General features: G+C 40.8%; 1 protein-coding gene across 1 annotated transcript; it reads right to left on the bottom strand.

Moving 5' to 3' along the window:
- Nucleotides 1–17,550: 17,550 nt before the first annotated feature.
- Nucleotides 17,551–89,736, bottom strand: LZTFL1 (leucine zipper transcription factor like 1). The gene is made up of 10 exons (XM_053714487.1): nt 89,631–89,736; nt 63,466–63,590; nt 55,355–55,549; nt 53,306–53,363; nt 51,482–51,553; nt 50,659–50,724; nt 37,908–37,985; nt 35,150–35,317; nt 20,587–20,690; nt 17,551–19,223 (listed from the first exon to the last, which is right to left on the bottom strand). Exons 1-10 carry the CDS (start codon nt 89,631–89,633, stop codon nt 19,205–19,207), a joined length of 888 nt encoding a protein of 295 aa, XP_053570462.1. The 5' UTR covers nt 89,634–89,736; the 3' UTR covers nt 17,551–19,204.
- Nucleotides 89,737–144,179: the final 54,443 nt, after the last annotated feature.

Below are 144,179 nucleotides of genomic sequence, written 5' to 3' on the forward strand. Positions count from 1 at the left end.
TTTAAGGACTCTAAGTCTGTCCATAATGTCGTCTAGCGTAGATGAACTAAGGTTCTCTTCCAGAGACTCAATCCAAAATGCTGCCGCAGCCGTAATCGGCGCGATACATGCAAGGGGTTGCAATATAAAACCTTGTTGAACAAACATTTTCTTAAGGTAACCCTCTAATTTTTTATCCATTGGATCTGAAAAAGCACAGCTATCCTCTACCGGGATAGTGGTACGCTTAGCTAAAGTAGAAACTGCTCCCTCCACCTTAGGGACCGTTTGCCATAAGTCCCGAGTAGTGGCGTCTATTGGAAACATCTTTCTAAATATTGGAGGGGGTGAGAACGGCACACCGGGTCTATCCCACTCCTTAGTAACAATTTCAGTTAATCTCTTAGGTATAGGAAAAACGTCAGTACTCGCCGGTACCGCAAAGTATTTATCCAACCTACACATTTTCTCTGGTATTGCAATGGTGTTACAATCATTGAGAGCCGCTAAGACCTCCCCTAGTAATGCACGGAGGTTCTCCAATTTAAATTTAAAATTTGAAATATCTGAATCCAATCTGTTTGGATCAGAACCGTCACCCACAGAATGAAGCTCTCCGTCCTCATGCTCTGCAAGCTGTGACGCAGTATCAGACATGGCCCTAGTATTGTCAGCGCACTCTGTTCTCACCCCAGAGTGATCACGCTTGCCTCTTAGTTCTGGTAATTTAGACAAAACTTCAGTCATAACAGTAGCCATATCATGTAATGTTATCTGTAATGGCCGCCCAGATGTATTAGGCGCCATAATATCACGCACCTCCCGGGCGGGAGATGCAGGTACTGCCGCGTGAGGCGAGTTAGTCGGCATAACTCTCCCCTCGCAGTTTGGTGAAATTTGTTCACATTGTACAGATTGACTTTTATTTAAAGTAGCATCAATACAGTTAGTACATAAATTTCTATTGGACTCCACCTTGGCATTGGAACAAATGACACAGATATCATTCTCTGAGTCAGACATGTTTAACACACTAGCAATAACTTGCAACCTGGTTATAATCTTTTTTAACAAAAACGTACTGTGCCTCAAAGAGGTACTTAAACGATTAAATGACAGTTGAGATAATGAACTGAAAAACAGTTATAGCATCAAGTTTAAAATAACACAACTTTTAGCAAAGGTTTGTTCCCATTAGTAAATAACTAAATTTGACATAAAAAATTATAGAGTAACGTTTTTATTCACAGTCAATAAAAATTCTCACAGCTCTGCTGAGAGAATGTACCTCCCTTCAAAGAAGTTTGAAGACCCCTGAGATCTGTCAGTGAACCGGATCATGCAGGAAATATAATAGTAGCTGACTGGAATTTTTTGATGCGTAGCAAAAGAGCGCCAAAAACGGCCCCTCCCTCTCACACACAGCAGTGAGGAGAAACGAAACTGTCACAATTTAAAGCATACAACTGCCAAGTGGAAAATAATGCCCAAACATTTATTTACTCAGTACCTCAGCAATGTAAACGATTCTACATTCCAGCAAAAACGTTTAACATGACAATATTTATTAAAAGGATTAGTGACCTTTAACAGAGTAGTTCCGGTGAAAAACCATTCCCAGAATACTGAAGTGTATACATACATGTCATTATAACGGTATAGCAGGATTTTTTCATCAATTCCATTCAGAAAATAAAAACTGCTACATACCTCAATGCAGATTCATCTGCCCGCTGTCCCCTGATCTGAAGCCTTTACCTCCCTCAGATGGCCGAGAACAGCAATATGATCTTAACTACTCCGGTTAAAATCATAGTAAAAAACTCTGGTAGATTCTTCTTCAAACTCTGCCAGAGAAGTAATAACACGCTCCGGTGCTATTGTAAAATAACAAACTTTTGATTGAAGTCATAAAAACTAAGTATAATCACCATAGTCCTCTCACACATCCTATCTAGTCGTTGGGTGCAAGAGAATGACTGGGACTGGCGTAGAGGGGAGGAGCTATATCAGCTCTGCTGGGTGAATCCTCTTGCATTTCCTGTTGGGGAGGAGTTATATCCCAGAAGTAATGATGACCCGTGGACTGATCGCACATAACAGAAGAAAGTGTATTTCTATAACAGTGATGGTTATGCAAAACTGGGGAATGGGTAATAAAGGGATTATCTTTCTTTTTAATCAACAAAAATTTGTCTGTTGACTGTCCATTTAAAGGGGACAGTAAACACCTTATAATTACAAAATATTTATGTTGTGCTGCTATAGAATAAAAAAAAATCAGCCATTAACCATTTCTTTTTAGTTTCTGAATTGTAAAGCTCTAACTCCCTCCACACATTTCCATTTATGGCTTTATCTATATCTGTTGTTGTTTTGGTAGAATGCAAAAGTGCATAGGGTTTATCTGCTGGAGCATGCTTAGAAGCTGTGAACTCAGTTGAAATACAATGCCTGTGTCTAAACACTGATAATGGGGGTGGAGTTTGCTGTTCCAGGCAGTTTAGCTATGTAATTCATTTTGCTTATTTTTGAAAATTATTTTAAAATACTTGGCAGCAATTTTTAAACAATTTTTTTATGCAAACTATTTTTAATTAATTAGCCCTTTTATGATATGCACAGATCTTAACCTGTTTTATGTCCCTTAAATGTGTTTTAAAGGGACACTAAACCCAAAAAATGTTCTTTCATGATTCAGATAGAGCATGCAATTTTAAGCAACTTTCTAATTTACTCCTATTATTAATTTTCTTCGTTCTCTTGCTATCTTTATTTGAAAAAACAGAATTTATGCTTACCTGATAAATTACTTTCTCCAACGGTGTGTCCGGTCCACGGCGTCATCCTTACTTGTGGGATATTCTCTTCCCCAACAGGAAATGGCAAAGAGTCCCAGCAAAGCTGGTCATATGATCCCTCCTAGGCTCCGCCCACCCCAGTCATTCGACCGACGGACAGGAGGAAATATATATAGGAGAAACCATATGATACCGTGGTGACTGTAGTTAGAGAAAATAATTCATCAGACCTGATTAAAAAAACCAGGGCGGGCCGTGGACCAGACACACCGTTGGAGAAAGTAATTTATCAGGTAAGCATAAATTCTGTTTTCTCCAACATTGGTGTGTCCGGTCCACGGCGTCATCCTTACTTGTGGGAACCAATACCAAAGCTTTAGGACACGGATGAAGGGAGGGAGCAAATCAGGTCACCTAAACGGAAGGCACCACAGCTTGCAAAACCTTTCTCCCAAAAATAGCCTCCGAAGAAGCAAAAGTATCAAATTTGTAAAATTTGGCAAAAGTGTGCAGTGAAGACCAAGTCGCTGCCTTACATATCTGGTCAACAGAAGCCTCGTTCTTGAAGGCCCATGTGGAAGCCACAGCCCTAGTGGAGTGAGCTGTGATTCTTTCAGGAGGCTGCCGTCCGGCAGTCTCATAAGCCAATCGGATAATGCTTTTAAGCCAAAAGGAAAGAGAGGTAGAAGTCGCTTTTTGACCTCTCCTTTTACCAGAATAAACAACAAACAAGGAAGATGTTTGTCTGAAATCTTTAGTAGCCTCTAAATAGAACTTTAGAGCACGGACAACGTCCAAATTGTGTAACAAACGTTCCTTCTTTGAAACTGGATTCGGACACAAAGAAGGTACAACTATCTCCTGGTTAATATTTTTGTTAGAAACAACTTTAGGAAGAAAACCAGGCTTAGTACGCAAAACCACCTTATCTGCATGGAACACCAGATAAGGAGGAGAACACTGCAGAGCAGATAACTCTGAAACTCTTCTAGCAGAAGAAATTGCAACCAAAAACAAAACTTTCCAAGATAGTAACTTAATATCTATGGAATGTAAGGGTTCAAACGGAACCCTTTGAAGAACTGAAAGAACTAGATTTAGACTCCAGGGAGGAGTCAAAGGTCTGTAAACAGGCTTGATCCTAACCAGAGCCTGAACAAATGCTTGAACATCTGGCACAGCTGCCAGTCTTTTGTGTAGTAAGACAGATAAAGCAGAGATCTGTCCCTTTAGAGAACTTGCAGATAATCCTTTCTCCAAACCTTCTTGAAGAAAGGAGAGAATCTTAGGAATTTTTTATCTTATTCCATGGGAATCCTTTGGATTCACACCAACAGATATATTTTTTCCATATTTTATGGTAAATTTTTCTAGTTACAGGTTTTCTGGCTTGAACCAGAGTATCTATCACCGAATCTGAAAACCCACGCTTTGATAGAATCAAGCGTTCAATCTCCAAGCCGTCAGTTGGAGGGAGACCAGATTTGGGTGTTCGAATGGACCTTGAACAAGAAGGTCCTGTCTCAAAGGTAGCTTCCATGGTGGAGCCGATGACATATTCACCAGGTCTGCATACCAAGTCCTGCGTGGCCACGCAGGAGCAATCAAGATCACTGAGGCCCTCTCCTGATTGATCCTGGCTACCAGCCTGGGAATGAGAGGAAACGGTGGGAATACGTAAGCTAGGTTGAAAGTCCAAGGTGCTACTAGTGCGTCTACTAGAGTCGCCTTGGGATCCCTGGATCTGGACCCGTAGCAAGGAACCTTGAAGTTCTGACGAGACGCCATCAGATCCATGTCTGGAATGCCCCATAATTGAGTTATTTGGGCAAAGATTTCCGGATGGAGTTCCCACTCCCCCGGATGAAATGTCTGACGACTCAGAAAATCCGCGTCCCAATTTTCCACTCCTGGGATGTGGATCGCAGACAAGTGGCAGGAGTGATCCTCCGCCCATTGAATTATTTTGGTCACTTCTTTCATCGCCAGGGAACTCTTTGTTCCCCCTTGATGATTGATATAAGCAACAGTCGTCATGTTGTCTGATTGGAACCTTATGAATTTGGCCTTTGCTAGTTGAGGCCAAGCTCTGAGAGCATTGAATATCGCTCTCAGTTCCAGAATGTTTATCGGGAGAAGAGACTCTTCCCGAGACCATAGACCCTGAGCTTTCAGGGATTCCCAGACCGCACCCCAGCCCACTAGACTGGCGTCGGTCTTGACAATGACCCACTCTGGCCTGCGGAAGCTCATTCCCTGGGACAGATGGTCCAGGGTCAGCCACCAACGGAGTGAATCTCTGGTCCTTTGATCTACTTGAATCATTGGAGACAAGTCTGTATAATCCCCATTCCACTGTTTGAGCATGCACAGTTGTAATGGTCTTAGATGAATTTGTGCAAAAGGAACTAAGTCCATTGTTGCAACCATCAATCCTATTACTTCCATGCACTGCGCTATGGAAGGACGAGGAACAGAATGAAGCACTTGACAAGAGCTTAGAAGTTTTGATTTTCTGACCTCTGTCAGAAAAATCCTCATTTCTAAGGAATCTATTATTGTTCCCAAGAAGGGAACTCTTGTAGACGGGGACAGAGAACTCTTTTCTTTGTTCACCTTCCATCCGTGAGATGTGAGAAAGGCTAGAACGATGTCCGTATGAGCCTTTGCCTTTGACAGGGACGACGCTTGTATTAGAATGTCGTCCAAGTAAGGTACTACTGCAATGCCCCTTGGTCTTAGAACCGCTAGAAGGGACCCTAGCACCTTTGTGAAAATCCTTGGAGCAGTGGCTAATCCGAATGGAAGAGCCACAAACTAGTAATATTTGTCCAGAAAAGCGAACCTTAGGAACTGATGATGTTCCTTGTGGATAGGGATATGTAGGTACGCATCCTTTAGATCCACGGTAGTCATAAATTGACTTTCCTGGATGGTGGGTAGAATCGTTCGAATAGTTTCCATTTTGAACGAAGGTACCCTGAGAAATTTGTTTAGGATCTTCAAATCCAAAATTGGTCTGAACGTTCCCTCTTTTTTGGGAACTACGAACAGATTGGAATAAAATCCCATTCCTTGTTCCTTTATTGGAACTGGGTGTATCACTCCCATCTTTAACAGGTCTTCTACACAATGTAAGAATGCCTGTCTCTTTATTTGGTTTGAGGATAAGTGAGACTTGTGGAACCTTCCCCTTGGGGGTAGTTCCTTGAATTCCAGGAGATAACCTTGAGAAACTATTTCTAGCGCCCAAGGATCCTGAACATCTCTTGCCCAAGCCTGAGCAAAGAGAGAGAGTCTGACCCCCACCAGATCCGGTCCCGGATCGGGGGCTACTCCTTCATGCTGTCTTGTTAGCAGTGGCAGGCTTCTTGGCCTGCTTACCCTTGTTCCAGCCTTGCATTGGTTTCCAGGCTGGTTTGGGTTGTGAGGCATTACCCTCTTGCTTAGAGGATGCAGAATTAGAGGCTGGTCCATTTCTGCGAAAGGGACGAAAATTAGACTTATTCTTAGCCTTAAAAGACCTATCCTGTGGAAGGGCGTGGCCCTTTCCCCCAGTGATGTCTGAAATAATCTCTTTCAAATCAGGTCCAAATAAAGTTTTACCTTTGAAAGGAATGTTAAGTAATTTTGTCTTGGATGACACATCCGCTGACCAAGACTTTAGCCAAAGCGCTCTGCGCGCCACAATAGCAAACCCTGAATTTTTCGCCGCTAATTTTGCTAATTGCAAAGCGGCATCTAAAATAAAAGAGTTAGCCAATTTAAGTGCGTGAACTCTGTCCATAACCTCCTCATATGGAGTTTCTCTACTGAGCGACTTTTCTAGTTCCTCGAACCAGAACCACGCTGCCGTAGTGACAGGAACAATGCATGAAATTGGTTGTAGAAGGTAGCCTTGCTGTACAAAAATCTTTTTAAGCAAACCTTCCAATTTTTTATCCATAGGATCTTTGAAAGCACAACTATCTTCGATAGGAATAGTAGTGCGTTTGTTTAGAGTAGAAACTGCCCCCTCGACCTTGGGGACTGTCTGCCATAAGTCCTTTCTGGGGTCGACCATAGGAAATAATTTCTTAAATATATAGAACAAAAGGTATGCCGGGCTTTTCCCACTCTTTATTTACTATGTCCGCCACCCGCTTGGGTATAGGAAAAGCGTCGGGGGGCACCGGAACCTCTAGGAACCTGTCCATCTTGCATAATTTCTCTGGAATGACCAAATTGTCACAATCATCCAGAGTAGATAACACCTCCTTAAGCAGTGCGCGGAGATGTTCTAATTTAAATTTAAATGTCACAACATCAGGTTCAGCTTGATGAGAAATTTTTCCTGAATCTGAAATTTCTCCCTCAGACAAAACCTCCCTCATGGCCCCTTCAGATTGGTGTGAGGTTATGACAGAACAATTATCATCAGCGTCCTCTTGCTCTTCAGAGTTTAAAACAGAGCAATCGCGCTTTCTCTGATAAGTAGGCATTTTGGATAAAAGATTTGCTATGGAGTTATCCATTACAGCCGTTAATTGTTGCATGGTAATAAGTATTGGCGCACTAGATGTACTAGGGGCCTCCTGCATGGGCAAAACTGGTGTAGACACAGTAGGAGATGATGTAGTATCATGTTTACTCCCCTCATTTGAGGAATCATCTTGGGCAATATCATTATTTGTGGCAGTACTGTCCTTACTTTGTTTGTACGCTATGGCACAATTATCACATAAATTTAAATGGGGAGACACATTTGCTTTCATACATATATGTTACAAACTGCTATTTGTGATATGGCCTCTATTTATCAAGGTCTGTCGGACCTGATCCGACAGTGCGGATCAGGTCTGACAGATCTCGCTGAATACGGCGAGCAATACGCTCGCCGAATTCAGCATTGCACCAGCAGCTCACAAGAGCTGCTGGTGCAACGTCGCCCACTGCAGACTCGCGGCCAATAGGACGCCATCAGGGGGGTGTCAATCAACCCGATCGTACTCGATCAGGTTGATTTCCAGTGATGTCTGCCTGCTCAGAGCAGACGGACAGGTTATGGAGCAGCAGGCTCGCCAGAAACACGGGGCATCAAGCTCCATTCGGAGCTTGATAAATATGCCCCAATATATCTATATCTCCATCTCTATCTCTTCCTATCTCTTTATATATATATATATATATATATATATATATATATATATATATATATATGTTACAAACTGCTGTTTGTAACTGGCCCTTTAAATGGAAGGTTGCCCTGCTTCCCTGGATTTTGGAGAAGCCTATTTGCCAGCCTCCTTCCTCATGACTATGGCCCCTGGAAGATTGTGCCCCTGAGAGTATATTGACTTTTGTTGGGTGTGTGTGGCCCTTTGGGAACCGTCTGGGGACATATTGTGACTTTGGTGAACAATGCCCCCTTTAAGACTATGTCCCTGGCTTTCTCCCACTTGGTTCAGTTTCATTGTGTGCCATTAAGAGTTAAATTTTGTTCAGCTTCAAGAAACCTATTCTAAATACAAGTCTGCTGGGATTAGCTCTAATTAGGTTTAGTGATCAACTTTCCCATTGTCTAATCAGACTAGTATTGATAAGGTGGACTGCATTGTTTTATTGTGTGTAATGTTATCTGCTGAAGTAAATGTTGTGGCCTGTCAAAGGGAGTGTCTCTCTATCTAATATCAAATGTGTGATGGGGGATTTTATGCCTCCCCCTGAGAGTGTCCTGTTTGCATGTAACCTCAATAAAAAGGAGGCTGTGTGCTCCAGCACATCAAACCTATGTTGACCCTCTAACTTGAAGCTTTGACTCATGTTTGTAGGATACAGCTTATAATCACTACAGGGATTGCTATGCTCTTCATACTCCCTTAGCTACAGGGATTGCTACAGAAGGAAGAGGTTCACCTACTGGAGCCTGGTCATAGGTCCAGGGCGCAGAGCAGACGGCGAGATACCAGCCCAGCAGCGGTGGTTCATAGAGTCTGCATTACTTATGGTGGCTACGCAGCAGTTATAGAGTCTACGGTGCTGCTGCTCCTTTGGGGAGCGCTAGGAGCATCCTTTTCTACGGTCCAACTTCCAGCCAGCCTGGAGGCAACCGTAACAATATAGAACATAGCTTATCTGAAGGTACAGACATGTTAAACAGGCTTAAACTTGTCAATAATGCACAAAAAACGTTTTAAAATAAAACCGTTACTGTCACTTTAAATTTCAAACAGAAAACACTTTATTACTGAATATGTGAAAAAGTATGAAGGAATTGTTCAAAAATCACCACAGTGTCTTAAAGCCTTAAAAGTATTGCACACCAAATTTCAGAGCTTTAACCCTTAAAATAACGGAACCTGAGCCATTTTTCAATTTAACCCCTATACAGTCCCAGATACAGTCTTTGCTAAGACCCAACCAAGCCCTGAGGGGAATACGATACCAAATGACGCCTTCTAAAAGCTTTTTCAGAGATTCTTAGATCCTCACACATGCATCTGCATGCCCTGCTCTCAAAAAACAACTGCGCATTAATGGCGCGAAAATGAGGCTCAGTCTATGACTAGAAAGGCCCCCTGACTGAAAAAGGTGTCCAATACAGTGCCTGCCGTTTTATAAACGTTCCCCAAGATTATAAATGTCAATTGTTAGCCTAAATTTGAATAATATGCACAAATAAAGCAAACGATTTAGCTCATAAAAATGTCTACCAGTTTTTTAGCCCATAATAAGCCCTTTATTCTGTTTGTTTTTGACTAAGAAAATGGCTTACCGGTCCCCATGAGGGGAAATGACAGCCTTCCAGCATTACACAGTCTTGTTAGAAATATGGCTAGTCATACCTTAAGCAGAAGAGTCTGCTAACTGTTTCCCCCAACTGAAGTTACTTCATCTCAACAGTCCTATGTGGAAACAGCAATCGATTTTAGTTACTGTCTGCTAAAATCATCTTCCTCTTACAAACAGAAATCTTCATCCTTTTCTGTTTCAGAGTAAATAGTACATACCAGCACTATTTTAAAATAACAAACACTTGATAGAAGAATAAAAACTACATTTAAACACCAAAAAACTCTTAACCATCTCCTTGGAGATGCTGCCTGTACAACGGCAAAGAGAATGACTGGGGTGGGCGGAGCCTAGGAGGGATCATGTGACCAGCTTTGCTGGGACTCTTTGCCATTTCCTGTTGGGGAAGAGAATATCCCACAAGTAAGGATGACGCCGTGGACCGGACACACCAATGTTGGAGAAAGAAGGCATCTAAGCTAAGGAGCCAGACAATTTTTGGTTCAGACAATGGACAGCACTTGTTTATTGGTGCTGTCCAATCAGCAAGGACAACCCAGGTTGTCCACCAAAAATGGGCCGGTATCTAAGCTTACATTCTTGCTTTTCAAATAAAGATAGCAAGAGAATGAAGAAAAATTGATAATAGGAGTAAATTAGAAAGTTGCTTAAAATTGCATGCTCTATTTGAATCATGAATGAAAAAATTTGGGTTCAGTGTCCCTTTAAGCAAATTAACATCCTATGTACTGCAATTATTATTCAATAGCCTAATTCCACCCATCAACTGCCTTATTTTAAAGAGCCAATCTGGGTTTCTAGTCTGCAGACAACAAAGCTTTAGCAAGCGCTGGTATTACTCATTTAAACACCAATATTATTTAAGAGTAAGCAATATTTAGCGCTCAGCTTGTAATCTAGCCCTTAGTGTAAAAAATAGTTTGCATAATTTTTTTTTAAAAAATTGCTGGCGGACTTCCGGTGGGCGGCGACCCAAGATGGCCACAAGATTATGAAGCTCTGCATATTATCTTAAACTTTTTGTTTAAAAGTGGCCAAATATCAAGCCATCCTAATCTCCCTTAGCAGTTCGGCTGTTTGGGAACCCTTATTGGATCAGGATTAACATCACCTGGCCCCCGAGAGGTCAGAGGACTGGGTGAAGTCAGGAGAGTTTGGAAACCGGAGCAGAGCACAGAGTGTTATTCTGTGCAATTTAGAACACAAAATGGTTGGCTCTACCTCAGAAGACAACCAATATCTGGAATTGGTACTTTCTTTAAAAAATCTGTTACTACCAGCATTCATTAAGCTGGAAGAGGCCACACAACATTTGCTGACTGAGATTCAGGCCCCCGGTTCTAAATATGTCCCGACAAAAAGGTGCCGACTAGAAGCTGTCTCCTCCGATAATAACAGTGACGCTGCACAGGACAGATCCCCCCAGGGACGCAGAGAAATAATGGAACACATACCCTGTTTGGAGGAAGCTAATATCCCTTTGACAGATTTGACTAAGCAGGCTGTGGATATCCGTGAGCCAGACGCTTCTTGCTATCATACTCTGAAGACGGCTAAACAGGCAGTACCCTTTGATGTCTCCAAGATGGCGGCTGTGGCTGGGATGACGTTAGGCTGTGCTATGGTTGAGAATCTGCCTACAAGTTTTCCTATACATCCCGCTACAGACCCACCCGCTACCTCAGCAAAGGCAATGGACAGACCTTTTATTGCGCCTGGGATCCCCCTGACCGGAGAGCAGCATGGCGGTTGTCGTCCCCAGCGCACAGGCTCCACACCAGATTTGGATCACCGATCGTTGCTATGGGACAGGAACGGCATCGGCTAGGATGGGAGGGCTGTAAGTGGGCTGATTTCTGCTGTGCTCTGGCTAACGCGCTGCAGAAACTTAATGTACTTCTTTGGGCTGGATAAATGGATGTGAAGTCCCGCAGCAGGCTAACCCTTACATGGATATTAAGCTGAAAGTGTGTATATGGTTATGCTGGACAGTTTGTGATGCTATTATCCTTTCTTCTATATAGGTCCCTAACGCTGTGTTTAAATTAAGGCATAGGTTACCTTCACTGATAGCGCCCAGATGCAATTAATGTTCTGAGATACTTAACCTGCATCAAGTTTGAGACGCTCTTGATGCAGCTTTTATGCCTCTTCCTCTTATTTGTATCTTCTATGCTTATATAACATAATGGTATCCAGAAGGTCTGATTATAAGGGCTGTAAATGATAAGCTAATATTTAATATATTAGTCAGATTGAGATTCAGCTCAAATGTTACCCTAAATATTTATTCATGCTCTGAACTTTAGTGACGCTGTTCTCTCCTCATTATCAACTAACTGTTTGCTAGGTTCCTAACCAGCTTATACACACTGGAATGTATAGTACTTACATATGCTGCAAGAATGTTGAACACGCAAAGTATTTATTCTATGGTTCCTATCTGTGTAGGGATACAACCTCACCCAGGCGTATTAGAAGTCTGTATTATTCCCCCCCCTTGAAACTTACACCACAATTTATGTTAGAGGACTGCGGATTAGGATCTCAATGACTCAACCATACCTATATCCTCTAATATAAACATAGTCTGACCTAGCCCCCCTCTGCAAAACTGCCAATAGTATCTCCGAGAGCCACATGTTGAACATGTTATGGTTGTTAGTTTTGTTTTACTGTGTTTATTTGTTTGTTTGTTTGTTATAAAATTGAGACACAAGGGTTCTTTCCCCCTAGTCTAGTAATTACTTACTATAATTAGTTCTATGGCTTCACATGTAAATAGAAGTTCTCTTTGTGGATACAGATTTAATTTCAGAAGAAATCTTATGTACCAATATGTCATCAATTTTTGTTTTCTTTTACTATCTTGTCCCGGTGATCTGCGAATCACAACATTGTATTATGGATCTCTTTGGGGGAACTTACTGTATAACTATATGCTGTATGTATTCTATGTCTCTCAATAAAAAGAATTAAAAAAAAAAAAAAAAAAAAATTGCTGGCAAGTATTTTAAAATAATTTTCAAAAATAAGCAAAATGAATTACATAGCTAATCTGCCTGGAGAAGCCAACTCTACCCCCCCTATCAGTGTTTAGACTCAGGCATTGTATTTTAACTGAGTTCACAGCTTCTAGGCATGCTCCATCCGATAATCCCTATGCATTTTTGCATTCTACCAAAGTAACAATAGATATAAATACAGCAATAGAAGGAAATGTGTGGGAGGAGTTAGAGCTTTACAATTCAGAAACTAAAAACAAAATTTATGCTTACCTGATAAATTTATTTATTTCTTGACACGATGAGTTCACAGATCATCTAATTACTATTGGGATATATCTCTCCTGCCTGGCAGGAGGCGGCAAAGAGCACCACAGCAAATCTGTTAAATATCACCTCCCTTCCCTCCCACCCCAGTCATTTGACCAAAGTAAAGGAGAGAAAGGAAGTAACAAGGTGCAGAGGTGTCTAAAGTTTATAACATACTAACAACCTGTCTAAATAACAGGGCGGGCCGTGGACTCATTGTGTCAAGAAATACATACATTTATCAGGTAAGCATAAATTTTGTTTTCTTTCTAATGACACGATGAGTCCACGGATCATCTAATTACTATTGGGAATCAATACCCAAGCTAGAGTACACAGATGATAAGGGAGGGACAAGACAGGGAACCTAAACGTAAGGCACCACTGCTTGAAGAACCTTTCTCCCAAAAGCGGCCTCAGCTGAGGCAAAAGTGTCAAATTTGTAGAATTTTTAAAAAGTGTGAAGAGAGGACTAAGTTGCAGCCTTGCAAATCTGTTCCACAGAAGCGTCATCTTTGAATGCCCAGGAAGAAGAAACAGCCCTCGTAGAATGAGCCGCAACTCTCTCTGGAGACTGCTGTCCAGCAGTTTCATAGGCAAAGCGTATGATACTCTTCAGCCACAAAGAAAGAGAAGTAGCCGTAGCTTTCTGTCCCTTATGTTTTCCAGAGAAAACCACAAACAAAGCAGAAGACTGACGGAGATCCTAAGTCGCCTGTAAATAGAATTCTAGTGCACGTACCACGTCCAGATTGTGCAGAAGTCGTTCCTTCTGAAAAGGATTAGGAAACAAAGAAGGAACAATAATCTCCTGATTAATGTTCCGGTCAGAAACTACTTTAGGGAGAAACCCTAATTTTGTACGTAAAACTACCTTATCCAAATGAAAAATAAGGTAAGGAGACTCATACTGTAAAGCTGAGAGCTCTGACACTCTACGAGCAGAGGAAATAGCAACAAGAAACAAAACTTTCCAAGATAACAACTTAATATATAAGGTATGCATAGGCTCAAATGCCCATGAAGAACCTTAAGAACTAGATTAAGACTCCAGGGAGGAGTTACTCGTTTGAACACAGGCCTGATCCTGACCAAGGCCTGACAAAACGATTGCACGTCTGGTACATCTGCCAGACGTTTATGTAACAAAATAGACAAGGCAGATATTTGACCCTTTAGGGAACTTGCCGATAATCCCTTCTCCAAGAGTAGCCCTTGGATTCACACCAATATAGATATTTATGCCATATCTTGTGGTAAATCTTTCTAGTCACAGGTTTACGAGCCTGAATCATGGTCTCTATGACCGAATCCGAAAATCCCCGCTTGGATAAAATTAAGCGTTCCACGCAGTCAGCTTCAGAGAAACTAGATTTGGATGAAGGAAGGGCCCTTGAAGTAGAAGGTCCTTCCTCAACGAAAGTCTCCAAGGTGGAAGAGATGACATGTCCACCAGATCTGCATACCAAATCCTGCGAGGCCATGCCGGAGCAATGAGGATCACCGATGCCCTCTCCTGCTTGATTCGAGCAATGACCCGATGTAGAAGAGCGAACGGGGGAAATAGGTATGCAAGACTGAAATTCCAAGGTACCGCCAGGGCGTCTATCAGTACAGCCTGAGGGTCCCTTGACCTCGAACTGTACCTCGGAAGCTTGGCATTCTGCCGCAATGCCATGAGATCCAATTCCGGCTGACCCCATTTGAGAATCAGGCTGGAAAACACCTCCGGATGGAGTTCCCATCCCCCGGGTGAAAGGTCTGTCTGCTCAGGAAGTCCGCCTCCCAGTTGTCCACCCCTGGGATGTAGATCGACGTCAGACAGCAATTGTGGGTCTCCGCCCACCGAATTATCTTGGCTTCATCTGTCATGGCTAAGGAATTCCGCGTTCCTCCCTGATGGTTGATGTAACCCACTGAAGTTATGTTGTCCAACTGGAACCTGATGAACCTGGCCGAGGCTAACTGGGGCCAGGCCAGAAGAGCATTGAAGATTGCTCTAAGCTCCAGAATGTTTATAGGCAGAACAGAGTTCCCTGAGCCTTTAGAGAGCCCCAGACTGCTCCCCTTCCCAGAAGGCTGGCGTCTGTTGTCACAATCACCCAAGAGGGTCTGCGAAAGCAGGTTCCCTGTGAGAGATGGTCCTGAGACAACCACCAAAGAAGAGAATCCCTTGTCTCCTGACTTCTGTCAGAAAAATCTTCATTGATAAGGAATCTATTATGGTTCCTAAAAAGATTACTCTAGTATTTGGAACTAAGGAACTTTTTTTTTCCAAATTTACCTTCCATCGCAGGAAGGCTAACAACATTTCTGTGTGGGATCTTGCTTGTTGAAAGGATGGTGCCTGAACCAAGATGTCGTCCAAATAAGGCGCCACTGCAATGTCCCGCAATCGGAGTACCGCCAACAGGGATCCCAGAACCTTCGAGAAAATTCTGGGAGCCGTGGCAAGACCGAATAGAAGAGCCACAAACTGGAAGTGTTTGTCTAGAAATACAAACCTTAGAAACTTGTGTGATGGTCTCTGTGGATGGGAACATGCAGGTACGCATCCTTTAAATCCACGGTTGTCATAAATTGACCCTCTTGGATCAAAGGAAGAATGGAACTAATAGTTTCCATCTTGAAGGGCGGCACTCTGAGGAATTTGTTTAGACTCTTGATATCTAAAATCGGTCTGAAGGTTCCCTCCTTTTTGGGAACCACAAACAGATTGGAAAAGAACCCCAGACCCCGTTCCTGCATCGGAACAAAAACTATCACTCCCAGGTTGGAGAGGTCCCGTACACAGTGTAAGAACACCTCTCTTTTGGTCTGGTCTGCAGATAATCTTGAAAGCAGAAACCTGCCCTTGGAAGGAAAGTTCTTGAACTCTAGTTTGTATCCCTGGGACACGATGTCCACCGCCCAGGGATCCTGAACATCTCGCACCCAAGCCTGAGTGAAGAAGGAAAGTCTGCCCCCTACAAGATCCGGTCCCGGATCAGTGGCAGAGCCTTCATGCTGTTTTTGATTCAATAGCAGGCTTTTTTGGATTGTTTTTTCTTGTTCCAAGACTGATTGGGTCTCCAGGAAGGTTTGGACTGCTCCTGCTTGGAAGAGGAAGGATTTCCCTTGAAATTTCGAAAGGAATGAAAATTACTCTGACGTCCATTTTGTTTATTTCTCTTATCCTGAGGGAGGAAATTACCCTTTCCTCCGTAATGTCAGAAACTATTTCCGTCAAACCCGGTCCAAACAAGGTCTTTCCCTTGTAAGAAATCTCCAAAAGTTTGGACTTAAGATGATACATCGGCAGACCAAGATTTTAACCATAAAGCTCTGCGGGCTAGCACAGCAAACCCTGAAATCTTTGCTCCCAATTAATAACCTGTAGGGAAGCATTTGTAATAAAGGAATTGGCCAACTTAAGAGCCTTTATCCTATCCTGGATCTCTTCAAGAGGAGTGTCTGTCCTAATAGAATCAGACAACGCATCAAACCAGTATGCCACCGCACTAGTGACGGTAGCAATGCACACTGCAGGTTCCCATTGTAAACCTTGGTGTACATATATCTTCTTGAGTAACCCCTCTAATTTTTTCCGGAACTCGGCTGTAGATAATAATGAACCGCTGTCCGGTCCTAGAAACGCATGCCTTTTGTCAAACATGCGAGTTCCTGACTGAAATTGCTCTCTCGTTCCTCCCGATCACAGGAATTGATGAAAAAAAGAGGCACGCAACACAAATTGCCGCCTCACATAGCTCCGCCCATCGTGGGTGTCTCAAAAAAAGTAATCTCCCGGTCTGCATCTTATTACTAAAGTTAAGCCGCCGGGAGCAGAGAAACCACCAAAAAATCAGCCTAAAACACCTCCTCAGCCCAAGTGCCTGCCTAAAATGCTGCCTACATAAGTCCCCTCCTTTTATCCCTAGGAGGATTTATGTGTCCCATGTAAATAAAGTGCTCCAACTTTTTCTGAGTTCCTCTTGTTTTTCCCAGACCCAGAAAAATAAAGTCAGCACTTACCTCATAGATCTGCCAGACAGCAAGGCAGCTTACCAGGTTTGAGAGGTCCTCTCCCTCACATAGACCTGTGGAGAAAGAGATAAAGACTGAGTAATCTTACTTAGGCTTTCAGAGTTAGGGCAGCATAAATTACATGGGAGGCGCAGTGACAAAAAACATTTTCTTTTAGTGTTTGTAGAACAAATTATTGTTAAATTATGCAATTCATTTGTACTTTGGATAGTTTGAATAACATTTATAAATGACAGAACATGCTATAATATTGTAATAGAACTAATTTGCTCCTTAATCTGGCTACTTTTGTAATGATTCTCTGCTGGCACAATTATCAACCATGAAATAAATTATCATACACTAGTCCTAAAGTCCGTGTACACGGGCCAATTTTTTTAAATACCGCGGTTCCAACCCTTGCTCCCTCTTTCCCCCCTCTCTTTTGTGCTCTCTCTCCCCCTCTCTTTTGAGCTCTCTCCCCCCTCTTTTGCGCTTTCTTTCCCTCTTTTTCTCTCTCTCCCCCTCTTTTGCTCTCTCTCTCTCTCCCCCCACTTTGCTCGTGCAGTCTCGACTGCGCATGACTGCATCTGACAAACATACCTTTCATTATATAGGATATCTGCTACACAGTAAGTATATACTATATGACAAATGTCTTATTTTGTGCAACAATTTATTTTACTCAAAAACCTAAAGATACAGAAAGCATATCCATAAACTTGTTATATAACATAATGAAAATAAATCATAGCATTTTTATCTGAGAAAATGCAGTCTGTCTATGGTCCCTCATAGAAATGCATAACCACCAAAAACATTGTATTTATATTATCTACTATAGCTGAAAGTCAAATAAGAGTAACAAAAAATTACTAAATAAGCAAAGCAATAAATGAATTACAGAGGAATTTAAAAGGGACACGGATTTCAAATGTAAAGAAACTATGTTTCAACAAAGGATACAAAAAGAAAGAGGTAAATATGATAGTAGAAAGAAATGGGATTTTTATTGTTAATTGTATGCTCTATATGGATAATAAAAGTTAAATTATGACTTATATGTTCCTTTAATATTTTCAGGTAGGTCTGAAATGTAGTGTTAGATAAAAAGTAACCAAAGTACAGGTTGGATACTCACAAAGTACTTACATTTAAATTGTACAGCAAATACAAAGATAACATTTTTCTGGTGTTACTTTGTAAATACTACCTTAAAGGGACAGTAAAGTCAAAATTACACTTTTATGATTCAGATAGAGCATACAGTTTTAAATAACTTTGCAATTTACTTCTATAATCAAATTTTGAAATTCTTTGTTGAAGAGTGAACCTAGGTGCCCAACTTCTGGGAGCTAGCTGAACACACTGGGTAGGCCAATTATAAGAGGTATATTTGTGCAGCCACCAATCCGCAGCTAGATGGCAGTTATGTATTGCTAATCTGGAGCCAACCTAGGCATGCTTTTCAACAAAGGAGAGTAGTAAATTGGGAAGATGTTTAGAACTGCATTCTCTATCTGAATCATACAAGTTTCATTTTGACTTTACTGTCCCTTTAATATTGGTGTCAGCTGTAGTATTTTACCTCAAAACAACCCAAGCCCAATCTTGCATATTTGTCATTTGATATAGAACTGGAATAATAACCTTACCATGTTTTTTTATGAAAATTACTAAGTTCTAGAAATTAGATATAACACAATCAACAATGGACCCTAATCAAAGTACTTAACATTGTTTCGAAACACAGCAAAGCTTCTGCTTCAAAAAAACTGAAGGAGGGCAGTGATGGTGGGTCATACAACATACATTTTTATACCAGTGATAGCAAACCTTGGTATTCCAGAACTACATTTCCCATGATGCTTGACTGGACTTCAGAGTACCTAAGCATCATGGGAAATGTAGTTCTGAAACATCTGTAGTGCCAAGGTTCGCCATCACTGCTCTATACTGTAGGTTTATTCAATAAAGTGTATTTAATAAGTTTACAGGAAAAGGTGGGTTCCTAATAATTATATTTAGCATATATATATATATATAAAAGATTACAAACACCTTCACCAAGGAAGTGATTCGGCTCTTAAAAATTAAATAATGCCTCTCTTGTATTGGTTTAATATATATGAAAAAAATTAAATGCTGTAAAATGTCTTTATGAAAATAATGGAGGGGGAAATTATTAACTGTGAGCCATTTGTTCCATAAAGTAATGCACATTTTTATAAATATGTAATCTTAGAGAAAAAAGTCCAGATTTAATTCCAGATTGAAATCCCAATGTATGTTCAAAAAAATAAGTTCTTCAGGTCAGTCTTCCGGTTCATGCCTATTAAAAAAAAGTACACAACGTATTTCCTATCAATAACTTAAGACAAATATATAGATGTATAGTTATGTTACATTTGTAATTAAAAGAAACAAAAGAAAAATTAAAGGGACACGAAACCCCAAATTTTTATTTCATGATTATTCCGATAGAGCATATAACAACTTTCCAGTTTGCATCTATTGTCAAATTATGCTTCATTCTCTTGTAATCATTTGTTGAAGGAGCCACAATGCATTACTTGGAGGTAGCTGAACACAAGTGGCGAGACAATCACAGGAGACAAGTATGTGCAGCCACCTATCATCAGCTAGCTTCCAGTAGTGCACCGCTGCTCCTGAAACAACCTAGATATTCTTTTTAACAAAGGAAATCATAAAACAAATCAAATTACAGATTTGGAAAATTATTTAAAAATGTATGCTCTATCTAAATCGTGAAAGAAAACTTATTTGTGTTTTATGCCCCTTTAATCTTGTGTTAATTCATTCTGTATTACAGTAGGGTTAAATTTGTCATCAAACAAGCAGGTAGTGGCCTATAAGAACCTAGATTCAACAAGACTCTTGGCAAATGTGTGCGATAAAGTTGGCTAACAGAATTATAAAACATGGTATTCCTGGCATTAAAATGATGATGAAAGTGAATGTGGTCTGACCTGACTGGCTTAATACTTTATTTCTAGCATAAAATCAGGTTCTACAAAAACAAAACATTTGATCAGATCACACTGCATTGACTTTCATCCTAGTACAGGTAAAAGTTCAAAACCAAAATTCAAAATCCAGAATTTTGCAATAATAGTTAAAAAAATAAAATAAAGGCTATTTTGAGCTAACATCTGTAGAGCGCAATCTATGGTACTTCTATATTTACTCTCATATTACAAGCTGAGAGTAAATGTTAGCGCTCAAGCGAAAGTCGAGCACACGCTGAGATCTAAAGGTTGGATAGCGTGTGCTAAATCCCTTAAATGATGGACTTTTATGGGGTGCTCTGAAAAACTCAGATCCTGGCTATCCCTAACCCAATGGTGCGCTAAGCTGAAGGTGAAATAGTAGAGTTATTCACAGATTTAAACTAAGCTTTTATATCTAGATGTTTTTATTAAATTAAATGTGGGAATGTGGGGATGTGGTTTATGGCAATGTCTAAATGACCTAAGATATTGTTTACACTTGGTCCCATCCCCTTTACAAGCTAATTTTACAGATACACCAAATATACAAATATTGCAAAATCCAAACCAGTCCCAAACAGTTTGAATAAAGGGTTTTGTACCTGTACTATATTAATTGTAAAAACATTATATTTTAATGTGCAATATATATATATATACATAAAGACAAAAATCTATACTTACTTTAAAAGTCGTTTACGCAAATCCTTAATCTGATCATTCTTCTTTGTGAGAATATCTTTCATATTGCGGTAAGCACCTGTCTGTTGGAATTTCTTTTCTAACTCCTGTTCATTTGTGGATAAGATATAGTAAACTAAGTTAACATTTTATAAAACACAACTTTTTTAAAATTCATAACTCAGCAATCAAAAACCAAAAAAAAAAAAGTTTTAGAAAACACAAATTTAGAATACACAACTAACCTCATGTTTAAAGGGACATGAAACCCACATTTTTTCTCTTTTATGATTTAGGTAGAACAATTTTAAACAACTTTCCAGTTTACTTCTATTATCAAATTTGCTTATTCTCTTGGTATTATTTGTGGATGGAGCAGCACTACTGGTTTCTAAATGAAAACATGGGTGAGCCAATCGGTGTGTATATATATATATTATTTATATATATATATATATATATATATATATATATATATATATATATATATATATATATATATATATATATATATATATATATATATATATACACACACACTGTATATATATATGCAGCCACCAATCAGCAGCTAGAACATAGGTTATTTGCTGCTCCTGGGCTTACCTAGATAAACCTTTTAGCAAAGGATAACAAGAGAAGGAAGCAAATTAAATAATAGAAATTGGAAAGTTGTTTAAAATGGTATGCTCTGTCTAAATCATGAATGTCTAATTATGACTTTACTGTCCCTTTAAAGGGCCATAATAGTGCTAAAATGGCATGCTTAAATTCGTAGAGTATTTCATTTTACCACTAACGATGCTACAAAGCTAAATTTTTAACCCTTGAAAAGGGATTAAACACATAGTTAAAATACCACTCGGGACCTACAGAGCACTGCAGGTTCTGAGCAAAAACTGCCAGTGTTCCAAAAGCCAGAGCTGGGCCATGCAACTGCTGCTGTTCACTTCTCTTGGGACCTACTATTTAGAGGTTAAACACATAGCTTTGCAGTGTCACTAGTGTTAAATGAAATGCTCTAAACCTGTCATTAAAGGGGAAAATATTTTATAGTACACTGTTGCTTTAAGCTCACTAATAAAAAGGATCCCTAGACAACAATGGAGAACTTACCCATGACTGGGATCATTTTGATTTACATTCTTGGAATTACTAAACACATTGTTTTTTTTAGCTATACAAAAAAAGGATTTTTTATACTTTAAATTCATTTTTTTTACCAGCCGACAGCACATAAAGCAGAAGACAATTCTAGATCATTGGGTTAATAATAATACAGGAACACATATCATAGCCTACGAAACAAGTTAATAAAAAAAAAGGCTATTAATAAGCAAGAACAACGTGTAAAAATGTAAACATGGGACTGATTTACACGACTGCTCAAGAGTACCTCATGACAAACTTCCCACTGCCTGGTATATCAACACAAGTACTGACTAATGCCAACAGGAAAGCCAAATCTTAGCCCAGAGCAAAAGAAATAGACCACAAATCCTGCTAATAGTTGTCATAGCCTCCAAGTAACATTTTAGAGCTCTGAGAGTGCTTAAAAATGCCTCCTGGTTATTAGGAGTAGTGGATAACACCATTTTGTTATAAAAATAGAACTGTACACAAAAGTGAAAATATCCTGGTAAAAATAAATAAATAAAGGGGGTTGTGAGACTAAGGTGTAAAGCTCAGCAATTTAGTGTGCTGACCTGAAAATGGGGTCATCATGATGAAAAGTGTGTTCAAACTGAGCATTATCAGTGAAATGTGATTCATAATTTCAATGTGGGGACAACAAAATTGATAAATAGGCTTAAAGGGACACTGTAACCAAATTTTTTCTTTTGTAATTCAGAAAGAGCATGCAATTTTAAGCAACTTTCTAATTTACTCCTATTATCAATTTTTCTTCGTTCTCTTGCTATCATTATTTGAAAAAGAAGGCATCTAAGCTTTTTTTGGTTTCAGTACTCTGGACAGCACTTTTTTATTGGTGGATGAATTTATCCACCAATCAGCAAGGACAACCCAGGTTGTTCACCAAAAATGGGCCGGCATTTAAACTTACATTCTTGCATTTCAAATAAAGATACCAAGAGAATGAAGAAAATTTGATAATAGGAGTAAATTAGAAAGTTGATTAAAATTTCATGCTCAATCTGAATCACGAAATAAATTTTTTGGGTACAGTGTCCCTTTAAGGTCTCAAAGACGCAAAAAGGAAATAAAAAAACAGCGAAACCCAGAGCTTGAAGAAAATTGTGTGTGTCAGGATGAAAAGCGAGGTGATAGTGAGAGTGCCTAGATAGAGCAAAAATTATCGGTCAATATTCTGACAGGTCTTGCAACCTGAGGTATAGAAGGGGCCTATCTGAAAAATACCACTGTTCTAAGAGAGCTCAGACATAGAAATAGCATTTTGTGATGACCAGCTTGTGTGCATTAATTACAGATGAGAAGAAATGTATTCAAACATATGAATTTAGCACTCAGGCTGTCAATGCTAAAAAGATAAAAAATTGGCGAGTTGGAATAAAAGAATGGGCACTTAGACAAGAAATCCAGATTACACCTGTCCAGTGGTCTACAGTATTTCTACTGTTTATGGCTGATAACTGAAACTTCAATATAACCGGGATTATTATTTTTTATATATCCTATACAATGATTTGCTTACATATAGTACCTCTGCTTAATTGCATCAGTGTATCTTTGTATATAAAGAATTACCAAACCGCTTACATAATTTTTCACTAGTTTGGATGTCTTTGTTTTGGAAACGCAATCTTTAAGGGGCATATGAACCACAAAGAGGTTGCTATGCATGTTTGTATGACAGGGGAAGGAAGGGTAATTCTAAAAAATTATCAACCAAAGGTAAAACATAAATTATGCTTACCTGATAATTTAATTTCCATCGAGGGGAGGAGAGTCCACGGCTTCATTCATTACTATTGGGAATTAAGAACCTGGCCACCAGGAGGAGGCAAAGACACCCCAGACAAAGGCTTAAATACCTCCTTCACTTCCCTCATCCCCCAGTCATTCTGCCGAGGGAACAAGGAACAGCAGGAGAAATATCAGGGTATAAATGGTGCCAGAAGATGATTAAATTTAGGGCCGCCCAACGGAGATACGGGCGGGAGCCGTGGACTATCCTTCCCTCGATGGAAATGAAATGATCAGGTAAGCATAATTTATGTTTTCCATCTAAAGGGGAGGAGAGTCCACGGCTTCATCCATTACTATTGGGAACATATAACCAAGCTCTAGAGGACACTGAATGAAACCAGTAGGGTAAACGGCGGACCCAAATCTGAGGGCACCACAGCCTGCAAAACCTTTTTCCCAAAAACAGCTTCCGCAGAAGCAAAAACGTCAAATTTGTAAAACTTTGTAAAAGTGTGTAAGGAGGACCAGGTAGCGGCTATAGAAATTTGCTCCATAGAGGCCTCATTCTTGAAGGCCCAAGATAAAGCCACAGCCCTAGTTGAATGAGCCATGATCCTCTAAGGAGGCTTATGTCTCGCTGTCTCATAAACCAAGCGAATCAAGCTCCTCAACCAAAAAGACAAAGTAGCAGCAGAGGCCCATTGCCCCTTGCGCTTCCCAGAATACACCACAAAAAGAGATGTAGACTGTCTGAAATCCTTTGTAGCCTAAAGATAGAACTTCAAGGCACGAACCACATCCAGGTTATGAAGTAACCTCTCCTTTGAAGAAGAAGGGTTAGGACACAAAGAAGGAACAACTATTTCCTGATTAATGTTACGGTTAGACACCACCTTGGGGAGAAACCCCAACCCAGTGCGAAGTACAGCCTTATCTGCATGAAACACCAGATAAGGAGGATCACATTGCAAGGCAACTAGTTCAGATACTCTGCGTGCCGATGCAATAGCCAACAGGAAGAGAACCTTCCAGGACAGAATCTTAATATCTATGGAATGCATAGGTTCAAACGGAACCCTCTGCAAAACCTTAAAGGGACACTCAGGTTAAATTAAATTTTCATGATTCAGATACAGCATGTAATTTTAAACAACTGTCCAATTTACTTCCATTAAACAAAAATGTGCACAGTCTTTTATATTTACAATTTTTGAGTCACCAGATCCTACTGAGCATGTGCAACAATTCACAGACTATACGTATATGCATTTGTGATTGGCTGATTGCTATCACATGGTACGAGGGGAGTGGAAATATACATAACTTTGAAATTTGTTATAAAAAAATCTACTACTCATTTGAAGTTCAGACTAAGTGCTATTGCATTGTCTTGTTATCTTGCATTTGTTGATTATGCAAATCTAATGTGTTGACTGGTCCTTTAAGGAGTAAGTTTAAGCTCCAAGGCGGAGCCGACTGTCTAAAGACAGGCCTGATTCTAGATAGAGCCTGAACAAAAGATTGAATGTCAGGGAGCACAGCGAGTCTCCTATGCGACAAAACTGATAATGCAGAAATCTGTCCCTTTAAGGAATTAGGGGCAAGACCCTTCTCCAAACCATCTTGGAGAAAGGACAGAATCCTGGATACCTTCACCTTATGCCAAGGATATCCATGCTTCTCACACCAGGACAAGTAAGTCCTCCACACCTTATGATAGATGCGACGAGTGACTGGCTTCCTTGCCTGAATTAGAGTATCAATCACACTTTAAGAAAAGCCTCTCCTGGTTAAGACTAGGCGTTCAATCTCCACGCAGTCAGCCTCAGAGAATCTAGATTTTTATGCTGAAAGGGGCCATGTGACAGCAGATCCCTGCGACAGGGTAACCTCCATGGCGGAGAGGATGACATCCCCACCAGATCTGCAAACCACGTCCTCCACAGCCACGAAGGAGCAATCAGAATGGCCGAGGCCCGCTCCTGTTTGATGTGTGCCACTATGCGAGGTAGAAGTGGTAACGGAGGAAAAATGTAGGCTAGGCTTAATCCCCAAGGAACCGCTAAGACATCTATCAGCTCTGGACCTCAACCCATATCGAGGTAGTTTGCAATTGAGTCTGGACACCATGAGATCTATCTCCGGCGTTCCCCATCTGTGACAAATCTCCGCAAACACTTCTGGGTGAAGAGACCATTCCCCCGGATGGAAGGACTGTCTACTGAGAAAGTCCGCTTCCCAGTTGTCTACACCCGGAATGTGAATCGCTGAGAGTGAGCAGTCGAGGGACTCTGCTCACTCCAGAATCCGAGACACCTCCCTCATCGAGAGGGAGTTCCTCGTACCCCCCTGATGGTTGAAGTAAGCCACCGAGGTAATGTTGTCGGTCTGGAATCTGATGAAACTGACCGACTCCAGAGAAGGCCAAGCCTTCAGAGCATTGTAGATTGCTCGTAGTTCTAGGATGTTGATCGGAAGGTGAGACTCCTCCGTGGACCACTTTCCTTGTGCCATCCTGGCACCCCATCCTAACAGACTGGCGTCCATGGTCACAATCTCCCAGGACGGTCTCAAGAAGGATGTCCCCATGGACAGTTGCTCCGGACGAATCCACCAAGAGGGAGTTCCGAGTCCGAGCATCCAGGGAGATCAGCTGTGATAGATCTGAATAATCGCCGTTCCACTGTCCCAACATGCACAATTGAAGAGATCTGAGGTGGAAACTGGCGAATGGGATGACATCTGTTACAGAAGCATTAGTATTTTGTTGTGAAGAGCTTATTTCCCAGCAGCAATGCCTGAACCAGCAAGCCAGCGCCTAAGAAGGGCTCCAAGAAAACTGTAACAAGTTTCATTTCATAAAGAGTTAACTCTTTTTTTTCAGCTTTTAGAAACTATTGTCTAATCACCTCTGGAGCCAGACTGCTAATTGATAAGATGAACTTGTAAACTTGTTATCTTAAGTACTGTAATCCTATTGTGGCCTGTCAAAGGACAGTGCTCTCTATCTAAATGTGTGATGGGGGATTTTGTGCTTCCCCCCCTCTCCCCCTGGGAGTGCCCTGTGTGCATGTAACCTTAATAAAAAGCAGGCTGGGCATCCCAGTCCTGAGTTCTTGTTTGACCCTCAATCGCAGCGTTGACTCGTTTTTGTGGGCAGAAGGGTATCCTAGCTGTACTGCAGCTAAGGGAGATTATTCTATATTTGCGAGACTCATATAGAATACTATGGAAAGCAGCTTCTCCCCTCTTTAGCAATAGGGATCCAGGCTACTAAGCGGTCCATCTCTCAGCAAGACTAAGGGTAACCGTAACATTTGGCGGCAGCGGCAGGATTTTCCTGGATTTCCTAGGAGAGGTACAGAACGGATGGAGAGCGCTTACGAAAAATTGAAGCGTACAACCCTAAAGGATTTACTTGAAAGCAGAGGGGGGTACGCCAGCAACAGGCCGAGGAGAGAGCTGATCGCAGAATTGACCGAACTGGATCAGAGCTTCACAATGGCGGAAACACCGACCACGATTAGTGACGAAAAAACCAGGATTGTTCGGGAAAGGCTCTCATTATACGGGCCGAACCCCTCCATGGAATTGGTACAGCAGTTGATGGCGGAGGCGGACGAGGATATACGAGACACTCGAGCCCACGAACTCAACCTAGCGAACGCACACCGCAATGCTGAAGCCCCGCAGGTGATCATCCCTGTCGAAAATGCTGGGAGGCCCAAGATACCCTATGCGGCATTTCGACCCTTCCTAGAGAGCGAGACAGGGATTGATGAATATTTGGCGGACTTCGAAAGGCAATGTGCCCTGCACCAGATTCCCAACAGAGAGTGGCCCACGATATTGTCTGGGAAACTATCCGGGCGAGCCCTGGAAGCCTTTCGTACTCTGGGTGCTGAGGAAGTGACACAGTATGAGCTAGTTAAGGAGACACTGTTGCGACGGTACGCTGTAACTCCGGACACGTATCGCCGACAGTTTCGGGGCACGGAAAAGAAGCCTAACGATACCCATATGGAATGGGCGCACCGAATGCGGAGAGCGGCAAATCACTGGCTGAGCGGAAGTAAAGCGGTGACTGGGGAGGAAATTTTACAATTGTTTCTCTTAGAACATTTTTATAATGGCATGGAACAGCAAGGGAAGGAATGGCTGCGAGACAGGCGGCCTTCTACCTTAGAAGAAGCAGCCAAATTGGCCGATGAACATTATGACTCCCGTCTTCACGAACCCATGAACTACCGAGCTCCAGCACGGGTCGAACCCAGAGAGGTTTACCGTGCACCCCCTCGTGCTGAATTCCGAGCCCCGGTGCCCACAGGGCCCGTCCGACACTCAGGACCACCCAATAACAGCTCTGAGCGTCCCAGACCGACTTGCCACCGATGCAAGCAACCAGGGCATTTCATGGCTAGCTGCCCCCTTAATACGCACCAGACACCCAGGAATTACAATTACCCCTCTGGGTCCTATCGTCCGGCCCGGGCCCTCTGTGTTAACCAAGAGGCCCCTATGGAGGGATATGTGGGGCCGCTTCACGAGGCAGACCCTGTATATGCTGCCTCAGATAACCGCCAGCACCATCGGCAGAGGGTATGGCTCGAGGGGCGATCTACCGAGGGATTGCGAGACACAGGGGCTACTATCACGCTGGTACAGAGTCATTTGGTGCCAGAGCACAAGCGATCCGGACAGACTGTGGCCGTTAGAGTGGCGGGGGGGGATGTGTACAAAATTCCAACAGCTAAAGTGCATCTTGATTGGGGAGCGGGAAAGGGGGCTGTGAACGTGGGCCTAATGGATAATTTACCTGCCGAAGTACTACTGGGCAACGATTTGGGCCCCATGACTTCTGCCTATGCTCCAGTATGCAACAACGAGGCGGACCCAGTGACTACACGGGCCCAAGCCCGGACGGAGCGAGAGCTCTCACCAGTGCGGGAGACACAGGTAAGACCTACCCCGACCTTGCCTGACAGGTTAGGCCCCATACCCTGGGACACCCCAGATGCCTTCGAGGCAGAGTCTAAGACTGACCCGACCTTACAAAAGTACCGGGAACGAGCAGAGACCGGAGGGGGCGGGGCAGATAACAAAACATTCTTATGGGAAAAAGGGAAACTATACCGCTGGACAGAGAAAAGGGGACAGCGTAGGCGACAGCTGGTAGTGCCCCACAAATACCGTCAAGAAATCCTCAAAATAGGCCACGACATCCCCTTAGCAGGCCACCTAGCCGTTACCCGTACCCTACACCGCATTACTCACACGTTCTTTTGGCCAGGGGTGCACGCTGACGTTAGAACTTACTGTAACACCTGCGATGTGTGTCAACGAGTAGGAAGGCGAGGCGATCACCCTAAAGCCCAGCTAGTAAATATGCCCATTGTAGAGGAACCCTTCAGCCGGGTTGCTATTGACCTAGTGGGACCACTGGCTACCCCTAGTCCCTCCGGTAAGCGATACATTCTTACCGTAGTGGACTACGCTACCAGGTACCCAGAGGCTGTCGCCCTATCCAACATACAAGCGGATACGGTAGCGAATGCACTAGTACAGGTGTTCTCCCGGGTAGGATTTCCAAAAGAAATCCTATCCGACCGAGGCACCCAATTTACGGCTGAATTGACCCAACAACTCTGGCAGGTTTGCAAAATTAAGTCCCTCCTAAGCTCCCCATACCACCCCCAGACGAACGGGCTGTGTGAGAGGTTCAATGGGACCCTCAAGCAAATGCTCAAGACGTTCACTCAGGAATACCGAGACTGGGAACGCTTCCTGCCGCACCTCCTATTTGCTTATCGGGAGGTGCCCCAGGAAACGACAGGGTTCTCTCCCTTCGAGTTGCTCTACGGAAGAAAGGTACGGGGACCCCTAAACCTGATCCGGGAGCACTGGGAGGGAGAGATGGAGGCTGACGGTGTCCCAATTGTGCCATACGTGCTGGAACTCAGGGACCGAATGGAGCAATTAGCCAAATCCGTGCGGGCTAATCTCCAGTTGGCCCAGAGAAGACAGAAAGTATGGTACGATCGGGGGCCCCGAAAGAGAATCTTCACCATAGGACAAAAGGTGTTAGTACTTAAGCCGGTGAAGACAGACAAATTGCAGGCGTCCTGGCAGGGTCCCTACCAGATCGTAGAGAAAAGGGGAGACACCACTTATGTGATAGCTAGCTGCCACGACAACAATCTTAGAAAGACATTCCATGTAAACATGCTCAAGGAATATTTTGAGCGACCAGAGAACGTGACGGCTGTATGTTGTTCCCCTCAGGAAGACCCCGACAGTTTACCCATTCCAGACCTATTAGAAAAGAGCCTCCCCACAGGTATAGTGGCGCAGGTTCAGATAGGGGACCGACTTAGCCCCACTGAAAGGGAGCAGCTCAACCAACTCCTCCAGTCCAAACACCTCACCTTCTCCCCGAAGCCAGGGTACACTACTTTAACCACCCACCAGGTAGATACTCCGGGACAAGCTCCCTTGCGCCAGGCTCCGTACCGAATCCCCGAAGCAGTTAGGACAGGAATGAAGAAGGAGATCGATGAGATGCTCCAGCTCAGGGTAATTGAGCCCTCCGATAGTCCCTGGGCCTCCCCAGTTGTCTTGGTGCCCAAGAAAGATGGGACCACCCGGTTCTGCGTAGACTATCGGAGGCTCAATGAAAATACCGTGACGGACGCTTACCCTATGCCCAGGGTAGACGAGCTACTCGATCGTTTAGCCAGGGGAAATTACCTGACCACTATTGACCTCTGCAAAGGTTACTGGCAGATTCCCCTGGCCCCGGAGGCTATCCCCAAGTCGGCATTCGTCACCCCATTCGGCTTATATCAGTTTAGGGTAATGCCGTTTGGGATGAAGAATGCCCCAGCTACATTCCAGCGCTTGGTGGATAGGCTCCTGGATGGCTTCCAGAGTTTTGCTTGCGCCTACCTGGACGACATAGCGATCCACAGTGAGTCCTGGGAGGACCACTTAGCTCATGTGGGAATGGTTCTGGATCAGATCCGGGCTGCTGGCCTGACTCTGAAGCCAGAAAAATGCCACTTTGGGATGGCCGAGGTACAGTACCTGGGTCACCGGGTGGGGTGTGGAAAGCAGCGACCAGAGCCGGCCAAAATAGAAGCTGTCGCCAATTGGCCCACCCCCATCACTAAGACTCAGGTCCTAGCCTTCCTGGGCACGGCAGGGTACTATAGACGGTTCGTACCAGACTACAGCACACTTGCCAAACCCCTGACTGACTTGACCAAGAAGAACTTACCTCGACAGGTCCTGTGGTCTCCCCACTGTGAAACGGCTTTCCAGGCTCTCAAAAATGCTCTAATTAACGCTCCTGTCTTGGCGGCCCCAGCCCTTAACAAACGTTTTATCGTCCATACAGATGCTTCCATGTTCGGGCTGGGAGCCGTCCTCAGCCAAGTAGGCGAAGATGGAGGGGAGCATCCAGTTGCCTACATCAGCCGGAAGCTCCTGCCCCGCGAAGTCAGCTATGCAGCGGTCGAAAAGGAGTGTTTGGCTTTGGTGTGGGCATTAAAGAAATTGACTCCCTATTTATATGGTCAGGAGTTCACTCTGGTCACCGACCATAACCCGTTGGTGTGGCTGAACCGGGTCTCTGGAGATAACGGCAGGCTATTACGTTGGAGCTTATCGTTGCAAACCTTCAATTTCACCATTACTTACAGACCTGGGAAACAGAATGGCAACGCCGACGGGTTGTCCAGACAAACCGACCTCAGCCCTGCATAACCAGCGGTCTGGACAGCCTTAGTCTGCCCCGAAAAGGGGTCAGACCGTGTCTGCCAGAGTGTTCCACAGAAAGGGAGCAATGTTACAGAAGCATTAGTATTTTGTTGTGAAGAGCTTATTTCCCAGCAGCAATGCCTGAACCAGCAAGCCAGCGCCTAAGAAGGGCTCCAAGAAAACTGTAACAAGTTTCATTTCATAAAGAGTTAACTCTTTTTTTTCAGCTTTTAGAAACTATTGTCTAATCACCTCTGGAGCCAGACTGCTAATTGATAAGATGAACTTGTAAACTTGTTATCTTAAGTACTGTAATCCTATTGTGGCCTGTCAAAGGACAGTGCTCTCTATCTAAATGTGTGATGGGGGATTTTGTGCTTCCCCCCCCTCTCCCCCTGGGAGTGCCCTGTGTGCATGTAACCTTAATAAAAAGCAGGCTGGGCATCCCAGTCCTGAGTTCTTGTTTGACCCTCAATCACAGCGTTGACTCGTTTTTGTGGGCAGAAGGGTATCCTAGCTGTACTGCAGCTAAGGGAGATTATTCTATATTTGCGAGACTCATATAGAATACTATGGAAAGCAGCTTCTCCCCTCTTTAGCAATAGGGATCCAGGCTACTAAGCGGTCCATCTCTCAGCGAGACTAAGGGTAACCGTAACAACATCTATGATTGACACCATGAGACCTATCACCTCCATACATTGAGCCACCGATGGGCTTGAGGAGGACTGAAGGGCAAGACAGGTGGACGCAAGATTCCTGTGCCGCTGATCTGTGAGAAATAGCTTCATGGACAGTCTATTATCATGCCCAGGAACTCCACCCTGTTGCTGGGAACCAGGGAACTCTTTCCTGAGTTGATCTTCCAACCGTGAGATTGCAGCAGAAAAAGAAGAGCCCTCGAATGATCCTCTGCGAGGTTGAGCAACGGCGCCTGGACCAGGATGTTGTCCAGGTAAGGCCGCCACAGCAATGCCCCTGGATCTGGCCACTGCAAGCAGCGCCCCCAGAACCTTTGTGAAGACTCTCGGGCCGTCGCCAGACCAAAAGGAAGGGCCATAAACTGGAAGTGTTGGTCCAGAAATGCAAGTCTTAGGAATCTGAAGTGGTCCCTGTGGATTGGCACATGAAGGTAAGCGTCTTTCAAGTCTATAGTCGTCATGAACTGTCCCGTTTGAACTAGGGGCAGAATAGATCTGATTGTTTCCATTTTGAACGATGGAACACTCAGAAACTTGTTTAAACACTTTAGGTCCAGAATCGGGCGAAACGTGCCCTCCTTCTTTGAAACCACAAAAAAAAAAAAATAGTACCCTAGACCCCTTTCTGCTAGGGGTACTGGTACGATAACCCCGAGAGAGGCGAGATCTCTCACACACTCAAGGAAGGCCTCTCTCTTCTCTGGTCTTGAAGACAGGTTTGACAGGAGGAATCTGCCCTCGGGTGGATGGGATCTGAACCTTATCCTGTAACCCTGGGAGACCACTTCTAGAACCCAAGGGTCCTGAACGCCCTGAAACCATGCGTCTGAGAATAGAGATAATCTGCCCCCTACGTGATCCTGAGACCGGTCGGGGGCCGCCCCTTCATGCCGATTTCGTCTCGGCAGGCTTCTTGCTCTGCTTAGACTTGTTCCAAGATTGAGCCGGGTTGCTGGCGTTGGGCCTTGTCCGCACAAAAAGGGACGAAACGTAGATCCTTTAGGCTTAGCCTTCTTATCCTGCGGTAGGCAAGCTCCCTTACCTCCCGTAACCGTGGATATAATCGAATCCAATCCTGGACCGAACAGGATCTTTCCTTGAAAAGGCAAGGACAACAGCCTTGCCTTAGAGGTCATGTCCACAGACCAAGATTTTAGCCACAGAGCCCTGCGCGCTAAAACAGAAAAACCTGACACCTTAGCATTCAGGCGAATAATTTTCATATTAGCATCACAGATGAAAGAATTGGCGATCTTCAGCACCTTAATCTTCTCGTCGATGGATGTCTCCCACTCGACTATTTCACACAGGGATTCACACCAATATGTTCCAGCTCCAGCAACCGCCGCATCGGCTGCTGCTGACTGAAAAACAAACCCTGTGTGCTGAAACATCTTTCTCAACATGTTTTCCAGCTTTTTATCCATGGGCTCTTTAAAAGACGAACTATCCTCAAGGGGAATAGTTGTCCGCTTCGCGAGTGTAGAGATAGCACCATCCACCTTAGGGGTAGTCCCCCACAGCTCAAGCTGAGAGTCCGGAATGGGGAACAGTTTTTTAAAGGAAGACGAAGGGGAAAAGGAAGAACCTAATCGCTCCCATTTGTTCTTAATAATATTAGCCATCTTAAAGGGAACCGGGAAAGACTGAGGTACTTCCCTGTCCTCGTATACCTTGTCAAGCTTAAAAATTGCAGGTTCTTCTGGTATCTTAGGTTCCGGAACCTCCAGAGTAGCAAGCACCTGCTGTAGCAGAAAGCGCAAATTCTCCATCCTAAACCTATAACCAGGCTCCTCCCCCGCCGGAGGTTTAGATGACACGGACTCCGACCCAGAAGGGACCTCCTCCGAAGAGTCGGAGTGGGCCTCGTCTTCGTATAGAGCCTCTGGATCTCCCATTGGCGAGGACAAACCCTGGGCCACGCCGCTATGATAAACCCTATGCTTGCGCTTAGCAGAACGTGGTAAGGCATGGATCACTTTCGAAACCGCAGATTCCAGTTGGTCCCCAAAGTCTGACGGCCAATAAATCTCTTCCGAAGGAGTAACGGTTCGACCAAGGGGTGCTGCATGTACAATCGAAGATGAATGTAGGGAACGCACCTCCATGGACGAAGAACCCTCAGAGGTGGATGGCTCAGTAGTACTAGACATCCGTTTACATTTAGATGTTGTAACTTTATCAAGACATGTGGAACATAGTTGAGCAGGCTGATCTACCAGAACCTCCTTGCGCGCTTGGTTAGACTAACTTTATTTATTAAAAAAGGCACCGTTATACCACCAATGGCCGGGGCACTCACCACCTCCTAGGACCCGGACTACAGAAACCGCTACGTCTCCTGCGCCACAGATCAACAGGAAGGATAGATAGCCACACCCAGTCACATGGAATGCCTATCAGGACCGCCCCTGCACTAGGGAAAAACGCGCAAAAAAATGGCCTCGCAAAGTTTTCGCAAGTAACCTGAAAGTTCCACACATTGCCAGAGCCTCATCTCGCACATAACGCAGCAATGACACAAACAATATCATGTTTGAACCCCCCGTTCAATAATCCACCTTCCAGGAATATAAACCCTTGATTCTGTAAAGATAAAAAGGCGCCACACTGTGACCCTGTCTTCTATGTTATCATTATTAATAAAAAATGAAATGATCTTACCAGAATGTACGTCGTGGAACAGGAACACGGCCCTTCAAGTGTGACAGGTAAGTAGCCTCGCTCCTGACATGGACTTGAGTGAAGAAAGCAGGCAGCGAAACTCGTCAACGCTGATTGCTTATGGAGCTGAGTTAATATGAGTCGGGATGGTTTCACAGAAAGACTCTCCCTGCATCTCAGGACTCTAACTTTCGCCCAGGCTTTCACTGAGAGGCTGACAGGACTGCTTAAAACTCCAGTCCCAATGCAAAGAGTACTACCCTCCATAAGAGACTATTCTGAAACTCCGGCACTCCTCTGCCATCCTCCTGTGACGAAAGGCAAAGAATGACTGGGGGATGAGGGAAGTGGGGTAGGTATTTAAGCCTTTGTCTTTGCCTCCTCCTGGTGACCAGGTTCTTGATTCTCAATAGTAATGAATGAAGCCGTGGACTCTCCTCCCTCCTTCAGATGGAAATCAACATTGCTATCATTCATTATTTTACAGCTGGAGATTTTTATCATGAAGGCTGCTTTTGTATATACAAGTCACAAATAATATAAAATAATGTAACCTTTTCAGTCAGTGAAAGCTGTTCCTGAACCCTCAGCAACTCATGCTTTGCAGAGATTAAATTATCTTCCAAATATTTCTGATTAGCTGATCTGTCATTGAGTGTTTTTTCAAAATCGGATTTGAGACTTTCTACCGTCTTCTCCAAACTATTGATATCCTTGGTTTCCTGTTAAAAATAAAAAATACAGAACATAGGAAAGAACACATCACTACAAATGACATGCAAAACACAGTTAAGACAAAATGTGGGAATACAACTTGCTGAAATAATAGAGAAATACCAAAAAGTTGGCTAACCTTGTCATGTATTTATATGCACTATATTTACACATTTTTTGTTAATTTTGTTAATCTATGTGTTTAAGTTGTTACTAAAAAGCAAGAAAGCTATTGAGGGCTAGATTACAAGTGGAGCGCTAATTTATCACGTGCCCGCAAATGGGCAATTTTGCTTGTTTGCGGGTGTGCACAATAAATTACCAGCCATTAAAAGCGGCTGGTTATTGCTACTGCAAGCTCACAGTAGTAATTAGCGCTTATAAAATTAACCAGATCTCCGGTTAATTGTATAAATGTGCCCCAAATGCCCCCAAAATACAGTGTAGTGTATTAAAAAAAATAATAAAAAAAATAACTACACTAGGCAGTATTTTGGGGGTAAAGTTGGTGGGAGTGGGGTGCACTGAAAAGTGCCTTTACTTTGCGGTATATGGGAACTGTGTGCTCCCAGTAAATATATGTATATATGCTTATATACATATATATTTATGTGTTAATATGTGTATATACACATACATATATATGTATATAAGCATATAGATATATATTTACAATTAGATGCCATCGCTGCGCGACTTACCCCCTTCACTGCTCTTTGGTTCTGTGCCGTATATGACGGCATCAAAACGAGGCTCCCATTGGAGCCTATAGAATCACGCTCTTGTAAGCACTATGCTCCCCAGCAATGCAAACAACTTGTAATACCGGCGCGCATTAGCATGCGCTAGTATTACTCAGTGGAGTGCAAATATCGCTTTCACAAAAGGGATATTTAGCGTTCCACTTGGATTCTGGCCCTAAATGTTTATTTAATGAAACTGATCAACTTAGATTATCTGTTTCCGCTCCATTTTCACTGTATGCAAGAATGACTAATGGTACACAGCATTTAAAATTAAAGATTCACGATTCAGATAAAGAGGCCGAATTATCAAATGTCTGTCAAACCTGATCCGACAGTGCGGATCAAGTCTGACAGACATCGCTGAATGGGGAGAGCAATACGCTCTCCGTATTCAGCATTGCACCAGCAGCTCACAAGAGCAACGCCGCCCCCTGCAGACTCGCGGCCGCCAGCAGGGAGGTGTCAATCAACACGATCGGGTTGAATTGTGGCAATCTCTGTCCGCCTCATCAGAGCAGGCGGACAGGATTATGGAGCAGCGGTCTTTAGACCACTGCTTCATAACTGCTGTTTCTGGCGAGTCTGAAGACTCGCCAGAAACATGGGCCCACAAGCTCCATACGGAGCTTGATAAATGGGCCTCAAAGTGTACAATTTAATGGAAAAAAAAATCTTTCTAATTTACTTCTATTATTAAACTTACTTTGTTGCAATTTAACTCTTTTATAAGAGCATATCCAGATAGATGCATGCTCCTGAGCCTTCCGCATCAATATATATCAACAGTGTTTTGAACAGGGGCAGACTGACAACCTCAGAGGCAGAACTTTTTTTCACTTTCTGCGATGAGATTTTTTTAGTGAAAAATTTTCTGCAGCTCATTTTTAAATAAAATAAAATTTTAAATTAGGCAGTTACACTTAAGCACATGTTTAATTGCAATGTGTTGCTTAACTGGAGAATAAAGCCATTTTAAAAGTTTTATTATATAGTGCAGTAGTTGAGAATTGGATTGCAAATTAGATGCAGCCAAAAAAAGAGTCTCTTGAATACATTTTTTTCCTATTCTCTTGGTCTAATATAGAAATTTACTGCATATTTAAACAACACTTTGCTCTGGATGCACTGTGATAAGGAAAACTTACACTGTGCAGCCAGAGTACAGCGCTGTTTAAAGAAAACAGCCTGATGTGGAGCAGTGCTGCAAAGTTAAATATCTAACAGTTCCTGCAAGTGTCCTGTTCTTTCTACAGACATGATGCATTTTCTGCAATGACATCTCAGATCACTGCATGTTCTGCCTTGGGGTGTGACAACCCATGGGGCACCCTGCACAAAAAAGCTAAGGGCCCCCTTCACCTGCCTAGTCACGCTCTACCCAACCATGTCATATATTATCTCACAAACGTTTATATATTTTTTTCCATTAACAACCAGCATCTATTAATCTTCACTTTGTATTTACAATTATATATTAAAATATTTTCAAGCAATATGAGCCATACAACATTCTTATACATTGAATAAGATATATATCTGTGAAGAATAGGCGTTCTCGAGTTGCTAATAGCACAACCTCTTCCACAAAAGGCAGAACAGTAGAATTAGCCTCTAGGAGATATTGCTGGAGGTAGCAAAGGTTGCTGCACAGTGCCTTCCAGCCCTCCCTGGGAAACAATGAGTTAACAGAGGACTTTATTTATTCCTCAGCACCCCCTCCCTTATTTGTATATTACAATATTTGAATTTCATAAATACCATGATCTGTAGTTAGATTACTGCATGTGTGCACCATAGAACATGAGTAACAACTATATTTTTCACAAGCACACAAAAGAAAAAGTTACTTTACCTTCTGACCGCCTTGCGTTTTCTGCAAATCCTTTAATGCTTGCTCTATTTTACTCTTTTCGTCCAGGGCACTTGTTGCCTAGATGTAAAGGACAATTTAAAAGCATCTGAATCTAACATAAGACAGTTTATAAGAAAGGTAATCAGCCTTTTCAAATAAAAGTTTTAAGGGACATGAAACCCAATTTTTTTTCCTGATTCATATAGAACGTAGAATTTTAAACCACTTCCCAATTTATTTCATTTACCTAATTTGTTTTGTTCGCTTTATATTATTTGTTGAAAAGTATACCTAGGTAGGCTCAGAAGCTACTGATACACATATATACAGCACATCTTGTCATTTGCTTTCAGCTCGCTCCCAGTAGTGCATTACTGTTCCTTCAACAAAGGATACCAAGAGAATGAAGCAAACTAGATCATAGAAGTAAATTGCAAAGTTGTTTAAAATTGTATAATATATTTGAATCAGGAAAGAAACATTTTAGGTTTCATGTCCCTTTAATACTAGAATTTACCTTATACTTTCATAGAAGAATATGTTGTATAAACAAACATACTTTGCATAAAGAATTCAATAGTAAGAGATTAAAAAAACATTTATGCCGCATGCCCCCAAAGAGAGAAATAAGCAAAGGCACAGCACATAGGGTTAAATATCAAGAAACAAGTATATTATATGTCATCAAACATAAAAGCTGCCTCTGCTAAGATACTATAGGATTCCTTTTGTAGCTTCTGTTACTAGAAACAGTAATACTTTAAAGGGACAGTACACTGTAAAATTGTTTTTATTTTAATGTATTTTCAATGACTTTTTATACCAGCTGCAGAGTATAAAATATATGAGAAATTGCATTTTCAGGTTTATTTGTGTATATGAAATAGCTGGTTTTGTGCTTTTAAACCACAGCCTATTACAATGGGTTGAGCTTCAGGTAATATCAGATCTCATTATGTTATAACTTTGTGTACACACACTTGCTTCTGTATCTTATATTTGTCTAGAAAACCAAAGCTCAATGCTTAGAGAGAACAATGGAAAATTATCATTACTTTACTATTCTGCACCCCACTGGGAGTGTAATTTCTTCTGCTAGCTGTGTTTACTTAGGCTATTCAATAGCTGAGACTCCAGTATCAAAACTTTCAATATAGATTGAGATACCACAAGCTAAAACAGCTATTTCAAAGGCGGAAATAGAAGGAGCTACTTGTAATTTAATACACTCCAGCAGGTAAAATGGATCATTGGGAACAATGTAGATGGGAGAAACTTTTTGGGTGAACTGTCCCTTTAATGATAGATTATTAGGTCTTTGTTTCCAAATCCAAGTAGGCATAACATTTTATAGCTCATCCACAAAAATGTGAAAGAAAAAACAACAACAATGGATTTATCGTTGGAAGGAGCATAAAACGTATCTAATTAATTTCTACAGAAAATCTCCTTTAAAGTCTATGGAGATTTTTGTAGATAAATATTTTTTGATAAGTTTTTCTAAAGGATTGCAACTATTTTTTTAATGTAAATCAAACACTCTCCATATGTGGAAAGCAACTGTGCTGTTCCAAATGAGGAGCAGGCTAGGAGAACTCTCATGGCTTTGCTGTGTCTATAAAAGTTTATTTGTTTAAAAGGGACAGTGTACTGTATTTTTTTTCTTCTTTACTATGTGTTCTCAATGGTCTATTGTATCAGCTAGATGGTATTAAGTTGTTTAAAAATATCCCCTTTACCTTTATTTTGTCATTTGAAATAGCTGATTTTACCTGTTGTATCCTCACCTATACAAAACGCTTTAGTAACTTAAAGGGACACTAAAGTAAAAAATAATTATGCTTACCTGATAAATTTGTTTCTTTCTTGGTGGTGAGACAAGCTCATTACATATGGGATTCAACAATTGGCAAAAAGAAGGATGCAAAGATACCCAACACACACAAGAGCTTTTAGTCTCTCCCACTTCCTACCTCCCAGTCTAAAGTATAGCCTAGCACAGTGTTTCTCAAATCCAGTCCTCAAGTACCCCTAAAAGGCCAAATTTTCATGCACAGGTGAAATAATCAGCTGATGAATGAGAGCAGGTTAGTAACCATGGTTACTGATCAGCTGATTATTTTATCTGCGCTCTAGTTAAGATATCATGATAATCTGGCCTGTTAGGGGTATTTGACTAGAGTTGAGTAACACTGGCCTTTCAGAGGAGAATAACAGAAAAGTAGAAAAGACAAAGCAGGGTAAATTAGGTGAAAACTAAAACTGCTGCCAACCAGCAAAAATAAATTAAACTTGGGCGGGTCTTGTGGACTCCCACCAACAAGAAGGAAATTCTAATACGCAAGACGCGGAGTCCACGAGAATAAAAAGGAGTGGGACAAAATTAAGGTAGGCCCCTATTTACCAGACATAGCAGCCTAGAGGACCTTCTTGCCAAAGGCAGCCTTAGAAGAATTAAACACATCAAAATGGTAAAAAAATTTAAATGGGTGCAAAGAAGACCAAGTTGCTGCATTGCAAATTTGTTCCACTGAATTTTCATTTTTGAAAGCCCAGAAAAGTGGCAACTGAATGAATAGAATAAGCTGTAATACATTGTGGAGGAGACTTTCCTGCCTTCAAGTAATTTAACCAAGAGGCTAAAGACACAGCTGATGCTTTCTGGCCTTTACGTTTTCCTGAAAATCGTACACATAAACTGGTGTATTGTCTAACCTTTTTAGTAGCTTGCAAATAATACTTTAGAGGTCAAACTACATCTAAATTATGTAACAGCCTTTCTTTAAAATTATTTGGACACAGGGAAGAGACTAATATTTCCTGACTGATGTTTTCTGATGAAACTACCTTAGGCAACAAACTGTAAAAGAACTACTTTGCCTTGTAGAAAAATAAGATACGGTACTTCACAAGAGAGAGCAGATAATTATGATACTCTCCTTGCTGAAGAAATCTCTAAGAGAAACAAAAACTTCCAAGATAAGAGCTGAAGGTCTAGCTCATGCATGGGTTCAAATGAAGGAGCTTGTAAAACCTTCAAAACGAAATGTAAATTCAACAGAGAAGAAATTGGCTTTATAACAGGCTGATTTTAACTAAAGCATGAACTAAAGCTCATATGTTTGGTAATTTAGCAATCTTTCTATGGAATAACACTGAAGGAGCAGAAATTTTACCCTTTAGAGAACTAGCCAACAAACCCTTTCCCAAACCATCCTGAAGAAATTGCAGAATTCTAGGAAATATGAACAAAGACCAGCGCTAACCTCTCCCATCACACAAAGGAAGATAAACCTTCCCTATCTTATGATATTTCTTTCTAGTCACAGATTTTTGGGCTTGAACTAAAGTATCCATTACCAAGCCTGAAAAAACCCTCTTAGAAAACATGTACAAGCCGTTTAACTGAGAAACTGGAGATTTTGATGAACAAATGGATCTTGAGAAAACTAATCTGGAGGTAGAGGCAGGGACCATGGAGGAGCACTTGATATTTGGACTAGATCCACATACCAAGTTCTGCATGGCCATGCAGGAGCAATCAGAATAGCTGTGTGCTCCTGTTTGAGACAAGCTTTGACTCTCGGAAGAAGAACAATTGGTGGAAATAAACTATACAAAACGACCAAGGAACTGCTAGCCCATCTATGAGTCCCAATTGTGGATCTCTGGGCCTTGCACTGTATCTGGGAAGCTTGTGATTTAGGTGCAAAGCCATTAAGTCTATGTCTGGAATACCCCATCAACATACTAATTGATAGAAACTCTCCTGATTGAGAGACCAATACCCCAGATGAAGAGACTCAAATAGTCTGCCTCAGTACAAAATTTGTGAAACCTCCTTCTGAGAGCACACCCTTGAAGAGTTATATAGGATACCACAGTGATATTTTCTGTCTAAAAACGAATGTAAAGTTTCAGAAGAGGCCAAGACTGAAGAGCTCTGATGATTGCACAGTTCTAAAACATTGACAGGTAACCTGGCCTCCTGAAGAGACCAAACTCCCCGCTCTTGGTATGCTAAGTATTCACCTCCTAGCGAGCGCTGTAAGCGGAGTGACAATTAAACAAAACTGCGCTGTAATAATGGAAGCCGCCTACTGAAACAGAGACTAAGACTAACGCACAACTCGCATCCAAGACCAGTGTGTAAAGGAAGTAAAAAGTTCCAAAAAAATTTACCAATTGAATAAAAAATTCATTCTCTTTGTATCCTTTGTTGAAAAGAATACCTAGGTAAGCTCAGAGGCTGCTGATTGGTGGCTGCACATATTCGCCTAGTCCAATTGGCTTCCCAGCTAGCTCCCAGTAGTGCATTACTGTTCCTTCAACAAAGGAGCAAATTACGTCAGAGGTAAATTGGTAAATTGCTTAAAATTGTATGATCTATCTGAATCGTGAAATAATGAATTTGAGATTCATAACCTTTTAAAGGGACCTCAAATGTCTCTAACAGTGTGCACATACAGACTATACAAAAAAAGTGCACAAACATACTGCCCCTACCTTAGTCCATGTGTCCACTGGCTATGATATAGATCTAAGTGTACCTACTAATAGCACGTGGGCTATGAGAGTGTATATACCCAGCTGCAGCTTTTCTGCCTTCAGCAGAGAGGCGATCTAGTGCTGCATAAAACAGCAGAGGATTTCCCATAGGAATATGACAGGGCCAAAAATAAAGAGGCAAAGGACCAGTCCCTGCAACACCTGCGACAGGCTATTCCTGCAGGAGAATTACTTTATAGAGCATTAAAACTCCTCTATATCCCCTTTCTTGTTTGTATAGCTTTCAAAGGGGAGAAGAAACTGGAGCACCTCAATTCTTCATTTACTCATGTGGAGGCAAAGATAAGACTGGGATGTACAGGGAAGTGGGGGCGCAACTAAAAGCTCTTGGTGTATTGGTCATTTTTGCCTCCTCCTGGTGGCCTGGTGTTGAATCCCATACGTAAGGAGCTTGTGGTCTCTCACCACCTTAAGAAATAAATGAAAGTTTCATGAATCAGATAACGCATGTAGTTTAAAAAAAACAGAATTTATGCTTACCTGATAAATTACTTTCTCTTGTGGTGTATCCAGTCCACGGATTCATCCTTTACTTGTGGGATATTCTCCTTCCTAACAGGAAGTGGCAAAGAGAGCACACAGCAGAGTTGTCCATATAGCTCCCCCTCTAGCTCCACCCCCCAGTCATTCGACCGGAGGTTAGGAAGAAAAAGGAGAAACCATAGGGTGCAGTGGCGACTGTAGTTTAAACAAAAAAATCTACCTGACTTAATAGCCAGGGCGGGTCGTGGACTGGATACACCACAAGAGAAAGTAATTTATAAGGTAAGCATAAATTCTGTTTTCTCTTGTAAGGTGTATCCAGTCCACGGATTCATCCTTTACTTGTGCGATACCAATACCAAAGCTTTAGGACACGGATGAAGGGAGGGAACAAGACAGGTACCTTAAACGGAAGGCACCACTGCTTGTAAAACCTTTCTCCCAAAAATAGCCTCCGAAGAAGCAAAAGTATCGAATTTGGAAAATTTGGAAAAAGTATGCAGCGAAGACCAAGTCGCTGCCTTACAAATCTGTTCAACAGAAGCCTCATTTTTAAAAGCCCATGTGGAAGCCACTGCTCTGGTAGAATGAGCAGTAATTGTTTCAGGAGGCTGCTGGCCAGCAGTCTCATAGGCCAAACGGATGATGCTTTTCAGCCAAAAGGAAAGAGAGGTAGCAGTCGCCTTCTGACCTCTCCTCTTACCAGAATAGATGACAAACAATGAAGTTGTTTATCTGAAATCCTTAGTTGCTTGTAAATAGAACTTTAAAGCACAAACCACATCAAGATTGTGTAACAGACGTTCCTTCTTCGAAGAAGGATTAGGACACAGAGAAGGAACAACAATTTCCTGATTAATATTCTTATTAGACACAACCTTAGGAAGAAAACCGGGTTTGGTAAGCAAAACTACCTTATCTGCGTGGAACACCAAGGTGAGTCACACTGCAAAGCAGATAACTCTGAAACTCTTCGAGCAGAAAAGATAGCTACCAAAAACAAAACTTTCCAAGATAAAAGTTTAATATCTATGGAATGTAAAGGTTCAAACGGAACCCCTTGCAGAACTGAAAGAACTAAATTCAGACTCCATGGCGGAGCCACAGGTCTATAAACAGGCTTGATTCTGACTAAAGCCTGACTAAACGCTTGAACTTCTGGTACCTCTGCCAGACGTTTGTGTAAAAGAATAGACAAAGCAGATATCTGTCCTTTTAAGGAACTAGCTGATAATCCTTTCTCCAATCCTTCTTGGAGAAAGGACAATATCCTAGGAATCCTAATCTTACTCCATGAGTAACCCTTGGATTCGCACCAACAAAGATATTTTCGCCAAATCTTATGGTAGATTTTCCTGGTGATAGGCTTTCTAGCCTGAATCAGGATATCGATAACCGACTCAGAGAAACCACGCTTAGAAAGAATTAGGCGTTCAATCTCCAAGCAGTCAGATGCAGAGAAATTAGATTTGGATGTTTGAAAGGACCTTGAAGTAGAAGGTCCTGCCTCATTGGCAGAGTCCATGGTGGAACGGATGACATGTCCACTAGGTCTGCATACCAAGTCCTGCGTGGCCACGCAGGCGCTATTAGAATCACCGACGCCCTCTCCTGCTTGATTCTGGCAACCAGACGAGGAAGGAGAGGAAACGGTGGAAACACATAGGCCAGATTGAAGGACCAAGGCGCTGCTAGAGCATCTATCAACACCGCCTGGGGATCCCGGGACCTGGACCCGTAAAGAGGAAGTTTGGCATTCTGACAGGACGCCATCAGATCCAATTCTGGAGTGCCCAATAGCTGAGTCAGCTGGGCAAATACCTCCGGGTGGAGTTCCCACTCCCCCGGATGAAAAGTCTGACGACTTAGAAAATCTGCTTCCCAGTTGTCTACTCCTGGGATGTGAATTGCTGAGAGGTGGCAAGAGTGATCCTCCGCCCACCTGATTATTTTGGTTACTTCCATCATTGCTAGGGGACTCCTCGTTCCCCCTTGATGGTTGATGTAAGCCACAGTCGTGATGTTGTCCGACTGAAATCTGATGAATTTGGCCGTAGCTAGCTGAGGCCATGCCTGAAGAGCGTTGAATATCGCCTTCAGTTCCAGAATGTTTATCGAGAGAAGAGCTTCTTCCCGAGACCATAAGCCCTGAGCTTTCAGGGAGTCCCAGACAGCACCCCAGCCCAACAGACTGGCGGCGTCGTTCGTTACAATGTTCCACTCTGGTCTGCGGAAACACATTCCCTGAGACAACCACCAGAGAAGAGAATCTCTGGTCCCCTGGTCCAACTGTATTTGAGGAGACAAATCTGCATAATCCCCATTCCACTGTTTGAGCATGAATAGTTGCAGTGGTCTGAGGTGTATCCATGCAAAAGGGACTATGTACATTGCCGCTACCATTAGTCCGATTGTCTCCATGCACTGAGCTACAGACGGCCGAGGAATGGAATGAAGAGCTCGGCAAGTAGTTAAGAGTTTTAACTTTCTGACCTCCGTCAGAAATATTTTCATTTCTACCAAGTCTATTAGTGTTCCTAGGAAGGGAACTCTTGTGAGGGGGGAGAGAGAACTCTTTTTGATGCTCACTTTCCACCCGTGAGACCTCAGAAAGGCCACTACGATTTCCGTGTGAGACTTGGCTCTTTGGAAAGTTGACGCCTGAATTAAGATGTCGTCTAGATAAGGCGCCACTGCTATGCCCCGTGGTCTTAGCACCGCCAGGAGGGACCCTAGCACCTTTGTGAAAGGGAGAGCCACAAACTGAAAATGCTTGTCCAGAAAGGAAAACCTGAGAAACTGGTGATGATCTTTGTGGATAGGAATGTGTAGATACGCATCCTTTAGATCCACAGTAGTCATATATTGACCCTCCTGGATCATTGGTAAGATTGTCCGAATGGTCTCCATCTTGGATGGGACTCTGAGGAATTTGTTTAGAATTTTGAGATCCAGGATTGGTCTGAAAGTTCCTTCTTTTTTGGGAACCACAAACAGGTTTGAGTAAAATCCCAGCCCTTGTTCCGCAATTGGATCTGGGTGGATCACTCCCATTGTATGTAGGTCTTCTACACAGCGTAAGAACGCCTCTTTCTTTGTTGTGTCTGTAGACAGACGAGAAATATGGAACCTTCCCCTTGGAGGGGAGTCCTTGAATTCTAGAAGATATCCCTGGGATACAATCTCTAAGGCCCAGGGATCGTGTACGTCTCTTGCCCAGGCCTGAGCGAAGAGAGAGAGTCTGCCCCCTACTTGATCCGGTCCCGGATCGGGGGCTACCGCTTCATGCTGTCTTGGAGGCAGCTGCAGGCTTCTTGGCCTGTTTACCCTTGTTCCAGCCGTGGTAAGGTTTCCAGGCTGCCCTGGGTTGTGAAGTGTTACCCTCTTGCTTTGCAGCAGGGGAGGATGAAGCGAGACCGCTCCTGAAATTTCGAAAGGAACGAAAATGATTTTGTTTGTTCTTTGTCTTAAAGGACTTGTCCTGAGGGAGAGCATGGCCTTTTCCCCCAGTGATTTCTGAGATAATCTCTTTCAATTCAGGCCCGAAAAGGGTCTTTCCTTTGAAAGGGATGTTCAGCAGTTTGGATTTTGACGACATATAGGCCGACCAGGACTTGAGCCATAGCGCCCTGCGCGCCAGAATGGAGAAACCTGAATTCTTTGCCGCTAACTTAGCTAGTTGGAAAGCGGCATCTGTGATAAAAGAATTAGCCAGCTTAAGAGCCTTAATTCTATCCATAATATCCTCATATGAGGTCTCCGTCTGGAGCGCATCTTCCAGCGCCTCGAACCAGAAAGCAGCTGCAGTAGTTACAGGAACAATGCACGCTATAGGTTGGAGAAGAAAACCTTGATGAACAAAAATTTTCTTAAGTAAACCCTCTAACTTTTTATCCATAGGGTCTTTAAAAGCACAACTGTCCTCAATTGGTATGGTTGTGCGTTTAGCAAGTGAAGAAACAGCCCCCTCCACCTTAGGGACCGTCTGCCACGAGTCCCGCGTGGTGTCAGATATGGGGAACATTTTCTTAAAAACAGGAGGGGGAACAAACGGAATACCTGGTCTATCCCACTCCCTAGTTACTATATCCGCAATACTCTTAGGGACCGGGAACACATCAGTGTAAACAGGAACTTCTAGGTACTTGTCCATTTTACACAATTTCTCTGGAACCACCAAAGGGTCACAGTCATCCAGAGTAACTAATACCTCTCTGAGTAATAAACGGAGGTGTTCTAGTTTAAATTTAAAAGCCAACGTATCTGAGTCTGTCTAAGGAGCAACCTTTCCCGAATCAGAAATTTCTCCCTCAGACAGCACATCCCTCGCCCCCATTTCAGAGAGTTGTGAGTGTATATCGGATACGGCTACTAAAGCGTCAGAATGCTCATAATCTGTTCTTAAAACAGAGCTATCACGCTTTGCAGGTAACACAGGCAGCTTAGATAAAAATACTGAGAGGGTATTATCCATAACTGCCGCCAAATCTTGTAAGGTAAAAGAGTTAGACGCGCTAGAGGTGCTAGGCGTCGCTTGAGCGGGCGTAACTGGTTGTGACACTTGGGGAGAGGTCAACGGGCTATCCTCATTACCTTCTGTCTGAGAATCATCTTGGGCCACATTTTTAAGTGCAACAATATGGTCTTTAAAATGTATAGACATATCAGTACACGTGGGACACATTTTGAGAGGGGGTTCCACCATGGCTTCTAAACACATTGAACAAGGATTTTCCTTGGTGACAGACATGTTTAACAGACTAGTAGTAAGACAAACAGGCTTAGAAATCACATTAATCAAGCAAAAACACAACATTACTGTGCCTTTAAGGAATAAAAAAGGCACACAATTTTCCAAAACAGTGAAAAATGCACCAAACTTTCTGAAATTTTCACAGTATGTACCTAAAGCATTGGTAAGATTGCACAACTAGCAAAAAAATAGATTAACCCCTTAATGCCCAAACCGGATCAATAGTAAGCTAACAGACCGGTTAAAACAAATTTAGCACCTTGCCACTGCTCTGCTGTGGCCCTACCTTCCCTTAGGAGTCGGATTTATGGGGAAAAAGCTTCTTATGGGTCCTCAAACTGTAGCAGGAGCCACCATGTGAACACAGCCTGAAGATCTAGTCAATCTAACTGCGCATCTGAGGCGTGAAAATAGGCCCCTCCCACCTTACCCCAGTGCTGAGAGGCCTAAAGAAACACTGCTAGGAGTTATTATATTAGCCATGTGGGTAACAACCACTAAAAGAAACCCAAAGGGACCTTCTAAGTGTCTCAAAAACGATGTTTATAAGTAAAAACCGTTTGCCATAAAAAAGTGTCAACCAGCATAAATTAGCCCTGTTATGTAAGCTTGTAATTCCATACTTAGTCTCTGAATAAAGCTTACCCTTCCCTCATGGGGATCTTATCAGTCCTTTTCTAGCATTATCACAGTCTTGTCTAGAAATAAATGACTGAACATAACTTATTGCAGCCTAATCTGCAAACCGTTCCCCCCAACTGAAGTTTTCTTGTACTCCTCAGTCCTGTGTGGGAACAGCAGTGGATTTTAGTTACAACATGCTAAAATCATCTTCCTCTCTGCAGAAATCTTCATCCCTTTTCTGCTGGAGAGTAAATAGTACAAACCGGTACCATTTAAAAATAACAAACTTTTGCTTGTAGAACAAAAACTACAAATCTAACACCACATTCACTTTACCCTTCCGAGAGACACCCTATTGCTTAGAGCCGGCAAAGAGAATGACTGGGGGGTGGAGCTAGAGGGGGAGCTATATGGACAGCTCTGCTGTGTGCTCTCTTTGCCACTTCCTGTTAGGAAGGAGAATATCCCACAAGTAAAGGATGAATCCGTGGACTGGATACACCTTACAAGAGAAACTAAAACTTTTCAATATACTTCCATTATCAAAATGTGCATTCTTTTTATATGCACACTTTGAGGATCCAGCTTCTACTAAGCATGTGTAAAAGTGCATAGTATATACATATATGCATTTTGTGATTGGCTGATGGCTGTCACATGCTACAAGGGCAGGGACAATTGGATTAACTATGAAATTTGCTGGTAAATATTCTACTGCTCATTTCAAATCCAAAGTGCGATTGCATTGTGTTTTTATTGCATTTTTTAGCGCAGTTGTCATTTATTTAATTCTGCTTTATTTAGTGGTCCTATAAGCAATGGTTATAAAAAACTTGAAAGTTTGTGACAGAAAGATACTAAAATATTAATTTTCCTTTGTTTTTTTCTATATATTGGTGTTTGAATAAACACTGAGTAATAAAATAAGGAAGACTTTGGATATAATTAGGCAGATAATTAACTAAATCTGCTCATCCTAGAAGCTTAGCCAATTTCATTGGGTTGTGGTTTCATCTAGAAGAGATGACTATGTAATGTAAAAAATATACATAAAGGAGAAATGTCCCATACATATTAAACTCTGCAATTGGTATAATGAGTGGGTGGAAACACAATAAGAGGAAACCTATTTTACTGTACACACTGTCCATTTAAAGGGATATAAAACCCAAGCATTTTCTTTTGTGATTCAGACAGAGCATACATTTTTTTAAAAAGTTTTCAATTTACTTTAATTATCAAATTTGCTTAATACCAATGAAATTCAGTGTTGAAGAGATATCTAGGTAGGCATCTGGAGCACTACATGGCAGGAAACAGTGCTGCCACCTAGTGCTCTTGCAAATGGATAACTTTCTTGCAAAACTGCTGCCGTATAGTGCTCCAGAAATGGGCCGGCTCCTAAGCTTACATCCCTGCTTTTCAACAGAAGAAAAACTGATAATAGAAGTAAATTAGAACATTGTATAAAACTGCATGTTCTTTCATGATTCAGATGGAGCATGTAGTTTTAAACAACACTTTAATTCAATTCTAATATCGATTTTTCTTCGTTCTTATGTCTCACCATTAGTCTTTCATATACATTACAGAAAGAAGTACTGTGTCCCTTTAAATATGTACCACCATAGTCCACAAAAGTATTTTGTTAAGTGGGGATATCACATAGTACATTCAATCGCTTATGAAAAAATTGTTTACAGGCAAAAAAACAAACAAACAAAAATGATAGTGTCTAAGCACTAAATAACTAAACACGACAAAAATCCAATTATAAAAGAGAGTCAATAAGCAAAAAAAAAAAAATACACACAAACATCATGATAAAATCATACACATTTCAATTGTACACCTAATTGCCTTAAAGGGATACTAAACCCATTTTTATTTCATGGTTTAGATACAGCATGCAATTTTAAGCAACTTTCTAATTTACTCCCGTTATTTTTTCTTCGTTCTCTTGGTATCTTTATTTAAAAAATCAGAATTATAAGCTTACAAGCCGGCCCATCTTTGGTTGAGAACCTGGGTATAGCTTGCTGATTGGTGGCTAAATGTAGCCAGCAAGCGATATCCAGGGTTCTGAACCAAAAATGGGCCAGCTCGTAAGCTTACATTCCTGCTTTTTCAAATAAAGATACCAAGAGAACGAAGAAAATTTGATAATATGAACAAATTAGAAAGTTTCTTAAAATTGCATGCTCTATCTGATTCATGAAACAATTAAAACATTGGGTAACGTATTCCTTTAAGAATAATTATTATAGGACTGTATATTTAATAAGAACATCATGACATGTAAAGTAAAGTCTTTGGAATTACCTGAGTCTCTATTGTTTTTAAACGGGCCTTCAGTTTCTCATTTTCTTCAGAGAGCCTTGCAATTTCCTTCAGAAATAATAAACTTTTATAAATATTTGTTTGCAGAAAAAGAGCATGGAATGCCATATTAATATTAGAATAATATTAAAGGGTACACATACATAACTCTTCAAAAATATGTGGGTACATCAGTTTCTGCACTCTCACAATCATTTGCATAATGCTTGGGAAACCCACTGTGACTACCGGCATGAGCCAGACTTTTTCTATGATGCTGCCTCAATAGCCTAAAGATTTTCAGCACACATTTAAAATAACATTAGTTGTACGAGCCTGAAATATTGGAAATCTGAAGTTTAGTCCCACATTTTATTAAATCGTGCAATAAAGACTGAAGTGTTATTTATGTTTTATTAATATTATCTGTATGTATCAAGACAAAGGTGCAAGTAAAAAGAGTAAGCCTATTATTATTATTAATAATAATAATAATAAGATTGCTCGGCTGATGAGCTAATTAGACGCTGTATTGCATGGGCCATACTGTGCTACAGAAAACATGCTTTGATACGCTCCCTGCCAAGGGCAAATACTGAAGCAGTACTGCTTATGCGCATCACATGAGAAGTGTTCCAAAGGGTCATCAAATGCTAGCGCCTTATGAAGTGTTCTATGCACACTGCCGGCCACTGTCCTCCCTCTGTCTTTTTAACACTTCAAATCACTGACCTTTATTAAGGTTTTTCTTTCTGCCCTACGTGGCCAAATTAAAAAAAAGAAAAATCCAATTTCTAAATTAGTAATAGGAGACTAAGTAACCCACCTTGTTTAGAAGCTCTGAAGATCCCCCTTCATTCAGTGGTGCAAGTTTGGGCTTGATTAGCTCTGTATTTGCCTAAAGTTTTGTATTTACAAGGAACAAAAATGATCAATTAGTACATTTGTGTTATTACTTAGCAACATGTTTATGTTAACAATATAACAAGAATTAAATCTTCTAATGTGTTAAATTATATGATTTTTTTGCACTTCTTATCCCAGCTAAGGGGTTAAAGAGACATGCAACCCAAAATGTTTTTTTTTTTAATTTTTCAGACAGAGCATACAACTTTAAACAACTTTCAAATGTACTTCTTTTATCTAATTTGCTTCATTCTCTTGGTATGGTTGAAAAACATACCTAGTAGGGCTCAGAAGCTTGTAGCTAGCTGCTGATTGGTAGCTGCACATGTGATTGGCTTACTGATGAGTTCAGCTAGGTCCTAGTAGTGCATTGCTACTCCATCAAGAAAGGATAGCAAGAGAATCAAACAAAATAGATAGCAGAAGTAAATTGGAAAATTGCTTACAAATGTATGGTCTATATGAATCACAAAAGAAAAAAAAACTGTGTTTCGTGTCCCTCTAAGTCCCACTTGGCAACCTCAAGCATTTCAGGTCCTAAGCAGGGAATTGCTGATGATTGGTGGCTACATACAACTGCTGTGTTCTGCTGTAAGGCTTGCGGCTCAAGAGTGGGACTTTAACTATATCTGATATATCCCTTTATTACATCATACACACGTCCCCATAAGGCACTGTTTTTCAAACCTGTCCTCAGGCCTCCCCAACAGGCCAGGTTTTCAGGATTACCTTGTTATAAGAGTAGGTAAAATAACCGTTTACTAATCAGCTGATTATTTCACATGTGCTCCAGTTCAGATATCCTCAAAATGTGGCCTGTTAGGGAGGCCTGAGGACAGGATTGAAAACCAGTGCCTTAAAAGGTACATGAAACCTAAAATTTTTCTGTCATGATTCAGATAGAGAATACCATTTTAAACAACTTTCTAATTTACTTCTATTATCTAATCTGTTTCATTCTCTTGGTATCATTTCTTGAAGGAACAGCAATGCACTACTAGTTTCTAACTGAACACACGGGTGAGCCAATCACATTCAATATATATATGCAGCCACCAATCAACAGCTAGAACCTAGTTTCTCTGTTCCTCATGAACTTGCCTAGATAAACCTTTCAGCAAATGATAACAAGAGAAGGAAGCAAATTAAATGATAGAAGTAAATTGGAAAGTGGTTTAAAATTGTATTCTCTATCTGAATCATGAAAGACATTTTTTGGGTTTCATGTCCCACTGCAATGGGATTGAATAGAATTTAGCAATTCTAAACTTGCACATTTATATACATAGCAACAACACCATACCATATATATATAACTGAACAAAATTATCAGATATCCATTTGTATAAGTGTATTAAAGATATAGGAAAGTCAAAATGAAACTTGGATGATTCAGATAGAACATGTAATTTTAAGACACTTTTAAATTAACTTTGTTCTCTTGGTATCCCTTGTTGAAAAATAATACGTACATATCATACACTAGTGAAAGCTAGTTGCTGATTGGTTCCTGCACACATTTGTCTCTTGTGATTGGCTAACTAGATGTGTTCATCTAGCTGCCAGTAGTGCAATGCTGTTCTTTCAGCAAAGGATAACAAGAGAATGAAGCAAAGTTGATTAAAATTGTATGTTCTATCCGAATCACAAAATACAATTTTGGGGTTTCCTGTTAAGTGTTTCAAGCATCAATAAGAAAATTGTGTTTGATTATTATGATTGCCTTAAAGGAACTTAAGGATACCTTTTTATTTGAAGTAAATTCTGACCTTTCAAATTCAGCAACTTGATCCAGCAGTTCTCTAAAGCACAAGGTAAAGAAAAGAAAATGACTTAATTTGATCGGCTGTAAGACAAATATTTACAGAAGAGTATGGAGCAAGCTTGCCCAGCCTTGAGACTAGGGGCCACAACCAGTGCATATTAGTTGCCCTTCCAATTTTCTAAACTAAATATGATTTGTGTCTGAAACAGAAAGGACTTTTACAGTACTTTGATCATATAACAATAGTCCTCTACTGTAACAAATATGTACTATATTTGTTAGAGGAGACTGAAGCTTACAAAAAATTAAATGTGTGTATCTTGACTCTATACATATATTAAAGGGATATGACACCCAATTTTTTTCTTTAATGATTCAGATAGAGCATGCAATTTTAAGCAACTTTCTAATTTACTCCTATTATCAATTTTTCTTCAATCTCTTGCTATCTTTATTTAAAAAAACAGGAATTTACGCTTAGGAGCCGACCCATTTATGTTTCAGCACCTGGGTAGCGCTTGCTAATTAGTGGCTAAATCAGCAAGTGCTACCCAGTTTCTGAACCAAAAATGGGCTAGCTCCAAAGCTTACATTCCTGCTTTTTTCAAATAAAGATACCAAGAGAATGAACAAAAATTGACAATAGAAGTAAATTAGAAAGTGCGTGCTCTATCTGAATCATGAAAGGTACAAATGTGGGTTTCATATCACTTTAATAAGAAGATACTGGTGCTTTTGCGAGCCAGAATGGATATAGTATTGCTTGTTTGAAGTTTGTTTACATAGAAGTATGAATATTGTTTATTTTGAGTACTAAAATGATAATTTTATAACACAGAAATTAGTTGCGCATATTTTCGTGACAACTTCTAAATTTAGAATCTTTGACTCACAACAGAGGTAGCCTCAAATCTTTGTCATTTTATTAGGACTATATATACAGCAGTCAATTTTCTTCTAAGATAAATAACCAGCATAGAAAAATGCAGGTTTTAGAACAATTTTCTGACTCGTGGTTTGTAACAATTCTGTTTTACTGCAAATCTGAAAATTACTGTTGCTAAAGATATTTTTTTTTTATAAATTTTAATAGCAGGATAATGCCTTCATTATTCTACTGAGTAAAGCAACTTATAAAACACAATGAATGGTGTAATTCAATATCCTGGATCACGAGTAGCTTTTAGGCCATTAACCCTTAAATGCCCAAATGTATTTGCAACTTTGTCAGATAAATTCCCTTGCTGCTACATATACATCAAAACTGAGGTCTGGCCACTGCTTATTACTACAGACGGGTGTTAACCCTTGAGAGACGGACGGTAGCTACATTTGGACATTATTTATATCATAAGACTCTTGAGCATAGTATATTCATTATAGCTTTTGATTGCTTACTGTTATTATGCTGTACTATTGTCAGCCTCTTATATGATGCCCAATCTTAAGTGCTTTTAATATTTAGGTTTTAGGGTTTTGAATTTATCTAAAGAGACATGAAACCCAAAAACTTTCTGTCAAGATTCAGATAGGGCGTACACTTTTAGACTACTTCCAAATGACGACTATTATCTAATTTGCTTTGATATTTTGGTATCCTTTGTTCAAAAGACTAATCAGGTAAGCTCTGGGGCAGCAATGCACTACATGGTGATAGCTGCTGATTGATGGCTACACATATATACCGTTTGTCATTGGGTCAACCAGCTTCCTGTAGTGCAATGCTCCTTCAACAAACAATACCAAAGGAATGGAGTATATTTGCCAATTTAAGTAAACTGGAAATTTGTTTTAAAAAACTGCATACTCTATCTGAAACATGAAAGAATTTTTTTGGGATTTCATGTTCCTTAATGTGTGCTAAGTCTTTAATATTATGTATAGTACATATAAATGTTTGAGTCTATGTGGAATCGGACGCAATGTCCCACGTACCAAATGTGATATATTTAACACAAGTTAAAGTGCCACCCATTAAATATATTTTGCTTCTAAATATATATTTCATTTTATATAATGACAAAATACCTGTTTTCCAATTCAGAAATATCCATTTGGAGTTTCAGATACCATTTCTCAGCTTGAGAAAACAGTTGCTGCAGCAATAACACATTAGTGTGGGCAGTGTTAATTAGTTCCGATTCAACTTCACTATGTACCAACAACTCAAGACCTTGCAGTATATCTGAAACCTCATCGACAGTAAAGGTTTCCTCCACTAACCTAAGAAAATAAGGAATAATAGGAAATAAATGTTACTTTTAACTTATTCAAAGCAGAAGTAACAATAGCTTTACAAACAAATATTTAAAGTGCCATAAAACATGTTGAGATCCGTGCATATCCTAAAAGAGCTAATGAAGTAAAAATAGTTTGCATAAAAAGGAAATTTATGCTTACCTGATAAATTTATTTATTTTACAATATGACGAGTCCACGGATTTCATCCTTACTTAGGGGATATCGCCTCCTGGTCAGCAGGAGGAGGCAAAGAGCACCACAGCAGAGCTGTATATATAGCTCCTCCCTTCCCTCCCACTCCAGTCATTCGATCGAAGTTAGGAAGAGAAAGGAAAAGCCAAGGTGTAGAGGTGCCTGCCTGAAGTTTAACAAAAATAAAGACCTGTCTTAGAAAATGACAGGGTGGGCCGTGGACTCGTCATATCGTAAAAGAAATAAATTTATCAGGTAAGCATAAATTTCCTTTTCTTTTACAAGATATGACGATTCCAGGGATTTCATCCTTACTTATGGGATACAATACCAAAGCTATAGGACACGGATGAAAGGTAGGGACAAGACAGGAACCTAAACGGAAAGCACCACTGCTTGAAGAACCTTTCTCCCAAAAACTGGTAAAATTTGGAAAAAGTGTGAAGAGACAACCAAGTTGCAGCCTTGCAAATCTGTTCAACAGAAGCATAATTTTTAAATGCCCATGAGGAAGCCACAGCCCTAGTGGAATGAGCCGTAATTTTTTCAGGAGGCTGCTGTCCAGCAGTCTCATATGCAAAACGGATGATACTCTTCAGCCAGAAAGAAAAGAGAGGTAGCCGTAGGTTTCACACCCCTACGTTTCCCAGAAAAGACAACAAATAATGAAGATGATTGACGAAATTCCTTAGTCGCCTGTAAGTAAAACTTCAGGGCACGGACCACGTCCAAGTTATGTAACAGACGCTCCTTCTTAGAAGAAGGATTAGGACACAATGAAGGAACAATAATTTCCTGATTAATATTTTTGTTGGAAACCACCGTAGGAAGAAAACCAGGTTTGGTACGTAACACTACCTTATCAGAATGAAAAATAAGGTAAGGAGAATCACATTGTAATGCCGAAAGCTCAGAAACTCTGCGAGCAGAAGAAATAGAAACAAAAAATAAAACTTTCCAAGATAACAAATTAATATCTATGGAATGCATAGGTTCGAATGGAAACCCTTGAAGAACTTTAAGAACTAAATTCAAACTCCAAGGAGGAGCAATAGGTTTAAACACAGGCCTGATTCTAGTCAGAGCCTGACAAAAAGATTGAACATCCGGAATATCTGCCAGACGTTTGTGTAGCAAAATAGATAAAGCAGAAATCTGTCCCTTTAAGGAACTTGCTGATAACCCTTTCTCCAATCCTTCTTGGAGAAAAGATAAAATCCTAGGAATCCTAATCTTACACCATGAGTAGCCCTTGGATTTGCACCAATAAAGATATTTACGCCATATCTTATGGTAAATCTTTCTAGTAACAGGCTTACGTGCCTGGATCAAGGTATCAATGACCGAATCAGAGAACCCTCGCTTAGATAAAATCAAGGGTTCAATCTCCAAGCAGTCAGCTGCAGAAACTAGATTCGGATGATGGAAGGGTACCTGAATGAGAAGGTCCTGCCTCAATGGAAGCTTCCACTGTGGCAGAGATGACATGTCCACCAGATCGGCATACCAAGTCCTGCGAGGTCACGCAGGAGCGATAAGAATCACCGAAGCCCTCTCCTGTTTGATCTGAGCAATCACCCGGGGAAGGAGAGCAAACGGTGGAAACACATAAGCTAGGTTGAATGACCAAGGCACTGCCAAGGCATCTATCAGTTCGGTCTGAGGATCCCTGGACCTGTATCCGTATCTCGGGAGCTTGTCATTCTGACGAGATGCCATAAGATACTGCGCCGCTCTGCCCCATCTGAAAATCAGGGTGGCAAAGACCTCCTGATGGAGTTCCTATTCCACCGGATGAAACGTCTGTCTGCTCAAAAAATCCGCTTCCCAGTTGTCCACTCCTGGGATGTAGATTGATGACAGAAACAAGAGTGAGCCTCCGCCCACCGAATTATCTTGGATTCTTCTGTCATCGCTAAGGAACTCCTTGTTCCTCCCTGATGATTTATGTAAGCCACAGTCGTGATGTTGTCCGACTGAAATCGGATGAATTTGGCCAAAGCCAACTGAGGCCAAGCCTGAAGCGCATTGAATATTGCTCTCAACTCCAGAATATTGATTGGAAGTAGAGACTCCGACCGAGTCCACACACCCTGAGCCTTCAGGTAATTCCAGACTGCTCCCCATCCTAGTAGACTGGCGTCCGTTGTCACTATCACTCATGTGGGTCTGCGGAAGCACGTCCCTTGGGACAGATGATCCGGCGACAACCACCAAAGAAGAGAGTCCCTTGTCTCCTGATCCAGATCTATCTGAGGAGAGAAATTTGCATAATCTCCATTCCACTGTCTGAGCATGCTCAGTTGTAGAGGTCTGAGATGAAAACGAGCAAACGGAATGATGTCCATTGCCGCCACAATCAATCCAATTACCTCCATGCACTGAGCCACTGATGGCTGAGGATTGGACTGAAGGGATCGGCATGTATTCAGAACCTATAACTTTCTGACTTCCGTCAAAAAGATTTTCATGGATATAGAGTCTATTAGAGTTCCCAGGAAAGGAACCCTTGTCTGTGGAATTAGTGAACTCTTTTCTAGATTCACCTTCCACCCGTGAATCCTTAGAAAGGATAGAACAATGTTGGTATGAGACTTTGTCAGCTGATAAGACGACGCCTGGATCAGAATACCGTCCAGATAAGGCGCCACTGCAATGCCTTGCGGTCTGAGAACAGCCAGCAGAGACCATAGAACTTTCGTGAAGATCATGGGTGCTGTGGCCAGCCCGAAAGGAAGGGACACAAATTGAAAATGTTTGTCCAGAAAAGCAAACCTCAGGAACTGGTGATGATCTCTGTGGATAGGAATATGAAGATATGCATCCTTTAAGTCCACGGTAGTCATATATTGACCCTCCTGGATCAATGGAAGAATTGTCTGAATAGTCTCCATCTTGAAGGATGGAACTCTGAGAAACTTGTTTAGACTCTTGAGATCTAAAATGGGTCGGAACGTTCCCTCTTTTTTTTGGAACCACAAAAAGATTTGAGTAAAACCCCTGCCCCTGTTCCTGTATTGGAACGGGACAAATTACTCCCATAGTGGAGAGGTCTTTTACACAACGTAAGAATGCCTCTCTTTTTATATGGTCTACAGACAATCGTGAAAGAAGAAACCCCCTTGGGAAGGATTTTTTTAACTCCAACTGATACCCTTGATACACAATTTCTAGTGTCCATGGATCCTGAACGTCTCTTATCCATGCCTGGACAAAGAGAGAAAGTCTGCCCCCTACTAGATCCGGTCCCGGATCGGGGGCCGCCCCTTCATGCTGTCTTGGGAGCAGCAGCGGGCTTCTTGGGTTGTTTACCCTTGTTCCAAGCCTGGTTGGGTCTCCAGGTGGCTTTGGCTTGAGAATAGTTCCCTTCCTGTTTAGCGGCAGAGGAAGGGGGGACTCCTTTGAAATTACGAAACAAAAATTACTCTGTCGTCCCCTTTGCTTAGATGTTTTGTCTTGAGGGAGGAGATGACCCTTACCTCCCGTAATATCAGAAATTATTTCTTTCAAATCAGGCCCGAATAGGGTCTTTCCCTTGAAGGAATAGCCAAAAGCTTGGATTTAGAGGACACATCAGCAGACCAAGATATTAACCATAAAGCTCTTTGTGCTAAGATGGAGAATCCCAAGCTCTTAGCAGCTAACTTGGTTATCTGAAAGGAAGCATCCGTAATAAAAGAATTAGCCAGCTTCAGCGCCTTAATTCTGTCCTGTATTTCCTCTAAAGAGGTCTCAGTTCTAAGAGATTCTTCTAGAGCGTCAAACCAAAAAGCAGCTGCAGTCGTGACTGTTACAATGCAGGCCGCCAGTTGCAATAAAAATCCCTGATGAATATAGAGTTTTTTGAGAAGACCCTCCAACTTCTTATCCATGGGGTCTTTGAAAGCACAAATGTCCTTGATAGGAATAGTTGTACGCTTCGCCAGGGTAGAAATAGCTCCCTCCACCTTAGGGACCGTCTGCCAAGAGTCCCGAACAGTGTCAGCTATAGGGCACATTTTCTTAAAAATAGGGGAAGGGGAGAACGGGATACCCAGTCTTTCCCATTCCCTAGCAATAGTTTCCGAAATTCTCTTAGGAACCAGAAAAACATCGGAATAAGAAGGGACCTCTAAGTATTTGTCCATTTTACTCCATTTCTCTGGTGGGACCACAATAGAGTCACAGTCGTCCAGAGTCACCAAAACCTCTCGCAGTAAAAGATGGAGGTGTTCAAGTTTAAATCTGAAGGACATGACGTCCAAATCTTTCGGGGGTAATGCACTTCCTGCGTCAGACAGTTCCCCCTCAGACAGGGCCTCCCTACCCCCCAATTCAGAGCCCTGGGAAGGTATATCAGAGATAGTCATTAAAGCATTAGAAGTCGCAGGGGCCACAGGGGCCTCTGACCTGCTGCGTTTGCCTTGTAACACTGGCAACTTAGATAAAAGTTCTGTAAGAGTGGATGACATAACTGCAGCCATATCCTGCAGAGTGAATGAAGTGGACGCGGTTGAGGAACACTGCGTCGCTTGGGCGGGCGTTAAAGTTTGTGACGCTTGGGGAGAAATTTGCGGCATACCCTGAGTCTCATCAGACTGAGAATCCTATTTAGACATACTTGCATTAAAGAAAAATTGTTCTTTACATTGTAAGGCCCTCTCAGTACATGAGGGACAAACAGGAATAGGGGGTTCCACATTGGCATCTAAACACATAGAACAGGAACTTTCCTGAAGTTCAGCCATGACAAACAAACCAGCAATAGCAATATTGATCGTCTTTTATTCAATTAAAATTAATTTTGAAGCCAAACCTTATAGAAATTTTTTGGAAAAAACAAGCATACTGTGTCTTTAAAAAATAAAATCGCAATAATTTTGCTGCTCCACAACAAAACTATGCAACAATAGGGAGCACTATAAAACTTCAGTAAATTTTACTCTGTATACCCAGTTTAGCTATGCATAAGGGTTTAACAAACTTTTGGCACTTGCACCTCGCCACAGCGCCTACCTACCCCCACAAGACACTGAATACTCCGTGAGCGGCGCTCCCAAGTCTGTTTGTGAAAGTTATATACACAAACTGACTTAGGCCACACCGGAGCCCAGAGACCTACAGCCGATCGAGGATCCGGATAACAACTGTGCAGCTAAGCGCGCAAAGCTAGGCCCCGCCCATCGTGGGCGTAAATCAATTCCCCAGCAAGGAAACCGCATGGGAAGAAAAAATGTCGGTTAAACACATAAACCATAATAAAGAGAACCGCCAATGTGCCCCTCAAATAAACATACACTCACTTGTCTTATAAGTTCCACAGATAACGTTAGAACCCTTGGGGAACAATCCGCAATCTCCCAGCGTCAGCCCACAACATAGTATACCCACTGCGTGAAGCACACATCAGTTTACTGAAAAAATAAACACAGTTGATAGCACCCAACAGAGAGGGGAATCCCAGGCACACCATCTCCTGATCTCTGTGCATACTGCTTAACCCTCCCCGGTATAGGGAATAAATGTCAGTCTGTTCTGATATATCTCAGTTTCCCCAGAAGCAAATGACTGCACATACCTCAATGCTGAGCGCAGCATGATGTGGTCCCACACAATGAAGATGCTCTTTACACCACCTTCAGCCGATATGTGGGAACAAGCAGGGTCTTAGATAATGTTTGCTAAGACCATCATCATCAGGGCAGCAAATAATAAGGGAGCACTGAATGAAGATTTCTCCGGTTGCTGTGTACCCTGAGAAAAATAGTACTCACTGTTACCATTTAAAATAAAAAACTCTTGATTGAAGAAACTAAACTAACACCTCACTTTACCTCTTCCTATCACTAACACAGGCAAAGAGAATGACTGGGGTGGGAGGGAAGGGAGGATATATACAGCTCTGCTGTGGTGCTCTTTGCCTCCTCCTGCTGACCAGGAGGCAATATCCCCTAAGTAAGGATGAAATCCGTGGACTCATCATATCTTGTAAAAGAAAAAAAATGGTTTAAAAATTGCTGGTTTATATTTTAAAATAATTTTCAAAAATAAGCAACAATACTTAAATAGCCATGCTGATATCACTGTGCACTTTTGCATTCTACCAAAGTAACAATAGATATAGATACAGCCATAGAAGGAAATGTGTGGGTGGAGTTAGAGCTTTACAATTCAGCTATGATTACGTTGTAACGCAGAAACACGTCAGCAGGTTATACAGTGACCGTCTCTTGGAGTATGTGGGAGCAGGTTTTCTTTTGTAATGAAGATGTCCCAAAAAACTTTTCTTATAGATGAGCCTAAGAGGCAGTAAAGCTCATCTATAAGAAAAGTTTTTTGGGACATCTTCATTACAAAAGAAAACCTGCTCCCACATACTCCAAGAGACAGACGAGACTAAGAGAGAACGACTACCGGTCCACCTGTGAGATCTACCAGCGATATACCCCCCAGTGCGGCAAACTTACCTCATCAGATTGAGGTAGTTTATGGTAAGGGTATCCATTATTACTTATCACCACTAGGAAACACTCTGAAATTCACCAAAAGTGATTTTTTTGGGACTAATTGTCTCATATATACATTTCATCAACATATTTCTCATTGCATATTTCATATTGGGATATTAGTTATTTAATTTTTTAATTTTTATTACCTATCGGTAGGAAGTCATTCATCACATATTGTATAGTCTATGTAGTAGGATTTGTGGGCGCAGTGTATACCCTTCCCTTCTCATATATATATATATATATATATATATATATATATATATATAATATATATTTATTTATTACGGATAAAGTAAGGAATCCACGTAATCCTAGGATTACCGGGGTAAAACAGGCATTACCCAAGCGGCTGTGGGTAAAGCCCGAAGTAATGTAATTTCCGCATTTACACTATTTATTTTGCCTCCGTCTGAGGGGTTCAAGGAGGTGCCCCGCCGATCCTCTGGCATCCACCCCGAATGAACCTTGGGGCATGAAATTTAAAAAGGGGGGCTTTGTCCCCCTTGGACATCCCAGGCGAAGGCAAAAAATATAGTGAAGATGGGGGAATTACAGTGCATCATATATTTATGTTTGAAAAGGTGACTAGATTTAAGATGTTACATCGGGCTTTACCCACAGCGGCTCCGTTTTACTAGGGTAATGCTATGCACAGTGAGACTAAAACTTAGAGAGAACAATGGACAATTAACATTTTATTATCTCTCTGTCCCACCAACAACTGAGAGCATGATTACTTCTAAACCTTCTTGTTTATATAGCTTTTCTATAACCAGTACAGTACAGTCAGTATAGGTGGTGATACAACAGGCAAAAGCAACTATTTCAAATGACAAAATAAAGTTATAGGAGTTATTTCTAAACAATTTAAACACATTAAAAAGGAGAAAAAAATCAAAAGTACACTGTCAAAGTCAAATTTACTTTTTTTTTTAAATTAACTGGAAGTGTATTTATGATAGAAGTTCACTGGTTGATAAGCACAACTCTTACATGTATGTTGGTGTGTTTGTGGATAGTAACAACCCACAAGCATAAAAAACAAAAACAAAATTCAGTACACAGAAATATATTTCAAACAAACAGACTCAAAAAATTGTATACACCCTATTTTAGATACAACAAATAAAAAATACTTGTGTCCCTTTAAGGATTTTTTAGGCCACTTTTACTATGGTGTAGAATTATTTAAAAAACAAATATAACAAGCATTACCTACTATCCTTTAGATCTTGGAAGCAAGAGTCCACAGTTTTTAGCATCAGAGCCCTTTTGGACCGAGCAAAACGCATGTAATTGATGACTTCATTCTGATGATGATCATTTAATCCAAGTTCCGCCTAAGAGAGAAATATCTCAAATGAAATATTTTGCAAATGGCAAACCGATAGTTAAAGGGACAGTAAACACCTTAAGATTTTTTTTATTTGCCAACTTTTCATGTAATTTAGATTTGAAAATTCTAACTCTTAGACCTTGAAATGCACCTCTGTCCCTAACTGGCTTTAACTGATAACAATTGCAAAACAATTCACTTTATACGAACTTTATGACAGTGACTAGCTTTGTTGTTGGCTGATTAAAGCCCAGATTGGGTGGAGTTCTTCTATTGACAAATAATTGCAGTAAAAAGGTTGTTAATTTGTTGTAAAACCATCAAGGCTTGGCTGATATACTATTCTATAGCAACACTACAGAAATGTCTTGTAATTACAAGGCTTTAATTGTCCCTTAAAAGATACATGAAGTTCAATTTGTTTTTCATGATTTAGATAGAGAATGCAATTTTAAAAGAAAACGTTTTCAATATACTTCTGTTATCAAATTTGCTTCATTATATTAGTATCATTTATTTGTTTGATTAATCGGATATAAAAAAAAAACCAATAATTGCTTCCTATATTTTAAATAAAATCGACATACTGAGTGTTACAAATATAAACTTCAGACTAAAACTTTACATTAACACAACTATTTATACTACGCAACAGAGCAACGTTTTATAAGCAAAACAAACCACAAACTGTTTGAAAAGAGGTAGAACTATAAAGAGGAAGACTATCACTATTTATAACATTCTGTTATTCACTCTTTCAGAAACTGAATTTAAATGCAAAAATTTCAACATAACTACATGCTCCTGGCTGAGGCTGGCTCTCTTTTAGGAAGCTATTTTGCCAGCAGCAGAGAAGAGGTGCTCAAATGGTGTTGAGGTGTCTGCGATGCATAAGTAGGGTTTTGCCAATCTCGCCAAAGTGGGATATTTATCTTTGTTAGCTCTTCACCAATACTAAGTGTTTTCCACCTTGGCAAGGGGCCTCTTAAAGTAAACCTGGACTTCATTCTAAAATAAAAATATCTTGAATATCTATATTCAATGATAAATAACCAGCTATAAGGTTAGGGAAAATATCTAGTCCTCTCTAAAAATAACAGATACAGTATATACTTATACCGGTTGAATCTGGTACATATTATTACAATTTATTACAAATATAAACAAAAGTCAAAAGCGCTAAGGACTTTATATCAATAACAGGACAAAGTCTTATACATTTATCCATACAATACATATAATCAGCAATAGCAAGCAATCCACTAATTATTGTGCAAACAGATAATAGAGCACATCAATCTAGGGCTAGGTGTAAATAACAAGCTTAGCACTATATCATGCAAAGCATAGTCCCAAATCATCTGATTTAATATAAACAATCTAAATGACGACTCCTATTATGTCTGGGTTGCACATAAGCCAGGAGTAGTTGTAAATGTATACTGTCCTGAAAAAGTTAAAAGTAAGCATCTGTAGACGTCCTTTAGGCTAAAGGAATAACTGTTACGGTTACCCTTAGTCTCGCTGAGAGATGGACCGCTTAGTAGCCTGGATCCCTATTGCTAAAGAGGGGAGAAGCTGCTTTCCATAGTATTCTATATGAGTCTCGCAAATATAGAATAATCTCCCTTAGCTGCAGTACAGCTAGGATACCCTTCTGCCCACAAAAACGAGTCAACGCTGCGATTGAGGGTCAAACAAGAACTCAGGACTGGGATGCCCAGCCTGCTTTTTATTAAGGTTACATGCACACAGGGCACTCCCAGGGGGAGAGGGGGGGAAGCACAAAATCCCCCATCACACATTTAGATAGAGAGCACTGTCCTTTGACAGGCCACAATAGGATTACAGTACTTAAGATAACAAGTTTACAAGTTCATCTTATCAATTAGCAGTCTGGCTCCAGAGGTGATTAGACAATGGGATTGGTTATCCCTAAACTTAGAGCTGAGGCCAGCAAATGTGTATTTAGGCAATAGTTTCTAAAAGCTGAAAAAAAAGAGTTAACTCTTTATGAAATGATACTTGTTACGGTTTTCTTGGAGCCCTTCTTAGGCGCTGGCTTGCTGGTTCAGGCATTGCTGCTGGGAAATAAGCTCTTCACAACAAAATAACTAATGCTTCTGTAACAGTGCTCCCTTTCTGTGGAACACTCTGGCAGACACGGTCTGACCCCTTTTCGGGGCAGACTAAGGCTGTCCAGACCGCTGGTTATGCGGGGCTGAGGTCGGTTTGTCTGGACAACCCGTCGGCGTTGCCATTCTGTTTCCCAGGTCTGTAAGTAATGGTGAAATTGAAGGGTTGCAACGATAAGCTCCAACGTAATAGCCTGCCGTTATCTCCAGAGACCCGGTTCAGCCACACCAACGGGTTATGGTCGGTGACCAGAGTGAACTCCTGACCATATAAATAGGGAGTCAATTTCTTTAATGCCCACACCAAAGCCAAACACTCCTTTTCGACCGCTGCATAGCTGACTTCGCGGGGCAGGAGCTTCCGGCTGATGTAGGCAACTGGATGCTCCCCTCCATCTTCGCCTACTTGGCTGAGGACAGCTCCCAGCCCGAACATGGAAGCATCTGTATGGACGATAAAACGTTTGTTAAGGGCTGGGGCCGCCAAGACAGGAGCGTTAATTAGAGCATTTTTGAGAGCCTGGAAAGCCGTTTCACAGTGGGGAGACCACAGGACCTGTCGAGGTAAGTTCTTCTTGGTCAAGTCAGTCAGGGGTTTGGCAAGTGTGCTGTAGTCTGGTACAAACCGTCTATAGTACCCTGCCGTGCCCAGGAAGGCTAGGACCTGAGTCTTAGTGATGGGGGTGGGCCAATTGGCGACAGCTTCTATTTTGGCCGGCTCTGGTCGCTGCTTTCCACACCCCACCCGGTGACCCAGGTACTGTACCTCGGCCATCCCAAAGTGGCATTTTTCTGGCTTCAGAGTCAGGCCAGCAGCCCGGATCTGATCCAGAACCATTCCCACATGAGCTAAGTGGTCCTCCCAGGACTCACTGTGGATCGCTATGTCGTCCAGGTAGGCGCAAGCAAAACTCTGGAAGCCATCCAGGAGCCTATCCACCAAGCGCTGGAATGTAGCTGGGGCATTCTTCATCCCAAACGGCATTACCCTAAACTGATATAAGCCGAATGGGGTGACGAATGCCGACTTGGGGATAGCCTCCGGGGCCAGGGGAATCTGCCAGTAACCTTTGCAGAGGTCAATAGTGGTCAGGTAATTTCCCCTGGCTATACGATCGAGTAGCTCGTCTACCCTGGGCATAGGGTAAGCGTCCGTCACGGTATTTTCATTGAGCCTCCGATAGTCTACGCAGAACCGGGTGCTCCCATCTTTCTTGGGCACCAAGACAACAGGGGAGGCCCATGGACTATCGGAGGGCTCAATTACCCTGAGCTGGAGCATCTCATCGATCTCCTTCTTCATTCCTGTCCTAACTGCTTCGGGGATTCGGTACGGAGCCTGGCGCAAGGGAGCTTGTCCCGGAGTATCTACCTGGTGGGTGGTTAAAGTAGTGTACCCTGGCTTCGGGGAGAAGGTGAGGTGTTTGGACTGGAGGAGTTGGTTGAGCTGCTCCCTTTCAGTGGGGCTAAGTCGGTCCCCTATCTGAACCTGCGCCACTATACCTGTGGGGAGACTCTTTTCTAATAGGTCTGGAATGGGTAAACTGTCGGGGTCTTCCTGAGGGGAACAACATACGGCCGTCACGTTCTCTGGTCGCTCAAAATATTCCTTGAGCATGTTTACATGGAATGTCTTTCTAAGATTGTTGTCATGGCAGCTAGCTATCACATAAGTGGTGTCTCCCCTTTTCTCTACGATCTGGTAGGGACCCTGCCAGGACGCCTGCAATTTGTCTGTCTTCACCGGCTTAAGTACTAACACCTTTTGTCCTATGGTGAAGATTCTCTTTCGGGCCCCCCGATCGTACCATACTTTCTGTCTTCTCTGGGCCAACTGGAGATTAGCCCGCACGGATTTGGCTAATTGCTCCATTCGGTCCCTGAGTTCCAGCACGTATGGCACAATGGGGACACCGTCAGCCTCCATCTCTCCCTCCCAGTGCTCCCGGATCAGGTTTAGGGGTCCCCGTACCTTTCTTCCGTAGAGCAACTCGAAGGGAGAGAACCCTGTCGTTTCCTGGGGCACCTCCCGATAAGCAAATAGGAGGTGCGGCAGGAAGCGTTCCCAGTCTCGGTATTCCTGAGTGAACGTCTTGAGCATTTGCTTGAGGGTCCCATTGAACCTCTCACACAGCCCGTTCGTCTGGGGGTGGTATGGGGAGCTCAGGAGGGACTTAATTTTGCAAACCTGCCAGAGTTGTTGGGTTAATTCAGCCGTAAATTGGGTGCCTCGGTCGGATAGGATTTCTTTTGGAAATCCTACCCGGGAGAACACCTGTACTAGTGCATTCGCTACCGTATCCGCTTGTATGTTGGATAGGGCGACAGCCTCTGGGTACCTGGTAGCGTAGTCCACTACGGTAAGAATGTAGCGCTTACCGGAGGGACTAGGGGTAGCCAGTGGTCCCACTAGGTCAATAGCAACCCGGCTGAAGGGTTCCTCTACAATGGGCATATTTACTAGCTGGGCTTTAGGGTGATCGCCTCGCCTTCCTACTCGTTGACACATATCGCAGGTGTTACAGTAAGTTCTAATGTCAGCGTGCACCCCTGGCCAAAAGAACGTGTGAGTAATGCGGTGTAGGGTACGGGTTACGGCTAGGTGGCCTGCTAAGGGGATGTCGTGGCCTATTTTGAGGATTTCTTGACGGTATTTGTGGGGCACTACCAGCTGTTGCCTACGCTGTCCCCTTTTCTCTGTCCAGCGGTATAGTTTCCCTTTTTCCCATAAGAATGTTTCGTTATCTGCCCCGCCCCCTCCGGTCTCTGCTCGTTCCCGGTACTTTTGTAAGGTCGGGTCAGTCTTAGACTCTGCCTCGAAAGCATCTGGGGTGTCCCAGGGTATGGGGCCTAACCTGTCAGGCAAGGTCGGGGTAGGTCTTACCTGTGTCTCCCGCACTGGTGAGAGCTCTCGCTCCGTCCGGGCTTGGGCCCGTGTAGTCACTGGGTCCGCCTCGTTGTTGCATACTGGAGCATAGGCAGAAGTCATGGGGCCCAAATCGTTGCCCAGTAGTACTTCGGCAGGTAAATTATCCATTAGGCCCACGTTCACAGCCCCCTTTCCCGCTCCCCAATCAAGATGCACTTTAGCTGTTGGAATTTTGTACACATCCCCCCCCGCCACTCTAACGGCCACAGTCTGTCCGGATCGCTTGTGCTCTGGCACCAAATGACTCTGTACCAGCGTGATAGTAGCCCCTGTGTCTCGCAATGCCTCGGTAGATCGCCCCTCGAGCCATACCCTCTGCCGATGGTGCTGGCGGTTATCTGAGGCAGCATATACAGGGTCTGCCTCGTGAAGCGGCCCCACATATCCCTCCATAGGGGCCTCTTGGTTAACACAGAGGGCCCGGGCCGGACGATAGGACCCAGAGGGGTAATTGTAATTCCTGGGTGTCTGGTGCGTATTAAGGGGGCAGCTAGCCATGAAATGCCCTGGTTGCTTGCATCGGTGGCAAGTCGGTCTGGGACGCTCAGAGCTGTTATTGGGTGGTCCTGAGTGTCGGACGGGCCCTGTGGGCACCGGGGCTCGGAATTCAGCACGAGGGGGTGCACAGTAAACCTCTCTGGGTTCGACCCGTGCTGGAGCTCGGTAGTTCATGGGTTCGTGAAGACGGGAGTCATAATGTTCATCGGCCAATTTGGCTGCTTCTTCTAAGGTAGAAGGCCGCCTGTCTCGCAGCCATTCCTTCCCTTGCTGTTCCATGCCATTATAAAAATGTTCTAAGAGAAACAATTGTAAAATTTCCTCCCCAGTCACCGCTTTACTTCCGCTCAGCCAGTGATTTGCCGCTCTCCGCATTCGGTGCGCCCATTCCATATGGGTATCGTTAGGCTTCTTTTCCGTGCCCCGAAACTGTCGGCGATACGTGTCCGGAGTTACAGCGTACCGTCGCAACAGTGTCTCCTTAACTAGCTCATACTGTGTCACTTCCTCAGCACCCAGAGTACGAAAGGCTTCCAGGGCTCGCCCGGATAGTTTCCCAGACAATATCGTGGGCCACTCTCTGTTGGGAATCTGGTGCAGGGCACATTGCCTTTCGAAGTCCGCCAAATATTCATCAATCCCTGTCTCGCTCTCTAGAAAGGGTCGAAATGCCGCATAGGGTATCTTGGGCCTCCCAGCATTTTCGACAGGGATGATTACCTGCGGGGCTTCAGCACTGCGGTGTGCGTTCGCTAGGTTGAGTTCGTGGGCTCGAGTCTCTCGTATATCCTTGCCCGCCTCCGCCATCAACTGCTGTACCAATTCCATGGAGGGGTTCGGCCCGTATAATGAGAGCCTTTCCCGAACAATCCTGGTTTTTTCGTCACTAATCGTGGTCGGTGTTTCCGCCATTGTGAAGCTCTGATCCAGTTCGGTCAATTCTGCGATCAGCTCTCTCCTCGGCCGGTTGCTGGCGTACCCCCCTCTGCTTTCAAGTAAATCCTTTAGGGTTGTACGCTTCAATTTTTCATAAGCGCTCTCCATCCGTTCTGTACCTCTCCTAGGAAATCCAGGAAAATCCTGCCGCTGCCGCCAAATGTTACGGTTACCCTTAGTCTCGCTGAGAGATGGACCGCTTAGTAGCCTGGATCCCTATTGCTAAAGAGGGGAGAAGCTGCTTTCCATAGTATTCTATATGAGTCTCGCAAATATAGAATAATCTCCCTTAGCTGCAGTACAGCTAGGATACCCTTCTGCCCACAAAAACGAGTCAACGCTGCGATTGAGGGTCAAACAAGAACTCAGGACTGGGATGCCCAGCCTGCTTTTTATTAAGGTTACATGCACACAGGGCACTCCCAGGGGGAGAGGGGGGGGAAGCACAAAATCCCCCATCACACAGATAGAGAGCACTGTCCTTTGACAGGCCACAATAGGATTACAGTACTTAAGATAACAAGTTTACAAGTTCATCTTATCAATTAGCAGTCTGGCTCCAGAGGTGATTAGACAATGGGATTGGTTATCCCTAAACTTAGAGCTGAGGCCAGCAAATGTGTATTTAGGCAATAGTTTCTAAAAGCTGAAAAAAAAGAGTTAACTCTTTATGAAATGATACTTGTTACGGTTTTCTTGGAGCCCTTCTTAGGCGCTGGCTTGCTGGTTCAGGCATTGCTGCTGGGAAATAAGCTCTTCACAACAAAATAACTAATGCTTCTGTAACAATAACCATAAAACACAATACCATGTGCAGGAGCTCATTGGAGTGAAGCAGCTGGTGATGTGCACAGACCAACTAATTGCAAACCAACTAATCGATAATGAGATTCGTTGACAACTATATTCATAATCGATTATTATTGATTATATCGATTAGTATCATTTTTTGAAGGAGTAGCAATGCACTACTAGGAGCTAGCTGAACACATCAGGTAAGCCAATTATTATTATTATTAACATTTATTTGTATAGCGCCGCCAAATTCCGCCCAGTAGTGCATTGCTTGCCCTGAGCCTACCTAGGTAGGTATTTCTACAAAAGTTACCATGGGACTGAAGCAAATTAGATAATAGAAGTAAATTTGAACGTTGCTCTATGCATTTTTAGAAAGAAAGTAAGCTTAGGAGCTTGCCCATTTTTGGTTCAGCACCTGGGTAGCGCTTGCTGATTGGGGTCCAAATGTAGCCACCAACCAGCAAGCGCTACCCAGGTGCTGAAACTAAAATGGACCCGCTCCTAAGCGTACATTCTTGCTTTTTCAAATAAAGATACCAAGAGAACGGCTAGACTATCCCTTTTAAGTCAAAATTAAATTCCTCATAAATGGTATATATACAACAACTGAACTGCAATTAAATGTATGCAGATCTTTTGAAATGCAGTGCTTACTTAATTGCAGGTACATATGATTCCTCTTACAAATTCCTCTGAAAAGTAGAACCCATGCGGAATACTTTAGAAGCCACACTTTTTTTTTTTTTTAAAGCCAATTAAACATTATATACATGGATGTGGAACTAGAATTTTGAGAGCTCCTTTGTCATCTCTGCTTCAACAACAAATCAATTTCCTCTCATTATTTCGTGACAGAATATGAAATGATCTTTACAGATTAGACTGTACCAAAGCATGAAGGAATTGGGTGGATTGTTTTGTGAGTACCTCACAAAAAGAGGAAAGGAGGAAGATAGAACAAGTAGGTTTAAATGCCACCAACAGCAAGGCAGAGACCAGTCCTCAGAGATGAGCATTAAAGGGACAGTCTACCATAGAATTGTTATTGTTTTTAAAGATAGATAATCCCTTTATTACCCATTCCCCAGTTTTGCATAACCAACACAGTTATATCAATATACTTTTTACCTGTTATTGCCTTGTATCTAGGAACCTTCTTCCAGTCCCCTGATCACATGACTGTGACTGTTTATTATCTATTGTCTTGCATATAGCATTGTATTGTGCTAAATCTTAAATAACCCCCTGTGCCTGAACACAGTGTTATCTATATGGCCCACGTGTACTTTCTGTCTCTTTGTGTTGAAAAGAGATTTAAAAAGCACGTGATAAGAGGCAGCCCTCAAAGGCTTAGAAAAAAGCATATGAGCCTACCTAGGTTTAGTTTAAACTAAGAATACCAAGAGAAAAAGGCAAATTTGATGATAAAAGAAAATTGGAAAGTTGATTAAAATTAAAAGTCCTATCTGAATAATGAAAGTTTAATTTATACTAGACTGTCCCTTTAAGACAATAGATAACAATCAAAAGAAACTCTAACTGCAAGTGGAAATTAATAAAAGAGCAGATCAAAGGGAAGAAGGTCAAATTAAAGATCTAGTAGAGTAAAAAGAATGTCACATAATACGAACAAATCTAACCAAAGGAAACTGCTCTAAAAGACATCAAATGGCCAAGATGCAGTAGCTCACCAACCCAGATGCCATCACTAAATAACAGAAAAGTTTGGGAGGAGTGAGAACAAAGAAATCAGCTGAATTAGGCGTTAAATGTCTACCCTCACTAGAGGGAGAACACAGTTACAGACTAAAAAGAAAAACAGAGAAGGAATAAAAACCCTCCCCATATTTGACAGCGCCTATGAGCAGAACATGATAAATCCTGAAGGCAACTAGAATTTTACAAATATGATAAAAATTGGAAACACTATTTAAAAAGAAAGTGTGTTTTTTTAACTTAGGCCTTAAGGATTGAATACCCTACTCCGGGATGCCAGTGAAATAACACACTTACTCAAACTTCATTACCCTCCCCTTATTTCCCGAAATAAGGGCACAACAACAGAGCTGGAAGACCCTCAGGTCACATTTATTTAAATGGCTAGTGTGCATAGTCACACTAGCAGGTTACTTAGTAACCAACAGCATATGCAAATATGCCTGGTGTGCATGAGTTCCTAACCATAACTCCTACATTGGGAGGAAAAGGCCCAAATTCATTTTGGGATATGACGGAGTCCCCCGGATGACTCCGCCCCATCAAATGTTAGCCAAGGGGGTTAGGATGATTTTCTGGCCTGCCTACCTGCGAGGAGAAGGCACCCTAGGCTCAGACCTAGTGACGTTGCCTTTCCTCCAGCCTGACCAATCACTTCAACCCAAGGCTTCAAAATTAGGCCGCTACCTCTCGCCACTAGAGCAAACTATCACTCCTACCCTTAAGGGGCCCAGCTCTTGACAGCTGAAATAGCCGAATAAGAGGCTGGTGGAGGCCCAAACATTACAAACACGAGGTTACCCAAGGCTAGCTCAACTAAACCTTCCCCCGCCGTGTTAACTAAAGCCGAAAACACAGCCGCTGTTCATGCCGCCCCAATTATCTCTTTTCTAGAAAATGGAGGGTGGGCAACTCCAACTTCTGGAAGAAACACCGGAGGAAAGAGGCAGAACTCTCCAGAACATCTGCTCTTAAACCCCAAGGTGAGTCACTCCCCTTAAACTGCAACATTGTTGCATCTCCATCTTTTCTTTACATTCCCATCCCTGCCAGAATATAGCCCTTAATACGTTTCACTCCCACTAGGGGTCACTACACTATCAATCTCCTTTGTTTTAGTGTAATTGTGTTAATACTATAGCTAACCTAATACAAGGCCTGGGTGCCTCATAGGATAAGGTTTGCTAAGAAAAATACTTAACATTTCCCAAAAATAGAAATGTATACAGCCAGTTGCATTCTCGGGTTGACATAACATTCTTAAAAGGACATTAAACTGTTGGCTACAACTACCCTAGAATGGTTACTGATTATTGCTTTCCCTCCTGCAGCTATCTTTAAAGCTGTGTTCCTATTTTAACCCCTGAAATGTTGTCCAATGGTAAACACCACCTCTTTGTACTGGGAGCTGCCATATTGGAGCTCAGGTATTTTCACAGCCTGTGACAGAAGCTGTGTACACTCACAGATCAGTAATACTGCACAACTGTATAATGTGATTCAGGTTAGGGTGTATGGTACAGAGAAGGAGCTGTACATTTTTCAGTAGCTGCCTTGCTCTATATTATAGTTGAGAGTTTGTTTAAATATATTTTGTGTAACTTTACAACTTTGTAATATAGGCAAAAATGTAAAGCTCACATGATGTATCACGCACACTAACTCTAAGCAAATGATAGAGCTGTAAACAAGTGTGCAATGTTACTAATCTGTGAGTGTGCACAGCTTCTGTGAGAATACCTGAGCTCCAAGATAGTGGCACCCAGTATGAAGAGTTTCAGTATCTGCCGTCTTTAAGCTATTAGAACAGCAGAACTGATTTGAAAAGTGCTGAAGAAACAGGATGAAATGCATTCACCTGGTGAGTGGTTTTCTATTCTTCTGTAGTTGTGCACAGCAGTTTAATGTTCATTTCATTAACTCAACTGAGGGCATTTGTTCACCTTGCCAGTGGAAGTAGGACTCAAACCCAAGAAAGACATCAGTTTGGAGAGAAAAATAACTTTTTTGGATACACCAATGAAAAGGTAGATGCTGCATTATTAGGAACCGGTTTCAGCATGTTTTGCAGAATCAACTAAGCCTTTATCATAGCAACTGAAACTGTGTGATCCAGAGCTTTCCAATCAGCTTCACAAAAAAAAATATTGTAAAGGTAATGGAAAGTAGTCTACAAAAAAACAACAAAAAACTAAACAGCCAAACCAATGGAAATAATGATTATACACTGCAAATGTATTATCTTTGGGACATATGTCTTGGATAGGGAAATGCTAGAAAGGTTTTTAATGATCTATATAGAGACTTAGAAACTCTGAAAATTCAATTTTGAACATTATTTTAACGTGATGAAGATGCTCAGAAATAAAATCCATTAAGGACACATGATCCTGATGTTGGGAATAAAGATAAAAAAAGGAGCTGAGGTTGCGGCAGGACGTGTTTGTGAAGAGCTCCTGCATATAAACCACATTTAAGCTGTATTTCAGGATTTGTTTTAACACTTTTCATTACTTTTCCTGCTGATGAACCCATGGTAAACAATCCTTTGCTATTTAAGATAGATTCAGGAATCTCCAGCATTACACGGACCTGCCTATGCTCCTCAGCTAACTCCACTGCGACTAGCCACGAGGTCGTGAGGCCTCTTCTGTCTGACTGTCAGTGCTGTTGGGGTTCCCGCACTAATACCCCCCCAGGTCCCTGGGTTACCAAACCAGTTTATATACAACTGGACAGTTTATTGTTTTTGTTTGTCCACACGCTGTACTAAGCTGAGAGCTACAGTCATCAGGAAGAACAAGTGCACAACTACTGTGAACGTACAATGGAGGCACTTGATAGGTGGGAGACAAGAATGCATCAGCTACTTAAAGATCATTTTGCCGCCTTAGAAGCACAAATTACTCAAATCCTTTTCAGCCATAGAGTGAAAACATCACCGGCTAAAGCTGGGGCAGAGGATCAAGCCTTACCGAAAGACATGGTGAGAGAACAACTACTAACAGAGGACCCTACCGAAAGGCATTGTGAGACAGTCCGGGGATGCACTGCCAAGATAGAGCACCGAGCCCTAAAAGGTCAACTAATTGCCAAAGAGGAGAGCTGGGATGCGTTTCCGCATCTCCCGACTAACACAGCCAGTGTAGCAGTGGCTTTCACGGCGCTGCGCAATGGGGGAGAGCTGCCATTCACTTTGGAGGCGCAGTGGAGGAGCCTGTTGCATGGTGGGGCTGCCGCTCAAACCCTAACATATATGGCCCAAGACAACTACCGGAGTTTCCTGTCTCGGCATCTATGCTGGCCAGACCCCGGGGGAAAGATGCACCGGCTGGCTGGAGGAGAGTTGCATCTCGGTGATGTGTCCCCTTATTCTCACAACCACTGTCTCCCGACCTAAATATGTTGCAGGGACAACGATGAGCATCACGAGAGAGCCGTTACCGACTTCGGTGCTACGCCTAAAGTCAGGTGTGGGTTAATCTTGAGATGGTACAGAATATGCTGAGGGTAAAGTTTGTCTGCCACATGTTTGAGGACATATACTTATTTAGTGCCTTCATGACAGAGACTTCTTCTTGCTTGCCTCCCTGCCATTGTTATTATACAGTAACTTTAATTGATGCCTTCTGTGAGATGGTTAGGAGCCATATACCAGCCCCCATATCTGATCTAGGCTTTAATTCTCCAGAACTCTCTAGGTGGACTGAACAGTCTAATAGCCCTCGTTCTTCCATGTGTTTAACAGAGTACATTTATGTTTTGATCTGTATCTCCATAATTGAGAACATTTCATCTTGTCTATACGCAAAATGTGTGAAAATTAATTATAATAGCAAGTCTGGTGCCTCCATTATAATTGATATCTCCCTATGTAGGCAGTCAAATACTACCAATTTGATGTGTTTAATGTATGTGCTATAGAACTTTTCATGCCCTATCTATGGATTGTTAGCCTCAGACTCTTTGAGGTAGTATCAATGACATTTATGGTGATTGCTATTATTCATATGCTCTCCAGTGGATGCTGACTAGTACTGCTTAGAATTATTGCTGTTTTTTTTTTTATCATTTATGTTTACTTAGGTATTCACTGCAACATGTTCTATGTTAAGGGGGAGGTGTGTTGCGCTGCGGATTCCACCTCATGCCAATGTTATTTGTTCCCTAGCTGGTCACAGATATGTTTGCCTCTCTTGTTCTCCCCCCCCCCCCCCCTATATATATACTCATGTGTACACGGAATAAGATTCTAAACTCAGATGTTCCTTACGTAGGTTATTGAGCACTACCCGCCTAACTTTAATACTTGCCTTATTGTCACACTACACCATTAACGCTCTGGGCAATATCATTTACACATTCCTCTTTTTGTTGTGTGTCAGGGGAATAGGTTGCTGTGCTGATGGCGGCCTGAGCAGCGCAGCATTTGTGACTATTGTTATTTACCCTATAAGGATTCCTTGCCCCACACTTCTTCACACAAAAGCTTTTGTAAGTGTATCTGACTTGTGATGGTACCCACTATTTTAGGCTCATCATATAGTAATGAAGCCAGACCGTGGACAAATCTTTTATCTAATTTTATATGGGGGGATGCTCACATTCACTCTAATTTACCATAGTTGAAATCCGCACTTAACTCGCTAGTGGCTTAGTTGTCGTCCCTAAGTTATATGTTGCTTGCAAATACTTTGAGCCGGATTAGTCCCTGGGCAGCATATCTAACTCACCATGGCAACATGCCTCCAATGTACCCTGCTGTATATGTATAATACACCCCTCTTTTTTATGGATTAAATATGTGCTAACTATGCTAACTTTTAGCTTGAGATTGAGCAGACACAGTATATCTTGCAATAAGTTAGGTCAGCTTATCCATTCTGTTCTCTGTTTTATGTTTAAAGTTAAGATGACATGTATGTTGTTACTCTTCGGTTAAATCTCAAGCAGTCCTTTCCCTCCATATGTTTCAGTCCCTGAAGTTTTCCTATTTCACATATAGTTTATTTTTGGTTATAAACCAAAAGCAGCTCATATAACTACTAGTATAATTTAAAAAAAAATGAAGTTCCTGAATGGAAATCCAAAAGTGGTTTCTGTTGTTAGCAGTTGTCTTCCATATAGTTTTGTACACATATGTGTGAGGTCCAAGAGTGGCCTCTTATATCATCTGGGAGACATCCAAGATTAATAGGCATTCCATTTGAATATTGTATTTCTAAACGGTCATCTTGATGTATTTATGGATTTACACCATATGAACCCTGTACATTAATATTATCATGTTTGTTTTCTTTGTTTGTTCATGTATGCCTTGCCTAGAACTTCAATAAAAAAAAAAACTAATAAAAAAAAAAAAAAAAAGGAGCGGATATATTTCACGCAGCCAATGAATATTATGGTAGATATTTCACGCAGCCTATGTCTACAGCGTGTACACTCATACTACACAACATCACACGCTTAGAAAATAAAAATATAAATGCAAAACTGAATAACTTGAGGAAAACATGAGGAGACAAAAGGCTCTTCCTCACTGCTTTACTTGGAGGGGAGGTGCTATCATGAAGTCTCTTTCTTGGCCAAGACACTGCTTAAAGGGACAGTCTAGTCCAAAATAAACTTTCATGATTCAGATAGAGAATATAATTTTAAACAATTTTCCAATTTACTTTTATCACCAATTTTGCTTTGTTCTCTTAGTATCCTTAGTTGAAAGCTAAACCTAGGAGGTTCATATGCTAATTTCTAAGCCCTTGGAGGCCGCCTCTTCTCTCAGGGCATTTTGACCACTAGAGGGTGTTAATTCATGTGTGTCATATAGATAACACTGTGCTCATGCGCGTGGAGTTCCAATGAGCCAGCTCTAATTGGCTAAAATGGATGTCTGTCAAAAGAACTGAAATAAGGGACAGTTTGCAGAGGCTTAGATACAAGGTAATCACAGAGGTAAAATGTGTATTTATATAACTGTTATATATGCAAAAACTAGGGAATGGGTAATAAAGGGATTATCTATCTTTTTAAACAATAACATTTTTGGTGTAGACTGTCCCTTTAAATGGAAATGCAAACTCCTTGTTTTAAAAATGGAAATCTGCTCTTTCAATTGATGCCATGCGCGTATCTCTAAGTTCATCTGCAACACTAGATGCCAGACTGTTTTTGGTGAAGGGCCATAGCTTTTTAATGAGGAGTTTATGTGTTTCTAATTTTTAGTGACGACCTTTCTTAAAGGAATCACTTTTTATGTGTATCAACTCTCCAAAGGTGTATAGCTCTACAGGAATCTCAAGACACCATACATCACAGCAACCTTCATACAAAAGAGGGAAAAGCATCTTAAAGCCCCCCTAGGTAGCAGGTGGTAACGATAGAACTTTTGGGGTGTCCTAAGGCTCTATTTGGAAAGCTATTATACGATAATAGTAAGTGATATTATCCCATATCAGTGGTTATGTGCAACTAGTCACTAAGTGCATTCAATCTCCTTTTTACCTAACAGATCACTTTTCCTAGTGTGAAGTCAAAGTGGATAGATCAGAAATAAATTTATAAGACACATTGAGTAAGAATGCAATAAACATGTAAAGGAAGAAAAGACAGGCGCACAGGGCACAATTCAAGTGTAGAGTTTTATTATACTGATGAGACACACAAATAAATAACACTTACTAGATTAAAATAAAAGTTCTGCATTGAGAGCATATGCTCTTGGGGTTTTTTGCAGCTCCTGTGGCACCAGGGAAATAGATGGTCCCTCTCCTCTCCGTTCCAAACAAGGACTGTTGGGCAGCGGTGTTCCGGATCCTGATGCCCAAGTCGTTGTCCCCCTGGTGCTGAACAGTACTCGTAACTGCTTTCCCTTTAATCCTTTCCTTAAAGGGAAAGCAGTTACGAGTACTGTTCAGCACCAGGGGGACAACGACTTGGGCATCAGGATCCGGAACACCGCTGCCCAACAGTCCTTGTTTGGAACGGAGAGGAGAGGGACCATCTATTTCCCTGGTGCCACAGGAGCTGCAAAAAACCCCAAGAGCATATGCTCTCAATGCAGAACTTTTATTTTAATCTAGTAAGTGTTATTTATTTGTGTGTCTCATCAGTATAATAAAACTCTACACTTGAATTGTGCCCTGTGCGCCTGTCTTTTCTTCCTTTACATGTAAATACATCTGAGCCAAGACCAGTGGGATAACTGGCTGCGACCAGGCGGCACTCTAGCGGCACTCCAATCAAAATCCGATTGCTTCAAACTGAATATTTTTCCTGTATTCAGGAATATCTATGGAATTCAGAAACATTCCCTGCCTTTAATATATAAGGTACTGTTTTCCTGCTAAAACCGCATATCAGGATTTTAGAACTTTTAAAGACTCAAAAGCAATTTTTCTCTTGCTGCTATTTCATTTAAAGTCTTTAAAGCCTTTGCTGTGCATTTAAACATATATATTGTACACAGGTTCCAAACAACAACAAGTGGGTTTTATGTAATTTCATTGTTTATATTACTATTATTATTTCTATAGTTGATATAACTTGTGTCATTATTTTATACTGAATTTTTAGATGGATTTTAATTATTTATAAAAATCTTTTTAATTGTTTGTAAAAGTAATCATATCCCCTATAAGTCACATTGTTCCCATGTGGTGACCATAGATAGCAATCCACATAATATTAGGGTTTTTTATATCTTACTCATTGAGGAATAGCTGTTTTTGAGTCAGAACATAAGCGCATAAAATTATAACAGGTTTTTTGTTTTTAAAGAATGCAATAAAATCTGTGATCTGCCCCCCATCACTGTAACCCCCACTAGAAAGGCTCGGTTTTTACTCTGAGCCTGCCAAGGTTATTGTCATATTATCCTAAAGCCAAAATATGACAAACTGCAGAGATTTTTTTTGGGGGGGTGGGGGGGGTGCATTGAGGGTTGCATAGGTTGGAACAGAGGTACATAGCACATAAGAATCTGTATTTGAAAGAGGCAAACTTTATTTAAAATGAGTGGCTATTTGTCCATACAGCTATCAGGAGATTGCCATAACAACGGCAAACCACTGGTCCTATCTTTGGGGGTCTTTGCAGCCCTTAGCTCTACTCAAAAATATATATCTATTATAATATTCCTTAGGTAAATGATGTACATATCACCATTTAAATAGCGGGTTTCTTATTCTTAAAGTTAACACTGCAATAATTGTATTAAAGCTATAACCTTAACGTGAAAGTCAACCCTAGCGTTTTTGAAACGCTAGGATTGACTATTGTAACAAATAAAGGGGACTTTCATTCATGAAGGATAAGATACTTCATGTAGAAAGATCCTTTATTTGTTTCAACCGATCGCCATTCTGAGCTGCTAAAGAAGCCCACGGAAGATCGCTGTTTTCCTTGAGAGTTGACGTTTTCCCCTCTTAGCCAATAGCCGTGGGGTAAATCCGGCTTGGCGCCCTTGGGAGCCGGATTTACTGCACGGCTATTTGCTAAGAGCTAAAAACATCACCTCCAAGCAAAAAATGTTTTTGCCGTAGGCTTCGTTAGCAGTTAAGAAAGGCAATCGGTTGAAAAAAATAAAAGGATCTTTCTACATGAAGTATCTTATACTGCATGAATGAAAGTCCCCTTTATTTGTTTCAATAGTAAATCCTAGCGTTTCAAAAACACTAGGATTGACTTTCACTTTAATTGTTTTTCTTAGTGCTAGGACTTTTTTTCTCTGAGCAAATATAAGTTTGCAGGTATACAAATATATGGAAAAATTGGGTGAGTTTGCACATTGGTTGCATTTTGTAAATAAAAAAAAATATTGCACTTTATGATCAGTGTTGTTTAAATGATTTTTTTAAATTAATCTGAGTTTGGACAGGCTTAAGAACATGCATAAATGGTGACAAGTCACTCTTATGCCCAGAGGCTGAACTTTAATTCACATTCTGTGAAAATTTTTCTGGAGGTCATTTTGAAATTAAATTTTAAAACTAAGCAGTTACACTAAAGCACCAGCTCAACAGCAATGTGTTTATTAACTGGACAATAATTTTTTTTTTAAATTGTATAATACATTGTAGCAAATTTTGTTAAGTTTTTAATCTGTCTATTGAATTTGTTCCTTTGATCTTGGTGTAACTAAAAATGTAAAATTTCCGGAGATTTTTAAACCATGGAAAAAAACATTTTTTCCAGAAAAAAAAAAGGGAAACTTTCGGAAAAATTGAAGAAAATGCAGCGTGGAGTCATTTTACAAATAGAAAGTCATTTTGTTACACTGGGAACATAAAATGCAGTGTGCATAAAAAATATTATGCTTGATATAAAAGTACAGCTTATTAAAGTGAATGTAAATTTTGATGCTAAAGTGCCGGGTTTTTAAAAATTCGATTAAAAACAGGGGCACTTTAATTCATCAAAATTTACATTTCACTCCTGTTGTGAAAAAAAACTTACCTTTTAAACTTGACAGCAGCTCCAGCTTCCTCCGGTCGTCACAAGCCATTTCTGATGTCAGAAATGATGGATAGGTCATCCTCCAATCACAGCTTCCCCCCCGGGGGAATCAGTGTCTGATTCAATGCCGTGATTGGAGGAAGCCGGATTCCTCATTTTAGACCCAGGAAGAGGCTTTGCGACAGGTGGAGGAAGCTGGAGCTGCTGTCAAGATTAAAAGTTAAGTTTTTTTTCACAACAGGAGTGAAATGTAAATTTTGATGAATTAAAGTGCCCCTGTTTTTAATTGAATTTTTAAAAACCGGGCACTTTAGCATCAAAATTTACATTCACTTTTAAGTAACAAAACTTGTTACTTTTTAAAACTAAATTTTTTGTTACAAATGGAATAACAAGGTCTATATATGTGAAGAACATTTCAACTAAACAGGTATACCTCACTTTACAGCGCTTTGCTAATACAGCGCTTTGTGGAGCTGAAGTTCAACCTCCAAGGATTTTGGAACAGTGCTGTAATCTTCGTGAGATTGCAAGAAAAGTGACTGGCACCATTTTGCTATGCACAGTTCACTCTGTTTACAGCATTACAGTGCAATCTGTGTCTCAGTGTTATTTATATCTGGCAAATGTTACTACAGTAATGGTCACTATTTTACAGGTACAGTGTTTATTGAATACTAATTGAATACTGTGCTGTGCTAGTGTTAAACTAAACGTAGCACTATTGCACCCCTAATATATGTTAGTTCAAACATGTTTTCAAGTCTTTAAACACACTGGCAAGTGAAAAGAAAACTAAAACCGCCTTGTTTCACTTTAAGGCGGTTTTCACTTTTAAAGCGGGGCTCCGGTCCCTAACCTGCTGTATTAGCAGGGTATACCTGTACATGAAAACAGGTAACCAACCCCCGTTCCCTCAAAAGCAACAAAAAAGCAAGAAACTATCAAATTTAAAAAAAATTGCAACTAAAAAGTTAAAAGGGACACTGAACCCAAATTTTTTCTTTCGTGATTCAGATAGAGCATGCAATTTTAAGCAACTTTCTAATTTACTCCTATTATCAATTTTTCTACGTTCTCTTGCTATCCTTATTTAAAAAAGAAGGCATCTAAGCTTTTTTTTAGTTCAGAACTCTGGAAAGCACTTTTTTCTTGGTGGATAAATTTATTCACCAATCAGCAAGAACAACCCAGGTTGTTCACCAAAAATAGGCCGGCATCTAAACTTACATTCTTGCATTTCAAATAAAGATACCAAGAGACTGAAGAAAATTTGATCATAGGAGTAAATTAGAAAGTTGCTTAAAATGTCATTCTCTACCTGAATCACGAAAGAAAACATTTGGGTTCAGTGTCCCTTTAAAGTGATGGTAAATCCTAGCATTTAGGAAACGCTAGGATTTACAATCGTAACAAATAAAGGGGACTTTCATTCATGAAGTATAAAATACTTCATTCTGAAAGCCCCTTTATTTGTTAGCAGCGTTTGCTGCGCTGAGCTGCTAAAGGCAGCCCACGGCAGAACGCAATTTGGCTGAGAGGTGACGTTTCCACCTCTTAGCCAATAGCAGTGCGGGAAATACAGCTTGGCGCCGCAAAACCTGGCGCCAAGCTGTATTTCCCGCACGGCTATTGGCTAAGAGGTGGAAACGTCACCTCTCAGCCAAATAGCGTTCTGCCCGTGGGCTGCCTTTAGCAGCTCAGCGCAGCAAACGCTGCTAACAAATAAAGGGCCTTTCAGAATGAAGTATTTTATACTTCATGAATGAAAGTCCCCTTTATTTGTTACGATTGTAAATCCTAGCGTTTCCCAAACGCTAGGATTTACCATCACTTTAAGTAACTGGCTTTATTTGTGCAAGTAGGATATGGTCATTGAGAGGTGTAAGGACCACCTCAATATTTAAGTTCCATAGCGAGGTTTAACTTTAAAAAAAAAAAATTGAGAAAAGGAAACAGACACAACATATACATGCAATTTAATCTATCTCATTTTCTGAACTACTGCTATCATTTTCCGTTTCTTCTTCCTCTTCATATTTGTCATTTTTCTCATGGACTTCTAAAAACTTAAGGTTGAAACAAGCCTACAACTGCTGAAGAAAGTAAAGTGAAAGATTTTATTAAAGGGATAGGAAAGTCAAAAATTAAACTTGCACGATTCCAATAGAACATGTAATTTCAAGACACTTTTAAATACACCTCTATTTTCAAATGTGCTTCGTTCTCTTGGTATCCCTTGTTGAAAAAGAATATGCACATATCCCACACTAGTGAGTACTAGCTGCTGATTGGTGCCTGCACACATTTGTCTCTTGTGATTGGCTAACTAGATGTGTTCATCTAGCTGCCAGTAGTGCAATGCTGTTCCTTTAGCAAATGAAAACAAGAGACTGAAGCAATTTTGATAATAGAAGTAAAGTGGAAAGTCATTTAAAGGGACATGACACCCACATTTTTATTTCATGATTTAGAAAGAGAATGCATTTTTTTAAACATCTTTCTAATTTACTTCTATTATCTAATTTGTGTTATTCTCTTTTTATTCTTTGCTGAAAAGCATATCTAGATATGCTCAGTAGCTGCTGATTGGTTGCTGCACATAGAAGCCTCATGTGATTGGCTCACCCATGTGCATTGCTTTTTCTTCAAATAAGGATATCTAAAAAATGAAGCAAAATAAATAATAGAAGTAAATTGTAATGTTGTTTAAATTTGTATGTTCTATCTGAATCATGAAAGAAAGATTTTGGGTTTAGTGGCCCTTTAAAACTGTATGGTCTATCCAAATCATAAAAGAAAATGTTGGGGTTTCCTGTCCCTTTAAGAGTCAGGTGTCATTTTATCTATAAATTAAGATAGTGTATTTTTGTGAGGCCAGTGGTTTTGTAACATCCTTGTAGCATTTGGAAAACAACATTTCTTCTCATAGTATTTGCAAATTGCAGCTTTGCTCTCAGCAGCAATTGCTCTGTGGAAATGTTTCCAAACTCTAAATGTTGGTGTCACCATTTTACTGAGAAGGAACAAAAAGCAATTTAGTGGCAAGACTATAAACATTATGCTGTGATGGGGAGAACATTAATAGGAATCATTTAGATAAAGGTTATAAAGATACATTTGTCAGACAAATTTAACCTCTTACCTGTCAATTAAGGCCTGAGAGGACAGAAACTATCATCTACTGTACACCAACACTCACCCACTGTAGGAGGTACAAGATGGAGCCCACAAGCAAACTAAACTGAAGCCTTTCCTCTGCAGTACCCCCCAAGAGGCAGAAATGCTTATTTCTCTTATTCGAGAATGGCATTGAGAAGTACAGTGTACTTGAACTGTATTCCAGGATTTGCTTGTCTTCAGCTGAGAGAACTTGCAATGATTTGAGACTTTACATAAAGTCTCAGAAGCCTTGCATTAACCCCTTAACGACCGACAACGTGCAGGGTTCGTTCTCCAAAAAAATACCCTTAACGACCGAGGATGTACCCTGTACGTCGTCGGTCTTGGAAAGCGGTGGAAGCGATCCTGATCGCTTTCAGACGTTTTCCGGTTATTGCAGTGATACCTCAATATCGAGGCATCCTGCAATAACCCTCCTTGGCCATCCGATGCAGAGAGAGCCACTCTGTACCGGACATCGATGGCCGGTATCGTTGGTGGGTGGGCGCCAACGTGGGAGGCGGATGGGTGGCCATCCATGGCTTGTGTGATGCAGAGGGGGGCAGGATCGTGGGCGCGGACGGACGACACGCGCATGCACAGGGCAGGAGCGGGTGGGAACCGCTACACTACAGAAAATGTTTCTCAGAAAAGTGGGAGAGAGGGGGGAGGGAAATAAAAATAAAAGTAATCTAAGGGATCTGGGAGGGGGTGGGAGGTTTGGTCTTTGGGGGGGGCTCTTAATAAGTTAGAGGGGGAAGGTTAGAGAGCTGTTTGGGGGGGGGATCAGGGAGGTTGGGGGCTAAAGGGGCATCCTACACAACAGCATATGTAAATATGCCCACAAAAATTTAAAAAATAGCTTTTATTTTAGTACTGGCAGACTTTCTGCCAGTACTTAAAGGGCCACTGTAAGTAAATATTTTCTATGCCTGTTACTAACTACCCCAAATACGCTTTTTATCAATAGCATTTCATTAACATATCTCTACCGTATATCAGAAATCTTGTCTGCAAATTTAATTGTTTTCCAAACTCCGTGGGTATCCTTTGCTCTGTACCAATCCGTTTACAATACCTAGGTTTCAAAATGGCGCTTTAAACACAAAGTTATTGGTTTAAGTATTTTGAACACACAGTGCTGAAAATAGTGGGCAGGATAACGTGACATCATCAGCGAATAAAAGATATAATTTTTAGAACGTTATGAAACTTCGTTTTGGAGAAAATATAGGTCAGTAGGTTTTAATTAATGTTTATTAACTTTAATATGTTAGTTGTTTAGCTTAAAAATTATAACAGAAAGTAATCCTTTAAGATGGCGGGGAGAATTGTGGGGTGGGGGAGGGAAGAGAGCTGTTTGGGAGGGATCAGGGGGTGGGATGTGTCAGGTGATAGGCTGATTTCTACACTAAAACTAAAATTAACCCTGCAAGCTCCCTACAAACTACCTAATTAACCCCATTCACTGCTAGCCATAATACACGTGTGATGTGCAGCGGCATTTAGCGGCATTCTAATTACCAAAAAGCAACGCCAAAGCCATATACAGTATGTCTGCTATTTCTGAACAAAGGGTATCCCAGAGAAGCATTTACAGCCATGTATGCCATAATTGCACAAGATGTTTGTAAATAATTTCAGTGAGAAACCTAGTTTGTGGAAAAGTGAACATTTTTTTTTTATTTGATCGCATTTGGCAGTGAAATGGTGGCATGAAATATACCAAAATGGGCCTAGATCAATACTTTGGGATATCTTCTAAAAAAATATATATACATGTGAAGGGTTATTCAGGGATTCCTGAAAGATATCAGTGTCCCAATGTAACTAGCGCTAATTTTGAAAAAAAGTGGTTTGGAAATAGCAAAGTGCTACTTGTATTTATTGCCCTATAACTGGCAAAAAAAAGCAAAGCACATGTAAACATTGGATATTTCTAAACTCAGGATAAAATTTAGAAACTATTTAGCATAGGTGGTTGTAGATGTGTAACAGATTTTGGGGGTCAAAGTTAGAAAAAGTGTGTTTTTTTCCATTTTTTCCTCATATTTTATATTTTTTTATAGTAAGTTATAAGATATGATGAAAATAATGGTATCTTTAGAAAGTCCATTTAATGGCGAGAAAAACGGTATATAATATGTGTGGGTACAGTAAATGAGTAAGAGGAAAATTACAGCTAAACACAAACACCGCAGAAATGTAAAAATAGCCCTGGTCCCAAACAGACAGAAAATGGAAAAGTGCTGTGGTTATTAAGGGGTTAAGGTCTTTGTGTTATATAGCTTGACTACCATGTCATAGACATATTATTTATCATTGTAAAAGAACATATTCCACACTACATATTTTTTTTTTTTTTTTTTCCGGAAAAAAAGAAAAAACAGCTTGGGGGAAAAAAAAAAAATCATTTTTTTTCCAGGCCTTCCCATCTCTAGGTGTAACATCACATTATTATCAGGTAAAAATGTAGTAATAAAAAGGGTGCATTGCTCACAACAATGGATTACATTAGGGGAGTCACAGTTTTGCATACAGGAAAAGGCTAGGGGCGGAACTAAAAGGATCCCTGAGAGCCAGTCACCAATCAATGCGCTGTGCTTCCCCTTACATAGTGCAGCCAGAGCACAGTGCTGTTTGAACAGTTTGATAAGTGAAGCCGGACAGATAGCTTAGCATGCACTGTGACTGAGCTCTGAAGCAACCTGAGGGTTGCAGGTTCGATCCCGGCGAGGTCCACTCAGCCTTTCATCCTTCCGAGGTCGATAAAATGAGCAGCGCCTTGAGACCCTTACGGGTGATTAGCTGGGCTTTACAAGTACCCAATACATACATACATACGGAGCAGCACTGCAAAGTGAAAACGCTAACAGTTCCTGCATATGTTCTGTTCTTTCTGAAGACATGCTGCATTTTCTACGAAGGGGCTCTTATGTGAAATAAGAATTTGTTGTAGTTTTAATATGTATGCAGTATGTTAGATATTAGTAATTTGTGCATAACGTGCAAGATGGTGCAAAGTTCAATCAAATTTGTACTGGAAATGTGGGTAAAAAAATTGTGTTGATTTAGAAAAGTGAACTAGTAGTAGGATGATTTATAATTAAAAGTTTGCTTTAACTTATAGCTGAGAAAGGCATTACTTATGTCTTTAATCAATTTGTATTTATATATTATGGCCTTTGTTTTCTTTCATGATTCAGATAGAGCATGCAATTTTAAACAACTTTCTAAATTACTTCTTTTGCCAAATGTTCTTAATTCTCTTGGTATCTTTTGATGAAAAGCAGGGACGTAAGCTCAGGAGTGTGCACGTGCCCAGACCACTATATGGCATGGCAGTAATTTTGCAAGAATATTATCCATTTGCAAGAGCATAGATGTCAGCACTAGTTCCTGCCCTGAAGTGCTCCAGACACCTACCTATGTATCTCTTCAACAATGAATACCATGGGAACAATGCAAATTTTATGAAAGAAGTAAATTGGAAACTTTTTTTTTTTTTTTTTAAATTGATGCTCTGTTTGAATAACAAAAGAGTTTCATATCTCTTTAACAATTATGAACAAAGTGTGGAGTGGCACAGGCAGTTTGCTAGATGGTGGAGAATCCAGCAACACACAATTTCCAGTTTACGTATATTTTAACATTTGTTTTTTCTCCTGGTGTCCTTTGTTGAAGGAGCAGCAATGCACTACTAAGGGTTATATGAACACATCTACTAAGTCAATAGCATGAGACCTATACGTGCAACCACCAATCAGCAACTAGCTCCTAGTAGCGCATTACTGAGCCTACTTAGGCATGTTTTCCAACAAAGAAGACCAAGAGAAAGAAGCAAATGAGATCATATAAGTAAAATGGGAAGTTGTTTAAAAGGGCATATTCTATCTGAATCATGAAAGTTTAATTATTACTTTACTGTCCTTTTAAGCCCAAATATCTTGTTAGTGTAAGTCATGTAAAATAAGAAAAGACAGCAGCCATTACATTTACAAGTATTACTCTTCATAAAATAGTTTTATTGTTGATAGAAGAAAGCAAAGCAAGTGTAGCTTTGATGGATGAGACCTTTACAATTCTACTGTAACTCTACAATCAAACCTATATGCACTAACCCTCTAAATTGCAAGACATGGCTGCAACACACTTTGCCTTGAATTTAAAATGTGGATATAATGCACATTTCAATCAATTTCCATAAAACTGAATTAAAAGGTTCTACTATTAACACAACTTAAACAAATGCGAATTCGGTAAATCTTTAGCTCATTAGACAAGACTTTCCCCATATTTTTACACAACATGTCTGACTTATGCTGACGTACGTCTATTAATAATGTGGTGATGTACACAGATATAATAAAAACGCTTCCGTTATTTCAGACAACGGGCTAGATCAAACATTACTCACCATGTCGAAACTAGACTGCACGGGATAAAGTGGAAAATATAGAAGGAGGATCAGCTGGTTGCCATGGCGAAAAAGCGTCGAAGAACGTATTACATTCACTTTTGCGATTGGGCACCCATTTTCCACGTGACCTTCACGAAAACAAATTAGCCAGAGGATAGGGGGTGTGTTTGTAGATTTGTGCGTCACAGCTTCCATTGGTAACCATAAAAAAAAACACTAAACACATTCACACAGCTAGCTATCCCTACCAGCCAATGGCAGTGGCTGGTTCCTATTCAGCTAAAGCACCTGGGATGGCACGCTGCAGTAACTACAGTGATCACATCATGGTACATAAAATGATGTTGAACCTGCAACCTTCTAGGGCTATGATGATATTGGAGGATAATGAAACCTCATAATGTTTGTCTTTAAAAATATGCTGGAATACTGTATAGGAAATAAATGTATTTTGTATAAACAGTTTTTTTTTAATCTTAATTATTAATAATATTTAAATGGGGAAAAAGTGAAAAAACATAAGGCATTTAGTATTAGTGTTGTCAGCTACGCACCATAAAAATACCGGATGACCTATATGTAGGCTTACCATAATTTTTAGAGGTGAAACTGGGACCACCTGGCGCTGTGCCAGTGGGGGTGTGGTCAGGAGCGTGGTCAAGGGGGCGTGGCAATTACCGGTCCTTTTAAAGTAGTAGCTTTTATGTGTGTGATGTTTGAAACTGGGACCACCTGGCGCGGTGCCAGTGGGGGTGTGGTCAGGAGCGTGGTCAAGGGGGCGTGGCAATTACCGGTCCTTTTAAAGTAGTAGCTTTTATGTGTGTAATGTTTCGTGGATACTCTACCCTTCCTCAGTCAAACAAGTGAATCACACAGTTTAAATAGACCATAACACCACCCCCTAGATAAAAAGGCACCATTACGTTGTCATGGCAAATAAATCATTAATCTAAATCTCAGATTCTAAATAATGCCAAAAATCAAGCATAATTATCACTTTCATAATTATCAATTTCACAATTTAATATCTGCAGTGTAATATGTGTTTTATGTGTCTAATTAAGGAACAGAGCCAAATACTGATAAGACATAAATACAACATTGAATTAAAGTAAAAAAGAAACACGTACCTGCTAAAGCTGTTTAAGAGGCTACTCTATACCATAATGCAGGAAGATTATAGCCAAAATGTTATCCTGCATGAAGTAAAGCAAGATCCACGCCAAAAATCCTTCCTGTCTGTACTTCCTAATCATACCCATATGATTCCCCTAAACGTGTATTACCGGCAATGTCACCAGGGGTCGGGGGGTGTTAAATTCTTAGAAAAATAAACCAAGTAGTACTACAAAATTAAAAAAACCCTATGCTGCTCACTCAGCCTGTATTACTAAATGTAAACTTTGAAGGACACGAACGTTAAGCTTAGCAGGGCTGTATGTAACAAAGTACCAGCATCCAACTATGCTGGAGAGTCACAGTCCAGTCATTTTGAATAATGTGTCTGGGTTTCAGGTGGTCTGAAAGCCGGACACATGATTTGAAACCTGGAGGTGGCAACCCTACTGGGACAGAATGAACAAGTGGGTGGGACACTGGGACAGCGCCTCCAAACCGGGACAATCCCAGTAAAAGTGGGACTTCTGGTAAGCCTACCTATATGCTATAGGTCAATGGACACGGGACATAGCTTGGTTCACGCAATGTCCCCACAAAAGCTCAACCTTAAGCCCCACCCTTGATCCCACCACATATATTTTTAACCCCTTGGTTGCCAGTAACACATGTACGTAGTAGTGATGTGACCCCCTTGGCTGACAGAAGTAAACACTCAGCAATGCAGACATCCGATTCCCAACTCTCCCTGTCTGAAGTTCAGGGAGTCTCCCTGATTGTAATAGCGGCTCCCTGATGCCAGCAAATGGAATGCAATATCCCTGAAACTCCATGTACCATGATCCAATGTGGCCCAATACAGAAAGTGCTTCTTTAAGTAAGGAATGCCTTTATTTGCTTGGACGTTATAGAATCCTCAAAGCATGTATCAGTAACCAAAAAGCCCCCCAACACAAATACTACCTTATTTACTGCACGTAATTAAACTTTGTATTCTAAAATATTTAAGCATTCAACAAGCGTACAATCACTGAAAACTGGGCTTCAAGGTGTCCAATATATAACGGGGGTGGCAGCGAGGTAGCGGGTGAAGCAACCTCCCTGAAATTAGTTTTTGCAGGTTGGGATGTCTGGCAATGGTTGAACATGGTTGCCTGTAACTAGGGTTGCCACCTTAGCCATGTTTTCCTGGACACTTATGAGTTACACATGCTGCAGGGTGTGCTGGGAGGAACATGCATTGTGCTGCTGGATAGCACAAAATAGTGACCATTGACTGCGCTATTCATGTTCCTTACTGCACACCCTGCAACATATGTAACTCATAAGTGTCCAGGAAAACATGGCCGAGGGGGTAACCCTACCTGTAACACATATAATAGAAAATGCACAGTGTAACTTTTTTTTAGCCATATTTCTAATGCATAAATGCCTAGAAGGCCCTTTACATCAGTGATGTGCAGTCACTAGAGGCAGGTGAGGCAGTGCTTCACCACTCATATGGGCAAAAATATATTTTTTTATGGGCTTTAAAAAAATAAAATAAAAAAATTGCAATTTTTTTCCCCAGCATTTTTTTTCTTCACAGATACATGTTGTGCAATGGAGAGGCACAAGCAGGTCTGCCCACCATTACACAACATGCTGCGCCATCTACTGGATGATAGTGGTTAAGATCATTGGATGGCCCATTAACTGCTTATTTGAGGCAGTCCTATTTGGACTGACCCAATCCAGTGAGAGGCATTAGTAAGTGGAACTTAGGGTTGGGGCTGGATGTTAAATCATATAAAACAAAACAAAAACGGAAAAAAAACTACTTTCATTTATTTTGTTGCTGTGCTGTGAAGCTGCCAGCTTTTGCTAAAGTGAAAAAGAGAGTTCTGTACTTCCCCTCTAAGTGCAGTGGAATGTGCCACTGTCACTTCCTTAATACAGACAGAGGCAGAGCAGGAAGAGATTCAGTCAATAAGCAGAGTTTAAGACACATCTTTGAAGTAAGTTCTACAACATTAGATTTCACTGAAAGGGATTCTGTTAGTGAAAATTATAATTTAATGAATGTGGTTTAGTGTTTTTTTACTCTTTTACAGCAGGGTCGTTTTTGTATTTTGTTTCCTCAACCTTTACACCCAGTAACTTAACAGCTTGCCTTCACTTTCTGAACTCTCTGTAGCTCTGCTGTTTTATTACTTAAAAATGCAGTGGTCTCTCTCCCTCCCCCCTTGTGTGTGTGTCTCTCTCTCTCTATCTATCTATCTATCTATCTATCTATCTATCTATATCTATTTATCTATCCATCTCTCTCCTTATGTGTTGTTCTCCCCATGGTCTCTCTGTCTCTCTTCCTCCCCCTCTGACTCTCTCATCCCTTATGTGTCTCTCTAACCCTCTGTGTTTGATTGTGTCTCTCTTTCTCTAACCCTCTGTGTGTGATTGTGTGTGTCTCTCTTTCTCTCTCTCTCTAACCCTCTGTGTGTGTCTCTCTCTTTCTCTCTCTCTCTAACCCTCTGTCTCTCTCTCTCTTTCTCTCTCTCTCTCTAACCCTCTGTGTGTGTGTCTCTCTCTCTTTCTCTCTCTCTAACCCTCTGTGTGTCTCTCTCTTTCTCTCTCTCCCTCTAACCCTCTGTGTGTGTCTCTCTCTCTCTCTTTCTCTCTCTCTCTCTCTCTCTCTCTAACCCTCTGTGTCTCTCTCTCTCTCTCTCTAACCCTCTGTATGTCTCTCTTTCTCTCTCTCTCTCTCTCTCTCTTTCTCTCTAACCCTCTGCGTGTGTGTGTCTCTCTCTCTCTCTCTCTCTCTCTAACCCTTTGTGTGTGTCTTTCTCTTTCTCTCTCTTTCTCTCTCTAACCCTCTGTGTATGTGTTTCTGTCTACCTTTTATTTATTTAATTAATGAATTGGTAGTGCCATCTGATGGTGTGGCTTTATTTAAAGAGATGGGGTCAAGCGCCCCACCATCTTTAAATTTCACCAGCCGCAACTGGATCAAGACATTTTTATATTTACTGAATAATGAAATAATCTATAAGCATAATTTGCAGCATTAAAGTAAAAAGTATGTTTTAAACATATATTTTAATGGGCATGGATTTCTAGATCTCATAATCAGAGCAAGCATTTTGTTATCTGGCAAGTGTTTCTGTTACAATCCTTTAGACTAAAATCAGATGTTTACTAAGTTGACCAGTTTTCCAAGACACCATTTAAAGGGACATGAAACCCATATGTTTTCTTTCATGATTTAGAAAGAACATGCAATATAAATAACTTTCCAATTTACATCTAATATCTAATTGTCTTCAATCTTTTGATATCCTTTGTTGAAAATCATATCTAAATATGCTCAGTAGCTGCTGATTGGTGGCTGCACATAGATACCTCATGTGATTGGCTCACCCATGTGCATTGCTATTTCTTCAACAAAGGATATCTAAAGAATGAAGGCGTATCCAAGCCACTGCCTCACAAGCCTCTGACGTCACTGCACGTCACTGCTTTACATGTAGCTGACAGTGGTCTTTAAAGGGACAGTCTACTCCAAAAATGTTATTGTTTAACCCCTTAAGGACACGGCCATTTTTCAATTTCTTTCCCTTAAGGACCAGGGCTATTTTTACATTTCTGCGGTGTTTGTGTTTAGCTGTAATTTTCCTCTTACTCGTTTACTGTACCCACACATATTATATACCGTTTTTCTCGCCACTAAATGGACTTTCTAAAGATACCATTATTTTCATCATATCTTATAATTTACTATTAAAAATATTATAAAATATGAGGAAAAAATGGAAAAAAACACACTTTTTCTAACTTTGACCCCCAAAATCTGTTACACATCTACAACCACCAAAAAACAACCATGCTAAATAGTTTCTAAAATTTGTCCTGAGTTTAGAAATTCCCAATGTTTACATCTTCTTTGCTTTTTTTGCAAGTTATAGGGCCATAAATACAAGTAGCACTTTGCTATTTCAAAACCACTTTTTTTCAAAATGAGCGCTAGTTACATTGGAACCCTGATATCTGTCGGGAATACCTAAATATTCCTTGACATGTATATATTTTTTTTTAGAAGACATCCCAAAGTATTGATCTAGGCCCATTTTGGTATATTTCATGCCACCATTTCACCGCCAAATGCGATCAAATAAAAAAAAATGGTAACTTTTTCACAAACTTTAGGTTTCTCACAGAAATTATTTACAAACAACTTGTGCAATTATGGCATAAATGGTTGTAAGTGCTTCTCTGGGATCCCCTTTGTTCAGAAATAGCAGACTTATATGGCTTTGGCGTTGCTTTTTGGTAATTAGAAGGCTGCTAAATGCCACTGCGCGCCACACGTGTTTTATGCCCAGCAGTGAAGGGGTTAATTAGGGAGCATGTAGGGAGCTTGTAGAGTTAATTTTAGCTTTAGTGTAGTGTAGTAGACAACCCAAAGTATTGATCTAGGCCCATTTTGGTAAATTTAATGCCACCATTTCACCGCCAAATGCGATCAAATTTAAAAAAAACGTATTTTTTTTCGCAATTTTAGGTTTCTCACTGAAATTATTTACAAACAGCTTGTGCAATTATGGCACAAATGGTTGTAAATGCTTCTCTGGTATCCCCTTTGTTCAGAAATAGCAGACATATATGGCTTTGGCAATGCTTTTTGGTAATTAGAAGGCTGCTAAATGCCGCTGCACATCATACGTGTATTATGGCTAGCAGTGAAGGGGTTAATTAGGGATCTTGTAGGGAGCTTGCAGGGTTAATTTTAGCTTTAGTGTAGAGATCAGCCTCCCACCTGACACATCAGACCCACTGATCCCTCCCAAACAGCTCTCTTCCCTCCCCCACCCCACAATTGTCCCCGCCATCTTAAGTACTGGCAGAAAGTCTGCCAGTACTAAAATAAAAGGTATCTTTTTTTTTTTTTTTTTTTTGAGCATATTTACATATGCTGCTGTGTAGGATCCCTCTTAGCCCCAAACCTCCCTGATCCCCCCCCCCCACACAGCTCTCTAACCCTCCCCCTCTACATTATTGGGAGCCATCTTGGGTACTGGCAGCTGTCTGCCAGTACCCAGTTTACAAAAAAAATGTATATTTTTTATTTTTTCCCCACTTTTCTGTAGTGTAGCTTCCCCCCCCCCCAAGACTAAACCCCCACCCCCTCCCAGATCCCTTCGATTAACATATTTATCCCCCCTCTCTCCCTCTAAATAGAAACCACTGTTCCATAGTGTAATGGTTCCCACCCGCTCCCTCCCCGTGCACGCGCCCGCCCGCCTCCCCTGTGCACGCGCGCGCGTCCGTGCGCGCCCCCCCAGCAATCCCGCCCACGATCCACCGGTAAGCCATCGATCGCCGCCCACCCGCCTCCCACGTCTGCTCCCACCCACCAACGATCGCGGCATCGATGTCCGGTGCAGAGAGGGCCACAGAGTGGCTCTCTCTGCATCGGATGGGGAAAAATGTTATTGCAGTGATGCCTCGATATCGAGGCATCACTACAATAACCGGAAAGTGGCTGGAAACGATCAGGATCGCTTCCAGCCGCTTTCAACCCCAACGTCGTACAGGGTACGTCGCTGGTCTTTAAAGACCAGTTTGTGCAAGACGTACCCTGTACGACGCGTGTCGTTAAGGGGTTAAAAAGATAGATAATGCCTTTAGTACCCATTCAACAGTTTTGCACAACCAACACAGTTATATTAATACACTTTTTACTTCTGTGATTACCTTGCATCTAAGCCTTTTCTGACAGCCCCCTGATCACATGCCTTTTTATTTATTATCTATTGACTTGCATTTTATCCAATTAGTGCAGTGTCTGCCACAACCCACAGATGTGAGCACAATGTTATCTATATGGCTCACATGAACTAGCACTCCCCTGTTGTAAAAAGCAAATAAAAAAGCATGTGATAAGAGGCTGTCTTTAGTGGCTTAAAAACAGGTAGGAATTTAGAGGTTTAAAGGTTATAAAGTATATTAATAAAACAATGTTGGTTGTGCAAAGCTGGGGAATGGGTAGTAAAGGTGTTATCTATATTTTTAAACAATAACAATTCTGGTGTAGACTGTCCCCTTTAAGTGTCCAGTATTTTAGTACAGATTGTGCTGGGCAACCTGTTAAAATACTGGACTTCCTATTTGTATGGTTCAGATCGACTATAATTAAAAGAAATTGACATAAGGGCTTCTAAATGTGCTATTAAATAATGTCAGACCTAGCACCTGCAGTTTGTTAGCTACACTGCACAATTAGATATGCAAATTAGTATGGCTGGTAACTCCAGAGGTAATCACATGACATGATCCTGAGGCTCAGCCATTGCTCTGTAGATATTATCAGACCAAAGTAGCTCCTGTCATTTTTTTTTATTTTTTTTTGGAGAATTTTCTTTTTATTGAGATTTTTGGCAAATACAATATATAACGTTTGTCCATTTACAACAACAGAGAATATACATTATATATGGAGGTGGATATAGTAAATAATTAGTTATGAGATAAGTTTGTAAACTTATAATGGAAATGATAGGAAACACAGGCTTTCCAAACATATATCTATTAGTCATCTCAAGTCTCCAACTTAGTATAGTAAAATCTCATTTTTGATAGGATTAACAGATAATGTGTAATAGTATATGAAAAATTTAGGGAAATCAGCAGACAAGAGCTGCTTTAATATTAGGAGGGGGAGTACTGGGGGATGTGTCCGGGGGATTTTAATGATATAGGAGTATTCTTATTATGTGGCTCATTAGCACACGGGTCTCTCTTGGGTACATTATAAGACCAATGAATGAAATGTATAAGAAGGGGGCTAACTAGTATTTGGTAAATTTCCCATACATGACCTTGTAGAGGATATAAAAAACCATTATCAATTATCTAATATATTAGTGATATAACATGCAGTAGTCTGAATTATTGCCTGGGGGTACTATCTCAGAGTATTATATATGTGTCATGGCGTTCCGTCTATATGGTTATTACCAAATTGGATAGTATAACATTTGAGCGGTTTCCCCTTGTAGGGGGTATATTTAATCAATATTATCCGCACTAACCGGGATAGCCAAATTACCCTGAATATCAGATGACAGAAGTGGCAGAAGATCTTGAGGTAACAATAAATTACATTCTAAGCAAAAGTGAAAATATAGAGAGCAACAGCAAAATGACTTCTTGAACCTCTATTTTACAATATTTTCTGCAATTAGGTCCTCTGAAAAAAACAGAGGCCGCTCGTGGACCTAACCAAATTTATAAATAGAATGAAGAAAGATTAGCATTTGAAATGGCTACTTTTGGGCCAAGGAAGGATTGGTGGGAGATTAGCAACTAATAAGATAAAGTGAAATATATAGTAGGTAGTGTACAAAGCTCAAGAAGTAGAGAATGATGAACATTCAGTCAATATATATACTAATAACAATACAGACAGCTCGTATATAAAATTGGTTGCATGCAGACAGAGATAGCTGAACAGAGGTGCTGCAGGAAATGGATAGGGGGTGGTATTTGATCTCACAATTAGCTTAAGAGCAGATATAAGTGCTTTGCTTAGGGTATATTTATAACATAATAAACTGTGACAGTGAGTTCTAAGACATCAGTATTATTCCCCCTTCTAGACAAAACAAGACAAGCTCTAAGAGGTAAAAACATGCACAACTGTAGTGAACAAAAATGGTGACTAGCTATGCAATAAAAATAGATACATACAACTATAATGTCCTATATAACGTCCCAAAAAGAGAAAAAACAGAAAAAACTATACTCAGCTGGAAAGTTAAACATAAAAGTCCTCATAGATGGCAACGTCTCTATGGGGATAAGAGAAATGTTAGGTTCCACTACAATGTGTGGAGGTTTCCCCATTTCTGAATAGCTATGTTCAACCCACACCGATTTTCTGGCTCAAGTGGGTTTGTAATTGATACCTTATCCCAGACCGGACAGGACTGCTCATACCCTCTAGATAGGAACCGAGACTCTTAGCGAGGGTGTTCTCCCAAATATCCATCTCCTGCTAGGTCATGGTGGAGTGGCAGAAATCTTCTGATAATTGAAGATCACAATTTCACTGCGTAGATCTTCTCTGCACGTTTCTCTAACTGAAGAAGTCTGTATGTGAGCGTGAGAGAAATGCACTAGAGGGAGCCGACTTCAGTAGTGGCCTTCCCAGTGTGACCCGAGCCAGATCCTTCTGTAACTTCCAGGTGGCATGTTGGTAGGTTCCGGAACCCAGTTATCTGCTCCGCCGATATAGAAGAGAGGGCATCGATAGCATCTTGATCTTACAGGGGCTCTCCTCGCCTATAGGCTGCATCTCTTGGGGGTCGGCTGTATCCCTCATAGAAAAGGTTAGCAGTGGGTAAGGTGATCTCTCTGGTAACAACTCAAGACCACATAGGCTGTTACCATATTTTTTCTCTAGCGCTTTGGCTTGATACAGCGCTACTGACTCCATATTCACTTCTGGTCTGCCCGCACTCTTAGTTTTAGTGGTATCTTCCCACGTGGATGATGACCGTAGAAGCTGAGTCAGGCTGTGGAAGTTGTTAGTAATTTTCTCCTCTAGCTCCGTTAATATAGCCTTTACTGCAAAATGAAAGTCTTCCATTATATTGTATCAAGTCAAAATCTGAGCTTTTATTCTTGGATGGCCAATAGAAGATAAAATAAGCTGGGTTGGAGAGCTCTGCCATGGGAAATATTGATCTCAGGGTAAAAATCCTCTATATCTTAATACATTTTCAGTAGCTGGATGGTTTATCGTTGCATTGATTTTGTGGTGGAAAATAAGTCAGTTATGCTGAGCTCATAGAAAAGCTGCCATCTATGGCCATGGTCCGGACACCCCCCCGTTCATGTCATTTTAATAATCTATTCCCAACATATAAGCACTGGAAACTCAGGATTTATAATGGGAGTTTTGTTAGAACTTACAGCTTGTAATTACAAGACATTTCTGTTACCGTCCTACAGAATAACATATCAGCCAAGTGTAAACATTTGTTTCACAAAATAAAATCCTGTTTACTGCAGTTGGTTTTCAATAGAAAAACTGCACCCAACACTCGCCTTAGTTGGAGTCGACAGACAACAAGGCTAATCATTGCCATTAATTTAGTATAAAGTAAATTGTTTTGCAGTTGTTATCTATTAAAGCCATTTAGGAATATATTTGATGCAGAGTTAGCTCTGAAAAGTCAGCAGGATGCCGTTCCAACTCAATGTACAATTTTCAAAAATTACATGAAAAGGGGCAAAATAAAAATAAAGTTGCATAATTAAACATCTTATGTTAAAACTACACTAACAACATAACTAAACTGATAGTCATGATGTGATGTCTGGTTGTCATGGAAATGGTCATAGGGTAGTGGCTTATGTGATGTAACAGTTATGTCACAAAACCAACTGACAACACCCTCATAACTGCTGCTCACTTTACTAGAGTTGCCAGACTGACCCTGCTCAGCTTCAGTAATTAATGACATGTAAATATTAGTTATCTAATATCTTTATTTCACAGCTAGGACATTACAGTACAGTTAGTGTTTTACAACCACAGCTCTGTATATGTGCTGGTGCCAAGAACAGTGACTACCTCCTACACAATGCAAATGGCATCTGGTGGGAGCTGCAGGTTTGAACACCAATTACTACAGGTTGTGTTACCATGATCACCCCAACTCAGTAACTGAATAATACTAAATCACATTTATAGTGATGTCGCAAACCTAAAAATTTCGGTTCACGAACGGCGGACTCGAACTTCCGGTATTGTTTGCAAACCCGCGAACCGCCATTGACTTAAATAGGCAGGCGATCTTTAAAACCTACAAGGACTCTTTCTGGCCACAATAGTGATGTAAAAGTTGTTTCAAGGGTACTAACACCTGGACTGTGGCATGCTGGAGGGGGATCCATGGCAAAACTCCCATGGAAAATTACATAGCTTATGCAGAGTCTGCTTTTAACCCATAAAGGGCCTAAATCAACTAACATTCCCAAATTGTTTGCAATAACGTGCTTTAAAACATCAGTTATGATGTCGTATCTATCAGGTAGTGTAAGGGTTACGGCCGCATCACAGTGACAGAGCAAACTCCAAGTGTTACGCACCGCAATCAACCGCAAACAGTCCACTTGCACAACCACAAGATAGATAGATTTGATAGATAGATACATAGATTACATAGCTCAATCGATGCAATATACATATGATTGATACACTGTACATAGCTCAATAGATGCAATATACATTCGATAGATACGAATTACATTGATCAATAGATGCAATATACATTTGATAGATACAAATGTTATCGAATCAAAGATGCAATATACATTTTATAGATACGAATTACATCGATCAATAGATGCAATCTACATTTGATCGATACGTTTGACAGTTCGATCGATTTGATATATAAATAAATCGATTTGAAATATATATAATTTCCCTGACAGAGTATAACAATAAGACATGTGGTCTGTGACCCGTGGTGTGTTAAGTAGTAATATTCTTAACATTTTACTACAACCTGTTACTCCCCCCTATCAGATGAGGTCTATATGGCCCTCATTTTTGGAACCGGGAGATGGAAGAAGATGATTGTTCTGTCCTCCTACTTCAAATTTGTCAGAAACACAAGTGGCTGTCTCAAAACATCCCGGACAGAAGATAGATCGATAGATAGGATAGATAGATATACATAGATTGATAGTTAGATAGAATCGATAGAAGAGAAATAGATAGATTTGTTAGATGTATAATTACCCTGATAAAGTCTAATAATTAAACATGCGGTCTTGGACCCAACTAGGTTGTGTTAAGTAGTACTATTCTTCGCACTTTCAGCTCTGTAACTCCCCCTATTGGTGGAGGTCTATATGGCGGTTATGATTACCCTGACAAAGTATAACAACAAGACACGCGGTCTGGGACCCATGGTAATTTTGTTGTGTTAAGTAAAACTTTTCTTATCACTTGAATCCCTCTTACCCCCCCTTTTGTTGGAGCTCTATATGGCCTGCATGATTAGCCTAACAAAGTATAATAAGAAAACATCTGGTCTTGGACCCATGTTAATTAGGTTGTGTTTAAGTAGTACTATTCTTATAACTGTAATCCCTGTTACTCCCCCTATCAAGGGAGGTCTATATGGCCTGCATGATTACCCTGACAAAGTATAACATCAAGACACACGGTGTTGGACCCATGATAACTAGCTTGTGTTAATTAGTACTTTTCTTAGCACTTTAATCCCTGTTACCCCCCCTATCGGGGGTGGTCTATATGGCCTGCCTGATTACCCTGAAAAAATATAATAATAGTACCCATTTTAACTAGGTTGTGTATTAAGTACTACCATTCTTAGCACTTTAATCTCTGTAACTCCCCCTATTTGGTGAGGTCTATACGGCCTGGATGATTACCCATACAAAATATAATAATAAGACATTTGCTCTTGGTCTGCGACCCATGGTAACTATGTTGTGTTAATTAGTAATGTCCTTAGCATTTTAATAGCTGTTACTCATACTCACCCTATCGGTGGAGGTCTATATGGCCTGCATGATTACCCTTACAAAATATAATAACCAAACATATGCTCTGGGACCCATGGTAAGTAGGTTGTGTTAAGTAGTACTGTTCTTTGCAGTTTAATACCTGTTACAACACCAAATGGTGGCAGGTCTATCTGGCCTTCATTATTAGCTGCACCCAAACCCAAAAAAAAGCCGAGTGGTCTTAGACTAACACCCATGGCTAACTCGGTTGTTTCAATTAGTACTATTCTTAGCACTTTCATCCCTGTTATGGGTGGTCTACATGGCCATCATGATTAGCCGAACAAAATACTACAATCCAACCTTTGCTCAGTCTTCATAGGCCCTTCATTGGCTGTATTTTGATAGTAGAGTTCTTATTATTTTAATAGCTGATAATACACCGAATGGTGGCAGCTCTATATGCCCTGCATGATTAGCCACACCCAAAACAAAAATAAATCCAAGCGGTCTTGGATTAACACCCATGGCTAACTCGGTTGTTTCAAGTAGTACTATTCTTAGCACTTTCATCTCATCCCTGTTACTTCCAGGACTCTCGGTGGTGGTCTACATGGCCATCATGATTAGCCTAAACAAATACTACATTCCAACCTTGGCTCAGTCCTCATAAGGCCCTTCATTGGCTGTATTTTGGTAGTTCTGTTCTTATTAGTGGTGGTGGTCTACATGGCCATCATGATTACCCTCACCAAAATATAACAACAATACGTGCGTGCAGGGAACCATAGTAAGGTTACTTCCTTTCGCAAAATCGAGTATAACAGTTGCAGGCAGAGGTTCTGACCCTGTATTATGGCTGCACCTCTCCCTAAAAGAGGCATGCATTACAGAGTCCGTGGGTATGTATGCAAAGGGCTGGCCTGCCTAAAAAGAGGAGCAAGGCTGTACAGGTTGTTCTCCTTCAGCCGTTTTATACGCTGTCCCACGGCTACGACCCTCAACAACCACAACAGAATGAAACACCACATATGCCATCCTTTTGAACAACAGAGTACAGGTATGGCATTGATTTTAGTTACACAGCGATATTTATTATGAACCGTGAAATTGAAAACAAAAACATGATTGGACACCCAGTACAGTACAGGTCGTTCTCCTTCGGCCTTTTTAGAATAGTGTTCCGGACCCTCAACAAAAACAACAGCAGGAAAGAGGACATATGGCATCCTTTTGAACAATAGATGACAGGTAAGGCATAGATTTTAGAAAGCTATAGATATTTTTTCTTCAACTGTGAAATAAAAAAAAACATTGATTGGACACCCAGTACACTTCTTTATCCTTAGGCCTTTTTATAAGAGGGTCCCGGAGCCTCAACAGAAACAACAGAATGAAAGAGGACATATGGCATCCTTGTGAACAATTGATTATAGGAAAGGCATTGATTTTAGAATCCCAGAGATCATTTATATGAACCTGGAAATAGAAAAAAAACATTGATTGGACACCCAGTACACTTCTTTATCCTTAGGCCTTTTTATAAGAGGCTCCCGGAGCCTCAACAGAAATAACATCATGAAAGAGGACATATGGCATCCTTTTGAATAATAGATTACAGGTAAGGCATTGATTTATGAATCCCAGAGATAATTTATCTGAACCGGGAAATAGAAAAAAACATTGATTGGACACCCAGTACACTTCTTTATCCTTAGGCCTTTTTATAAGAGGGTCCCGGAGCCTCAACAGAAACAACAGCATGAAAGAGGACATATGGCATCCTTTTGAAAAATAGATTACAGGAAAGGCATTGATTTATGAATCCCAGAGATAATTTATCTGAACCGGGAAATAGAAAAAAACATTGATTGGACACCCAGTACACTTCTTTATCCTTAGGCCTTTTTATAAGAGGGTCCCGGAGCCTCAACAGAAACAACAGCATGAAAGAGGACATATGGCATCCTTTTGAAAAATAGATTACAGGAAAGGCATTGATTTATGAATCCCAGAGATAATTTATCTGAACCGGGAAATAGAAAAAAACATTGATTGGACACCCAGTACACTTCTTTATCCTTAGGCCTTTTTATAAGAGGCTCCTGGAGCCTCAACAGAAATAACATCATGAAAAAGGACATATGGCATCCTTTTGAATAATAGATTACAGGTAAGGTATTGATTTATGAATCCCAGAGATAATTTATTTATCTGAACCTCAAACAAAACACCAGCAGGAAAGAGGACATATGGCATCCTTTTGAACAATAGAGTACAGGTACAGCATTGATTTTACAAACCCAGAGATAATTTTGGGCAAATGGGAAATAGAAAAATACATTGATTGGACACCCAGTACACTTCTTTATCCTTAGGCCTTTTTATAAGAGGGTCCCGGAGCCTCAACAGAAACAACAGCATGAAAGAGGACATATAGCATCCTTTTGAAAAATAGATTACAGGAAAAGCATTGATTTTAGAAACACAGAGATAATTTGTTGCAACCGGGAAATCTAAAAAAACATTGAATAGACACCCAGTACACTTCTTTATCCATAGGCCTTTTTAGCAGAGGCTCCAGGACCCTCAACAAAAACAAGAGCAGGGAGCTGGGCATAGGAGTACAAGGGAGTGTGACAATAATAATGTGAAGGGGAAGATTGCGGAGTTGTGGCATTTTAATTTTGTTATCGTGGGAAGTACTTGCAATGACCTTGCTCTGGTGAATCCATATCGCAAATGTCTTTTTTAAGGCACTGTTTGTCTATTTTTTGAATATCAGCATTTGGTAAATGAAGCGCAACTTAAGGCTTGTGAGAACCGACCTTTTCTCTGGCTGTTTGCAAATGTTGTGGCTCTGGACAAACATGTGAATAAGGGGCCATCTGCCATATTCTGCACGCAACCCCTTTGATGATTGACGCTAAACATGTGTCACCTGCAAGCAGAGCTCGTTAGTTCTGTCTAAATCATCTTCCTGGTATGGACAGGCCACTGTTTCCCACAGCAAGTCCGAAGCTTGAACTACAAGATTGTCTTGAGTATGGTAGGAAACCAAAGTTTATTAAAGTCTGTACTATCACCACAAAAGCTGAACTTCTTGAAGCAAGGAAAATGCCAGCAATTTCCTGTGCTTATGGGTGACAAGGACGTCCTGTCCTGTGGTGCACAGTGATGGAGAGGATTTTGGGCCTCCCTGTACACTACACAGATGTCTCCAACATCACCAGAAACACAAGACAGTGACTCTTGGGAAGTTCCTGGAGTGTTCCGGTAGCCATCTCTTTGCGCCCCGAAAGGAATACTTTATCAGTGTTTTTGTATACATCTGACAACAGCTTTGGAGACTGTGGTGACGCACATGTTATTTACTGTTGTTCCAGCTGTGGCAAAATCAATTGGCATTAAAAAGGTAAGATTTGGAGACTGGTGACGCACATTTTATGCAATTGCAATTTGCAGTGAAAATAATCTGCTAACAACCACTACCTAGGACCACGCCTGACTCCTGAAGTTATGCTTCAGTTAGTAACTCAAGTTAAAAAAATTTTTTTATTATTATTATTATGCTCAGCAGATTCAAAACATACCATTCTTCTAGTCATATCACACGACATGTCAAAATGCTGCATGGAAAATGGCAGTGTGCAAAGTCATAATCTTAGTGAACCTATAAGTGCATTACAAATAAACAAAAATACCAAAAAAAAATTGAAAAAAAAAAAAAGGAAAGAGGACATATGGCATCCTTTTGAACAATAGATTACATTTAAGGCATTGATTTTAGAATCCCTGAGATAATTTATATGAACAGGGAAATAGAAAAAAACATTGATTGGACACCCAGTACAGTACAGGTCGTTCTCCTTCGGCCTTTTTAGAATAGTGTTCCGGACCCTCAACAAAAACAACAGCAGGAAAGAGGACATATGGCATCCTTTTGAACAATAGATGACAGGTAAGGCATAGATTTTAGAAAGCCATAGATATTTTTTCTTCAACTGTGAAATAAAAAAAAACATTGATTGGACACCCAGTACACTTCTTTATCCTTAGGCCTTTTTATAAGAGGGTCCCGGAGCCTCAACAGAAACAACAGCATGAAAGAGGACATATGGCATCCTTGTGAACAATTGATTACAGGAAAGGCATTGATTTTAGAATCCCAGAGATCATTTATATGAACCTGGAAATAGAAAAAAACATTGATTGGACACCCAGTACACTTCTTTATCCTTAGGCCTTTTTATAAGAGGCTCCCGGAGCCTCAACAGAAATAACATCATGAAAGAGGACATATGGCATCCTTTTGAAAAATAGATTACAGGTAAGGCATTGATTTATGAATCCCAGAGATAATTTATCTGAACCGGGAAATAGAAAAAAACATTGATTGGACACCCAGTACACTTCTTTATCCTTGGGCCTTTTTATAAGAGGGTCCCGGAGCCTCAACAGAAACAACAGCATGAAAGAGGACATATGGCATCCTTTTGAAAAATAGATTACAGGAAAGGCATTGATTTATGAATCCCAGAGATAATTTATCTGAACCGGGAAATAGAAAAAAACATTGATTGGACACCCAGTACACTTCTTTATCCTTAGGCCTTTTTATAAGAGGGTCCCGGAGCCTCAACAGAAACAACAGCATGAAAGAGGACATATGGCATCCTTTTGAAAAATAGATTACAGGAAAGGCATTGATTTATGAATCCCAGAGATAATTTATCTGAACCGGGAAATAGAAAAAAACATTGATTGGACACCCAGTACACTTCTTTATCCTTAGGCCTTTTTATAAGAGGCTCCTGGAGCCTCAACAGAAATAACATCATGAAAAAGGACATATGGCATCCTTTTGAATAATAGATTACAGGTAAGGTATTGATTTATGAATCCCAGAGATAATTTATTTATCTGAACCTCAAACAAAACACCAGCAGGAAAGAGGACATATGGCATCCTTTTGAACAATAGAGTACAGGTACAGCATTGATTTTACAAACCCAGAGATCATTTTGGGCAAATGGGAAATAGAAAAATACATTGATTGGACACCCAGTACACTTCTTTATCCTTAGGCCTTTTTATAAGAGGGTCCCGGAGCCTCAACAGAAACAACAGCATGAAAGAGGACATATAGCATCCTTTTGAAAAATAGATTACAGGAAAGGCATTGATTTTAGAAACACAGAGATAATTTGTTGCAACCGGGAAATCTAAAAAAACATTGAATAGACACCCAGTACACTTCTTTATCCATAGGCCTTTTTAGCAGAGGCTCCAGGACCCTCAACAAAAACAAGAGCAGGGAGCTGGGCATAGGAGTACAAGGGAGTGTGACAATAATAATGTGAAGGGGAAGATTGCGGAGTTGTGGCATTTTAATTTTGTTATCGTGGGAAGTACTTGCAATGACCTTGCTCTGGTAAATCCATATCGCAAATGTCTTTTTTAAGGCACTGTTTGTCTATTTTTTGAATATCAGCATTTGGTAAATGAAGCGCAACTTAAGGCTTGTGAGAACCGACCTTTCTTCTGGCTGTTTGCAAATGTTGTGGCTCTGGACAAACATGTGAATAAGGGGCCATCTGCCATATTCTGCACGCAACCCCTTTGATGATTGACGCTAAACATGTGTCACCTGCAAGCAGAGCTCGTTACTTCTGTCTAAATCATCTTCCTGGTATGGACAGGCCACTGTTTCCCACAGCAAGTCCGAAGCTTGAACTACAAGATTGTCTTGAGTATGGTAGGAAACCAAAGTTTATTAAAGTCTGTACTATCACCACAAAAGCTGAACTTCTTGAAGCAAGGAAAATGCCAGCAATTTCCTGTGCTTATGGGTGACAAGGACGTCCTGTCCTGTGGTGCACAGTGATGGAGAGGATTTTGGGCCTCCCTGTACACTACACAGATGTCTCCAACATCACCAGAAACATAAGACAGTGACTCTTGGGAAGTTCCTGGAGTGTTCCGGTAGCCATCTCTTTGCGCCCCGAAAGGAATACTTTATCAGTGTTTTTGTATACATCTGACAACAGCTTTGGAGACTGTGGTGACGCACATGTTATTTACTGTTGTTCCAGCTGTGGCAAAATCAATTGGCATTAAAAAGGTAAGATTTGGAGACTGGTGACGCACATTTTATGCACGCTGTGGCAATTGCAATTTGCAGTGAAAATAATCTGCTAACAACCACTACCTAGGACCACGCCTGACTCCTGAAGTTATGCTTCAGTTAGTAACTCAAGTTAAATTTTTTTTTTTTTATTATTATTATGCTCAGCAGATTCAAAACATACCATTCTTCTAGTCATATCACACGACATGTCAAAATGCTGCATGGAAAATGGCAGTGTGCAAAGTCATAATCTTAGTGAACCTATAAGTGCATTACAAATAAACAAAAATACCAAAAAAAAATTGAAAAAAAAAAAAAAGGAAAGAGGACATATGGCATCCTTTTGAATAATAGATTACATTTAAGGCATTGATTTTAGAATCCCTGAGATAATTTATATGAACAGGGAAATAGAAAAAAACATTGATTGGACACCCAGTACACTTCTTTATCCTTAGGCCTTTTTATAAGAGGGTCCCGGAGCCTCATCAGAAACAACAGGCGGCACAGCATGAAAGAGGACATATGGCATCCTTTTGAAAAATAGATTACAGGAAAGGCAATGATTTTAGAAACCCAGAGATAATTTTTGGCAACCGGGCAATCTAAAAAAACATTGAATATACACCCAGTACACTTCTTTATCCTTAGGCCTTTTTACCAGAGGCTCCAGGACCCTCAAACAAAACACCATCAGGAAAGAGGACATATTGCATCCTTTTGAAAAATAGATTACAGGAAAGGCATTGATTTTAGAAACCCAGAGATAATTTGTTGCAACCGGGAAATCTAAAAAACATTGATTAGACACCCAGTACAATTCTTTTTCCTTAGGCCTTTTTATAAGAGGGTCCCGGAGCCTCAACAGAAACAACAGCATGAAAGAGGACATATAGCATCCTTTTGAACAATTGATTACAGGAAAGGCATTGATTTTAGAAACCCGGAGATAATTTGTTGCAACCGGGAAATCAAAAAAAAATTTGATTATAAACCCAGTACACTTCTTTCTCCTTAGGCCTTTTTAGCAGAGGCTCCAGGACCCTCAAACAAAACACCATCAGGAAAGAGGACATATTGCATCCTTTTGAAAAATAGATTACAGGAAAGGCATTGATTTTAGAAACCCAGAGATATTTGGTTGCAACCGGGAAATCTAAAAAAACATTGATTATACACCCAGTACACTTATTTATCCTTAGGCCTTTTTAGCAGAGACTCTAGGACCCTCAAACAAAACACCATCAGGAAAGAGGACATATTGCATCCTTTTGAAAAATAGATTACAGGAAAGGCATTGATTTTAGAAACCCAGAGATATTTGGTTGCAACCGGGAAATCTAAAAAAACATTGATTATACACCCAGTACACTTATTTATCCTTAGGCCTTTTTATAAGAGGCTCCCGGAGCCTCAACAGAAACAACAGCATTAAAGAGGACATATGTCATCCTTTTGAAAAATAGATTACAGGAAAGGCATTCATTTTAGAAACACAGAGATAATTTGTTACAACCGGGAAATCGAAAAAAACATTGAATAGACACCCAGTACACTTATTCATCCTTAGGCCTTTTTAGCAGAGGCTCCAGGACACTCAACAAAACCAGCAGCAGGAAAGAGGACATATGGCATCCTTTTGAAAAAAAGATTATAGGAAAGGCATTGATTTTAGAAACCCAGAGATAATTTGTTGCTAATGGAAATTTGAATAAAAAAAATGATTCAATGGACACCCAGTACTCTTCTTTCTCCTTAGGCCTTTTTATAAGAGGGTCCAGGACCCTCAAACAAAACACCAGCAGGAAAGAGGACATATGGCATCCTTTTGAACAATAGAGTACAGGTACAACATTGATTTTACAAACCCAGAGATAATTTTGTGCAAATGGGAAATAGAAAAATACATTGAGTGGACACCCAGTACACTTCTTTCTCCTTAGGCCTTTTTATAAGAGGGTCCAGGACCCTCAAACAAAACACCGGCAGGAAAGAGGACATGATATGGCATCCTTTTGAACAATAGAGTACAGGTAAAGCATTGATTTTAGAAACCGGGAGATAATTTTTTGCAACCTGGAATTTGAATCACAAAAAGGTTTGGATGGACACACAGTACACTTCTTTCTGCTTCAGCCATTTTATAACAGGGTCCAGGACCCTCAACAGAAACACCAGCAGGAAAGAGAACATATGGCATCCTTTTGAACAATGGAGTACAGATAAAGCATTGATTTTAGAAACCCGGAGATAATTTGTTGCAACCAGGAAATTGAACCAAAAAAATGATTGGACACCCAGGACACTTCTTTCTACTTCAGCCTTTTTATAAGAGAGTCCAGGACCCGCATATGAAACAACAGCAGTAAAGAGGACATATGGCATCCTTTTGAACAATAGAGTACTGTTACGGCATTGATTTTAGAAACCCAGAGATAATTGTTTGGAAACGTGAAATGGCCCAAAAAAACCATGCTTGGACACCCACTCCAGGTCGTTCTCCTTCAGCATTTTTATAAAAGGGTCCAGCACCCTCAACAGAAACAACTGCAGGAAACACCACATATGCCATCCTTTTGCACAAGCGAGTACAGGTATCGCATCCATTTTAGAAACCCGGAGATAATTGAGAGGAACCGGGAAAATTTTTCTAAAAATTTGCTGGGGCACCCATTACAGGTCGTTCTCCTTCAGCCTTTTTATACCATGGGCCACGACCCGCAACAGGCACAACAGCATGAAACACCACATATGCCACCCTTTTGCACAATAGAGTACAGGTATGGCATAGATGGAACACGGAGATAATTTAGAGCAACCAAGAGACGGATAAAAATGCTTGGCCGGTCATCCTACTTCACATTTGGGGCACTGCGCGTGCAATTTAATGGTCCACCAGATGTGAGTGGTGTGCACTGTTAAGTTGTACTATTTGTAACAGTTTAATCACTGTTATGTGCCTTATTTTTTTATTTGAGTTTTGTACCCACAGAGCAGCAGCAGAGGCCAGAAAAATTAGGAATGTACAAATGACTGAAAAATTTGGGTAATGTTGTAGCAAACGCTGTAGCAGCGGCCAGAAAAATTGATGTTTGTAAAACATTTATAAAGTGCCCTCTAAGCTTGTGGCTTGAACACTAGTTGTTGGCGGATAAGTCAAGCAAGTCATCCGGCTTTATAAGAAAAAAAAAAAAAGGCCAGCCTGTGTACCAGTTGTAGCCCAAGCCAGCTCATCTTATCATCAGGCCTTTTTTAATCAAATGTATCGCCCAATGTCAGTCCCTTCGGGATCCAGCCCTCATTCATTTTTATAAAAGTGAGATAGTCAAGGCTTTTTTGACCTAGGCGACTTCTCTTCTCAGTGACAAAACCTCCTGCTGCACTGAAAGTCCTTTACGGACAGGACACTTGAAGCGGGGCAGGCCAGAAGTTCCATTGCAAATTGGGATAGCTCAGGCCACAAGTCAAGCCTGCACACCCAGTAGTCAAGGGGTCCATCGCTCCTGAGAGTATCAAGATCTGCAGTTAAAGATAGGTAGTCTGCTACCTGTCGGTTGAGTCTTTCTCTGAGGCTGGATCCCGAAAGGCTCTGGGGATGCATGGGAGTTAAAAAGGTACGCATGTCCTCCATCAACAAGACGTCAGGAAACGGTCCTGTCCTTGCCACCGTGATTGTGGGAGGAGGAGGATTAATTTAATCTCTTCCCCTGTTACATTCCCGTGGTGCTGTGACATCACCCTTATACGCTGTGTAAAGCATAGTTTTTAATTTATTCTTAAAATGCTCCATCCTTTCCGACTTGTGGGAATTTGGTAACATTTCAGGCACTTTATGCTTATACCAGGGGTCGAGGAGCGTGGACACCCAGTACAGGTCGTTCTCCTTCAGCTTTTTTATACGAGGGTCCCTCAACAGGCACGACAGCATGAAAGAACCCATTTGAACAAGGTTGGATGCCGAGCTAATCATGTCCCGTTCCTCCTCCTCACTGATCTCACTGAGGGTATCTTCTTCCCCCCAGCCATGTACAACACCACGGGTACCAGAGAGGTGAAAACAACGAGCACCTTGGGATGCCTGTTGTGCTCTGTCTTCCTCCTCCTCCTCAAAGCCACATTCCTCCTCTGACTCCTCTTCCTCACAATCCTCTTCCTGCGTTGCCGCAGGTCCAGCAAGCGATGCTGATAAGGCTGTTTGTGGGGGTGATGGACACCACAACTCTTCCTCATCACACTCATCTACGGCCTGATCCAGCACTCTTCGCAGGGCACGCTCCAGGAAGAAAACAAATGGTATGATGTCACTGATGGTGCCTTCGGTGCGACTGACAAGGTTTGTCACCTCCTCAAAAGGATGCATGAGCCTACAGGCATTGCGCATGAGCGTCCAGTAATTTGGCAAAAATATCCCCAGCTCCCCAGAGGCTGTCCTAGCACCCCGGTCATACAAATACTCATTAACAGCTTTTTCTTGTTGGAGCAGGCGGTCAAACATTAGGAGTGTTGAATTCCACCGTGTCGGGCTGTCGCAAATCAAGCGCCTCACTGGCAGGTTGTTTCGACGCTGGATATCGGACAAGTGCGCCATGGCCGTGTAGGAACGCCTGAAATGGCCACACACCTTCCTGGCCTGCTTCAGGACGTCCTGTAAGCCTGGGTACTTATGGACAAATCGTTTTACAATTAGATTACACACATGTGCCATGCACGGCACATGTGTCAACTTGCCCAATTTCAATGCCGCCACCAAATTACTTCCATTGTCAGAAACAACCTTGCCAATCTCCAGTTGGTGCGGAGTCAGCCACTGATCCACCTGTGCGTTCAGGGCGGTCAGGAGTGCTGGTGCGGTGTGACTCTCCGCTTTCAGGCAAGTCAACCCCAAGACGGCATGACACTGCCGTACACGGGATGTAGCATAGTACCTGGGGAGCTGGGGGGTGCTATAGATGTGGAGCAAGAAGCAGAAGTTGAAGAGGACTCAGCCGAGGAAGAGGTTAGGGAAGAGGATGGAGTAGGAGGAGTAGAGGAGGTAGCAGCAGGCCTGCCTGCAAGTCGTGGCGGTGTCACCAACTCTTCTGCAGAGCCACGCATTCCATGCTTGTCAGAAGTCAGCAGGTTTACCCAATGCGCAGTGTAGGTGATATACCTGCCCTAACCATGCTTTGCAGACCAGCTATCTGTGGTCATATGGACCCTTGCCCCAACGTTGTGTGCCAGACATGCCATAACTTCCTTTCTCACAACAGAGTACAGGTTTGGGATTGCCTTTTGTGAAAATAAATTTCTGCCAGGTACCTTCCACTGCAGTGTCCCAATAGATACACATTTTTTAAATGCATCAGACTCCACCAGCTTGTATGGTAAAAGCTGGCGGGCTAAGAGTTCAGACAAGCCAGCTGTCAGACGCCGGGCAAGGGGGTGACTTTGAGAAATTGGCTTCTTACGCTCAAACATGTCCTTGACAGACAGCTGACTGTGGGCAGATGACCAGGAACTGCTACGTAAGAGAGACTCAGTGGAGGATGGTTGAGAGGGGGCAAGGAGGACAGCACTGGTTGACGTGGCTGAAGATGCTGGAGCAGGAGGATCTTTCACTTTGTGTGCTGCTTCTACTCATGTGTTTTTCCAATCGGCCTTTGTGATGGGAGACCATGTGCCTTCGCAAAGCAGTTGTACCTAGGTGGGTGTTGGACTTCCCACGACTCAGTTTCTTTTGGCACAGGTTGCAAATGGCATCGCTGTTGTCAGAGGCAGACACACAAAAAAAATGCCACACTGCTGAGCTCTGCGATGACGGCATTATGGTGGTGGCAACAGCAGTTGATGGGCGTCGGCGTGCTGTCTGGCTGACCCCGGGTGCCGATGCATGCTGTCTGACTGTGCCACTAGCTCCTTGAGACGACCTCCCCATGCTTCCAAATCGTCTCCTCCTCCTCCTCTCTGTCTCCCCATCTGAACTTTCCCCCTCTTCTTCTCTTCTAGTAGGCACCCACGTGACATCCACCGACACATCATCATCAACCGCTTCACTTGTATCTGACACATCAAGAAAGGAAGCAGCAGCGGGTACAACATCATCATCATCACACCGTACCTCCATGTCGGTAATGCTGCTTGACTGAGACTGATCACTGTTATCTACATCCTCTGTCAATGATGGTTGCGCATCAATCATTTCTTCCAACTGATGTGTCAATAACTCCTGTGACAGATCAAGTGAAGCGGCTGTGGTGCTAGTGTTGGTGGTGGCGACAGGCGGGCGAGTGGCACTGGTCACCTGAGACCTGCCCAAAGCACAGCTGGACGTAGATGGTGCGTCAAGGTTAGGAGGACTAGCAGCGGAAGCTGAAGAAGATTGGGTGTCCTGTGTTAGCCATTCCACTAGGTCCTCCTCAGAACTTTTCGCATCCCCCCTGGCACCCGGCGTCTGAACAATGTGCATATTTGTAGGGTCTAAAGGAATCACAGCACCACGACCACGACCACGGAACCTGCGGGGTGGCCTGCCTCTGCCTGTCATTTTTTTTAAAATGGACACTGACAATACTATAACACCAATTATAGGAGTGGTGGCACTGTGCAAGTGGGCACAGTATACGCTGTGAGACTGACAACAACCAAAAAGACAGATGTTTTAAAAATCACAAATTGTTAATTTTTTATAATATTAAAAGTACTGTGACAACAAAAATGATTGTTGGCACTAGTTGGAAAATGGGCTTGTCTGGCACACACGCTGGGAGAAAGGAAACTGCAATTCAATGGTACTAGGAGACTGAAGAATCACAGTCAAAACAGTTATGATTAACAATAATTCCAATCCTGTTAAAAGAAATATGATTGGTGGCACTAATTGGCTAGTTGGGACTGGCACACAGGCAGGCAGGCAGTAGGAAAATGCAATTCAAGGGCACTAGTAGAATGCAGATTGACACTCAAAACAGTGATGATTGAGAATTTTTGCAATACTGTTAAAATAAATATGATTGCTGGCACTAATTGGCTATTTGGGCCTGGCACACAGGCTGCAAGGCAGGAGGAAAGTGCAATTCAATGGCACGAGCAAACTGAGGATTAAGCACAACAATCCAAAATTTTTTATGTTTAATTATTAACAATACTGTGACAACAATTATGATTGGTGTAAATAGTTGGCAAGTCGGCCTGGCACACAGGCTGGCAGGCAGGAGAAAAGTGCAATTCAAGGTAAGGACACTAGGAGACTGAATACTGACAGTCAAAAAAGTGATGATTGACAATTTTTGCAATACTGTTCAAAGAAATATGATTGCTGGCAATAATTGGCTAGGTGGGTCTGGCACACAGGCTGCAAGGCAGGAGGAAAGTGCAATGCAATGGCACAAGCGAACTGAGGATTCAGAAAAACAATTAGCAAAAATTTAAATTTTTAATTATTAAGAATACTGTGACAACATATATGATTGGTGTAAATATTTTGAAAGTCGGCCTGGCTGGCACACAGGCTGGCAGGCAGGAGAAAAGTGCAATTCAATGGCACGAGCAAACTGAGGATTAGAAACAACAATCCAAAAACTTTTAATTTTAATTAGTAACAATACTGTGACAACAATTATGATTGGCGTAAATAGTTGGCAAGACGGCCTGGCACACAGGCTGGCAGGCAGGAGGTAAATGCAATTCAAGGACACTAGGAGACTGAATACTGACAGTCAAAACAGTGATGATTGACAATTTTTGCAATACTGTTAAAAGAAATATGATTGCTGGCAATAATTGGCTAGGTGAGCCTGGCACACAGGCTGCAAGGCAGGAGGAAAGTGCAATTCAATGGCACGAGCAAACTGAGGATTCAGAACAACTCTTAACAAAAATTTAAATTTTTAATTATTAAGAATACTGTAACAATATATATGATTGGTGTAAATATTTTGAAAGTCGGCCTGGCACACAGGCTGGCAGGCAGGAGAAAAGTGCAATTCAATGGCACGAGCAAACAGAGTATTCAGAAAAACAATTACCAAATATTTTAATTTTTAAGAATACTGTGACAACAAATATGATTGGTGTAAATATTTTGAAAGTCGGCCTGGCACACAGGCTGGCAGGCAGGAGAAAAGTGAAATTCAGTGGCACGAGCAATAGGAGGATTAAGAACAACAATCCAAAAATGTTTAATTTTTATTAGTAACAATACTGTGACAACAATTATGATTGGTGTAAATAGTTGGCAAGACGGCCTGGCACACAGGCTGGCAGCCAAGAGGTAAATGCAATTCAAGGACACTAGGAGACTGAGTACTGACAGTCAAAACACTGATGATTGACAATTTTTGCTATACTGTTCAAAGAAATATGATTGCTGGCTAGGTGGGCCTTGCACACAGGCTGCAAGGCAGGAGGAAAGTGCAATTCAATGGCACGAGCAAACTGAGGATTCAGATAAACAATTACCAAAAATTTTAATTCTGAAGAATACTGTGATAACAAGTATGATTGGTGTAAATATTTTGAAAGTCGGCCTGGCACACAGGCTGGCAGGCAGGAGGAAAATGCTATTCAATGGCACTAGGAGACTGAATATTTGCAGTCCAAAAAATTATAATTTTTACTTTTTTATATACTGTTACAAGAATTATGATTGGTGCCACTAATTGGCTAGTTGGGCCTGGAAAAAAGGCTGGCAGGCAAGAGGAAAGTGCAATTCAATGGCACGAGCAAACAGGATTCAGAACAACAATTACCAAAAATTTAAATTTTTAATTATTAAGAATACTGTGACAACAAATATGATTGGTGTAAATATTTTGAAATTCGGCCTGGCACACAGGCTGGCAGGCAGGAGAAAAGTGCAATTCAGTGGCACGAGCAATAGGAGGATTAAGAACAACAATCCAAAAATGTTTAATTTTTATTAGTAACAATACTGTGACAACAATTATGATTGGTGTAAATAGTTGGCAAGACGGCCTGGCACACAGGCTGGCAGGCAGGAGGTAAATGCAATTCAAGGACACTAGGAGACTGAATACTGACAGTCAAAACAGTGATGATTGACAATTTTTGCAATACTGTTAAAAGAAATATGATTGCTGGCAATAATTGGCTAGGTGAGCCTGGCACACAGGCTGCAAGGCAGGAGGAAAGTGCAATTCAATGGCACGAGCAAACTGAGGATTCAGAACAACTCTTAACAAAAATTAAAAAAATTTAATTATTAAGAATACTGTGACAACAAATATGATTGGTGTAAATATTTTGAAAGTCGGCCAGGCACACAGGCTGGCAGGCAGGAGAAAAGTGCAATTCTATGGCACAAGCAAAATGGGGATTAAGAAAAATCAAAATAATTTTATGTTTAATTAGTAACAATACTGTGACAACAATTATGATTGGTATAAATAGTTGGCAAGACGGCCTGGCACACAGGCTGGCAGCCAGGAGGTAAATGCAATTCAAGGACACTAGGAGACTGAGTACTGACAGTCAAAACAGTGATGATTGACAATTTTTGCAATACTATACAAAGAAATATGATTGCTGGGAATAATTGGCTAGGTGGGCCTTGCACACAGGCTGCAAGGCAGGAGGAAAGTGCAATTCAATGGCACGAGCAAACTGAGAATTCAGATAAACAATTACCAAAAATTTTAATTCTGACGAATACTGTGACAACAAGTATGATTGGTATAAATATTTTGAAAGTCGGCCTGGCACACAGGCTGGCAGGCAGGAGGAAAATGCAATTCAGTGGCACGAGCAATAGGAGGATTAAGAACTACAATCCAAAATGTTTTAATTTTTATTAGTAACAATACTGTGACAACTATTATGATTGGTGTAAATAGCTGGCAAGAGGGCCTGGCACACAGGCTGGCAGGCAGGAGGTAATTGCAATTCAAGGACACTAGGAGACTGAATACTGACAGTCAAAACAGTGATGATTGAGAATTTTTGCAATACTGTTAAAAGAAATATGATTGCTGGCAATAATTGGCTAGGTGGGCCTTACACACAGGCTGCAAGGCAGGAGGAAAGTGCAATTCAATGGCACGAGCAAACTGAGAATTCAGATAAACAATTACCAAACATTTTAATTCTGAAGAATACTGTGACAACAAGTATGATTGGTATAAATATTTTGAAAGTCGGCCTGGCACACAGGCTGGCAGGCAGGAGGAAAATGCAATTCAGTGGCACGAGCAATAGGAGGATTAAGAACAACAATCCAAAATGTTTTAATTTTTATTAGTAACAATACTGTGACAACTATTATGATTGGTGTAAATAGTTGGCAAGACGGCCTGGCACACAGGCTGGCAGGCAGGAGGTAAATGCAATTCAAGGACACTAGGAGACTGAATACTGACAGTCAAAACAGTGATGATTGAGAATTTTTGCAATACTGTTAAAAGAAATATGATTGCTGGCAATAATTGGTTAGGTGGGCCTGGCACACAGGCTGCAAGGCAGGCGGAAAGTGCAATTCAATGGCACGAGCAAACTGAGGATTCAGAACAACAATTACCAAAAAATTTTAATTTTTAATTATTAAAAATACTGTGACGGGGGGCGGAGCCAGCTACCGATCCGAGCAGACGCAGGTTCTGACAGCTCCTGCTCTAACAACCTTTCAAGTAGCTTTTTTTTTTTTTTTTTTAAATATATTTTTTATTGAAGTCATAAACAGATACAACCAAAAATTATGCCCCAAAACATTTACAGAAGAGTGCATATACAATATTGTTAGATAAATGTTACAATCAGAACCCTACAGTAAGGGTATAATGTATCCATACAGCACACGTAATGTTATAAAATTTGGGCAGTTTACAATAAGACTTCAGTTTTATAATAAAGGAAATTACAATAAAACAGAAATTGTCCTCCCTGGACCATATAGCAGGCGAATTGGAATATCTACTCAGATACAATTAGGGTCAGGGGGGATTAGCTTTATAGTTTAAAAGGGAAGGGGAGGGATGCAGCGGGCAAGAGCCGCTCTAAATATAATAGGGGGAGGGGGGGGATGGAGGGCGGAGCCAGCCGGGATATAAATCTTATATTAATTATTATCAGGGCCCTAAATGAGCATTAGTTTTAATTGCTAAGTAAACTCTTAAGAATATCTAGATAGGGTATAAATTGGAGTAGATAATTAAAGGGATATAGTGGTGAGCCCTCATCAGTCTCATTATGACCTAAAGACGGTACTTTATATACCAGAATGAATCTTGGGACAAGGGATATGAGGACTAGAGTAGAATTAAAGGCAAAACACAACGGTATCATGACCAACATTAGGAATTGACTTTCTATAAAATGTATAGGGGTAACTCCCAGCACCATTAAGCGGGGAGGGGGACATTAGTATGTATGGTACATGGGGGATTTCCAGGTGGGCCCCTCCCCTAGGGAGTTACCAGCTATAGGCGATGTGGGAGAAGGAATAGGGGTATGACCCGCAGGCAACCAGTACCGGCGGGAAAGGGAGGGGAGGAGCCCACCAGAGCCGAAAATTTTGTATTAATATTAAAAAGTGGAGAACTGAAATATGTGTCTAACTCTGTGGTATATATAATAAAAGCAGACTTTACACAGCATACTGGAGGCTTCAAACATAGTAAGAGGGTGGGTTTATAATGCCGTGAATATATATGGGACCTTTACCCAAAGAGTTAAACATTATGTGGAGTCTAAGCATCTTTGTTGCCTAGCTCTACAAGGATTCATGGGATATAAGGGTGTCCACACATGGAGAGCATATGATCCTATCCAATATTATATCACAAAACTCTAAGTTTGATAGAAACAGCATTGAAGAGTACTATTATTAACCATGGGCTATATGCACATGCCTGACCAATAATGCCTTCCCCTCTTTTTCTTTTTTTTTTCCCTTTTTTTTCCTTTCCCCCTTTCCCATTTAGAAGGAATGGATTACAAATAGGTCAGGATGATCACAGCTTGTATAGAATAGGTGGTCATATCTAGTAAGTACAGCCCATGGTATTAGGGAAAAAGTAGAGTAGAGAGCTTTTAGACATATGAATGTCCCGTGTGGGGCATTAACAGATAGCTGGGTTGCTGAATGAAATAAAGCCTGTAGGACATCCCTTACACACAAAACTGACACCAACATCTATCAAATCCCATGAGTATAGGAGAGTTGCTGACAACATGGTATTATAGGCAAAAAAAAAAAAAAAAAAAGTAGAAAAGAACCATGTAAAGCAGTGCTATCCACATAAGAGAGAGTTAATACCACAAACTAACTGTTGAAATGCAAATAACTTGAACCATAAATAGTTTAGATAACTCTAAAGTTGTGAACTAAGTGCGACATTTCAAAAAGCTGCAGAACTCAGCATACATTAATATACAAATACTGGAGAATCTGCTAACAGCATAATTATCTATATACAATGTGTTGTATAAAGGAGAGCAGGAGCAATAAGTAATATGTTATATACCAACTTCATGACGCATAATATTAGGAAAGGTAAACATTTGTAATATATATATGGTAGTAAAATATGACTTTCTGGGCTGCTTACTAATTTATGTTTGAGCTTCTGGACCATGTAGAACTATAGGGAATAAAATATACTGATATATTTGGGAGGCTTAGTGGGGGTCTCTAAATTTAAATCTCTTACAAACGTTAAGATTAAGAGGGGGTGTAAAGTAAGGCCTAATGGTTGGTACATAGATATCCATTGGAATATAACTATTATGATTACGACATTGTTGTCACAAGGACCTTAAGGTGGTTAAAGTAAATAAACAAGGTTGTGATATAAAACAACTTCGCAAGACAAAGAAAAATCATATGGAGTGTCAAGGGCTCCTGAGTATGTCACGTGAGAAACAAATATGGCTAGTAAGTAAGAAATAAAGAAAAGTTTGTAAGATTATTTTGCTTATAAATACAACAGTCACCCAACACCAGCTTTTACACCAATAAAGGAATAGCCTCCTCTGCATAGCTGATTCAGTTCAGAGGAGTTACATAGTGGAGACAGGGTTCCGGTGAATAAGAGTAGCTCAGCGGGTCTCAGGTATCCATTGCACCCGTCACTGATGAGCTGTGGCCAAACTTGCAGAAGACGGTCCTCTGTAATCACTTCTCCAAGGGAAGTCGGCATTCTGCGAAATCGCCAATACTCCGCTCTAACAGGGTTCCAGTCAATTCTGTGCTGTGGCGACTTCCCAGTTGTTGACTTTGTTCTGCCATCCAGACGCAGAAACTCTCCGTTCACCACCATAAGGGCTCCGTCCACAGGAAAGACTAACTCCAAAACAACGTCCGGTAAGAGGCTGATTGCGGCCTGAGCAGCCGCTGCAGAGATGCCAGAAGTGGCAGTGGGTGCGTGGTCTGGAGTTGCACAAGGAAGCGCGCTAGGAGGTATGTCCCTGAACTCCGGTGCCTGTGTCTCAAAGTTTGCGTGACGAGTCTTGAGGCTAGACTGGGTTATTAAGGTGTCTCTGCTAGCAATCAGGTTTATAGATCCAGGAGTCAGAGGTTTAGGCTTACTTAGATTCTCAATGATTCCCAAGATGGCTATCTGTTCTGTTTCAGGCTGATGCAGACTTGTAGTTAAGGATGCCAACAGTGAGTTCCGCTCTAGTGTGGGAATCTCCTCAGGGCGATACTTGGGAGTTGTAAGAGCTGAAGGGTTCATAGAGTGTATCTCCTGTCTAAGGTCTAGGAGTTGCTCTTCCATTCTAGACTGTAAATTCACTAAGGCCCGTGTGATCGCCGCCATGCTTGTGTAAGGGGATCCTCTGTTCCTGTGGCGTAGCTGCAAGAGATGGTCCAGAAGAGTGATCCCCCGGTATAGCTCTGCGTTTCAGTCAAAAGTCTCACAGTGGCTATGAACACTGAGCCTTAGGTCAAGTTTGATATCCCATAAACATCTCTTTATTAGTAAAATTAAATCCTAAAACCAGGAGCTGCTGAATAATGCGTCTGGTCTCAACGGCTGTTGGCTCCGCCCCCCTTCAAATAGCTTTTAAATAGCCCTGAAATAATATTTTATCATCGGAGACATAAGATTTTTCTACGGACACAGCCGACCACATTCTAGAGCCTGACCTGATTCCGTTTTGAGCTGGGAAGATGGACTCCATGATTATAGAGGCCTTTACTATGCTGAGCTCCCGCATGGATAAGCAGTTCAGCATACTCTCACAGTGTATTGCGCTGAGGTCGGAGATAATCCCCGACATGCATGAGATGGACTCTAATACTTTTCTCCCTCCGGTCAGAGGTACGTACCAGCAGGACATGGCATCAGATCCGTTTGTACAGGAACTTACCGCTCTCTCTCAGCAGCCTATGGGCATTTATGACCCCCCTGTGGCTTGTCCGGCTTCTGCTCTGGAGCGGCCGGCCAGGGCGGGAGCCGGAGTAGACGCAACTACATTTACCCTCACTCAGGAGGAGTTTACCGATCTTTGGCACTCTACAGCTATCTCCTCATCTCCTCCTGCAGAAGAGTCCTTTAACAAGGAGGGAGCCCGACACCCAGAGCGAGGGGCTGGAACTCACTTCTGGCCAGGAAAGCAACCTAGCAGTGCTTGCAATGGATCTGTATACTTAATCTACCGTAAGCAGCCCAGACCTAAGGACCTAAGGACGAATCAGACCAGGACTTATGCGCTCTCATTGCCTCCCAGGGCACTCGCTTACATCTTGCTCACTATGAGTATGTTCTGCACTTAGGATGGAACGCTGCAGTTAAGACACCCCTTGGTGATACCTATGAGCTCCAGGCTAGGATTTCGGGCATATGCAATACACAGGAGCTGCTGCAGAAGGGGATAGGCTAGCTTCTCCCATTTTCATATAGAGGCGCCATTTTGTCCTCCGGCCCTGCATGTTAGAGACATTTAAATTGGCGGTTTCTATCTATAGCTCTCAAGCTAAAAATGTTATGTGATGTGTGATTTGTGGTTAGCAGTTTATTTGTCGCCATTGTTTATGTTTCATGGTCTCCAGGTGTGTCCCCTTTATAATTTACACAATCGTAGTAAGCTTTACCCTGCACTTGTTAATGTATTAGAGCTCATTAATATATTTTGTAAAATGTAAAGGACACTGGACACTGAATATCTGTTATACCTATGAGAGACTTGTTGTTATATTTTATGTTCCTCCACTTTTTCCTGTGACGTATTGTCTAAAATTATACACTTGTTTACAGGCAGCGGCACCACTTTCTATCATTAAGCTCATAGCTCATAGCACTATCACACCCTTGCTGCCGAGCAGTGCATCTTTCTGCAAGCCACACAGTGCACTTTGAATTTCCTATTTTTTTCCCCATAAGCCTAGCATGATATTACATTAAAAGCAGGTCTACTTCAACCTTGTGCAGGTAGCTTCCCCACTATAAATAATGTCCCGGTTCAGTTGACATGTCATGCTCTGACTTTTCCTGACTGCTAAAAGTTGTTAATTGGCTCATAAGGTTCCAGGGGATATAATCTTTAACTCCTTATATCCTTTTGAAATAGCTCTCTCCCCATGGGCAATAGCATTTGAGCTCTGGGTGGCTTCACCTTACTGGTAGGCTAGCTTCATTAAGTTTTATTCTGTCATACAGGATTTTCTATGTATGGTTTGCTATCCCTCTCCCTACCTCATTGACACTCCCTTAAATTCAGATGTGCCCCTTATTCACATACTAACAGAACAGTATGGCTATCCATAGAGATGTTAGGAACTCACAAACTATAGTCCTCTAATAGAATAAGTGCAGAGAGTCAGTACAGGTTATTATGCCCACAACTATTTTATTCTTCCAGAGCTCATACTAATATAACAACAGATTATTGTACCCTTTGCTTAAAAAAGGAAAGTATTATATATCACAGTGCTTTATGGCTGTACTAAGATGCTGAGTCTACCTACTTACTCTGTGACTATATGGTTAGAAATATAGTGTCATCTAGCCATCTGTATCTCAGACAATACTTCAGTGGACTGAGTAATGTTTTTTACATATGGCTCGTCCCGATCCACCATAGATTGCAGCGTATACCCTTTGTAACTCTACATTTCAAGAGAGGAATCTGGCTATATACTGGCTTATCCAGTTAGCTTCCCCTTCTCATGCCTACTAATAAATCCACTAGAGTGCTGTATGATGTGAAACTGCCCCGTACCCACCTGTACTCAGTGTCTCAGATTATCATCATCCAATGGGTACTTTAGCGGTGATGGCCCTGATATATTATGTGGTTTCTATCTATGCACATCTCTTACTATGCTATCTTAAAGGTTAAATTCGGTACTACTCACAACAACTGTATCCTTTAATTACCCTCTACCCTAATATCACTACTGGCTCCGCCCTCCCCTTGTCCCAGCTAGAGTGGCTCCTGTCCGCTGAAATACCCTTACCCCATTATCAATATTGCCAACTCCCCCTTTTGCCTCTATTTCTTATTTCTCTCCTAGTTAAACTAGTTCATATCTCCCAATGCAAAACGGGGACCATTTTTACTTTCTTCAGATTATAAAAAAGAGGTTTCATTTCACCCTATATAACAACCTCTTAGTCATCCTAAGTTAGCTTATTTTAGACTATCATTCCCTTCTACTAGCTCTGTAAGGTAGACTGGCTTGTCCTATCACTGGATGGTGGGACAGCGGACTACATCATAAGCTCTGTAAGCATAATGTCCACGCTACTCCAAAGATCTACAGAATTTATGTCTAGAACTGTAATAGATTCACATCTCCACTGTGCCTTTATATTAAGTTTGTATGCTTTATTGGAATTTTTGTTCATGGGTGTTTTTATTTGTATCGCTACATTTAACCTCAATAAAAAAAACATCTTTCAAAAAATACTGTGACAACAAATATGATTGCTGTAAATATTTTGAAAGTCGGCCTGGCACACAGGCTGGCAGGCAGAAGGAAAATGCAATTCAATGGCACTAGGAGATTTTTAAACTTTTAGATACTGTTACAAGAATTATGATTGGTGCCACTAATTGGCTAGTTGGGCCTGGAAAACACGCTGGCAGGCAGGAGGAAAGTGCAATTCAATGGCACGAGCAAACTGATGAATCACAAACGATCAATTTGGAATTTTAAAGATTAACAATACTTTTACAACAACTAGAATTGGTGGCACTAATTAGCTAGTTTGTGACTGGCACACAGGCTGGCAGGCAGGAGGAAACTGCAATTCAATGGCAGGGCAGCAATTTAACACAGTATGCTGTGTAAGTGACAAAAACACAGGCCTGATAGAAAATGAAGTTAGATTACACTAGCAAAATATTTTAAAATTTTAGATTTTAATATTAAAATTATGTTAAGAAGTGCAATGCACATATGAGTGGTCGCACTGGCTGGCTGCTACGTAGGGCAGCAATTAACAACAGTATGCTGTGTAAGTCAGATAGACAGTTAGACACAGGCCTGATAGAAAATAAAAATAGATTACACTAGCATAATGATTTAAATACTTTTTTTGGGAAATTTAAAGAAAAAGGTTAAGCACATAAATATGAGTCGTGGCTGATAGCCTTGGAAGGGCAGCTATTAAAAACAGTAGTATCTGTAAGTCAGATAAACACACACACCTGATAGAAAATACTATTAGATTACACTAGAAAAATGATTTAAATTATTTTTATGGGGGGGAAATGAAAAAAAGTTAAACACATATGAGTCGTGGCTCATAGACTAGGGAGGGCAGCAAGTAAACACAGTAGGCTCTGTATGTCAGCAAAACACACAGGCCTGATAGGAAATGATATTAGATTACACTATCCAAAAAATTTAAACTTTTTTTTTTTATAGTTAAATTAAGGTGAAGAAGATATGAGTGGTGGCTGCCTGGCACAGACCAATTAACCAAAAGACTGAAAAAATGAGGTATATTAATGCTGTGAGCCTGACAGACACAGGCCTGATAGAAAATGTAATTAGATTACACTAGCAAAATATTTTTTTTTTTTTTTTTTAAATTTAAAATAATGTTATAAACGGATATAAACACTGGTGGCTGGCACAGAGCAATGAACCAGAGTATATGCTGTGTGACACAGGCCTGATAGAAAATGAAAAAAAATTACACTAGCAAAATAATTAAAATTTTTGGTTAGTTAAATTTAAACTAATGTTGTTAGGGAGATATCAGTGGTGGCAGTAATCACAGCATATGCTGTGAGCCTTAAACACACAGGCTGAAAGCCAGGCAAATGCTAATAAAAAAAATACGAAAAAAAAAAAACGGCACGAAATATAGCCCTAAAAAGGGCTTTTTGGGGTGCTGTCCTTGCAGCAGAGATGAGTGGAGTCCTTCTGGACTGTAGTGGACACTAAATACACTAGCCTAGCTATGTTTTTCCTATTAATATCAGGAGCAAAAACACAACACGTCCTCTCATTAAGAAAGCAAGGTCATTATGAGTCTAAAATGGCGGATTCCGAGTAGCTGGGAGGGTCTGTGAGGGAGTGTCTGATGTTGATTGTCTCTAATGTGTCAGACGGCTGTGACATACAGGGTCAAAGTTTCCTCAATGATGACACATAGGGGCGGATCGAACATCGCCATGTGTTCGCCCGCAGCCGCGAACGCGAACAAGCTATGTTCGCTGGGAACCGTTCGCGGGCGAACAGTTCGGGACATCACTACACATTTATATACATTGTAAAATAATACAGATAAATGACAAAAGTAATAGCTTAAACTTTGTAGCTTCCTATGGGCACCAGTACTCTGAGCCAAAACATACAGGGAGTGCAGAATTATTAGGCAAATTAGTATTTTGACCACATCATCCTCTTTATGCATGTTGTCTTACTCCAAGCTGTATAGGCTCGAAAGCCTACTACCAATTAAGCATATTTGGTGATGTGCATCTCTGTAATGAGAAGGGGTGTTGTCTAATGACATCAACACCCTATATCAGGTGTGCATAATTATTAGGCAACTTCCTTTCCTTTGGCAAAATGGGTCAAAAGAAGGACTTGACAGGCTCAGAAAAGTCAAAAATAGTGAGATATCTTGCAGAGGGAAACAGCACTCTTAAAATTGCAAAGCTTCTGAAGCATGATCATCGAACAATCAAGCGTTTCATTCAAAATAGTCAACAGGGTCGCAAGAAGCGTGTGGAAAAACCAAGGTGCAAAATAACTGCCCATGAACTGAGAAAAGTCAAGCGTGCATCTGCCAAGATGCCACTTGCCACCAGTTTGGCCATATTTCAGAGCTGCAACATCACTGGAGTGCCCAAAAGCACAAGGTGTGCAATACTCAGAGACATGGCCAAGGTAAGAAAGGCTGAAAGACGACCACCACTTACAAGACACACAAGCTGAAACGTCAAGACTGGGCCAAGAAATATCTCAAGACTGATTTTTCTAAGGTTTTATGGACTGATGAAATGAGAGTGAGTCTTGATGGGCCAGATGGAAGGGCCCATGGCTGGATTGGTAAAGGACAGAGAGCTCCAGTCCGACTCAGACGCCAGCAAGGTGGAGGTGGAGTACTGGTTTGGGCTGGTATCATCAAAGATGAGCTTGTGGGGCCTTTTCGGGTTGAGGATGGAGTCAAGCTCAACTCCCAGTCCTACTGCCAGTTTCTGGAAGACACCTTCTTCAAGCACTGGTACAGGAAAAAGTCTGCATCCTTCAAGAAAAACATGATTTTCATGCAGGACAATGCTCCATCATACGTGTCCAAGTACTCCACAGCGTGGCTGGCAAGAAAGGGTATAAAAAAAGAAAATCTAATGACATGGCCTCCTTGTTCACCTGATCTGAACCCCATTGAGAACCTGTGGTCCATCATCAAATGGGAGATTTACAAGGAGGGAAAACAGTACACCTCTCTGAACAGTGTCTGGGAGGCTGTGGTTGCTGCTGCACGCAATGTTGATGGTGAACAGATCAAAACACTGACAGAATCCATGGATGGCAGGCTTTTGAGTGTCCTTGCAAAGAAAGGTGGCTATATTGGTCACTGGTTTGTTTTTGTTTTGTTTTTGAATGTCAGAAATGTATATTTGTGAATGTTGAGATGTTATATTGGTTTCACTGGTAAAAATAAATAATTAAAATGGGTATATATTTGTTTTTTGTTAAGTTGCCTAATAATCATGCACAGTAATAGTCACCTGCACACACAGATATCCCCCTAAAATAGCTATAACTAAAAACAAACTAAAAACTACTTCCAAAACTATTCAGCTTTGATATCAATGAGTTTTTTGGGTTCATTGAGAACATGGTTGTTGTTCAATAATAAAATTAATCCTCAAAAATACAACTTGCCTAATAATTCTGCACTCCCTGTAGAATACAAACCATACATAATAATGATCAATATTATTATTATCTTCACACCTTTATTTAAAAATACATATAATTTAATAAATATTTTATTTTTTAAAATAATTATTTTAAACATATTATAGCATTATAAGAAGTATAGCCATAACTGTAGGACACACCAATGCCTTTCTGTGCTTTCTCTACATATCTTTATAGACTTGCATCTGGCAGTAAAGGCTTTATACCAGCTTTAAGGATGGTAAGAATTACTGCATCATTAGTCTGCAAATGCTCTAAAGCAATGACTCATAATAAAGGCCTAAAATATAAACCCCATGGCATAGGTCTGCAATTTATACGCTGATAACTCACTGGTGCTGGTACCCTGATTAAACACTGTATTGTAAGGTGTCACATCTGATGCAGCTGTTTTTTTTTGCTTGACTCGGATGAAGAAAAAGCAACTGCCAATCTGAAATAAATTCAGATCAGACTGATGCGAATCTGGACAGCAGTATAAGCGCTGATGGCAGATGTCCTCACGCTGCAAACTCACTGGTGCTGGGACCATTATTGAACACTGTACTGTAAGGCACTGATGGTAGATGTCCTTTAATGATTTTTATATTACTAAACCGTTAGTATCTAAGGTAAGATTTTCTGAGATTAACAAGTTTGTAAACTTTTTGAGCAAGACATCTTATTACCACACTAAGATTGTAAATACAGATCCTGCTCCAAGAGCCTACAGACATGTGCAGTAAGGTCAGATAATTTCTCACATTTCTGTCATGCTTTTCCTTTACTTTCCAATTTCAAAACAATCTTTAGCTTTTATTTGGTTCTGTATGTTTAAAGCTTTCTGTACTTTTCAAGGCTTATTGATATAATATATACAAATCATCTCTGTGACACTAGAACTTGAATCATACACCAACAATAAAGCATAATTACACTTACACTGCTATAACTTTAATAAACTGATATTAAATAAAACTAAATGGCTTAAATACACTCTCACAACACATATCTGTATAATGTAATAATGTTAAGGATCTTGGCGAAGAGAATACAATGATATGATGAATATGTTTGCACCTATATCCTCAATGCAATGTCTTGACGTAGGGACACCAATAATACTACTAGGTTATTAGCACTTTGCAGGCCTAAAATTTAAACCCCATGGCATAGGTCTGCAGTTTATACGCTGATAACTCACTGGTGCTGGTACCCTCATTAAATACTGTACTGTAAGGTGCCGCATCTGATGCAGCTGTTTGTTCTGCTTGACCTGGATGAAGAAAAGAGAACTGGTTATCTGAAATAAATTCAAATCAGACTGATGTGCATCTGGCCAGCAATATACACTCTCATGGCAGATGACCTCACACTGCAAACTCACTGGTGCTGGGACCATTATTGAAAACTGTACTGTAAGGCACTGATGGTAGATGTCCTTTAATGATTTTTATATTACTAAACCGTTAGTATCTAAGGTAAGATTTTCTGAGATTAACAAATTTGTAAGCTTTTTGAGCAAGACATCTCATTACCACACTAGATTGTAAATACAGATCCTGCTCCAAGAGCCTACAGACATGTGCAGTGAGGTCAGATAATTTCTCACATTTTTGTCGCGCTTTTCCTTTACTTTACCATTTCATAACAATCTTTAGCTTTAATTTGGTTCAGTATGTTTAAAGCTTTCTGTTCTTTCCAAGGCTTATTGATATAAGATATACAAATCATCTCTCTGACACTAGAACTTGAATCATAACACCAACAATAAAGCATAATTACACTTATACTTCTATAAATTTAATAAACTGATATTAAAAAAATTAAATGGCTTAAATACACTCTCACAACACATATCTGTATAATGTAATAATGTTAAGGATCTTGGCGAAGAGAATACAATGATATGATTAATATGTTTGCACTTATATCCTCAATGCAATGTCTTGACATAGGGACACCAATAATACTACTATGTTAAAAGCACCTTGCAGCTGGTTTACAATTTTATCTGAGAACTGCAGCACCCTGGAACAAGGACTTCCATGTCTGTGACACTAAACTTGAATGTCTACAGTCACCATGGGACAAGTACTTCTGTTGGATTTTTGAAGCAGAGTGTCCTAGTGAAGCACAAGATTTGATACGTCATGGGATGGTCCTGTATTTTATACCTCAGATTTGAAACTGAAAAAAATACTGCATTATAAGGTATAGTGTGTCATGCTCCTATCTTCTTACATTGGATGCAAAATCCTTACATGATGTGCATAGACTGATTCATATCTGGCAAGCAGTATAACAAAGACCAGAATACTCTATGGAAGTGGCAGGACGATTGAAGATTTCAGAGGGACTAGTGTTATGTCACATCTTGAGTACAGTCTTACATCTGGGATTTATTTTATTTCTCTACACTGTAAGTACCCGGAGGTAAGTTCTCCTTAAATAAAAGATTGTAAGCTCATTGGAACAGGGTTTGAACTTCACCCATGGAAATCCCTTAGACTCCCATTGTACCTAATAAATGTATTTTTGTTTATAGAGTGAGATAAACCCTACATTGAATTAGTTCAGCAAGGAATAAATATACAATGGATAGAAATATACAAATGATACCACAGAGTACTAATTTTTAATATGGCACCCCTTATGCTCCAGTCAGTTTAAACCAGTAGTGTAGCAAACTGTGAAATACTTGAGGCTTAAATAACACAGCATCAACCATAGGCAGCCTGTTTCGCTACTTTGGGACTCTCTCACTCAAGTCATTATGGTTGATGCTGATGTCCTCGAGCATTCCACCCTTTGCTATAGGGCTGCCATTATATTCAAATGGATTTTGAATTATAAGTGTTGCAATTTTGCATAGATAAGTATATTTATTTTTTGCTAAGATTAATACAATGGAGGGCTGAGCCCCACATGGGCCAAACAGGCTGTCTATGGTTGGTGTTGCTGTTTTACGCAAGCATTTATATCATGCTTTGTAAGTGTTTTTATGAAAATTAATGCAATCATCAGCAAAACTGGCATATAGCCGTAAACCTAAAATCAATGCTTGAGTCCAATAACATAGCACTTACATCATACTGAAGAGCCCCAACGAGGGCAAAACAACCTGCATATAGTGAAAAAACACTTTACATTTGTAGTATTACAATATATTATTCCCCTGCAAGACACCACTCTTTTTTGTACTGGGTTTGTATGTAAGCAAGACTACTATAAAATAATAAGGCTTCCATATATCATAAGATTCAAGATTTTGCCTGATTTCCAATTGCCCTTGACATATTAAAAGGGTTCCTACATAAAACTATTAAATGGTCATATGTTCTGCACATATCTGCAATCAATATGTTTGTATATTTAAAAAAGAGGACACAAAAAATATCTGTTATTGATAGCAGCAACTAAAAACCCCTAGCAGTTATCATAATGCTTATTTCAATGCAGGCCTCCATTTCCCAAGTTGCCTACTAACCTCATTTGCCAGTGCTATAATGGTCTAGCTATCTATAATAGGACCACTACTCGGATAAACAGACAAGCCTCCCTTAGAAAATGTAAGCCACACTGCATCCCACACTGCATAAATGTAAACTTCAAACTCCTCACATTTTAATATATGACATAAAAAAACAAGCTTATCATATTGTAACATACCTAGTAAGGAAGGCTTAATTACAGTATACTGTGAACTTAAAAACACTTCTATTATATTTAAAAATCAGCTATTTAGATATTTTAAATTGCACTTTTGATATCAAATATCTGGTGTCAGAGCAAAGTAATTGCCAAAGAAAGAAGATAACTACATTATTTGTTTACAAACTAAATAATAAAGTATGAATTTTGGCACATATCTAGTAAATTCTTTATGCCGTGTAATGTTCTAATTCTTGAGAGCATTTATTGTTAAATGTTTTCAGTACACTACAGGTTACATCTGGGGCTGCAACTAACGATTATTTTCATAATCGATTAATCGGACGATTATTTTTTCGATTAATCGACTAATCGGATAAAAAAAAACATTTTTTCCTATATTTAAAATAAAATCCACATACTGAGTGTTATAAATATAAACTTCAGACTAAAACTTTACATTGACACAACTGTTGGTCCATTTTTTAAGCTGCAGAACATTCTGTTATTCACTCTCTCAGAAACTTTGCATTGAAATGCAAAAATGTCAACATGTCCACATGCTATTTTGCCTGGAGCAGAGAAGAGGCGCTCAGGTGGTGTTGAGGTGCCTGAGATGCATTAATAGGGTTTTGCCAATTTCACCAAGGTGGGCTATTTATCTTTGTTAGCTCTCCACCAATGCAAGGGGCCTCTTAAAGTAAGCCTGGACTTTATTCTGACATAAAAATATCTTAAATATCTATATGCAATGGCAAACAACCAGCTATAAGAATAGGGGGGAAAATATCTAGTACACTCTTAAAATAAGCAATATATACTTACAGAGGTTGAATTTGGTACATATTCCATTTAATTAAGTAAAAATATATTTATAAAAAAAATCAGTAACAGGATTCAGCCTTACACATATCTATATAGAGTATATATAATCAGCAATAGCAAGCGATCCGCTAATAATTGTGCAAACAGGTAATAGTGACATCAATTAATTCAACAAATGCCATCAATCTATGGCTAGGTGTAAATAACAAGCTCAGCACTATATCATGCAAAGCATTGTCCCAAATCACCTGGTTTTACTATAAACAATCCAAATTATGATTCTTATTATTTCTGGGTTGCACATAAGCCAGGAGTAGTTGTAAACTTAAAAAGAAACTTATAGAGTCCTGAAAAAGGGAAAAGTAAACATCTGTAGACGTCCTTTAGTCTGAGGGCATAACCATAAAACACAATATTATGTGCATAAGCTCAGTGGAAAATGCCTTCTATAAAGGTGATTTATTTTTTTCTGTGCCTCCTCATGCTAGTAAGCCGTTTGAGAAGAACTAGCAAAAACGTTTGTAGAAGCTGCCCTTTCCTGGCAGACAACAGTTTAGCAGCAGGACTGGTAAACACTATAAAACACAGAATGTCTGCAATGTGGGGGCTATAAAATAAAGGTTTTAGGATCATTAACCTTGTAACCCTTCAGTCGTCATTTGCCTTACAGTGGTCCTGTTTGTTTTTTTAAGTTCCTGCTCAGGACAGCACTGTCCAGGGAAGCTTTGACTTTTAAGTTAACAACTTAGTCTTAATTCTGTTTTACTAAATGCATTAAGTTGCTATCAATACCCTTGTAAACTTGTGGGGAAAACAGTAATTTTTAATAATTTTATTAAGTTGAAACCAATGCCCTTGTTAACTTGTATTTGAGTATAATTTATTAATTAACTTATTTTATTCTTGCAAACTGAATAATGTATACTTGCTTTTGGAAAAGTGTTATATCTTTTTATCTTAAAGTTTGCTTAAGGTACTTTATATTATCTTCTGTATAATAAAAAAGGAAAAAAATAAAAAAAGAAAGTTTGCACCCTGCGCTGCCACCAGTTTTCCATGAGGAGGATGGGGAATAAAGGTTGCTTCTTCCACTGTAATGGACATTTAATTGTGCATATGTATTTAATAAGGCTATCTATAGATGTGACACATCTAATGTGAGGCTGCTCCTGAGTGATGCTTATCACTGAGACAATATACCCTCCTGTCAGTGAGACATATAATGCTGTTTCATTAGTTAAACTTACATCTCATGAGAGGAATCCTTGTCTATAATTCACAGTATTAAATGTGGCTTACATGTAATGAGAGGCTACCCTCTTGTGAGTGCTTTGTATCTAATAATATTCTCTCATAACTGAGTCTTAGGTATAACTAATGACATCTCATCTCATTAGTTTTTTTTTTTTTTACCTACCTGTATTAGTAACAACAGTGTTTTTTGTATAGTTACCAAAAATAATTCAAATTGTTATGATCCAGAACAGTATTAAGTTTTGTCAGTGCTTGCCTTAAAATAGGATATGAATACAAAAACTATTTATTGGGTTAATTTTTGCATATTTTCATCTGTGCTTCAGGGGCCTCACATTTTTTTCTTTGCCTAAGGCCTCATTAAAGGGACATGCAACCCAAAATGTTTCTTACATGATTCAGACAGAGCACACAGTTTTAAACAAATTTCCAATTTACTTCTATTATCAATTTTGCCTCATTCTCTTGGTAACCTTTATTGATGGAGTAGCGATCAGCCAATGACAAGACGACTGAGTGTGCAACCACCTGAGGCTACCTAGGTATGCTTTTCAACAAAGCATACCAAGAGTATGAAGCAAATTAAATAATAGATGTAAATTTGAAAGTTGTTTAAAACTGTTTGCTATAGCTAAATCATGAAATAACATTTTTGGGTTGTATGTCCCTTTAACTCTAGGACTGCCTGCGGCCCTCATAATTTATCAATAAATGCTTAGCTGAAAGTTATAACAGGATTTTTTTTTCTTTTTTTTTACTGTAGATCTTTGTGTCCACTTTAAACCACTGTCTAACTATTTACCATTCCTATCCCAATTCCTATGGTAAAAAACCTTGAGATTATTTTAATAAAGCATTTAGTTATGAATAATAAAACAACTTTGCAATATATTTTCATTATTTATTTTGCTCCCTTTATCAAGTAATTTAGCACTGAAAGTTGAGCAATTTCTAATTATCAGAACATGGAATGCACCTTGCTGACTTCTCAAGGCTAAATCTGCTACACATCTGTCCCTAATTGGCTTTAGTGGATAACATCTGCAAAACTCTTTACTAACTAAAAAGGATGTTAATGTGTTTTAAAATGTAAAGGAGCATTAAACACAAAATATTTCTTTCATGTTTCACATAGAACATACAATATTGAACAACTTTACATTTTACTTCTGTTATGTCATTTGCATTTTTATTTTAGTATCCTTTGTTGAAAAGCATACCTAGGTAGGCTAAGGAGCAGCAAGGCACTACTGGGAGCAGCTGGTGATTGGTGGCTGCACACATGTCTCTTGTCTTTGGCTTACTTGATGTGTTCAGCCAGTTCCTAGTACTGCATTTATGTTTCTTCAACAAAGGATACTAAGAGTAAGAAGCAAATGTTGTAAAATATATTGGAAAGTTGTTTAACATTGCATGCTCAATCTGAATCATAAGCAAAAATGTTTGTGTCTGTTTTGTCCATTTTCATGTAATTTAGCTCTCAGAATTAGAAATCCACAATTTACTATCCTGCTGACTTATCAAGGCTACATATCTTTCCCTAACTGTCTTTAATAGAACGTGCAATACCGGTTATTCTAACAATATGGTTGTAATTAGCCTTACTGTCTGTTTTTTGGGTGTATCATAGCCAGTGCCTCACCAGCCTCTGACGTCACAACACGTCACTGAGTAAAGCAGCTGGTGCTGTGCACAGACCAACTAATTGCAAACCAACTAATCGATTATGAGATTCGTTGACAACTATTTTCATAATCGATTATTATCGATTATGCCGATTAGTTGTTGCAGCTCTAGTTACATCCTATGGGACCTACTAAAAGGATATGAAACTTATTTTTGTTCTTTCAGGATTCAGATAGAACATTACAAGCAATTTTAAACAATTTTCCAATTTACTCTTATTATCAAATGTGCTTAATTCCCTTAATATACTTTGCTGAAGTCGAGGATTACATCGACATATAAAAGTACAGTTACACTCATAACACCACCATCTGATAAAAAATTTTTAAATAAAAAGATTGCATTAAAAAGTTATGAAGTCTCAGGTGTTATAAAAAAAAAAAAAGACTGCAAACGGCTTTAACATAGAGATACATTGACATGCAGTAATAGGAGGCAGGGGAGGCAGTGCCCCCCCTGTCCAATCAGGGAAAAAAAAGATTTCAAATAATATTTATTTTAAAAAAATGTTTTTTATCTTATTTATTTTTTGGCCATGCCCCCAAGTGTACCCCCCCCAACCCCCCATGGTGATTACTCATTACCCACATCATCATTATTTATTTGTGTACTACTGCACTTGCGCTGCCAATTCACCATCCATTGTTGCGCAATTAGGAGGCAGTGAGCCGGTCCGCTGCCCTCCATTAATTGCGCAACATGGATCTAAATAACAATACACTGCTAACTTAGAGCTGCGCCACCAACTGGTGACTCTCCGGCCCTCATACAAGCTCCAATGGAGGCGGTTCTCAAAACCGCCTCCATGATGAGCTAGATCATCACTCAGCCAATCTGCCTAATTAGCATTCAGCACTGCGGGGAGGCGTGCCTGCTGGGCTGCTGAGTGACAGTCCGAAGTGTGACATCACTCCACCGACACAGTCAGACTGGCGGGAAGACTCAGTAGCTCAGTAGTTGGAGGGAGCTGCTGCTGCAGATAGTGTGACTGCATGCCCGTGCTGCCCTGCCCTCAGTGCCCATCTGGGCTGAAAAAATTAAAGTGCTTAGTGCTCACTACTGCTGCTCAGTGAGTCAGCTAGTTGTGGTTGTGGAGGAGAGTGACACTCAGGAGGAGGACGCGGACGGTGGTGGACTCAGGTGGAGGAGCAGAGGCTAGCCAGTGCCACGTGGGTGGACCCGGACACCCGATGGAGTGAGTTAGGAGTGACAGAGTCTATCAGTCTTCTGTCTGACGACCGACCGGACCTCATCAGCTCAGGACAGGTAAGGTTCCTTCCAGTTCCACTAGACCTTCTCACCTCTGTTCTGGCTGATATATATATATATATATATATATATATATATATATATATATATATATATATATATATATATATATATATATATATGGGTCAATGATTAATATTACATTTGTTTAGTGTAAATATGTTATTTTATTTAAACTGTTTAGACATATTTACATTGCAAATACAGACAGTAGATAGATGTGCAAATTGGACAGCAACTGGCTAGCAGCCATTTTACTTAATGGTCAATAATTAAACTTCATCTTTGATTAAGACTTCCTCCCATTTCCTCATTTCCCCATTGACATCTTACTCCGCTCTATAAACTTCCAGCAATTTGTCCCAGGGCTGTATTCTCCAGTTAAGCATTAATATTTTGCTTTACATCTCAAGCTGACCCCTTCTATAACCCTGTGCTATTTTAACCCTCTAATTACCTCTTTACATAGAATATAGTGCCAATTTACCAGCAGCACAGCAGTCAGTGTAAGTGGCTGTGTGTGTGTTGAGTTCCCTGGATCAGCCTTAAAGTGAATGTAAATTTTAAGCTTTTTAATCTACACTACCAATTCTCAATAAACTTCTCATAGAAACCGCAATGTTTTTATTCATAAAAATTATTTTTATCATACTATAATTTATATAAGAACTTATCTCCGTTTTGAAGGATAACGCCTCCCATCCTGGACTTCCTGTATTCAGACAACATTGCGTATAGAGCTGACCCGCCTGCTCTATTACGTAGTCCTGAAACCCCCTTCACAACGAGAACTCAATTTGCGCATGCATTTTAAATCAACATCTAATTTGCGCATGCGTTCCCTGATCCATTGAGAATCATTATCTGCAAATAAAATTATATTTCGCATGCGGGGCAAAATTTTTATTGCAATCTCATTGCTTGTCAATCACGAATCTGCAGGGAACACATGCGCAGTTACATTGCGTGACGTAGAAAAAAAGGGTCTGTACGCCACAGGGTGCAATCGATTATTTGTTTAAGGAACGGTCAATCACCTGAGAAATGCGGGACAAGATGGCGGGCGGAGGAATAAAGTAAGAATAATATCGATAAATTCCTTTATATTCGTATTTGTTATGCATTTATAAAAAAATTATGAATTAAACTAGCTTTTATTTTGCGAGATTCACAACATGAGGATGAGAGGTGACTGTGAGTTTACATTCACTTTAAGATTGGAATTTAATGTTTTATTTATTTTCTAATTTCTGTGATTTGTGCCCTGAAATGTTGTCAGGATGAGAATTCTCTAATTAAATGACCTAAAATAATAGTTTACCAAAAACAGTTGGTCTAAAAACCCAAAACAGTGATTAAGTTGCATTTGAAAAATGATGATCATTTTGCACTTGAATTAAAAAAAAAACTTGATCAATAAGGAAGGCTTTGAATAAGTGCACTGTAGTGGCCTGTCTGTGTGTAATGCAGTTGCCGTAGTGTGAAGTGCTCAGACTCAGTGCATTACAAGTCAGACAGTGTCACCATCATTGATGTGATGTCCTCAATTTGCTTACTAATGGTACCATGTCTCTCCTCCCCTCCCCTGTGTCTCTCCCCCCCCTCCCCTGTGTCTTTCCCCCTCCTCCCCTGTGTCTTTCCCCCTCCTCCCCTGTGTCTCTCCCCCCTCCCCTGTGTCTCTCCCCCCTCCCCTGTGTCTTTCCCCTCTCCCCTCTGTTTCTCCCCCCTCCCCTGTGTCTCTCCCCCTCCCCTGTGTCTTTCCCCCTCCCCTGTATCTCTCCCCCTTCCCCTGTGTCTCTCTCCCTCCCCTGTGTCTCTCCCCCCCTGTGTCTCTCCCCCCCCCTGTGTCTCTCCCCTGTGTCTCTCCCCTCCCTCCCCTGTGTCTCTCCCCTCCCTCCCTCCCTCCCTCTCTCCCCTCCCTCCCCTGTGTCTCTCCCCTCCCTCCATTGTGTCTCTCTCCCCCTCCCTTCCCTGTGTCTCTCCCCCTCCCTCCCTCCCTCCCTCCCTCCCCTGTTTCTCTCCCCCTCCCCTGTGTGTCTCTCTCCCCCTACCCTGTCCCTCTCTCTCCCCCTCCCTGGTCCCTCTTTCTCCCCCTTCCCTTTCTGTCTCTCTATTTCTCCCCTGTTTCTCTCTCTCTCTCTCTCTCTCTCTCTCTCCCGTCTGTCTCTCTCTCTCTCCCCTCTGCCTCTCTCTCTCTCTCTCTCTCTCCCCTCTGTCTCTCTCTCTCCCCCTCTGTCTGTGTCTCTTGCCCCTCTGTCTCTCTCCTCTGTCTGTCTCTCTCCTCTGTCTGTCTCTCTCCCCTCTGTTTCTCTCTCTCTCCCCTCTGTCTCTCTCTCTCTCTCTCTCTCTCCCCCCCTCTGTTTCTCTCTCTATCCATCTCTCTCTCTCCCTGTCTCTCCCACCCCCTCTGTCTCTCTCCTTATGTGTCTTATTGTCCCCCACGGTCTCTTTCTCTCTGTGTCTCTCTTCCTCCCCCTCTGACTCTCTCATCCCTTATGTGCCTCTCTCTCTAACCCTCTGTCTGTATGTCTCTCTCTCTCTCTAACCCTCTGTGTCTCTCTCTTTCCAGTCTCTACCTCTCCCCCCCCCCGAGTGCTTTTCTGTGTTTCTGTCTACTTTTTATCTATTTAATTAATGAATTGGTGGTGCCATCTGAAGGCGTGGCTTTATTTAAAGGGATGGGGTCAAGCGCCCCACCATCGTTAAGTTTCACCAGCCGCCACTGGATCAAGACATTTTAATATTTACTGGATAATGAAGGAATCTATAAGCATAATTTGCAGCATTAAAGTAAAAAGTATGTTTTGAACATATTTTAATTGGATTTCTAGAACTCATAATCAGAGCAAGCATTTTGTTATCTGGCAAAACGTTCTGTTTTACAATCCTTTAGACTAAAATCAGATGTTTACTAAGGTGACCAGTTTCCAAAATGCCATTTAAAGGGAGATGAAACCCATATGTTTTCTTTCATGATTTAGAAAGAGCATACAATTTTAAATAACTTTCCAATTTTCATCTATCTAATTTTCTTCATTCTCTTGATATCCTTTGGTGAAAATCATATCTAAATATGCTCAGTAACTGCTGATTGGTGGCTGCACATAAATACCTCATGTGATTGGCTCACCCATGTACATTGCTATTTCTTCAACAAAGGATATCTAAAGAATGAAGGCATATCGTAGCCAGTGCCTCAACTGCTTCTGACCTCACCGCACGTCACTTACATACACATGTCTAAATATGTATATATATATATATATATATATATATATATATATTTATATTTATATGTGTCTACATATGTATTTATATATAAACACTTAAAGGGACAGTCTACATCAGAATTGTTATTGTTTAAAAAGATAGATAATCCCTTTATTACCCATTCCCCAGTTTTGCATAACCAACATGTTTATATTAATATATGTTTTAACTCTGTGATTACCATTTATCTAAGCATCTGCAGACTGCCCCTTATCTCAGTGCTTTTGACAGACATGCAGTTTAGCCAACCAGTGCAGACTCCTAAATAACTTCACGGGAGTGAGCACAATGTTAACTATATGACACACATAAACTAGTACTGTCTAACTGTGAAAAACTTTCAAAATGCTTTAGGCTAAGAGGTGGTTTTCAACGGTTTAGAAATCAATTTGAGCCTACCTAGGTTTAGCTTTTCAAAAATACTACTAAGGGAACAAAGCAAATTTAATAATAAAAGACAATTGGAAAGTTGTTTAACATTGCATGCCCTATCTGAATCATGGAAGTTTAATTTTGACCAGACTGTCCCTTTAAATACATATGCATACATATATAGACATATATATAAGTGCATTGGAGCCCTTTGCAGTTAAGTAGATGAAAACATGCAATACATATTTATGCAATATTGATAAGTGTTTAACTGTGTATTTACTATATATAGCTTACATTCCAGTGTTCTGAACAAATGGGAATATGTTCTATGTATTTTTAAAATATATATTCATATACTGTATATATTTGTATATATATCTATATAATTTATTTATAAAATATTTTACTAGGAACGATACATTGAGATTTCTCTCATTTTCATGTTTGTCCTAAGTCCCCAAAACATTGTACAATAGAATACAAAAACAATATTAATACATAATATATGCAAAATGTAACATAGAACAGGTAGGAAATATATAATCAACCATGACAGGTGCATTCAGTTATGAGATATGTAGAGAGGGATCTCTTTTAAAGGATTTTAGGCTTGGGGAAGGTTTGAAAGTGTGCGGGAGGTCGTTCCATAATTGTGGTGCTCTGTAGGAAAAAGAGGATCGAGCTGCTTTCTTTTTGTATGGAGGCAAGCTAAATAATGTGCTGGTACTGGATCGGAGGTTATAGGAGGTGGGAACAGCCGGGGAGAGCATTCTGCTCAGGTAGGGTGGGAGCTTCCCAGAAAAGCTCTTAAACACAAGGCTGGAAAGATGGAGGGTGCGTCTGGATTCCAGCGACAGTCAGTTTAGTTCTTTTAGCATGTTACAATGGTGGGTCCTGTAGTTACATTGCAGCAAAAAGCGGCAGAACGAGTTATACAATGTATTAAGTTTATTAAGGTGAGTTTGCGGAGCAGGTGCATATACTACGTCCCCATAATCAATGATTGGCATCAGCATTTGCTGTGCAATCTTTTCCTTTACTGTAGGGCTGAGGCAGGATTTGTTTCTGTACAGGGCACCTAGTTTTGGATAGAGTTTAGATGCAAGTTTTTCTATGTGGAGGCCAAAAGTTAGATTGGGGTCTAACAACATACCCAAGTATTTGAAAGAGTGGACTGCGGTCAGTGTGCAATTTGATTTTGTTTTGATGCGTAGATGGGAATTTTGTAGTTTGTGTAATTTAGGTACCATTCCAAAGATCATTGTGACAGTTTTGCCAGTGTTTAGGAAAAGTTTATTTTTTGAGATCCAATTTTCTACCTCTGTGAACTGGTCTTGGACCACTGCCTCAAGCTGCGGTAGATCGGATTTGCTTGCATAGATTACCGTGTCATCTGTGTACATGTGTACAGTTGAGGATTTGCAGACATTGGGCAGATCATTTATAAATAATGTGAATAGTAAGGGGCCGAGAATGGAACCTTGGGGAACACCACACGTGACTGGGAGAGGGAGAGTCGCTGTCAGAAATGGAGACATATTGTGATCGATCTGATACATATGATCGAAACCAGGTTAGCAGATGATCACCAATACCTGAGTTTTTTTAGTTTGAGCAGTAGTGATGTTGCGAACCTAAAAATTTCGGTTTGCGAACGGCGAACTCGAACTTCCGCAACTGTTCGCGAACCGGCGAACTGGGCGAACCGCCATTGACTTCAATAGGCAGGCGAACTTTAAAACCCACAGGGACTCTTTCTGGCCACAATAGTGATGGAAAAGTTGTTTCAAGGGGACTAACACCTGGACTGTGGCATGCCGGAGGGGGATCCATGGCAAAACTCCCACGGAAAATTACATAGTTGATGCAGAGTCTGGTTTTAAGCCATAAAGGGCCTAAATCACCTAACATTCCTAAATTGTTTGGAATAACGTGCTTTAAAACATCAGGTATGATGTTGTATCGATTAGGTAGTGTAAGGGTTACACCCGCTTGACAGTGACAGACCAAAAGAGCATACAATTTTAAATAACTTTCCAATTTTCATCTATCTAATTTTCTTCATTCTCTTGATATCCTTTGGTGAAAATCATATCTAAATATGCTCAGTAACTGCTGATTGGTGGCTGCACATAAATACCTCATGTGATTGGCTCACCCATGTACATTGCTATTTCTTCAACAAAGGATATCTAAAGAATGAAGGCATATCGTAGCCAGTGCCTCAACTGCTTCTGACCTCACCGCACGTCACTTACATACACATGTCTAAATATGTGTATATATATATATATATATATATATATATATATATATATATATTTATATTTATATGTGTCTACATATGTATTTATATATAAACACTTAAAGGGACAGTCTACATCAGAATTGTTATTGTTTAAAAAGATAGATAATCCCTTTATTACCCATTCCCCAGTTTTGCATAACCAACATGTTTATATTAATATATGTTTTAACTCTGTGATTACCATTTATCTAAGCATCTGCAGACTGCCCCTTATCTCAGTGCTTTTGACAGACATGCAGTTTAGCCAACCAGTGCAGACTCCTAAATAACTTCACGGGAGTGAGCACAATGTTAACTATATGACACACATAAACTAGTACTGTCTAACTGTGAAAAACTTTCAAAATGCTTTAGGCTAAGAGGTGGTTTTCAACGGTTTAGAAATCAATTTGAGCCTACCTAGGTTTAGCTTTTCAAAAATACTACTAAGGGAACAAAGCAAATTTAATAATAAAAGACAATTGGAAAGTTGTTTAACATTGCATGCCCTATCTGAATCATGGAAGTTTAATTTTGACCAGACTGTCCCTTTAAATACATATGCATACATATATAGACATATATATAAGTGCATTGGAGCCCTTTGCAGTTAAGTAGATGAAAACATGCAATACATATTTATGCAATATTGATAAGTGTTTAACTGTGTATTTCAGTGACGTGCACTCATAAGAGGCAGGTGAGGCAGTGCCTCCCCCTGGCCAATCTATGTATTACACCCTTTTTGTAAAAATTTAAAAAAAAAAAAAAATAATCTTTTTTTTTTTCAAATCTATATTTTTTTAATAAACAGGTGACCCCCCCTACCCCCCCACCCCTCCACCAAAT

This window comes from Bombina bombina, chromosome 5 (assembly GCF_027579735.1).
Source record: "Bombina bombina isolate aBomBom1 chromosome 5, aBomBom1.pri, whole genome shotgun sequence".
Lineage (NCBI taxonomy): Eukaryota > Metazoa > Chordata > Amphibia > Anura > Bombinatoridae > Bombina > Bombina bombina.

Coding starts and splice junctions, on each gene's coding strand:
- LZTFL1 (XM_053714487.1), bottom strand. Junction 37,986..50,658: donor TAAAAACAATAGAGACTCAG/GTAATTCCAAAG, acceptor CTTTACATCTAG/GCAACAAGTGCCCTGGACGA. Junction 20,691..35,149: donor AGCTTTCACTGACTGAAAAG/GTTACATTATTT, acceptor ACAAATGAACAG/GAGTTAGAAAAGAAATTCCA.